Here is a 144,179-nt window from a genome sequence, read left to right as displayed (position 1 = left end):
GCAACTAACTCCTCTGTCCAAGTAAGGGAGCCAGCATACCCATGGCTTGGGGATAGGGCTCCTGAGTGACAGAGCAGGCCTCTCGGATAATGTGAGAGGACAAAAGTCCATCACAGCTCATGAAAGTGTACGATGATCAGCTGGCCTTCAGTATCTTCACTTCTTTTCAGGTTGGTGCTGATCACTCATATGGCTTTGCAGTTAGTCAATGCACTGTGGAACAAGTAGCAGGAGAAACACTGGGCTTATTAACTAGCTTCTGCAGGAGCTCGGCAGTTATTGTTTCCAGCTGGAAGCATCTGCATGGTTTCCAAGCATTTTTCCTCTTAAAATACCAGAATTGATATAAAGGGCTTACTTTGTCTGGCAGGCTTTGCTTTCTCAAATCTAGCTATTTCCCCTCTGCAGGCCTTCCCTGTCTCTCCATCACACACACCTTTTTGCAGCACTACCATAAAGCTTAACCCTCAAACTACATCTGTGATATTTGTCTGCCATTCATGGCATCAAGCAGATGCTACAACAGGCAGATGCTACAATAAGTTAAATGGGTTGTATGAACAAGTATGAGCCATAGTCCAAAAAAAAGCAAGTGGCTCAGGAGTGCAGAGTATAAATAAACACACTGACAAAGTCAAGTAAATAAGAGGAAAAGAAAACCCACGCAGCTTTCTCTTGCAGATGTTTTATGAGGGACCTTGCCTGTAGCTGGAAACAATTTCCTTCTATCTGCTAATCCCCCTTGCTTTCTCATGTAGACATTATATTCAGGTTTTCTGGATATAGCCAGACATTTTCACCATGTGTCACATGACAGCAGTGGGATTTTACTTTTGAAGTTTGGCTGCAAGTGTTTGTTAGTTAAATGCTGCATATCCAGAAAGACACCCAAGTAATCAAGGAGGAGCTGGGCCCAGCACAGCACCAATTATTCCTTTAGATACAAACGCAGAGATGCAATTCACCTCATTTCAGACATCTTAGAGCTGGCATCTTAGACTATTGATCAAGATTTCACAGGTATGCTAACAGCAAAAGGAGGCTCAGGTAGAACACTGGCTGCTTTGGGAAGAGGGTAGCCAATAGATCCAGGGAAGTGATTATTCCGCTCTGTGTGACACTCGTGAGGACACATCTGGAATACTGTGTCTGGCTGAGACTGACCAATAAACTCTTACAATGGAAGAAGGCTCAGAGGAGATGGGCAGGGGTGAGGTGTCCATAAAACTCAGGAATAATGTAGAGCGTGACTAATTAACCACAGCTGTTTCACAGAAAGGTGACATTATCTCAACACAAAGGGGACCAGAGGGTGACCTTCGTTTTAGATAAGCAGCTGTATCTGCTGAATGGATCAACTGGTGTAAATACTTCTTTCTCAGTTGATCAGAAGAATGTGAATGTCTCCCTGAGTTAGCCAGACCAGCACAGAGGAAGTGTATACGTCGCTCAGCCCAACATAGAGCATAAAACCTGAACAACTAACGAAGGAATTTCAAAGAGAGCAATGGGCTGGCTTCAACCCACGTATTCCTTCCTGGCGACTCGGGACGGACGTCATGACGGTGAGCATATTATAGAGACCAGTAATGGGAATCACACTGGCATTGTGATTGAATTGTATATTGCAATTGCTATATTTTGCTAAGTGTATACACTGGTATTGTGATTTCAGTATATTGCTGTATCACTTTGCTAAATCAAAAATCCCATGTAGCATCAAATACCTTCAAAGCAGACTTTTATATTAAACATTACACTCTCCATGCGTGGAATATCTAAAAGAACCTGGTCAGAGAGTACTGGACTCTGACACTAATACTCTGACACTGGTTTGAGGTTCCCCAGTACAAGAGAGATTTTGACACTGGAGTGAGTCCAGTGGTGGGCCTCTAAGATGGTTAGGGGTCTAGGACATGTGACACGTGAGGAGATCCTGGAAGAGCTTGTTCAGCCTGGAGAAGGCTAGTGGGATCTAACTGCCCTCTTTTGTCTATTGCATAGGAGGCAATAGAGAAGAGGAGCCAAACTCTTCTTGGAAGCGCACAGCGGAAGGACAAGAGGTAGTGGCTACAAGCTGCAGCAAGGGAAGTTCCAATCTGAAAAAAGGAAAAATGTTTTTGTCATGACAGTGGTGAAGTATGGGAACAGGGGCTCCAAGGGGCTGTGCAATCTCCATCCTTGGAGATTTTCAGAACTCACCTGAAACCCTGAACAAGCTGTCCTGACATAAAAGTTGGCCCTGCTCTTAGCAGCAGGTGGGAACACAGACATCCAGAGGTCACTTGCAACCTAAATTGTGTAGTGATTTTATAATAAAACATCACAGCTGAGTCAGGGCTCCAGCATACTGGGCACTGCTCTACAAAGATGAAAGTATATTATACAAGGCAGACTCCAGCTGAAAGAAAACATGTGCTGTTTCTATCATTTTGAAGAATAAGGAATGCAAAGTCAAGTGATTTCTCTACACTCATTCCTGACAACAACAGATCAAGAATTAAGGGTTTCAGTTTCCCAAATTTCACTCCAACAACTTCATCATCATCTTCATCCAGATCCTTTAACTTTCCCTCCTACTTTCCGTACAACTTTGAGTTCATGAAACCCAACTTTGCATATGCTTTTAGTAAGTGCACAGTATTATTTTTTAAAAAGAGAAATGGATGAGAAACATGTGCAAAGTAAAAGAATAATGTAGACTATACATTCAAGAGCCTACATCTGACATAAATGTCACATTGTGAGGAATCACCTGGAGGCATACATGGGTTTGTATTTGTGCATAGAATTAAGATAAAGTTGAGTGAACATCTGGATATGGACTCAAGATGACCCAAAAATACTGACAACCATGACTGTGATATGCAAATGTACTCAAATATACTTATAAGATGTAGGTTTGCTCCTTCCTAACAGAGAAGAAGCATAAGCCAGGAGGATGACAAATCTCTACAGGATAAGCAGCTGAGCTATTCTAGGCAGATGTCTATCAGTTTTGCCCAATCCCAATAGCTGCTCTTTAGAGATGTTAAATATCACCAGCCAGCCATAAGCGTGGTACAACGGGATTGCTGAGAAAGATAGTTTGCGGTATGACAGGTCTTAATCATCAGAAAGCCTAATTTCTGGTTTCTAGTCAAAAGCTCCTGATTTTGTACCTGCACCTGGCTACACTTGGAGGAATGGGCCAGGTGGCCCACATCTGTCTAGTCTCATGCCTCAGTACCAGTGCAGTTTTGTAGGAACACTGATAAGACGGACCTAGCTTTCTTACTTACTGATTGACCTTTTCCCTGTTTTTTTTGGGGGGGGTGGGGGCAGGGGGGGAGTCCTTTCTTGAAATATGGACAAGAACTTACAGTGGCTCTGATGCAATCCTTCCCACAGCATGAGTAACATCTTTTTTTTATATACTCAAGTATCGACTTGGGAGACTTGAGAGAATAAGATTCAGAAAAGTATAGTATATAGTAGCAGGAAATATTCTTGCTACCACAGCAAAACTATATACAACCATTGAGGAAATAAAGACAATGCATTGATTCTTATCCCAGTTACTAAGCACGTAACAGCTTTCATCTTCCTTGCTTATATTATGTTGTCTGGAAGTTGCATTACTTCTCCTGTGACTGTCCAGTATAGTTCTTGGTAAGACGAATATTTTAACAGCACCAAGAACACATTGGTCCTTCAAAGGGTACTTCAACATATGCTGTTAGAGCTACTTAGACATTTTTAGGCAATAAACGGTACATTTTCTCTGAGAACTAAAGATTACCATTTCCCCTGCTCATTCAACAAACTTGAAGGTCTTAGACCCAAGCAACATTGGCCCCCAAAGTTACATGGCTTGACAAAGCTTTTTTTTCCAAAGGAAGAAATTTTGTCACAGCAAAAACAATTAATGAAAAGAAACAAAACATGAGCCAGCTCTGACAGCCGTGGTCTAAAGATTCCTTCTAAAGTGTTCTACAAATGTGCACAACTTCCAGGAAAGGCTGTAAGGATTTTTCATATCATTTATTTCTATTATGGTAGTGTTGGTGGTCCCAGTGAGATGGGGCCCTGTTAGGCTGGCTGCTGTAACATTGCTCGAGGAACAATTCGGCCGAACAGCTTGCAAAGTAAGTAGGAAAGAGTCAAGCGGAGAGAGAAAGGGACAGTTATTCCCGTTTTACACTAGAAGAGGTTTTACATAGAAGACTTGAGGGGCAAAACAATTAAATGGCTTCCACAGAGGGTCACCAAAAAATCTAACTTCAAGCTGAGAACAGAGTCCAAGTGTGTTTAGTCCCTCTCCAAAGCATAGCTGCAGGCTATCTGTCCTCAAAACAAACCACACATGATAAAGCTTTTTGGAGTATTTTTGCTCAAGTCAGACAGAAAACTCCCTCTTTTGCCCCCTCTCAACAGCATGAAGCCTTCATAATAAGATGGGAAGGTGTCCAAAAACAGTACTTCAGCCACAACATATAGACTGCTGACCATCACAGTCGCAGCAACATTATCACACCAGCCCTACTGACATGCCAGCGGCAGCCTCATCTAAAAGCCTACTGCAGAAACGAATAGCCAGCCACCCACTGACTGCCGGTGTAAGTAGTTCAGAAGGACCGGAATAGGAAAGGAAGGGTAAATAACTCACTCGATACTAATCCTGTCCATAAATGGGAACTGCAGTGGAATCAGTACCAGTAATTTTTTCTCCTCTTTACAGTCATTGGAAACAGGGCAGCTTGAAATTTGATCTTCCAAATTTGATCATAAATTGGCCACCAATTCATCCTTGCAGAAATTACTGATCGTCTTTTCCTTTCTTTTAAAACAACCTGGGATGTATCACGTTTTGCAGCTGCAAAATTTTACTGAAATTTGAGCTATAATAACCTATTTCCACAGAATCATACTAAAATTCTGATTCTTTTCTCTCTGGTAAGAATGCTTTAAGCAACTAAATTTAAGTCCTCCACAAAAGAACATCCAATTTGTCCCTTGATATAAATCCAGTCATTTCATTTTCTACATCTACTCAAAAGCGATGTATGAGCCCTACTGTGGAATGAAGGTCCACACTGCATTAAGATAAGTGTACTTGATCAAACATCAACATCTCACTTGACCAGATCCCAACATAAAGATAATTAAAGTGTCCTTTCGTTTTAAACCACTATCACAAGTAGTTCATATTTATTGTATCCTCTAGCTACTCACATTAGATCACGACACAAAATATGCAAGAAACATGTATTTTACAAACAGAAGTGTCACACTTGGGGATGGAACAATTTACTGCTGGCAGTTAAAGAGAGTCACTTCTCTCCCTGATGTCATTAAGTCTCCTATACTAAGGTTCCCTTAACTGAATGTTAGCTGAAGATGTGCTTTGCTTTCCAACAGTCACTTCCTTGGTAACAGACAGGCATGCTCCGGGCTTTTATTCTGAAAACCTTGGTTTTTTTAGGAATTATACCCTAGTTTTGAGCTGGAAACCCCTTCCTTAAAAAGGTACTGTACATTATGAATAACCCATTAAACTCAATGGAGTTAAACCAGTGGCCAGGTGAAGAGAAAAGGGAAGAACAGAAACCATCACTGTAATTTGTATAGTAGAACTATTATGAGCCTGCCCTCTCCTAGTGTAGGCACTGCACATGGTAGAAAGTGGTCCCCCCAGATCTTATGTTTCAAGTGGGGGGAGATGACAAATGCTCCCAGCTCTGCCAGGAGCCAATGCTTCTGGTTGCAAGGTTGGGTTAACACACTGCTCCTCTGCACATGTCCATAGACTGGGATGCAAAAGGGGGTTTCTACAGGGAGATCAGCCGTGAAAAGCGATGCCCAACCCCAGCTCGCCCATGAGGACTACTACAGCTTCCAAAACACTTCTCCCAGGATGCTGTGGGAGATAACCGCCTATGTCAGAAATCACCCACGGTCTCCGAGGGCCCAGCTTGGTCTTGGTAGCATGTTCAGTGTGTCACGGCCTGCCTAAGCATACCCTTCTGCTAGGCACAACCCAAACAGAGCAGGCCATGAGGAGAGATATGCACCGGACACAACAGCCCTGCAGGTGCCATGCCTGCCCCGCACCACGTGTGGGATAACTGCAGCATGAAGGCTTTTTACTTTGAAAATAAGGCTCTTAAAGCTCAGCGAGGTGATCCATTCTTCTCCCCTGTTCCCCAACACATTGACCTATTTGCACTCCACTAAGGGCAAAAAGAAATAAATTTGCTCACCGTGCAGTCACTTGGGCTGATTAGTCCTATTTCCAAGGGCTCCCATGGCCTGCACAGCCTTACAGAGACTCCACATGGCACAGACTGATGGTCTCAGGGGAGATGGAGGTTTGCAGGCACATGTCACCCAAAGGACAAAAACATCTGTAGCTTGGCTGAGAGAAGAGCAGTGTGGAAGGGGCCAGACAATCCCTGTGCCAGGTCAGGATGGCAAACGGGGAAGAGAGAAGTGCACCAGGCTGTACTTTGGTAGCCAGTAGTCCTTGCAGCTCCTGAACATGGCTGGGGAGCATCTTTCTGCATCTTGCCCAAGCTTCAGTGAAAGTGACAGTGCAGTATCCATCCTGCTCTGCTCCAGGAAGCTGGAAGTGAGTAGAAACATCATTTAAGAGATTTTTCTTTTTGCATCTGCCATTTCCTGCTTCCACTGGCAGGGAAGCATAGCCCACACTATGACTTTCTCATACCAACCTGAAAACAGTTCCTCTAGCTAAACCTGATCTTCTTACAATTTCTAGTTCACTGGGCCATATCACAGTTTGAGAGAGTGATAGTAACTGCAGGTCTCAAGGAGAAAGACTTTGTATCTAAGCTATTGCATCTGAGGCTGTTTTACTCTTGCTTTTATCTATTCTTTCCAACATGCTTGCTTTCACCTCCTCCAACTCCCATTGCGATCAACATGCTCAACTGTCAGCTCCATGGGACAGGCAGCTCTGTGTCTGGGCGGTTTTCACACCAAGTAACAACACATCAAGAATGAGAATACAGCTCCTGAGGCAGCAGCCGTTTTTTGTGTCAGGCCCTCCTGGAGCTTCCCAACATGGCAGAGACTGGAAATTCTCCCCTGTCCCAGTCTCAATTACTACAAAAAAAGTGGCAGGGAGCAGAAGGCCAATGCTTATAACTGAGTCAGATGAGAAGAAAAATTAGGTGCTCCCATCTGAGTGATTTATCTCTGACCACTAGTGTAATCCTTTCCAAATTCAATTACACCTAATTAAAAGTAATTCTCTTTTATGAGCTGATCACTTACAGTTCCAAGTTACAGTTAAATCCTGCTGGAAAAATGGCCAAGATAAGGGAGGCCTTAAGGAAAGACTGACAACTCAAGGTTTGCTATTGAGGAAACACTAGGGTTACATCAAAATACCTGTTCATTTTGAGTGAAACAGACTGGATGACAGTCCTAAGTATCCTAATCTCTCTCTTTTTGTTTTACCTCTTCCTCCTGATTGTCCTCCAATTGCTTGGGAGACACAATGCTCGAGAAACTGCTGCACCGCTTCACACAGCCCTTCACTTGAAATTGCACTATCTCATTTGCAAAGAAGTGGTGTTCTGGCTCCTCTCTACTCATTTTTTGGTCTAGCACCAGCATGCATATAAATGTATTATTATTAGCACATAGTTAGTCAGAGGTCAAGTTCTAGTGACCAGCTCCAGCATTTGGTCTGGATAAAAATGCTTTATGCGAACAGTCAGCAGTCTTCCTCTGACATGTTAAGCATGTAAAGCTGCCTGTTAGAATAATAATAAAAAGAGAGGTAGTAACTTGGAGCCATAGGCTCAGTTCTGGAAAGAGTCTTAAACGCCAAGCATCTCTCTTATTTGTACAGCATCTGGTAGGATTAGTTCTCATCCAGTTGCCACGAATTGGATGTTAGTGCTCTTCCGTCACTCACTTGCAAAGCAGCTACAAGTCACAAAGCACTTCCCTCCTCTCCCCATGGCAGTAAGTGGTCAACTCCAGGGACTCTCTACTAGAAATTCCTTTATCGTGTTATCTGGATGATAAACCAATTGCTTACACAGCTTTTACTGACAACATCAAGTAGGGGATTTGCAGTGGCAGGACAAAGTTGCTGTTTACTTTCTAACTGCCAAGGTCAACATAAGCCAGAACACCAATCACAGGAAATATATCACACAAGGGAAGGGCATGGTATGGGAGAGAAAACAATTTTCTGGAGTTTTCACCTTCAACCCAAGCAAGACTTGCCAGTGACTGACCTTATTACAATAGTTGAAAATGGATGCTTCATTACACAAGCTTCAGAACAGGGGCCAGTGTTAACGTTCAGAGTGAATCGCACCCTCTACGTTCAATAGGGCAGAAGAAAACACAACAAATGTATGATTTGCCTATGTGGATCCATTGCTCTCGGATATATCACTTCTTGTAGAGTCCAGAATACGATACTTTGAAGAAAGGCAGAATTAGACCTTCCAGCCAAGAAAGTAATGCTTTATGGGAGAAGAAATTTTATCTGGCTCTTACAGAGAACAGCTAAGCCAAGTTGCATATGATACAATTATCCACATTTTGATTACCTTTTGTGTCTTAATTACAATTACAGTATGCTTGGCATACTGTCATTCAACAACTTACAATCACAGTCTATGATTACATTATTTCATTCATTAAGTTTTAAAAGCAGCTAAAGAAAGCTTGCAACACAGATGCTGATTTCTGTCCAGCTACAGTCCTCTAAGTGTACAGAGCTGACAGTTGGGGCAGACCTCTTTGCTCATTTTAAATGAATTGCTCCTCAATTAGGCCGCACTGCCTCTTTCTGGCACATTTCTAGGGAAGCTGAGAAACTGCAAGTATTAGACTAACTGGGTAGATACCAGTCCGAATTTTTTCGGCTTTGGGGAATGGGAAGAGACAGAAAGTTACTGCACGATCTCAACATGCTGTCTCTTCAGAACAAACTTCATTCCAAAGGAGAAAAGAAAGTACTTTGCAAGTAGAGGGTCATAGGAAGCCACATTCACTGTAGTTTTTACATCTCATGTTCAGCTGATCCCACTTCAAGCAAGGCTCAGCTCTCACCACAGCTCTTCCACTGTCCGGGCATTTGTAACAAACCTCACTAGCACTGGCTGTCTGGTAGCCAGTAATGCAGCTGATCTCTTGAACCAGTGAAGAGGATAGCAATTGATTTGAGCTAAATCTCTCTGACACTGATTTGCACAAATCTTGTAGGAAAACTAAGCATATCTAAACCGTCTTCCTCACATCATGTTCAAAATCACGTAATCCTATTAAGGAGGATTAACAGACAGGAAAGGAAAAAAAATATCAGAAATGACTTTCCCCATGTCATTTACAAAATAGTGTTGTCGAAATCACCACTTAAATCACTAAAAGAAGCATGTTCCTCCCCAAACACCTGACTCTGGCAGGTATGTTCAAATGAGCTTTTCCCCTAGAAGAGTGTTCATTTATCCATCCACTGCTCTCCCTTCATCTACCCAGCCAGTCATTCCATCATAGAAGACTATCAGATTGGTTAAGCATGATTTCCCCTTGGTGAATCCATGCTGACTACTCCTGATCACCTTCTTTTCCTCCACATGCTTAGAGATGACATCCAGGATGAGCTGTTCCATCACCTTTCAAGGGATGGAGGTGAGGCTGACTGGCCTGCAGTTTCCTGGGTCCTCCTTCTTGCCCTTTTTGAAGACTGGAGTGACACTGGCTTTCTTCCAGTCCTCAGGCACCTCTTCTGTTCTTCATGTCCTTTCAAAGATGATGGAGAGTGGCCTAGCAATAACATCCACCAGCTCCCTCAGCACTTGTGGGTGCATCCCATTGGGGCCCATGGATTTGTGGGTATCAAGTTTGCCTAAATGATCTCTAACCCGATCCTCCTCGACCAAGGGAAAGTCTTCCTTTCTCCAGACTTTCTCTCTTGTCCCCAGGGTCTGGGATTCCTGAGGACTGGCCTTAGCAGTAAAGACTGAAGCAAAGAAGGCATTCAGTAACTCTGCCTCCTCTGTATCCCTCGTCACCAGGCACCCACCCCATTCAGCAGCAGGCCTACATTTTCCCTTGTCTTCCTTTTGCTACTAATGTATTTGAAGAAACCCTTCTTGTTGTCCTTGACATCCCTTGCCAGATTTAATTCCAAATGGGCCTTAGCCTTCCTTGTTGCATCCCTACATACTCTCACAATGTTTCTATATTCCTCCCAAGTGGCCTGTCCCCTTTTCCATATTCTCTATACTTCCTTCTTCTGTTTGAGTTTTGCCAGGAGCTCCTTGCTCATCCATGCAGGTCTCCTGCCCCCTTTGCTTGACTTCTTACTCATAAAGATGCACCGATCTTGAGCTTGGGGGAAGTGATGCTTGAATATTAACCAGCTCTCTTGGACCCGCCTTCCTTCTCAGGCCCTAACCCATGGGATTCCTCCAAGTAGGTCCCTGAGGAGGCCAAAGTTTGCTCTCCTGAAGTCCAGGGTTGCGATCCTACTTATTGCCCTGCTTCCTCCTTGCAGGATCCTGAACTCCACCCTCTCATGGTCACTGCAGCCAAGGCTGCCCCCAGCCTTCACATCTCCAACCAGTCCTTGCTTGCTTGTTAGTACAAGGTCCAGCAGCACACCTCTCCTCATTGGCTCCTCCACCACCTGCGCCAAAAAGTGATCATCAATGCTCCGCAGGAACCTCCTGGACTGTTTGTGCCTAGCTGTGTTGTCTTTCCAGCTGATATCAGGGTGGTTGAAGTCCCTTATGAGAACCAGGGCCTGTGAGATCGTGAAGCTTCTTCCATGAGGCTACTTCCAATCTTTTCCTCTTTTTGCATCATTCAGTCAGGTAAAAGAAGGGAAGTCCAGAATGAAGTCTGCCATTTACACTGAGGCAATACAGTAAGGGACAGAGGAGACTGGAAGGTCACAAGGCTGCACTGGCCCATGGCTATGACACAGCTATCAAGTATATAGCTGATGCAACTGCCCAAGGGCCACAAGAATCCAAGCTAACTTATCTGTGAGTAATTCAGAAGGCAAGAAACCAACCAAACAATTCACAACAAGCCAGTATTTGTCGACAAACATCTTTTAAAAGATGTGGGAAACCCAGAACAATGGTCAACAAACAGACTGTCACCTCCAGATAGTTTACCCAGCTCCAGTAATGCTGGAGAAGGATATCTGCTGCCATGAATCTGTACAGCTCTTCTCCCCACTCCACCTAGTTCTTTTTCTTGTGGTCTTTGCACCAGATGGCCACTGTCATTAGTTTATATTTGATTAATTTCCATTGCTAAATTGGAGTAATATTTCAGGGGACCAGTAGGCACTTATCAGCAACCCAGCTGTTACATGAAACAGCACTCTCTCAGACTATGCTAATGTGGAAGAAATTTGAGCACGGACTTACATAAATGTTGTGTTGTGGTAATCATGACTACACCCATGTGCATGGGGTAATGTGAAAGATCCATCCTCATTAAAAAGTCTCTTCTGAGGGATAGAGTTTTAAAACAAGCTCAGTGACGTGCTTCTGATGTTGCCATGTAGATTTACAATAATTCTTGATGAGACTATCTAATTTTGGATGGAGGGGTCATTTAGTTTTATATTGCACTTCGGTAATAGCTGTTTCCTCCACTCCCTGTCCATCTTTAAACATCATGGAGCACTTCCCCTTTTTGTCCCAGGAGACGTTTTCACAGGAGAAAAGCCTCTGCAAAAACAAACCACAGAACTATTCCATTCTTTGTTCTAAATTGTGTTCAGTGACAGCATAAAGTCACTTTCCAATCAAACATATGGCCTACCATCATTGCTGTACTGATTGGGCTGTAAACTCCAACAGTTTAGACTCGGACTGATTTTTGAGATGCTTTGTCAGAATAGAGATCACCTTGTAAATAGGGAAATTCAACAAATGTTGCTTATTGAGTAGTTAAAAATAAAAAAATTTTCTGCAGTAATGGGTCTGTTCACAGGCTAAAAGTTTCTGTGGTTGTTTATGGACTTATGATAATGGTAGTTCATGCTAAGAGTTTCCATGGAGACACAAATCAGCTTTAATTAAAAAATGATATGAAAAATCACTTGCTGAGATACGAGTTCATTAATAAAATAATGATAAATTACATGGTGTATTTAACTTGAGAGAAAATGCTTTAACACACTTAACTATTTATTTTCATGAGGTATGTTTACACTTATAGCATTTTAAGTGCAACTCTGTTAAAATTATTTAAGGAAACAGAAGCCTCAGCTTATGATTTAGTATCACCATTCAGACAATAGGTGGTGATATAAAGGACTTAATGTAGCACTGAAGAAGCACATCTAAAATAAAGTACCGTATTTTAAAGCGCTACCATTTTAGCAACAGCACAGAATTTAAATAAAGCAACGGCCTTCCATTTAAATAAAGTGCACCTTAAGAAGTCTGAATACACCAAAAGGTGGCTTTTCGTTTTCTCCTGTTGCCTCTGTCTTGCTCAACGTAAGTACACCAGGAGCAACCCCTAGCTGTCAGAGCAGCTCCTGCAGACTGGCTGCGCTCACTGCAGGAGCATTTGGCACCAATACGTGGCACTACTGGGGCTGTTAAGACAAATCTCCTTGCAGTGAACTACTTTTCACCATTCAGAATGGCCATGGCAACAGTCTATGCAGCAGTCCACCCGATCTTTTTAAGATGTAACAGGGAGGAGACATGTTACGTAGTTGAAAACACAGAGCTTTCTGGGGTAGCACTGGGGGGCAGGAAGAGCCACATCTTGCTCAGTCTTGTCACTGCTGTCCACAGAAATCCTGGAATGAACCAAACCCATGTTTCACTCCAGAAGGAACTAATTGGTTCACCCCTATAAAGGGCCTGGGAATTAACCAACACAGGCAACTGCAGACTCAGGAAAGAAGTAGGGAGCCAAGTTAGTTGACAGCGTAGATATGTCCTAGATTAGTACAGAAGTGTCTGAAGCAATTTGTGTTTTCAAAATAAATAAATGAGTCCAAGGGGGACTGAGTAGCCAGCTGTCACTGGAAGGATCCTTATTTTCTAAAAGATGCAGAATATCTACTTTCTTCAAGTCAGTTCCCCAGGAGAGCTGGGCATCTAGGAGCTGTCATTTTGTCATCCATGTTTTTCATATTAAATACAATTTTTTGCAGATCATTCTGTTCTGAAAGCCATACCCCAAAATATTCATGAGAAAGTATGCAGTCAAATTAATGTGGGCAAATAAACCTTCAGATGTTTGGGAGGCTTGTTTCTGTGTTTGATTTCCATTGCCATAGCAATTTGCAGTGGGAAGGTTAGTACTGCAAAAAACTGGTTCAGTAAGGGCACTGCAACAGGAAGCAGCATTAAAAAAGCAGCAACGCTAGTATCTTGATTTCTGGATATACCAGCACTCCACATCAGAACAAGACCAGCTAGAAATATGAGTTAGTAAATCTGAATGGTTAAATCAAAGCTGTTAATTTCTGCTCCTCTTTTTGCCTTTCCCCACAAAGACAGAGCTCTGTGTTCCTCTGTTCTCATCTTCCTGAGCCAAGCATTGAACAGAGCTAAGGTTCTCTTGTTTCCATAGTCTTTTTTAAAGCGTAAAAGCTGTTAAACCTACTATTTGGTAGAGACACCCCCAAAAGAAGACCTGGATTAGAAAAAAACAAGAAAAAAAAAACCCAACCACCATGCGGTTCTCTTTTATTGGAGGCTGTCATTTTGAATTCACTAGTAACATAGAAAGAAAAAATATGGTTATTAATAGATACAGCAACCTTTGTACTTCTGAGAGTCTTGTCACTGAGAGTTGTACTAATCACTCTTTCAACATAAAGACAGCCTCTTCTTTGAGTACCACAGGAAACTGGTTGTTCTGCATCAACCGCACATTCTTCCTTCAACCAATCTTCAAAAGAATATAGCCTGTTTAACTATGCAGTCTGACCAAAGTTTACTAAGTAAAGAAAATCGAAAGTGGGTTCCAAGAAATAATTTCATTGAATTTTATTCCTCCTAAGGTGGACACTAAGCACCACATGCTTAGCTGGGATGTGAATCTGGCCATTAAGTCCAAGACAGTTTTATACACTCCCACATTTGTAAATGAAGAGACGGGCACCTCCAGAACATGACCATATTTTACACACTTCTCTGAAATGGATGGGACAAATCACTCCCAAGATGCCCCCTTCCTTATCTCCTGGCAAGGCAACCTGGCTTAGCCACCTGGAAGTCTGCAACCTAGTCCAAAATCAGATGAGCCCCATCACAAGAAGAAACACACCTAGCTCCTTATGTTATTTGACGTACTGTGGGGTCCTCAGTCCATCGGATTCACTTTGCAGAGAGACTGCAGCTCTCGCAGAGTTGCTGCATGATCTTGCCTTCAAGGCAGAAGCTCCTGGGTGTACAAGCTCTGTCTTATTGAAGGCCAGGGGGTATTTGGTACAGATTTAATGGGTGCATAGGAGTCCATCTCCCAGCATCTCCACTCTACAAACAACTGTGACGCATGAAAAAGTGCCTATGAAGTTGTGTAAATACAATAATATTACAACAGCACTGACCCAAAGCTAAAACTGCCTGGGTTTCAGAATCCACTGATGTGTCGAAAGCAGTACTGAAAGTATGCCACAGCACACAGCACTGAAAGGCAGTGATCAGAAAGCACTTCTGCTAGGAAGCATATCCCTTTTTCTTGTTTTGATATGTGAAGGCCTTCCTTTAGGTTAGTTCAAGACGGTGAGAAATTTAGCTAGACACTATTCCTGCTTAGCATCAATGAAAGCGGGTGAAATTCCACATGTAGGGAAACTTCTAACTCATGCATCAGGTTTCCTGTGAAAGGATGCATACGCCAAAAAACTGCTGCTTCATTTACAACTGCCGTTACAATATTGTAAGGTTAGGAAGACAGTCAGGAAAACACTGAGCAGAGAATGTGACAATGGCAAGAGACAAACTTCCCCAAATCCTGTAATTTTATTACTATTTTATTATGGGCTCTTCTTCCAGAGCAGCTCAGCACTTTAGAAGTCTAGAAATGCTGCCAGTCAACATAAGAGAGGGGAGAATGTCTTGTACCAGCTACAGATCAAATTCATCCCAGCAGAGTTGTTTTGAATGACTGAAGGTTAAAAAAAAGAAAAAAGAAAAAAAAAGAAAAAAGAAAAAAAAGAAAAAAAAGAAAAAAGAAAAAAGAAAAAAAGAAAAAAAAAGAAAGGAAAAGAGAGAGAGAAAAAAAAGAATGAGATTTAAACTGAACTCAGCTTGCTAACTGGCATGAACGATTCATCAAAGCCTTTAAACCATTTTTCTGGACCCTCTCATGTATCTCCCCCTAGTCGCTCTTCTCTTCCCTCCTTTCCCACTGTAAGTGCGAAGGGGTTTTATGCTTCATGCATCTCCAGCTCCTCCGTGCTGCTTCCCAGGAGTTGGCTTGGCCAGATCGTAAACTGACGCTTCCTCAGTGACCGGCTGGACTTCAGATGGTGTATTCCCCAGCTGTTACCCACATGCATTCAGCAAGACCTTCCTTTTCAAGGCATGATTTAGATCAAGTAATTTTTGTTTTCAGTGGCGCTGCATCATAAAATTAGGCAATTACTCTTGTAAATCTGTCAGGGCTCTAAGTAATTATCTGATTTAGAACATTTAAAATAAAAGGCAGGAAAATTCCACTTTCTCTTCTGTGGCGTTTAGACGCATTAGCCCAAGCGATATAGACATCCAGATAAAATCTGTTGTATTAGGTAAAGTCTGACTGTAGTTGGGTCAACATTCAAAAATATCCATGAACATATGGATCTTAAAAAGAGCTTTACTTTGGCTACATTCATCTTCCTTTTGTGTTCCAAGTGCACCAAGTAAGAAAGTTTACTGACAGGGATGTTTGATAAAAGAGGGAATTTTAAGCCATTACTGCAGAAACTTTACAGAAAAAATTGTCATCCTTCTTGGTGTTTTCAATGGAAGAATGATTCAGTGTTACAGTAACGCAGTCAGAATACTACTGAAGCATGAAAAGTCCATACAGAGACTGAAATCTTTCACAAACATTGGAGATGGAAACAATTCCCGTTAAAAGAATACAACTAAAAAAATGATCCACTAAATGCATTGAAGTCCATCAAGTTGCAGGCAGCGATAAGGAAGAAGTAGGGAAGAGAAATGCAATAAGCTATTGATGTTGGAATTGCCTGGCAGCTACAACATGCTGAGCAAGATTAAAACCCCACAATTGTTAGCCCTGAAAGTCCTGGTTATGAGGAGCACTGAGTATTTCCCAAAGCTTTTATGGCTACAGTATTAGTGATAAGATAGTCCTCAACTGAGAATTACAGATGTACAAGGAGAGACTGAATGTACTGTGTTTGTTCAGCCTGAAGAAAAGAAAGCTAAGGGTGAGGAAAGAATCAAATTACTGCCTTGAACCATCTGATGGAAGGGTATATGGAATATGTAGCCAGACTTTTCTCCAGGGCACACATTGAAAGGACAAGAGGCAAAGGACACAAGTTGCAGCCTGGGCAATTTCAAGAGGGCATGAAAGAAAAGCTTTTTCTAATGTGAGACTTGTGCAGCACAGGGGCAGGTGCCCAGAGTGGAATCTCCATCCTTGGGGATTTTTAACACTTACCTGGGCAAGACCTCAAGCAACCCGGTCTGACTTTCTGACTTTGAAGTGAATCCTGCTTTGAGCCAAGGTTGGATCAGAGATCCCTTCCAACCTGAATTATTCTACAGTTCTAGCAAGATGAGCCAAGTAGATGCATGGGTGACTCGGGCAAGATCAGTTCACTCCACCAAGCCGAGAGGACATGAATAGTGCCTCTTTAGTGCTGGGACCACAGAACCACCCTTTGGTAGCAAGTAGGTATAGATGAGGCAAAGTTACTGTTGAAATGGAATTGATTAAAAACCTGGGAAGAAAAAGGGTAGAGTAGTTCTATAGTGATGTTTTAGGCTAGAAATCAGGAAGAATGACTGAAAAAAGCTTTAAAACAAATCATGCATAACTTCCCCCCCACAGACACACACATTCTCCTCCCCATTCTCCCCTATGGTGTTACCTCATTCAGTTTGGACACCACTTAGGTTCAAATTGTGCTCCAAATACAGCATCTGACAACACCAAGAGGTGTCTTCAACAGCGAGGTCTGCTGTTGCAGGCCTCCTCTCTCAATCTACCACGGCAGCACCGCTTCTCGCTCTATACTAGCATCCACACATTTTTCACAAAGCAGATGCACTGTTTCCCAGTCAGTCTTACTTGAGAGAGTTCCTGTACCTCCCTCCATCTGCTCCCCAGGCAACAAACTGTGCAACCTTGTAATGATGATCTTGGCTTTATGCCTCCACAAAAAAAAACCAAAAAAACAAATTAAAAACCCCTCCTCCACTTTAGCTGGTTTCTTTCTAACTTCTATAATTAGCTTCTCCAAAAACACATGAACATAAGACTGTGTATTTTTAATAACGTTTGAGTGATTATCTTAAAGAGAGTACAGGAACGTTTCAAAGCCATGAATATTTCAGAGCTACCTTATGGATGTTCATAACTTATAACAAGCTTCAAATATAGAAGACATGACTTTAGTAAGAATGGAAACTGAATGATAAATGCATGCTAGGGCTGCCAGAAAGGCAGGATACAATTTCCATTGGAATTTTACCTTTCCCTTCCCTCAGTCAAAATTTTAATATTTCTCCAAAACAGTAAAGTCCAATACCTTTGTAGGGTTGGACCAACCTCAAGGACTTCATTCAAATTAGATGAACATGTGAAGGAGGAACAGCCCTCAGGCACAAAACATTTTAAATCCAAATTTCAAATACCTCAGAATTTTGAAAGAGATTCTAGGTTCAGGGACCGTCTATTACAAGAATGAGAAACAGAACGGACATCAGAACCAACAGAAAAGTTTGATGTTATAAAAGGTAAATGCTCTTAACATCTGCAAACTTTAATTGTAGGTTAACTGTAAATCACAGACCATCTGAAAGGAGAAAGTTTTGGCCTTATTTTTTCTAAAGAATCTCAACTCCCACATTCTCCTGAATTTCACTGAGCCTAATTTCAACTGAACGCTCTTGTTTTAATCAATTATTTAATCCCTATGCCACTTTACCAAACCCATGCCACTCCTAGGAAGGTTTTTGCTAAACAACCCTGTAACACAAACAAAACCTCCCCACAGGTCTGGATGAATGCTGGGGGAAGCCAAAGCTTTAACAATTAGACATTATTGTCAAACCACATACCGGTAATGAGAACAGTTGCTAAACAAAGGATCAGCATTGTTTGCGGAAACTGAAAGCCCAGAAAGACAGAGCAATCAAAAGAACTGACATTCAAAGACAGGTTAGCAACAACTGTAACCTTTATAGCCTCTCACCCATGCTGGAGTAAAGAGATAATTGCTCATGCATAAACATAAGAAGGGCTTAGGTGTTAATAAATAAAGGATTACACTTTGAGAACATCCACAAACAACAGGACAAAATGAAAAGCCTGTAAGAAGCTCTAAGTAAGCAAGTACTCCGTATCTTGCTCTGACCTGTTACAGTAACAGCCCTGTTCTGCGAAGCCTCTACCACCAGGCCTTCTCTCTCATTCTGATTTAAAAAATGGGGTAAGTCTTCGGTAAAATCCAAACTAAACATCTCTTCTTAAGGCTCACTTGTGCGGTACCATCTGCATGACCCAGCCTGATGCGTGTGAAATGCAGATGAGCTCTAACTTACTTCTTCCTCTAATTTCCATTCTTTATTTCCTCCCTAATTTCACCACTGTCAGAACTATTGCTATACAAGAAAGAATCCAACCAGATCTGAGAAGGCCAGACCTCTCTGCTTCAAATTTTCTTGCACCTTCTTCTGAAATAACCAGCACAGCCTCCTACCAGAACACAGCATAAATCGAGTCTGAAAACACAGCAATTCTGTTCTGTCGGTACGTCACAGGATGGAATTACCTCCACAATTTGGACTCCAAACCCTGCCATAGGGTCTGCATCTGTTGATCCTAGTCTGAGGCAAACGTATTTAACAAGAACTTTTGGGAGCTTGCCATAGTCCAGGGTTGAGTGTGCAAATACACAGCACAGTTGCCCTGTGTTTGATGGTGATAATGCTGAGGACTGAAGAAATGGTTAGAATTACAGTCACAAAAACTATAAGATTGTCCTTAACATTTGCACATATGCATGAATGTAGGTGAATGCCTGCAAATCTCTGTCCAGTTTCAGTCTTATTCTTTACTCGAAACATTAACCATTTTCAATTTGTGTGTGGTTTTGCAGACCCCAATGAACTTAAGTTTGACACAGTGCAGGTACAAAACCCAAACAAGTGTGTAAGCTGCTTGACTGGAACTAATTAGAATTACACTGTAACAAATGCAACTATGCCTGAATTCCTGCAGGAGCTCGAGACGGCCAGATCCTTTTACATTTGCTCTCAGCAAATACCCTAGCATTCCTTTTTTAGCAGAAATACTCATAAGAAATTAGTTTCAAGATCTCATGGGTGCATATTTGGGACTCCAAAGACTATAACTGCACACACACAAGTATGTTATTCATGCCAGAACTGCTCATCCAATCAAGGAACGGAAATACTACCACTGTTTGTGGTTCATTTACCCAAATGCTCCTGAATACCAAAACGGAAATTTAGAATAGTTGGGACCACTATGACAGTGAAAACATTCAAAAAATGCATAATAAAAATTCTAGTATTACACTAAAAACCCTGTGCTGCTCTCAGAGGAAAAAAAAGAATAGCTTATGTCAAAAGACTTCCAAAACACCTAGGACTGTCAATTGCAGGGGAAAAAAAAATAAAAAGAAACAAAGAAAAAAGCTTTTGGGTAAGGAGAAGTAGATGAGGATCTGTAAAAACAGTGATGAAAGTCAGAATTTTATTAATTCATTATTGAGAATATTATTTAAGTCTTTTATTAAACTACACTTCAACTTCACTTAGCTAAAAAAAAAAATCTTGCAATATGCAGTAAAAGGCATTATTTCATTTAAAGTTTCTTTTTCATTTATGGTTAGCAGAACATGAGGACGGCCAGCTTTCAGAACAAGGTTCTGGAAGAAAGGAAATCGTGAATCATGAGCACACTCTAGTGTTCTAAAGTAATAATGCAGGGAGGCACTAAAAAAATCCTTCCTATTAGGAAATACCTAGGATTTTCCTAACTAACGTTACGTTTTTACATTGAAGCAACAATTTCCTTGCTGCAGTTTGGATTTCTTGTGTTAGTATTTAAGAAATATTTACTCACTTGGATGCCTCATTTTCTAATGAACTGAACATAATCAAGTACTTCTTACAGATGAGTTTTAAAGCTCATTCACCAATTAAGGTCAAAGCAATGAACGACTGCTTCTTTTTATAGAGTATAAGCATTGCAGAATTTATCATGGAGAGTCCATAGCAACTTGCTACAGTTCAGATCTCTCTCGCCAGCTTCATAAGATGCGAGACAGCAGGAAGGAGAGGAAAAGAAAGCAATAGCTAAAAATCTGAAGCATTTCATGTGGGATTTATAAGAAATTCATTCCCAATTCATTCATGACCTGGTTTTCTAGAAACTGCTCCATTTACATACATACAGCCTGGATGCAGCTACATACTAACTCCACATTTTTTCCACCTCTTCCTACCTGATTTCCTCTTCTTCCTGTTTTATTTAATATTTCCTATTTTATTTAATTCCAAATAAAATAACATATTTGAAATGTTAGATTTCATGTTAGTAATGATGGTGCACTACAGGGGAAAAAGACAGGCTTTTTTTGGCAAAGCAATACACATCACCCGCAACTTGGCAAGCGACCCTCTTCTGTCTGCCTGCAACCAGAAGGGTGGCAAATATCATGAGGAGTGAGATGGCATCTGTGTCACTTCAACAGGAGCGTGCAGTGGGCTGCAAATTCAGGGAGAACGGGAAAGGAAGGAGACATCTCACCTTTGAAAACTATGACAGGAGATGCTTCTCAAGGACAGATGGGAAACCTTCTGCAGCTTGCCCTGTGCTGAGGAAGAAACAGTAAGTGTGTTGCCCATGGCAGCTGAACTTCTGAATAGGTAGAAGCTAGGTGCACATTTCAGGGGAAGAAAAGAGTTTTGCACCATGCAGTGTATTGTTCTCCAATGACTGCCTGCACAGAAACCACTGAAATTGCCCTGAGATGGAACTGTACTCTGAAGATACGCAGCTATTTATATTATTTGTTTTCCCTGAAAGGGACAACGGGATGACAAAAGGAAGTAACTGGTTGACGTTGGATCTGCCAGCATAACTGTGTATAAAAGCAGCAGAGTAACAAAGATTAAAGACAGCAAATACTACACAGCAGAATAGCAAAGATTTGTCAGTGCTTGTGTCAGATGGTGGTAAGCAGTTCACACCTGAAGCCAAAACCCACAGCAAACACACAGGAGAAGGAAAAGCCAGAGATGGACTAAGGAATATGCAGGTGAAATTTAAGGAAGGACAGCACTTCTCATTTATTCTTCATAGATTTAAGGGTTTCTGAAAGGCTGCTAAGGCAGGGCTTTTTAGTTGTCCCTCTTTCTCATCACCTCTTCCTCAAAAACCCTTCCTGAAGCAAAAAAAAAAAAAAAAAAAAAAAGAAAAAAAAAAGTCAAGGCAACAATTTATTTTCTTGATAATGCTATGTGCAGTAAAATGAAACATCTGTATTCTTTCAATTCATTGCATTAAGCACATGCTGTATCTGAGGAAAAACTATTAGAAGAGGGAAAAATACAAAAAAGGAAGTTCTGAAAAGTGACATTACAGTCAGAGCATGTATTTTGTTTCTGTAATTGTATTCTGAGATTACTGCATTTTGTTTCTTTCTTAGGCCGTGTGCCAAAGCATACCGCTGTTTAGTACCAGTCTTGAGTTAATTATTTTTCTGACAATAGTTCCAATGATCATTTAAATGACAAAACATGCTTTTGCTTTTCCACGTGCTCACATTGCTATTACTGGAGATAATTCAGAAGGAGAAAAGAACTTCCTCTCTGAAGCTTTCTGATGCAGAACATCATAGAAAAAAATGACACATACCACTTGTTAGGTTTTTGACAAAAAGCTCATCGCCACAAGCACAGAGGAGCACAGGGGCACAGTGGAGGGCAGGACACAAATTACCTGCTCAGAGGAACAGACACCCTGTCTGGCTGCTCTGGGGCTGTCCCAGAGCAGCATCAGCCCCATGGTCCAGGTGTGAGACCCAGCAAGGTGAGCCAACGGGGGTGGCTCGCCGGAGCACCTTTCGGACTGAGGGATCACTGCCTGGGCGAATGGGACACTGTGGGATGCAGGGAAAGAGCATTTGAGGATTGTGTAAGACTTATTTTGGGATGTTTATGGGAGGAGCCAAAGGCAGAAAAAGGGAGATATCGGGGTGATCTGGAGAGGTTGTTCCTCCCATGTTTGTTACATGGGAAACCAGAGGGATCAAGGGATAATCTCAGAAAGCCAAGCAGCTGCAGACCCCAGGTGTCATGGGGAATTTTAACCCCTCTGCAATTTGCTGGCAGGGCAACGTGACAGGCCACCAGTGATCAAGGTGATTTCTAGAGTACAATAAGGAAAATATTTTAATGCAAGTCATTAGGCTCCTAAGTGCACAAATAGACCTTATTTGCCCTGACCAGCTTCACCTGAGGCCTCCACCAGCACTCTGCCTAGGGACCCAGAAGCTCCATTTAAGCTCAAGCCTGGGCCTTCAGCCCTTGCCTGAGCTATGTCATAGGCAGATCTGTGCCTAGACCTGACCCAACCTGTTGGCTGCACTTCCCGTCTCAGCCTCAGACCTGACTCATCCCCTCATATTTGTCTAGCCACCACTGGACTGTCAATGTAAGCTGTTACTGTCACCAAGCCTATTACCCCACCTCCCCTGTGTGGGACCCTGTATGTTTTTGTAAAAAAAGAGGTGGGGTCTACACAGATGACAAGGGTCTGAATGACATCATGATCAGGAACTGGCACCCCCTGCCTCTCATCCCAGAGCTCTGTGAACACCTGCAGTAGGCTCACTGGTTCATAAAGCTGAACTTGTGAGGGATCCACAGGTTGGTAGGAGTCTGCAAATCTGGCAGGGAGATGAGTGGAAAACTGTTTTTTACATCAGATGTGGCCTCTACAAGTATTTTTTAATGCTGTTCTACCCTTGCAAAGCTCCAGTGACCTTGCAACATTTTGTAAATGATGTTCTGAGGGACCTGCACAATAGTTACGTAGCAGCGTAGCTAGATGACATCTTGATGATCTCCACCACTCGAGAGACGCACACAGACCATAGCCAGGAGGTCCTGCGTCACTTACAGCACCATCAACTCTATGCCAAACTTTAGAAGTGCTCCTTCCACCAGCAGAGGGTGTGGCTCCTGGGGTACCTGAGGGGCCCCAATGCCTTGTCTATGGCCCAAGAAGGCTGATGCCATCACAGGTTCAAAGCCTCCTTCTAGCATGCACAGTGCAAAGGTTCTTGGCCAACTTCTGCCAGCAATTCATAAATGGATTTCCTGGTATTATGGCCCCTATAGCAGCAACCACTCAGAAGCAGGCTCACTTTCAGTGGACACCCAGAGCACAAGTAACTTTTGAAAAACGGAAACGGTCATCCCCCAACTAGAATTATACTACCAATAGGACCAGACAAGATGAATCCACAAATTCTGAAGGAGCTAGCCAATATCACTGTGAGGCCACTGCCTATCATCTCTGACAAGTTGTACCATGTTGGCAAGTTTCCAATGACTGCAAAAAGGCAAGTTCTACCATCTTCATCCACCTTCAAAAAAAGGCAGAAAGGTGATTCTTGGGAGTTACAAGATTGTCATCCTCACTGCGGTTCCTCATCATCTCTGTGGGAACTAAGTCCTCATGGGTGAAGGACAAGAGTTTACTGGGAAGAGCCAACTCACAGTTACTAACAGCAACTTATGCCTAATCCACGTAATTGCCTTCTATGGTAAAGTAACTAATTCAGCGGATGATGTTTACCTTGACTTTAACAAAACTTTGTAACCTTCCACTTGCCTACTAAAGGCTGCTGTTAGGGTGTTTTAACCCTTGCATCCAAAGTGCTCCTATCCTCAGGTCCTTATACCAGTGAATTCAGAAATTGCTATACAATGTTGTTACAGATGTTAGGTCAGGTTGCTGGCAGGAAACGATTGCCACTTACTGGTATCCTTTTATCCCCCTTCCTTTTCTACCCCTCACTTTGTAGCTTTCAGTTCCATAAGGAGGGGTTAAAAAAAAAAAACTTAGTAAATACTGCTAGCAATTAATAGTCAATTAAATAACCAATAAGCATTACCCAACACATGCACAAAGCTTAACAGCCAATTAGCGCATGCAGCGTCTACACCAGATCAAAGCACGCTCCAGTCGGCACTGTTAACATAACGAGAGAAAGCCACTTTTCTCTATCAGTAGCTCTTCAGGCAACTGTAAAGTTATGTGAAAAAAACATTTAAAGCAACACCTGCTGCATGCAGAGGACACCTAGAAGAGGACACAGGTCTGGGGAAACCTCCATTGCTTCTCTTCCCAGATGGATACTGGGGAGAGTTTTCCCTTGTTTAATTTTTTCTCCAAAAGCTCAATTTTTAAAGTTAGATTTGATGTATGCCATTAGCTACGGACCCCGTAAATACATCTTCCTGTCTCAGGCTTTTGTGCACCTAACTTGAAGACTTAACGATATGTCCAAGGATAGCATGGGCCAGCATCAAGCTTGCTGCGTTAGCAAAGGCAAAGCCAGCACATTGAAGGAAACAATTATCCTCTTCCACTCAGCACTTGTGAGGCCTCATCTGGAGAGCTGTGTCCAGTTAGGAAGCACAATTACATGAGAGATGTCAGGAAAGTAGACCGAGTCCAGCACAGTACAACTAAGATGATTAACGGGTTGGAGCATATGGCATACAAGAAGAAGATGAGGGACCTGAGTTTGTTCAGCCTAGAAAGCAGAAAGATCAGACTGCCATTTTTCACCACCTAATACGTGGTTATAGACAAGAGGACCCACATTCTTTGACAGAGCAGGACAGAAGGCAACAGTCTTAAGCTGCAGCAAGGGAAACCTCCATCAAGAGTAAAAAATTCTACACCATGAAAGTGGCTAAGCACTGGAGCAGGAGCCCAGAGAGCTTTGGGAAATCTCCATCCTTGGAGATTTTCAAGACTAAACTGGACATGCCCTGAACTATCTGATCTGATTTTGCAGCTAGCTCTGCTCTGCATAGGCATTGGCATTTCATTCCAAGTTTAATTTTCTACAATCTCACTACAACACAGTGGGGATGCAACTCATCCAGCACAAACAGCAACAGCACAGTTGGCTACCATTAGCTAACTTCACCTGGTGATGGATCCTGAAGAGAAGGAACTCCTCAACTGAGGGAGTGGGGTCTGAGACATCCACTATCCTCAGCCTCCAGCAAAGACCCATTTCCCATGAAGGGGCGAGGTAGAACACTTTGTTCTGAATCAGTCCTGGTGTTGGCTGTCCAGCCAGGGAAAGGAAGTGAGTTTAGGACGGAGTGTGGGTACTCACCTGCTAGGTCTGGAGACTTAGTCCTTTGTTCAGCACACTTGGTGCCCTCTCTGGACTGGAGTGATTTGAAGTCAGAATGACACTTTGGTCACAGTGGCCCATTAATTCCTGCCCAAAAAAACAGGTAATAGCAATTCTGCTTTCAGCACTGCATGAACTGCTAAAAGAAAGGAGATGCCTGCTCCTTTTGGCCACAAAGAAAAGCCCTGTTCAGGAGGTCTGAGTTTTGGGGTGGTGGTAGACAGACTCAGCAAGGGACAAATGGTCATTACCAAAGTCTTTCTGTGCAGGGAAATGCAACAGTTCCTATGAAAGGTAGAGAGAGTACAGTGAAGCTTTCTAAGTGGCAGGAAAGATGCACTTACTGAGAATGCAGCAGCACCCTAGATGAATATACCCACATGTGGATCAGATGAATTACTACCTTTACATGTGTTGTTCACATAGCCAAGAAAAATGGGCAATACTTTAATGTAATGCACTTTATAAAGGGAGCTCACAAACGCATTGCAAGAGCTCCAAGCTCTCAGGATCCTAAACAAACCATCTAAATTGTCACAGTATCAAGCCAATGGAGCATGTTTCCATGGTAGTATGGGCTTATGGGTACTTCTATGCCCACACAATTGCTCCAGCAAACAAAGAATGCATATCAAAAAAGGAAAAAAAACATTTGGCTGAAATACAGTAATCTAAAATAAACTGCGGTGAAGCGCGGTCAGCTGATGTGAAGTGCATCCATCCATGGCCCCTGCACTCTCTCTCTCTCTCTCTCTCCTCCTGCTTTATAAATTGTAGGAAAACAATGATGTTCTGTATGAGTCTCATCAGACATCAGGACAGTTATCCAGTAAGATGTGATGAAATAAAAAGAGGAGAAAACAAGAAAAATAGGCTATCAAGCTACCAGGTGAGAGCTGTACAGAGAATGAACAACAAAGCCTAGTGTTATCAGAAGCGGCATGAATACTACAAGTACCACCCTGCTGTTAAGTTGTATTGCTTGCATATTTCCAACATGCTAATGAAGAGCATTTGTTTTCAGTTATTTTCCAGACATTAAGGTAAGATTACTGTATCTGACTCCTGCTGCTTAACACCTTGCATTAGCAAATAGTCCCAGCGAGCTCAACTAAATTAGTTCTTAACTATTTAAAATGCAATATTCATAGGAGCATGACAAACTGGTATTAGGAAGCAAATAGCTGCATTGTACCCAGAGGGTACATATGCAATTACACACACAGATAGTTGACAGTGAATTATGCTTCAAGATATCCAGCAGTCTGTCAACAATAGGGCTGACGAAGTACAAGACATCCATCACATTCCTACACAAAACATTACATGATATTAAAAATTACATAGCTGCCTAGTCTCAAGGGCTTTAGATGCAATTATAAAACTCAGTGGTAGAAGAGTACATATTGTTTGCTTTAATTAGTATGTTTCTATGAAATATAATTCTTACCTATGTTTCATACCTTTTCTACAACAGAAAGCTGAGGTTCCTGTTAAACTAATACTCCTTTCAGAGAGGCAAGACAAAAAAAATGGATAAAGTTCCAGACTGAAACAACCCCATACCTCACTCTTTAGCAGTTATAGAAAGATTTACATTATTGTATTTCAAACTGCATCTGGCATCTCTGTGGATATTGGCTCTTTTCATGTTTCTAACACTGAAATATGCAAAACTGCACAGACCTCTAGGGAAACAGCCAAGGCTACCACGGAATATAGAAACAAAGGTTTTTTGTAGCCCTATACTTTGTGTTCCTAAGTCCACCTGGAACTTACGAGCAGTCCAGAACGCTGGAAAAGAGCATAGTATTACTTCTCTTTTTTTACAAAATGAAAAAGCTTTTCCATCCCACATCAGAAAGTTTTTAAGATGTTAGCCCAACAGCTTTCGAGTAATCCAAACAATTTGCAACAAGACAGTTGTTAAAACAGATCTTGTGATTTAATATACTTCTTTAAACAATTCATATACTATAAACAGAGTCTATCTGTGGATGAGGCAGATTCTCCTGGTTTCAGGCAATGAAATAACAAAAAGCTACCTTGATAGCAAAGTGTCCCTAGGCTGGTATTTCAGGATGTTTTTTCTGAAGAGTGTAATCTTCACGCATCATTTTTGATAGTGTAATTTTTGCAGCACTGACTTATAGCAGTTGCCCTGAGCAGAAAAAAAACAGTGCAACAGCTTTTAAGCATCAGAATTTAATCTCTCATCCTTGTAAAGGATTTTCCAAGGAATTTCCAAAATTTCTTACTCTTATTGTTTTACTCTTTCAGTTATTTTTATCTAACACTTAAATGCAGATAGCTTTGCTAAACACAAGCATCATCTTAGATCACACGTCCTCTTTAAGTGACAGATATTCACTTGTCTACAAGGAGATGATGGAGCAGGCTCCTGTCAGACCTCTTACTTGACACCTATATACACATACATATATATATATATATGCAGTGGCCAGGTGAGCAAACAGGGACTAACCAGTTAACATAGCAGGCAGGCCAGAGGCATCGCCCAGAAATGCAGGACATGCCACATAAATGGCAAAGGCCTTGACCTGAACGGAGCTCCTGAGGAAGGATGGGGTTGCTCTCAGGTTGCCTGGATCACCAGGTCCCCTTTCCTGAGGTCACAGTTGGCACTGTGTTGTGTGCTCTGGTCAAACCCCTGAACCTAGAGACCTAAAACGTAAAGGGCAGGGGGGAACTGAAATGCTTGACATCTAACAACCACCCCAATATTAACAGATATTCCAAAGACACAGTGAAAAGCAGGATAATCATGGGGATACAGCTTGTATACACAGAGCCACATGTATAGGTGGCAGAGTTCCACTCTTTTTGAAGGATTATGTAAACCTACAGTGTAACAGCATGAGATGTTATAGCAAAAGAGAAGCATGGCAGAATTCTTGATCCCCACCTCGACAATGACACTGATCAGGAAATGCCGAGTACAGAAACTGCAAATTTTGGACTGGTAGTAATAATACACATAGACAAGATGAGTGATTCATCAGGATGAGATGCAGAGACAAAACTCCTAGAAAATTCTGTACTAGAACTCACGTGAAAGATGCTATTTTGGATTTAGTCTCAAGTGGTGCTCAGGAACCAGTTCAAGTGGCATCACTGGGAGAGCTCTTCCTTAGTAGTGATCACAACACAATTATTAGGCTGCTAGAGAAAAGAGCGGGTGATTGAAGAAAAGAGCTAGATAAAAATTGTGAAGGGAACAATGTAAAAATAAGGCTATTAAAAATATATATATATTGAAAAGAACAGCCCAAGAAGCCTGCAGAAAACCTAATGGCTACATGGAATAATGAATTTGAAGCCCAAGTAAAACATGTACCAAAAGGAAAAACGGGAAAAAAGAACAACCCAATTAATTCCTGCTTGGTTCAATAGGGACTTAAGGAGGCTGTCAGAAAGAAAAGGTCAGAATTTAAAGAAATGGAAAGCTTGCCCACATGCAGAGAATGGAAAAGCCACACTACATGACAGGCCAAATGTAAACAAGAAATTAAGAGGGTAGAAATTAATTTGAGCAGCCCTTTAAAATGGATGCTCAAGTTCACAGTAAAAAGTCCTCTGAAAACACTGAAAGCAGCAAACTAGCTACGGAATTAACAAGGTTGCTTGATGAAGGAGGTGTAAAGAGGCACTCAGAAACAAGGCCACAGCAAAACCACGCCGTGAATTCTTTGCACTGGTCTCTGCTAATGAAGTCCTTGGGAATATTCCCACACACACAACATTCTTTATAATGGTTCAATTTCAATACACAAGAAATATCAGATCAAATAAATAAATTAGTAAGACACCAGGACTGAGTAGCATTCTTTCAAATGTGAAACTGCAGAACTGCTGGCAAAGATGTGCTATCCACCTTTACAAGCAGCTGCTGTGCCAGAGGCCTGCAGTGCTGCTAACATAGCTCCCATCTACAAGAAGGGCTCCGGAAGGTATGTGTGAATTATGGGCTTGCGAGCAAGTTCTTTGGCAAGGTGACAGCCCATAATCAAGAATAAAATTACTGAACATGTGCACAAATATGGTCTGTTTGGAAAGAATTAGCATTGCTTTTGTAAAGGGAAATCCAGCCTCACTAGGCTGATGGACTTACGTGAGGGTATCGATCAGCATCTGAATAAAGCGAATCCAGTGGAAGTGATGAATTTGTATTTTGAAATAACTATGTTGCTTCAAGGTTGGAAAAAAGGTCCTGTTCTGGGGCTGAATATTTCCTGTTTTTTAACCAGCAAAGACAGCTTAATAGTCATTTTTCAAAACAGGGAGGAATTAAAGTAGGGTTGCTTGGGGATCAATGCTGGAAATAGTGTTATTCAACATCTTCACTTGTGACTTGGAGAAGAGAGTACACTGAGCCATCTCCAAGTTTGCAGATGACACTTAGCTTTTATAGGCAGAGAAATGGCAAATCAGTGACAAGGAACTCCAAGAATCTCACAACACAGAAACCAAAAAATGGCAGATGAATTTTGATATAGATAAACATGAAGTAATGCATCAAGGAAGATAGTCTGAGCTTGAAAGTGGCTGTTAAAGCTCAGGAAATATCTTGATGTCATCACTAGTAGTCCTCTCTTCAGTGGCAGGGTCAGGAATAGGAACAGGGCTGGAGTCCTAGCATGGGGCACACTTTGGGCAGGGCACTCATGGCCAGCAACATAAAACAGCCCAAACCATATGTTTGGTAGGGATAAGTGAGATTTAGATCCAGACTTAGACTTTTACAATAACCCTCTGAGAACACAAAATGGACATCAGATGATCAACACCAACTGCACTGCTGCACAGATCTGCTTCCACTACTAAGCTACTTCAGAATACCAACAAACTTTATCCAAGGCGCTTTATTTCGGTGCGAGTATGTATCTAGTGTCTTTCACTTTGAGCACACTTCAGAAGCAACAACCCTTCCAGTTTCCTTGTGCAATACCATTTCCTACTATGTATTTTAATTCTTTTCCAACTTATTGGCTGTAATTTCCTATATTCTTGTTAAAGGCAACTCTAAAATAGTATACAAATGCAAAATACACTACACTTTTAAATAGAATGTACAATTACAGCACCGAAATGATTTTTAATAAATATCTGCAATAATGAGCCATGCTCAAGCTAAATGCATCATTTTGCTCAAAATCCAAATTCTATAAATTGAACTGGGTGTCATAGTCTTGAACAGCTTAAGTACTGCTTTAAAAGAATCTGTCAATTATTTAATAGAAATCCTTTCTTAGCACAATGCTGATGATCTATGTCTCACACCCAAGGTTAATTTAATGCTTAAAATGTAGCATTTCAAGTACTGCTGCATGAAATAATTTAGCTTGGAAAAAACGTGGAGAAAAAGGAAAAGCAATTATTCATGTGAATAACAAAATGAATCATAAAGAAGAGAAAATTATATCTACAGAACGTAGACATGCAAAAATCAATCCATTATACTAGGCAACACAAAGAAAGGAGATTTAAATTGCAGGGTAAAATTATAGTTACATACAATACTTTTTTTTTTTTTTTTAAGCCAAAAGAAAACCGGTTCACCACAAAATCTGGTCAAGTCTGCTACTACCCCACCCAGAAAACCTATGTGAGCCTGCCCAAGTACACCTGAACTGTCAGCACACCCCTCTTCTAAAGGCTTTGAACGATGGAGAACGCACACAAAAACCTGGTAGTCCCACACAGGTTTACATGCCCACACCAGGGCCATTTAGACATAGCCTGGCAAAATCAAGAAGGATAAGATCCAGGGACAGAGTGATTATCCTCAGCAGGAAGAGGTCCAGACACTTCACTTTTGCCATGACAGTGAACCTGGATTGAGACAGAAAAAGGAAAAAAAAATCAAGATGTTCCATGAAGGCTCAAAGGCCAGTTTCATCCTGTTCCTAAGGACATTTCAGTGGTTCAGAATCAAAACCAGTCCTCCAGTGCAAGCTGGTACAGCTGCCCCTAATATTATGGCCAGGGCTCCAGTTCAGAGCCCCTACCTTGGGGTCAGCCACCTCTATGATGAGAACCCCAAAGCCAGATGACAAGACAGAGAACTGCCTTCTGGGCCAGAGAGGTTTGCTGCTTCCCAGGGGCTTGGATCTAGGATGCTAAGGAGGGACTGCCAAGGTACAACCAGCTCTTGGACATTTTTTCATTCATATGGGCAATGATGATACTGCCAAGGTGTACCCTGAGTGTGTCAGGAGTGACTACACCCCCATGAGAGTGAGGGTGGCAGGCATGGGGACCCAGGCGGTGCTTGGTGCTTCTCCTCCATTTTGGTGGTGAAGGGGAAAGATTTGGAGGGGAAGCAGAAAGATCCTGTGGGTCAACATATGGTTGCACAGCTGTTGTCATAGACAGAGCTTTGACTTCTATGACCACAGGACCCTCTTTGAGGATCGAGGACTTCTGCAGAGAGATAAGATTCATCTGAAAAAGTCACGCAGGGTGGGCTGGCTTACCTGGTGAGAAGAGGTTTCATCTATATTGGGGCTGGGAGATTAAAACCCACAGTTAAGTGAGGAACCAGTACACAAGAGTAGAAAGAAAAGGGTGCAGGGTGAAAGGAACAAGAGAGATCACAGGAATGACAAAACCAGACAAAAGGAGGCCCACCTCCAGTGTACACACAGAAATGCACACAGCATGGGAAATGAACAGGAGGAACTAGAGCTCCATGTGTAGCAACAGAAGTGACGTATCTTTGGAGTAACAGACTTGGTGGGACAATTCTCATAACTAGAGCTCTGTAATGGACAGACACAAACTCTCCAGGAAAGACGGTTAAGGAAGATGTATCTGGCATGGGATTGCCCTCTATGGGAAGAAGCAGCTCAGATGTATGGGACATGTATAGGATGGACAGCTGGCTGGTTGAGATCTTGTGGGTCACGATCAGAGAAGAGGCCAGTAAGCATAACATCATCATTGGATTACATTACAGATCACCCAAACAGGGTAAGAAAGTGAACAAAGGCCTCTTTAAACATCTGAAGGATGTCTCTGAATCACAGACTAGTTTTTGTGGGGGACTCAACACGGGGACAGCTGACCCCAAGCTCTGAATTGGCATCCTGGTCATAAGTATGGGCAGCCGTACCAGCTTGTGCTGAAGGACGTTCTTAAAGACTTGCCAGTTTCCCTGAGCTCCTTTACTCTTCAGAGCTGCCTACCCCTGGGATCCCACCCACTAAACTCCTGAATAAGGTGAAGTTTGCTATCCTTAAAGCCAGGGTCCCTATTCTGCTGCTTGCCTTTCTCATTACCCCTCAGATCCTGAACTGTACTATTTCAAGGTCAGTACTGCCAAGGCTGTCACTGATTGTCACATCCACAACCATACCTTCCTTGTTAGTGAAAACCACATCCAGTTGCACATGTGTCCTGGTTGGCCTACTGGTACCTGTATCAAGAATTTATCCTTGATATCTCCAGAAATCTGGATTCACAGAATCACAGATTGGTTGCCTCCTGCCCCACTGGCCTTCCAGCAGATGTCACAGAGACTACACTGAACCTGAAAAAATGCTTTTGGCAACAAAGAGCTCAGCCAGATTTCTTGTTCAGCACCACAAATACCAATCAAGTCCTTTCCTGTACAAATCAGTCACTCTTCAAAACCCTTATAAGCGCTTATTTTTAAAAATGCAGTATTAGCTTCATTATCACAAAATCTTGTTTTGTTCGCAAAAAGCAAGGTGGAAAATTTTATGTATTTCACATTTAGAACATTCTTTATGCATTCCACTTTCTCCTTTAACATGTAATGAAATTCTCTGCATTTTTCACAACAGACAGGAACATTAACTAGATGCATAAAGGTCATTGTAAAATAGCATACAAAACATTATGCTTAAGTGCAATTATGTTCTCTACAGTATACAGTGAGGAGCAACAAGGGCAGTCAACAAACTGCAATGCAAGTAATGAACACACGTAACTTGTTTCAATTTCTTTGCATTCATACTAGATTATTTTATTTCAAATTCTCTATCAAGACAAAAAAACAACTAACATCAACACCTAACTGCAAGTGTCTTCTGAAAGCCAGATTTATCTTACTCATTTGCATTACTCAATCTGGAAAATAATGGTATTTGCAGACACCACAGTGTTCAAAGAACATTTCAAGGACCCTTTCCAGACCTCACATTTGCTGGATTGTTGGGACCGTCACTCACATTGATAACATCTTTCTTTGACCCCTAATTAGAAGAAAGTTGCTAACCCACATAAATTCAGCAGCTGCTAGTGCTGACTTGGCCAAATTAGGCATACGCCCCACATCACTCAAGCTGCCATGTGAACAGTCAGTGAGCTCAAAGCGTCTGCAGTGATTGTCACTGACTGGAATCCCGAAAACTGGGATGGTGATATCTGGGAGTTTGAGGAATACTTAAAAACAGAAGTCTATCAATCTGCTCCAGCTATTGTAACTAACAGAACTAGGCAGACAAGAGTGTCGTTCCCCATAATGTGACCACTCAGTAGTCCTTTACTCAGAGTGAGATTACGAATATGTGGGAAACTTGCAGCTAATGGCCTCAAGAAACCCCATGCAGTGGCTGTGGAGGTGCAAGGAAACAAGCAGGTAGGATGCAGCTGATGGCTTCAGATGTAAAGAGTTGTGTGCACAGGGGCAAGGTCAGAGCTCAGTCAAACCACCAGAAGCTGCTGCCCCAATTTCCAGGCTACACAGCATTCTGCTGGCCAAACTGGCTTTGCTGTACTAGCAGGGCTCTGCCGCTAGTCTGGCAGCAGATTGGGATAATCAAATTTATTGGACTAGCTGGGTGAGGCTGCCGGGCAGTCCTATGCTTCCATAGCATCACACCTTAGCAGATAGTGGCACTCAATGCAACAAAAAGCCCTGTGAAAAGCTTGGGAAAAAGCAGCCTCAAGGTTTGGGAAACTCACCTCCAATAAGCTGTGTGGTTAGTTAACACAGACCCTGGAGCCCATCAGAGCAGTCCTGTGGAAAACCATACACCCTGAACTCCATTAGGTGACAAGCTACCGGCCAGCCCTGTGGGTGCTTGCACTGGGAGGGGAGAGGGCATCTCTCACCCTGCAGCAGTTGAAATCCCTAAGGAGGGAGGCCCTACCAACTCTGCGCTTTGGTGAAAGGCCCATGCTGCAATTAATGGACACTGTTCACCACCCACTTTGATTCAGGACACAGCCCTAGAGCTGTTAGGCTCATCAACCTAAGCTGCATCCCATAGCGGTGTTGCTCTTTGCCTACATACTTTTTTCTATAATCATTTGTTAAGTTATGGCAAATAATTCAAATTTATGATGATAATCTCTACAATCTACTCTTAAGTATGTCATTCACAGGGTGAGGGATAGAGTTTTTAATGTTTTAGGCTGTAAGTAGCAGCAGAACACAACAGTGACCTGTGGAAGAGATGTCACAAACCAACAGGTGCCAGCCAAAAACATCTCCAGCCTGCCCTAACACAAGTGTGACAACAGCAGAAAAACCTATTGTGTGCCAAAACTTAATTGAATCAGAGAAATGTGCAGCACCTCAGCTCAAATATATTCAAGAAAACATCTGGAACTGTTTGTGGGACTCTCAGAGAAAGAGGACACACCATGCTGGGGCAGGTGCATTCCCAAGAGCTCCAGCCTGTGGACAACACCATGCTAAAGCAGGGACCACCATGCGCAGAGCAGCAGAAAACAGTATGCTTACCACCTCAGTCTCTCACATTGCCCCTCTCTGTCAGATGAGTTCTGATGGACTCAATATACCCTCTGGTGAAAATAAGGGAAGATGAGACTGTGGTTCACTGTTTTTTTTTTCTTTTTCCCCCAATGTCCAAATCAGTCAGAGGCTTCTGTTGGTTAACAATAAACAGAACTATTCTAATTAATGCTGTTAAGTAATTCTGCTAATACAATATGGCATTGGGGAACAAGATTTCCCACTGCTTGGAATATCTGGCTGCAAAAAGTGCATTACTCAGATACATCTAGGCAAGGCAAGCTAGTACAGATTTATGGGGCAGTGGAACATAGTACAAGCAGCATAGACAACTGTAGAAGGGTAGTTTTCAAGGTGTGACATCATGAGATGATTATCCCTGAAACTCCAGTGCCAGTAAATGGCTCCAGGAACCAACAGTTCCAGCTATAAAGAGGGGGGTTACTAGCAGAAAAATTCTGTATAGTAGCAATTCCCCTCCATAGGACTTCACATCGAATTTTGTTACATTCATTTTCCACAGAAACAGCACATCCCCTTTCCCACTGTCTAATGCAACCCTACTCTGCTGAGGGACCTCAGGAGTTCTTTCCTCAGGCTGCAATGAGGTGGAGTATGTCACTGGCAGCTAATCGCGAGGTACAACTATGCCAGGAGATCTGCCACGTACCACTGGATTGATTTTGTCCCAAGAACTATCCAGTTCCTGCAAGAGCTATATTCACTGCATGCAATAACCACCTGCAATGGATGCAGTAAGAACAAGACATTTCATACGGTTTTATCAGAGATAAAGGTAAAACTCATAAAACTAATACTATAACCAGGTTACTAAAGAAGCCCTGATTCAAGAAAGAAGCCCTGACTTTTCTTTAACATGACTTAATATTAATCCTTTACCAGCTTTGAAATACAGTTTTCCAATTCCTACTTTCTGATTGCACCCATCTGAGATTGCTTTGTGTCCTAGTGAGATCTTGGGTCATACTGCATGCAAGTACCCACTGCTAGGAGTACCAGAAGAGCTACTTCATGGAAAACAATCCCCACACCTTTCATAACTGAATTACTTTTGAACCACCCCACTTAATCTGCAGGTTATAATCAACCTCGGCTATTATTTTTACAGCTAAGTGTTAAATTAACCCTTGAGAACACCAGCACTACCATGGAAAGACACAGCAAGCAACTAGACAGTACAGAAGGTACAGAAGTCACCCTTACTGCTGCATTTATGGGAGCTTTCCTCAGTATTGCAATACTGATCCACGGACACAAGAGGGCATACGCGGCATTTACATTCCAGCTTGGGAGAATGAACTTTTGAGGGCTGCTACCTCTCAGGACATATGAAAAACTGACTACACTACAGGTCAACAGTGCTCTACTTTTATGCACATGCCTAAGAGCATTCATGTTTTCTAAGATAAATGGAATGTAAAAGACAGACATTTCATCACTCAGAAGTAAAAGCTCTTAAGACTTGTGCTTTGTCATTGTATTTTATTACAACAGCTTTGTATTTCACTATCTGCTACTAGAAAAGCAGCAAGAAAGGCACAGGCACGGAGCATTTTTTTTCAGGAACCCCATTTAAACCCTTCTCCCACAGGCTGCTTCTATATCCTTATATTTACTGCAGCAGTAAACCTCCACCTCCACTAACTGCTGCCACTGCTCCTGGGAATACAGGTAGTCCTTCTTCTCTCCTTTCCTCTCCCTTTTGCAAGTTCTTGATTACTGCTCATTTGCTTTTGAAATAGCTACTTTCTACCAGCAAACTCTTCCCAATGAGTTTACACATTTGGAGGAAGTTCTACTGTCACCACTCTAACAATGTTTGCTCTACCAATACCTATTTAAAATGTGCCTTCTAAATATACTTCCAAGTACTATACAATTCATTTCTGTCTTGCAGCTTTCCAAAAAACACGACTGATAAAGTCTGTGCAGCAAAATGCTCCTGCATTTAAATTCCTGCATCAAAAACTCTGCTGGGTTTGCACAGCCCCTTCTACCTCCTTACTCTAATCTGCGTAAGGCTTTGCGTTAGCACATTTCAGTTTTTGGGCCATTTCTCTCTCCCATGTGCAATTTCACTTTCCTCCCCACAAGTTTTCCATAAACAAGGGTTTTTCTAGTGAATGCAAACTGCTTCAACCAGGAAGAGGAAACAAAAACCTCTTTACACAGAGACTACCCAGTGTTGCAGAGAGCAATCTTTGAAGGTCTGCTTTAATCCTGGGGTCTCACTCAAGAACCTTACCAGTGCCCTCCAGTCAGGACCAAGACCTTGCTCCTGGCATGTTGCAGCTTCTGCTTTTGTAAGATACAAAAATATGTGTCCCCACTCCAAAACCTTAAATATAGCTGAATCCATAGGCCCACAAAGCTGATCACTTTTTTTTCTCCACTCCTAAATGCTTACACAACCTTGATCAATAAGGAGGAAAGGGAACACACTTTATTTAACACGGAGATCCAAAATGCTCCTCCCAATCAAGACTTTTCCTCTCTGCAGACCTATTGCTTATACTCAGCTGAGATACCTGTGACCAAAACCTAAATTTTTCTCCCCTGCAAACCAAACAAAATCTCCACAGGCCTCCTGCAGCTTCCCACTACACAAAGAACAGTGTGAATTCCACCCAGCAGGCCTTGTAAATCTCATATGATTGCACTAGTCTCCTATCACTCCATGTTTGTTCTTTTCTTTCTTGGCAAGAAACTTGGGAGTTTTTTCTGTTCCACAAACTAGTTCCACATGGATTCAGTCTGTGAGCAGTAATTCTGCCATTTTTTGCAAAGCACATGTTAATTCCAAGTAGTTGAAAGACACAGTGCAACATCTTTAAACAGCTGTAGGCACTTCACAGCTAGAATTGTGCTGCCTGTCAAACATCAGCGGTCAGCCACACTGGGCAACAGATATAATTCATGTAGCTCACAAGTTATGCGTAAGCCACAGTGCCAACTATTTTCTCATCTACTTCAGTTTCTTCAACAATGGAGCTACTGAAGTCATTTTACACCAAATTTATGCATTGAGCATTATACAGTAGAGGGCATTAGGATCTTGGAAAAAAGGAACGGTAGTGTACATGTCATGAAACTCTCAGCCTCAATGCTTTACTCGCTGCAGACAAGCTAAGCCACGGCCTGCTGTACAGAGATGCTGAAGAAAAACTGTAGTATCTTTCCCTGATGCAGAATACAAGAAATTATGACCAGTGTTTTTTCATTCTGTGAAGCTCAAACAAGTTTCATCAGATTAAGGGCTCATAATATCTGGGCTTGTAGCATCCCAAACACAGCCAGCACTTGCTTTATGGTCTTCCTCCTTCCATTAGCTACAGAAGCAGGATTTAAGCCAAATTTGCAGCAAAGTTGGGTAACCACATACTGGGCTGCACTAGTAAAAGCACAACCAGCAGGTCAAGAGGAGTATTTATTCCCTCTCTGAAGCACTCAAGAGGTCACATTTGGAAAACTATGTTTTATTTTGCTTCCCTCATCAGCCCAGGACAAGAGAGCTCAATAAAGTGCAGCAAGTCCAACAAAGCATCAGAAAGACAATCAAGGGGGCTTGAGAGAAAGTATGAGGGAAGAGTCAGAAGCTGTAGCACAGGCAATTTTAACAAGGTAAGGAAAACAGCTTTCCCAAATAAGATTGTCCAAGTATTAAGAGGTTGCCCAGACTGAATTCTCCACCCTTGGAGAAGACCCGGTGCAACCATATCTAACTCTGCTCTAAGCAGCATGTTGGACTAGATGAACTCCAGAGGTCCTTTCCAGTCTAAATTAGGCCCAAAAGTATGACCCTCCAAAGTCCTTCCCCTTAGTATGTTGCACCACCGGCTAATATAGGTGCAACTTGAAAGGACAGATTCAACTGATGAATGCTCCCACCTTAGAAGTTACCAGCATGAGAGATTAAGCTTTCACTTAACAGCTAGGGTTTTTTTGCCCTTTTTTTTTTTTTTTTTTTTTTTTGCTTTTGGAAATGTGTAATTTTATTAGAAGAAACATACAAGGTTAAAATAAGTGGTAGCACAGAAGGCTGCAAATACATATGCTTCTTTTGATGACTTAAAAAAAATCAGAAAATGATCACCTGTCAGATTTGAGCATTCCATTCTCACATTTCATTATTTAACAGAGTTTTTACATTTTAAAAGCATTTACTGAGATGCTTATTGCAGTGTTATAACAAGAGCTCTTTTAGTTTTAAGTCTACCATTTGCTTCCCTCCCAGGAGGAGGAGTTCTCCCTGCTTCCGATGACATGGTCTCCACAGCAACATATCCCTGACACTGCACTGAACACAGCCCCGCTCATGCAGTCCTGCCCTCCACTGCTTCAGGAATGCAGTGGTTAAAAGCTGCACTGAAGAGCTGCAATGTCGGCAGATTTGAATGATTTGTTAGATGAAGTAAAGAATACGCCCACTAAACACACTTTGGGCTAAAAATGGATAACTCCTTTGTGGAAGAAGTGGCCGCATCACTGGTGAGAGAATTTCTCAGTAGAAAGGTAATTTGTCTCGATTTTCTCCAGCTAGTACAAATGAGAAGGACACATGAAAAATGTTAGACGTTAAAGATTAAGGAATGTGGGGTGGGATGGGGAGGGATGGACTTCTTCCAGCATTAGAGCAGCTAGTCCTGAACTGTAATAAGCCTTTTGAGTAAGCATCTGTACTACATTTCCCACAATGCCTTTTTATTTCTGAATATGGAAGCCACCTTCCTCTTTCTCTGAGGAAACCTGATTCTTACCCAGATGTGCCTACAATACCCAATATTAACTCAAGAAATGCAGGTTTCACAGTTTTGCTTTTAATTATCAATCTTGCTATTGCCCTTGGGATTACAAGATACACAGAAGACTTCCCAGACCAACTGATAACATAAAAAGACAAAAGGCAACACTGCTAGAAAAAATGGTAACGTGTCTTTTTCTGGTTTTCAGTTATAGCTTAGCAGACAGCAGATTTATGTGGGGGGATGGAAACAGGGAGAACAGGAAAAAAGAGGCCACTGTACTTTTCACAAACTTAATGCCATAAAGGAAATCCTTTGTACCGTATGTAAGCATAGGGAGAGTGCGATGGAGCAGAGGAGAAATACACCTTCACATTTCCAGGTAAAATTATCTACCTCCCTATATTTTACTTCCAATCCTGAGAAAATATTGCTGTTGTTCAGCCTAATCCCCTAATGTTGGCAGTGTTTGCTTATATCAGAAATTAAATGATCACAATGCTATTAAGTGCAACACAAACCCCACTTTTGTTGTCTGTTTTGCATCCAGTCTCCACACACACATTCTCGGTGTTTGCGAACAATGTTTAAACATTTGCTCATTAAATTTCAGATGCAGAACTCATTATTTGCCACTTACTGTCACATAGATATGACAGTACGAGGCTCAAGTCTGTCAATTCAACTGATCACAAAGATTTTTTCAAATGAAAGACATTTCCATTTCAAAGTTGGATATGCTTAAACATAAAATTCAATAAAAGCATAAAAGGAACAGGAATGCTGTACTGGCAAAACAGACCACAGAGCTTACAACAGTAACTTACACATATATTGCAGCATCTATTTCATATTACATACTACGGTGTCAAAATAAGGGACATGGAAATCCTTTGTGCTTCTGCACATATGTTTCCCCCTCTGTCTCAATCCTTCTTTAATACATACCCAAGTCAACTGTGAGAACCATTCTTTACTTGCCATGACTTGTCCTCGCATCCCTAGCTCTGAGCCAGGCAAACCACCTGCTGGGGAAAAAAAACCCAATCAATTCTTGTAGCAGTAACACTTTGTAGAAAGCACCAAAACACTCCCTCTCAAAATGGTGTTCTGACATTGCACTGCTTAAATAAGTTTGGGATTTGACCCTGACATTTCATGGGAAATCAGGCTCTACCCTTAGCAAGGCACCATATCCACACTTGTCTCTGAACTTGTCTCTGAAGCTCCCATGCATGACTATATTCTATATAGCTGAGGAAGTCTGAAGTGTGGTGGACCACAGCTGGAATAGGCTTGATGATGCAAAATTTTCATTTCAGTTTTTTAAAACTCATGCAAGGGATGGAGGCTTTTTCCTTCTTCCAGATAACAGCAACAACTTTAGGAGGATTCATTCTTAACACAGTTTCAATTAATATGATCTTTATACTGCCCTACAAACCACAACTGGGTACTGAGTCACACAAAGACCCCAAACCAGTTGGTTGATTTAACGGAAATCAGACTGATTTCTGACCAGAGACTGACTGGACTAGCCTCAACTAAGGATAAAGTTTTTGAAATTTTTTCCATACTGGCCAAGTTTAGATCTGATGTTTAGACTTTGCAACTACAGAAGCCAAAACTGCATTTAGGAAAAACTGTATTATCTTGATGGAAAAAAACAAATTCATTATTTCTGGAATTATGTGAACCACAAGCCCAGGTACCAGAACGGGGCTTCATACAGACCATTCAGTCTTACAAAGCTGTTACGCAGATGAAGTAAGCTGCAAGGTGGTTTGTTTTTTCATGTTTGATTATTCCTACCTCGCAGATAACATCAACACCGTAAGATACAGGTACTTCAACATGTGTGCTATAGCAATCCAAGACTGTATGATTATAGTACATGTTTTTTCAGTTGGCTTGTTGTTATTAACTACTGCCATTTTAGTACATCCAGAAGTTTCATATTAGGTCCAGCAAAGTCAAGAATAAAAGCTCTGGTAACTAGCTGTACTCTCTTAAGTACCCTAAATCTGACACTTCTCCTTCTCAGGGTTTGAAGAAAACTATCGCTACCATGGACCGAGAATTTCCACGTTCGGCACTTAGCATCAATAACAGGAATGAACTTCGAAATGTCCTACATCTACACTCCTTATACAAACAGAACAAGGTAAGGAAATAGATCTTCCTCCCAAGAATGTGGTGATCATATTCTGCGAAACTAGGCCAGACAGATCAAGGCTGAAGTACTCATCCAAACTGCAGAGTACTCAAGCCCATATACACTATTGCATTGCTGTGGACATATCGACAGATCTCTGGAGTACTGGAGAGCGTAACATTGATCCAGGATTACACTACAGTTCACGGGACTAACCTGAGAACCTGGCAGTCCATGAACCCTTGTTACAAACTGCAACCTCAAATGAACAAGAAGCAGTTATTCATTTTAACACCTACTCCATTGTTATGGCTAGATTATTCAATTTCACAAGTATCTCTGCATGCTTGTTTTTATTTGTGACTTTATATAAGACCTGCAAGATAGGATTACACTTTTACTATGTACTCACTCTTTAAGATAACACAGACCACAGTGCCTGATGTCAGGGACATCAGTGGATAATTTCCATTTGGTCCCTAAAACCAGTCTTGGCCACTCATGACTTCAGGAATCATGACTCTTTTGGCAAGCAGCATCTTAATGATAAAGCTACCCATTCCTAGATCATTAAAAAATAATAAAAAACACCCTTCCGCTCTATTTACATTACTGCAGCAGACACTGTAACTTTTTTTTTTAGCTTAATTCCTAGAACCTCATCTTCACAGGACCTATTTTCTCATGTACTACTGCAAAATAGTAAAGCAGTGTGTGGGGGGGGGGAGGCTGTTGCCTTAAAATTTGGAGTTAACTCACGCACAGGAGTAGAGTTCTAAAATTGATGCTTCTCAGAGTTCTGATAATATGAAATAGAAATACTCTAGTCAGGTACTAAGAAGAATATAGACAGTTCATTCTACATCCTTCTAAAATTGACCAAGTAACACTAGCAAAGGTGCATTCTGGCATAGTTACCACACTATGTTTAGCTAAAAGAACGTCCAAAAGTGCTTGTTTTATCTGTACCGTGCCTACTTGGCTGGCTTAGGAATTCAAATCTGTGAGCTTAGGAAGTTCCCTGACATGTTCTAGTTTCTTGTACTATTTATACAGTCACATCCAGCATAACCTGCAAGCAACTGAACCCAGAAAGTGTTAAACATTTTCAGCCACTGTACAGTGTAAGAGGAAATATCCTATCTCAGACTACAGCAAGACTGATGAAAGAGTTTTAATAGTCACCAAGAGTTTTATTTTTCTTCTTGAATAGGCAAAGGAGAATCCACTGAAAACACTTCTTGAAATTATTACTAATTACTTCCTTGAGCACGTCCGGACTTCTAGAACCATAACATCAAGTTCTGCTTTGACAAATCCTCAAAGTAAGAGCTCATCAGTTCAGCTACCCAACTACTCAGATGAAGAACACATGCATCAGAGCACCATTATGTCCGATGTGAGCAAAACTGAAGACTACAGGTACATCCTTTTCTTTCTCTTTTCCCCATCTAGTCACAACTTTTTTCTAACTGAAACAGAATTAAAAGATTTATCATTTATACCTTCAGCTACACTACTTTTTACCAGTTATCCTAATAACACAAAGCTTAAACTGCCGTACTATTAAAACCTCTTATGCAAGCCACACCTTCAAAAATACTCTTGTATGCACCTTACTAATTATTGAGACTTGATCTCAATTACATGATTTGGTCACTGAAGCATACACAAATCTGAGCTTTTATACTCGACTGAAAAAAATTCAAATGGAAGCATATTCTACTGGAAGACTAACTACCTGCACTCACACAACTGCTATACTCATGCATTGCACATTTAAAGGCAAGGCAGACTATCTTAAATTCAGTATTGCTACAAGAAGCATAGATTAGTTCCATCCTGAAACTTATCTGAAAAAAATGTGTAGCCAAGTCTTTCCATTGTGTTTATTAGTGTCTCATGGTGGAATAACAGTCCTACCTGTGCTTGAATAGAAAGTTTTTTAAATGGCCATTTGTAAGGCACTATCAGCACAAAAGAAGCAGTCAGCTTCCCAGCCTTGACTCTCATGGACTTTATCTAATTTTAATCCTCACCCTAAACACAGTGTACTCAAATTAGCTACTTCTGAGCATTAAAGCTTGCAAAAACCCAGCAAGTCTTTCCTCGTAGGGAAAAAAAGCCAAGGCTTTGGAAGCTGAAGTAACCATTTGAGAAGTAATTCTTAAAGAGAAGGGAGTACAGAAGAAGAACAAGCTCTTTCTCTTTTTTGGATACAGGAGTTTCCAGCATGTTCCCAGTGCTTTTCTCTCTCCCCGTGTCTGATGCTCTCGCACCTCACGCTGCCTCACAGCTCAGGCCTTCCTCATTTTCCTCCCCTGCCCTGCAAGACACAGCAGCTGCCCCACTCCCCCTGCAGTGCCTGCAGCCCCCCAGACTTTTTTCACTTGGGAAATGGGCTTTCACAAACCGAGGAAGCCCCTAATACCTTGCTCTGACACCTAAAAGCGGCACCGAGCAGAGCGGACACAGCACCTCATACGCACCAACACCCCCCCACAAAATGGCGCCTCCCCCACCCCACCCCCACCTACAGCCCGGCAGGCGCATGCGTATTGGCAGAATAGGCGCGAAAAGGAGGGGGGCGGCAAAGAGAGTGCTCGGTTGTTGGCCCAGAGAGGCCCTCACTGCTCAGGAAGTGGCACCGTAAGGAGCCGCTCTGCCTTATACTTAGGGATACTCTATGATTTTTAATCCTCCGCGGAGGGGGCAGACATGCGCAGTGTGTTGATTGGCGCCGCTCCTCGCAGCCGGCGGCCGCTGAGGGGTAAGATCCGATTTGGGTCTTTTTCCTTTTAAAGGTTTCCTTTTAAAGGCCACGTGGCTTTTACACCGATTTTCACGGCTTCTCAAGCACCGTGCTCACCAGTTGGGTGGCCGCGGGGTTGGCGAGGCCAAAGACGAGTGGAGGTGCAAGGGCCAAGTGGGTGTAAAATAGGCTGATTGTGGCAAGATGGAGAGTTCAGGGTTTCACACTCTGTCCTGGCGTAAACCAGGGCCGCTCTGTTATTTATAACAGTGCTTCTTAATTTTATACCACCTGAGAATCTAATCCTTCAAACACAAATTTATCAAGAAAATTCCTTCTAATCTGCCACTGGCTGTACATACTAAGAACCTGCTTGCCATATATGCGCTCCCTTGCATAAAGTCAGAGCTTTGGTTTCTCTTTCTGGGTACGTATAGGCATATTCTGAGCAAGGCAGGTGAGAAAGTCTGAATCAGAGCCCCAGATTCATCAAGGATAGAGGAAGACGGTGGTAAGCACATCCTGGACAGTTGGCTTCATTTATTCCTTGGATCAGGTCTTGTGGTGGCCATGCAGTTTGACAGCACTTCTGGCCCTCGGTGTGGTAAGAGGAAGAAGCCACAAGGCTGCTGTAATGAGGAATGTCCTAGACAGATTTCTGGGCTAGCTGTCCGCTTCCTTTTATTGCCCACGAAATAGATCAGTGAGAGAAACACCATAGCAGAAGCGCGGGTCGGTGATCCTCCTCACTGTTTCAGCCCTCTCTGGGCAAGGGGAAATTAGGCATCACTGTGTCAAGCAACCAGTGCCTGAAATTAGTTTTTATTTCAACTACCAGGATAATTTTTAACAGTGCTTGTAGGAGTCCAGACTGTACATGCCAATAATTACACAGATTCAGTTTGCCAATTCCTTACTAAAGACTAACTAAAGTTGTACTTACTTCCATCTCTCTCCTTTTAGCTGACCACTTCATGTTTTTTGAAAGCCTCCAACTTAAAACAGCCCCTATGTTGACAGACGTCGCCCTTTGGCAACAAGGAGTTATGTGGTCCTAGGCCAGGAATAACAGTCCTCAGATTTTCTAATGCTCTCGGAGATTGCTCATTTTCTCTTCGGTTTACACCTGAGGCCTATACCTGAGGCCTGTCTTCACAGCACAGGTCATGAGCCTTTGAAAAAAATTTAACTGGTTAAATAAAAGGGATATTTTTGTGATATGAGACACTTCAACTCACAGAATTGTTTTACTATGGAATAGGATCAAGAAAACTGTCCTGCAATAAAAAACAAAGATTAAAAGACAGTTTTCTTGATGCTATGATTTTTGGGTTTCCGAAAATATGAATTATGTTTGTAAGATGACAGGAAATAGGTCTCAATGAAGTGGGAGTAAGTCAATGTAAGAACTTCCATTTATTAGTGATCTATTGTTATACAGCCATTGAAAGAGATCCTGATGGAGAAAATTGAATTCTGAATGGTTTCTAACAGCATGTATTAACAAGGCACAAATGATTTTTTTTAGTAAGAACATGATTTGTAAAAGGTTATTTTTGAGAAAGAAATCCATATAGTGTTATGCAGAAAGGATCAGAGATCCAGATAAATCATGCTTGCATTTCAGAAAAGGTTGTTTATAGAATTATGTATGCGTACAAAAGTAGATGCAAAGAGTGACTTATATAAATATTGAAAAGGTCAAATGACAGCAATGTAGCAACCTATTATCATGGAAAAGACCAAATATAAAATGAACCTTTCTGTTTGATCTAAAATAGATGTTCCACATTTGAACAAAGCATGAAAGAGGTCAGTAGAGTCAGTCTGAGTTATATGTAACAGAGGATGTTAGCAAAAATGTTAAAATGGTTTTCAAATTGCCAATCATGGAGATGAAGAATGAATGGAATTGTTCTTGATGGCAGCTTAGAAACTATCTGATATGCTATATATGGTTTGTTTTTTCTGTTATGATATTGTATGTATCAAAAAAGTAAGCATAAGATTAAAGTATTACACATGCTATAACTGATTGTGAGACATAGTGATGAAACTGAAATAGTGTCCTGAAGACCTGTATATAGATTGAAAAGTGATCATGTTTGAGAGCCATCGATAGATAACAAGAGACTTGACACCAGTGCTTTAAGTAGACAAGCAGCTATTTTTCTTGGTTTCATTGTATATCATTTTGCTATTTAAAGTTTTGCGTCTTTTTCTCACTTGTAGATACGATGTTGAGGATCCTCTGGATAAAATCCTTCCATCCAGAAAACATCAGCACAAAAGTGAAAGATGCCACACAGGGACAATACACAACACCCACTCACTCTCTGATGGGGATAAAAAATTAAAAGATAGTCGGGAAGATTTAAAAGCAATGAGTTCTGAGGAGCTGAAAGCCACGGTGAAGGAAAAGCAAAGGTCCAGGTCTGGTCTCATTGTCAGAGGAATGATGGCTGGACCAATAGCAAGCTCACCAGAGGTGATTTACAACCCTTGCAAAGTATCAGGCTTGACCATGGATTTTTATATATAAACTTCTGCAATAAATCATTTGCACATACTATTAAAATGACTTCTGCATGTTAACCCATTAAATCTGCAGTCTGTAAATACGTGGTAAGTTAGGGCAGTGATTCTGGTTACTTTAGAAATTATAACTCTTTCAGAAACAACCATTAGGAACAACACACGAACTACCCTCAGCAAATCTGTGATCTTTAGCTAAAGAATGTCTTTATAAATCTGTTTTCCATTTTCACTATATTGTATCTCTTGACAGCTAGGATTTTCCATTTTCCTCAGGAAATTGCTTTTTTACTTTAGCAATATCTACAGCTCCGAAAGTTTTCCTAGATAGGAGTACCGGATTTCCTTAGACTTCTCTGAAACCCCACATTTAATCAGTAGGAGTTTGTGGTTCAAAAATTACTCTCAGTTAAGAAATGTTTTCATTTTTTACGATTCTCCGTCAATAAGTGTTTAAGAAACAATTTTAAAATTTGTTCCTCTTTTTTTCCTTCGTGCTGCTTAAACAGAAACTTTCTCTGTGTAAAATTACATTTATAAAAATGAGAAAGTGAGGCACCTTAAGCATGTAATTTGGATAATTCTGAAGACAATATGGAAGTTAAGTGGATTAATTGGATTTTTCTAAGTATCTTTTATTTGGAAATAAAGACCAGATATCTGTAATGGAGAGTTTTTGTAGTAAAAATGTCTTGTAGGTCTTGATTTCCTCTGAGTTGGGTACAGCCCCAAATTCAAAAATTTTTGAGGTATTTTGTTGATGCTCTTGGATGAAAGAAAGAAGTTCATAAAGGCATAGAACAATTTAAAGTATTTTTAGTACTGCTCAAATTTTAAGTGAAAGTGTATTTCTGTTCTTACTTATTATCCAAAAGTTTTACATAACTTACTATCTACCTGATTCCTAGTAATGAGGAAGTTGTTTAGTGCAGAAGTTAGTGATAGAGCTTTCCATTGCTTTTTGTGTTTATTTGAAGATGCTTGAAATTTAATCTATGGTTTTAATGGTACTTATTTCTAGGATTTGCAAAAAAGGAGGCTTTCAAAACGATCCATTAGCATAAGCAGCACAGGACAATTCAAGGGTGAAGAACATGAAAAAAATGACCTCAGTGTCCCAAGTACTGATTTCCAAGAAGGTAAAGGATCTTCAACACAATCCACAAGTTTCTTCTCTTCACACGGTGATAGTGACTTGAAAGGAAATACAGAATTTTTCTCAAAGACTTTGTCAAGCTCCCACACGAGTTCAGCCTCTGAAAAACTAAAAAACTTCCCCAAAGATACAGATGACGCTTTTGGCAAACTGCTGTCTGAAAGAGAGAGGACTAAGGCGGAAGAAAGAAAATCTATTCCAGGCTTTGATACAGACAGCAATGAAAAAAGCCTTAAAGTGATTGCTCCTCACAGACATTCAGGGACTGGAAGAGAGAAGAGAGAAAGATCCCTCAAGAAAAATGAGAGTCGGTTATCAGGCCACAGGTAAGAATATTTGTAAGAATGTTATACTAAAAGGTCCAGAAAGTCTGACGGAGGATGAAGAGTGACTGAGGTTTGCTTTCTGATTTCCCTGAGGGAAAGTAGCTGGAAGAGGTGAAGAAACGGAAAGGCAGAGAAGTTTTAGTATTTATTTTATTAACTTTTAGCATCCTAAACCACCCAGGACTCCCCTTTTAGTCAGTGGAGAGACCCTAGAGATGTTAGTTTCTCTTTACTGCCTATAAAGAGATCTGAGGATAATTAGTTCAGACTTAAACAGCTAAATGAAGGAATATCAGCCAATTGCATGGGTATGTCCACATGGTTCAGTGCAGTACTGTGTCGAGATATCCCAACCATACCCAAAGAAGCTGGTTTAGCTGCCAGCGCAATGCTGTACCACACAGAGACTGCACTGAGTCCTTGAAGCAGGATAGCCCATGTCATTGCAGCATTTAGACTAGGCCCAAATAGTATCCCCACACACTGTGATGCTGTTGCCACACTTCAGTGTCTCATAGTATTTTACTCAAAGTCAACTCCATGGTTTTTTTTGTAGCGCTACATTGCTTCATATTGATGTAAGACATTTAGAAAACCTCCTTCTATGAGCTCCAGATATGTATTATTGACCTTTTTGCATCTTTTGCTCTTGGTTGTTTTGATCATTTCTTTGTGGAGGCTTATCTGTCCAGATTTTAAGAGTGGGAAGTGTGGGATTTTGTTTGTTTGAGGGAAGCTAAAGCAACAGGGCCCAGACTGCAGCATCTCAAAGCCGTCCTCGTAGTGAGGCTGTGACTTGGGTTAGATTTTGAAATGCTTCAGGCTGAGTCATCCATCAGGGTTTAACCAGTCTGAAATTCTGAACTGCTGGAGACGCTGTGGGTTTGAGCCGTGCAGGGAGACTTTGTGCCCTGTCAATGCGTATCAGTGATTATCATGATAAAAACAACTACATCATATCTAGTGCTTTTCTCAAACAACTTTAAGCAGGGAGTGACTTTCATTCTGCTCATACTATAGATGGGAAAAGTGAAGCAGGTAGAGGGAAACTTTCATGCCAGAAGTCACACATCAGGTCAATAATAAAGTCAGACATAGGGCTCAGGCACCCTGAGTGTTGGTCCTGTGTGAGAAGTGAGTATATGTTATAATTGGTAGAAATGGTTTGGAGTCTTGTCATCTGCTGCTGCATAAACTAAGACACTTGGCAATGACCTCTGTTGGGGGCCATAAAGTAGCATTTCTGTTGTACTAAATTTAACAGCTATGTTGATGGGGGGGGGGGTTAAGTGCTGAAAGGGCAAACAATTTTTTTTTCCTTATTTTTGTTTTCCTGTTCAATTTGTTATAATAATGGGACACAGTGTGATGAGGGCCTGTTGGGATCATGAGTAAAAATGATACACTGAGTCCCTTCACATTTATGGTAGATGCTGCAGGAGTTAGCAAATGAGGAATCTATTGGGCCAGCTTCTTATCAGGAACCAACACAACAACTAAAAACAGCCACTGGCCTAATGCAGTTGTTTACCTGTGTTAGCAAACGTTGCCTGCGAGAGAATACTACAGTCTTAGGTCTCAAAATCCACAAGAGGTCAGATCTCCCTTACATAGTGTTCTGGGGAGCTGAGATACCACGGACAGTAGCCGAACCCAAGCAACACAGTCCGACTGTTGCTGGACTGAAACTGGTGCTTGCAGATCCACCTTCGATGTTTCTGCTTTCAGAAGGATTTATTAGGTCGTGCATGATTCAGTATGGATGCACAGAGCCAGCTTGGAAGCCACTCTGGATGTAGGAACACCCGGGTCTGACAGATCTGGGGCAGGGCTATCACATTGCCTCATTTTTGCCAGTTTCAGGATTGTTTATTATTTCAGGCTCAGCATTAATTCAGGTAGAGAATACAGCTTTGGTGGGCTTTTGACAGCTCCCCAGCAAAACTGAGAAGAATGAGCATATTCTTGGTGTTAATCAATGGATATACAATAATTTATTTATGACTGTTTTCACAGTGGTAAAGGCATAGTGGGTATGGTGGGCTGGGTAAAATTCTTTACCCAGACTGTCTTTGACGAAGAAATTACTTGTACTAACTTCGGTCCTTTTAGCTGGACCTGCTGACACTACTCTCATGTAGTACTTGTGGAGACAGAAGAAAAGGAGAAGATATTCTGAAAGGGGATTGACCACAGTGCACAATTTTGTGCAACGTACTGTAGTAGTGTACTTCACTGCTAAAGTGCCTTGAAATAGTTTGATTCCTCCAGTGGATTGGGCTGTTTTCAGCAAGAACAGGAGAGGGAGCTATTTCCTAAGCAGAGTGCATTTAATCTATCACCTAAGCAGAGCTGGGACATTCCTGCCAGATGATTCGAGTTAAAGCCAATAAAGCATTTGAGTTCATGCTGAGCTCTGAGCTTCTGAAAACACCCACTGAAATCGGCAGGACTGCCAGTATACCTGAAGTTAAGTGGAAATAACAGAAAGTGGAAGTGAGGCCATTACAACATAAGGGCTGACTCTTGCAAAACTTTGGGCAGATCCTTCAGTATTTAAGAGCTTTTCAGCACTTAAATCAGAGGGCTTCACCATTTCGAGGCATCCAACTTTACAGTGTAGCAGTGGGTATTTATCTGGATCCTCTTCCATTCTCGTTACTGCTACCTGGCTTCACTGATAAAGGTGCTAATCTGTTTAGATGAGTAGCCAAAACTCTCTCTAGGATTAACCACAGCTAGTTCATTCACAGGCATCTGCACTTCTGTTTTTGTTTCCTATAGCAAAATAAAGACAAACACATTTTATTTTTCTTTCCATTTGCTTTACTTCTTCCTTCTCTTTTACCATATGCAAAAAGCTTTGTTACTCACAGGCTGCAGGCTTCCATTGTCTACATATGAGACAAAAAATAAAATACAGCAAAACTGCTGCCGTGCTTCAAAAGACAAACTGAATAAATGCCTAAAAACTGAATGGGCAGAAATACCTAGGTATAAAAGTACACTGGTGAAGTGCAGATCCCACTGTATTTTGACTTGCACATTTCGATAAAACAAATGATGAACATAGCCATGTACTTCTTATTCCATAAACCATCCATAATTCTTAGCTACAGCATGAAGTGGGGGGGGGGGGGAAGAGGGATAGATATGTGCAGAGATCAGCCCTGCGACTGCTGATATTCTGATGTTACCGCATCGACGTGAAATTAGACCTCTTAAGTTCAATAGTTCACACACAAGTTTATCCTAAATAAGAACTGGTGGTTCTATCTTGTTTTAATAAATAACATTTTGCTTTCTTGACAACGAGAAGGCATTTGGATTTCTATGATGACCCAAATTAAATGCTTCCCTACAGAGAGGGAAGTTATTTAACTCAGAAGTTAACATTAAACTTTCCAAAATGGCAGAGCAACACATCTAGCACAGATGCATTAAAAAAAAGCAAATTCATTCCTTGTTTTTTCTTAGAAAAGTGGAATGAATTTAGTGAAATCAATTAGAGACTAATAATACTGGTGTAGTTTTTGTTTTTTATTGAATGGCATCTGTTTTCAAATAAAGATATCTTTAATGATGTTTTAAAAAGCCAATGTTTAATAAATATTAAAAGCCAACTGCAGTTATTACCTAATTACGCATAACTGTGATAAAATACTTTTTATAGGAAACCACTTGCTATTTTACTCAGTATACTCCAGGCTTAGAAAAGAGCAGTATATAGGTGGCAGCAAATCTTTGTGTATCCTCAGCTGTAAACAAACAGCAGCTAATTTAATTTCTTAATTCATCCTGTTTTGTATATTGTACTGTATGTGTTGTGGTGTTCGCTGTGCTGGTCTCTGGAAGCCGTAGGCACAGAAAGTTGTTATGAGAATGGTATTTTAATATGAGCCTTAAACTTATTTTCCTCGGCACTCAGATGTCTGAGCACTGAGATGTCTATTCCAAAGCTTTAGTATTTAGTAACTTAGATGTAACACTTCAGAGGCCAAGATATACTTCTTATTTTCTGCCTAAACTACAAAAATATATAAAGTAAGTCAGGAGCAAGAAAGGATTATTTTAATGGAGAAATCATGGAGCTGAAGTAATTAACAGTGAATTAATTTATGATAGTTTTCCATGTGGCTTTATTTTATTATGCAAGGCTGGATTGTTTGCTAGTAAGTTTTCTTGTATAAACTAAAGTAATGTATATAACATTCCTATTATTTGACTGTTGAACCTTTCATTGTAAGGAAATGAAAAACGTTTCTCTGACGCTCGCTCGCTCTCTCTCCACACTCCCCCCCATAATCCAGTGTTTGTATATTGATATCAAACTACAAACACACATGTTTATAGAAGTATGTTAATGATTCTTCCATGCTCCTTCATAACAAATTTATTTATTTTAACAAATGAAATTTGTTAAGATAATTATCAGTGCCACTCAGTGCAGAATTAGAAACCCCATCTATCCTTTCAGTCATTTTGGTGCTCTTGTTTATAGTTTATTCTCAAAACAGTATTTCTCATTGTTCTCCGTTTGAGTCCCTGTTCCTCTCAGTAGTGTCGGTAGTGTATGAGGCACAAGTAAAATGTGGTTTGCTCTTCACTTTTTTCTATATTTTGGTTCTGAGGTTTTCACAGGAATCAAAGATGGTTTTGAAAAATATACAACACAAGTGAATGATACGAGATTCCAAGTAAAGAGTTGCCATATCCATAGTTATGATTCTGTCTCTCAAAACACTGCAAGTTCCACAGGCTGTTGGGAGAGGTGATGTCGAATGAGCATATTCAGATCAAAAGTAATAAACTATTGAAGAGCTTCCTGAGCATTATAACCTGGGAGAACCTCGAATGGAAATGAGGAAGGATTCTCTGCTACCAGAAATGTCTTTTCCTTAATGCTGAATCCCTTACAGCAAGGAGGTATTTGTCACTGAGCATACAGAATAAAGAGCGAGGGCCTATAGTGGAATGGAATTCATGACCTTTGGGACCTGTAAAAAAATAAATAGCTGTTGAAGTTGATGGCTGACCTTGGATTGAAATCATTCTATTGCTTTTTGAGAAAGCACATGATGAGTAATGAGTTATTTGGGAAGGTTGAATGGTGTTAGAAGGTCAAAACTTCCCCCTTTTTGCAGCTTGAGCAAACAGACTTGGGGAAAAGAGAAGCAAAAGCACTTCATAATAGTTGAGAAATAGTTGTCTCAACTGGAGACATACTACAGTTATTGCTCATGCAGCCTCCAAAGTTGAAGTGCCCTCTTAATTTTCAGTGCCCCCTTATTCTACCAATGTAAGATTGGGTGATGATGTGGAAATCCTGCAGTTCTCAGCCGAATAGTTTCTGAATGAGTAGGTCTGAGCTGGCAAGCTGCATTCTGGCTGGGTGGTTCTGCAGTGTGCCACCTCTCCTCATACTGAGTTACAGGGGCAGACTTTACCTGTAGACAGCAGCTTCTTTTCTGCTAGTTAAGAAGAGCCACAGCATATCAACAAGTCTGAGCTTTCAGTTTTCATGTATAAAGCTGAAAAAACCTCCCAAATCCCAAGAAAAGCAATATAGAAACTAGAATCACAGTAATGAAAGAATAAAAAAAGTGTAAAACTGGAATCAAAGAACCAGGTGAACAAGAGGAATTAAAAGGCCTCAAATTAAGAGTATCTTGCAATTTCATAGAAATTAAAAGGGAATGACTATCAGGAAGGCTAAAAGAAATGGGAATATTTTTGCATAAGAACAAAAATTTCCTCCTGGCATTAGCAAGCAAAAGGATATGGCAGTAGATCCCATTATCCAAAGTCAGAGATCAGTAATACAATTTAGATGTAAGGAAGTTAATTGATTCTCTGCTCATCCCTTCGTTGGGAACAATTGCCCTGCTTATCCTGTTCTTCTAAACGCTCCTGTCATACCCTCCTTTGCATTGCCATCAGTCTTGGCTACAAATTGAATGTGAGCTAGTGATTTCCTTTCAGAAGTCTGCCAATGCAGATGGATATTTCAGACAGTAGGGGCTGTTTTATGAGTGTGTGGCTTGGCCTCAAATGCCTTTTCCAACCAAAACCCAAGTATCTCTGATGCACTTCTTCTCCACCACCAGGAGAACAAGTACCAATGCGTCCAGAGACAGAATTTCTTTCCCTGCAATACAGTCTCTCAGCTAAGTTTGCCCTCGCTGGGCACTCCTTAGTTGTTCCGAAAATATCACTTAATTTGGTCATAAACCATTTTCTAGCAGAGCTTTGCATTCTAACACAAATCAGGCAGTGTTAGTAAATTGCCATAGATACAAAGTTCCTTAGTGGAACATTACTCATATTTCATAGAACCGTAGAAATTACAGATGGAAAAGGCCTTTTAAGGTCATTCATTTCTATGGCAGATTATTCATCACTATATACGTGTATAGATATACATGTATGTATTTGCTGTAAAACTTTTTCCACGACTTGGTCTAGTCCAGCCTTAAATGACTCAAGTGACACCTCTCCCATGGGAATATATTCCGGTGTCTAATCGTCCTTAGTTTTAGGATCTTTTACCTTATAGTCACACCATATTTACTTTGTTCTGCCCTGTTATCCATAGCTACAGTTGTTTTAATGACTGATTTTTCCTTGCTACATATTCACTTCTGTTAAAGTGTTTCCAGATATTTTTCACATTACTTTAGACACTTTTTTTGTCTAAAGCTAGTATTGTGTGCTTATATTTTTATTTTTTGTGCTCTAGAATTCTACTGTTGTTTTTCTGTTAGGATTTTACTGATTTGTTTTGTATTTCTTCCACGTATTTAAGGACTGCTATAACTTTATAGCAGTGTCACCCACTGCTCATGACATGATTCTCAGCATTATAAAATCACTTTAATACATTTGTCACTGCAGCATATCAGAGGATTATGCCCTCTTACTTTGTTTCAGGCACATTGTTCGCAAAATCTGTCTTCAGTGTTTTAATGTGTTTTTCTCCAAAATGCCCTTTATAGGCTAGTATAATTATGAAAACAGTCTAATCTTCAGTAAGGCAATAGTTCTCATTTCTTGGTGGAGAGAGGTACCTCCCTTCTGCTTAGCTGTCCTTCATTTCTAAATAGGACAGACAAAAAGGAGTGAATCACTTTGCCTTCTGAAACACCTCTTGCTTTCTTTATCTTGAATGGAGACCACTATAGGTGAATTCATTGTATCATGTTACTGAAAATTCTTTCCCAGAGACAGTAATAATCCTGGCTTTTCCCTTTCATATATTACAACTGAAAAATCCTAAAAAGTCACTTTTATGGGAAATAAAAAATACTAATCTTCAAAGAAATCCTATAGAAAATCAACATGATGATTGTTTTTTAAAAATATATGCAGTTTCTTAATATTCTTTTTGATATCTGAAACTTTCAAAATATTTTGAAAGTGTTATGGTCCTTTAAATGATCAACATTCATGCTTTAAATTATTAACAGGATAAACCGTCTTGTCTGAGTCAATTGCACAAGCTTAATTGCTTAAAGCTGTCTATACCCTTCTCAAGCATTTTTCTCCTGCATCCTTCCTGCCCACAAACTGTACTGATTTGCATTAAAACATAGGTTGAGAATGCTAGCCGTGAATTTCTGAGTGAGTCCAGAGTAGGATTTGATGTTTCCGCCTTCAACACAAGCAGCACAGCAGGACACAAGCAATCCAGGAGGTTTTTGAGCACACTGATTATAACTTCCTGGTACAAGTGATCAAGGAACTGGTGAGGGGGCACTCTGCTGGACCTGATCCTTACAAACAAGGAAGAATTGGTTGGGGATGTGAAGTTCGAGGACATATCTTGGCTGCAGCATGAGATGTTGGAGTTCAGAATCCTGAGAGGGGGGAACAGGGCAAAAAGCAGGGTCGCAACCCTGGACTTGAGGAGAGCAGACTTTGGTCTGTTCAGGGACCTGCCTGGAAGAATCCCGAGGGATACAGCCCCAGGGGTCTGGTCTGTCAGCTTCTCCTCCCAAATCCGTATCATCTTTAAACTTGCTGAGGGTGCACTCTCTTCCATCATCCAAGTCATTAATGAAAATGTAAAACAGTGCTGGCCCCAGTATAAACCCCTGGGTTATTCCAATATTTACTGTCCTCCAGCTAGACTTTGTGGCAAGGGCTTTCAACACCGTCTTCCTCAAAGACAAGCTGATGAAATAATGGCTAGATAAGTGGACAGTGAGGCAATGAGCACAGGCTGAAATACAGTAAATTTCATTTAAACATAAGAAAACACTTTTTTACTGTGAAGGTGAAAACACTGGGACAGGTTGCCCAGAGAGGTTGTGGTTTCTCCATCCTTGAGATACTCAAAACCCACCTGGACACAGTTCTGAACAACCTGCTCTAGTTGACCGTGCTCTGAGCAGAAGGATTGGACAAGGCGATCTCCAGAGGTCTCTTCCAACCTCAGCTACTATGTGATTCTGAACATATGGCAGAAATAAGAAAGTAGCTGCCTTCTTTTTAATATATTATCATAGAAACAGGAAAATACAATGCCTAATAAAGGTGAATTTGCATGTAAGATTTCTAAAACTTATTAATCAATATTGCAATTTTAATTGTATCGTTTAAATTAAACTGAATTTGCTACTCAAAGAAAAAGTAGTTCTAGAAAAGTTATTTAATATAAAGTATTTCTCCAACAGTTATGATTGGCTCCAATCTTTTCTACTAGGCATTTTGGTGTAAAAGTAGCTTTTTTAGGCAGAATGAATATTTTTAATATGAACTGTTTGTCCACTTCACTCTCATATACAAAACTAATGTGTCAGATGAGACTTTTGCCTGAAATGACATCTGGCATGTAGCTAAGTTATAAAGTTTTGGTCCGTTAGATATTGAGCAATTCCGAAAAATACTCATCACCTTGATAGTGTACTGTATGAAATGAGGGCTGGGTGCAGATGGCCATGATATACAAAGCTTGTTTAAAATTAGTCAGAAAACACCAAACGATTTTGGCATCTATATAGTATATGCCAGCATGCTCTGTGACATGCAGTGGGTATGAGCAATGTCTGAGGAATGCATTAAATTTCTCCCATTATAGGAGGAAGAGGATGTATTTGGCAATGGTGACATTTCTAGGAAATAAGAGTTTAGTCAGAGTGCAACATTTCAGATAACAGAACAGAAAAGCATGCCGAATTGGGGCTGCCTGATAGTAAATTACCTTTACATGCTTCCTTCCATCTTCGTCTATTTGTCATCTGTACACGGCACCTTGCATTGTCCTTAAGCCACGTGAAGAAGCCCATGGCGTCATCCCAAGCTTTCGTCAATGCTTCGGTGTGGCTTTGTAGACAGGAAGCGCAGTAAGAATAGTGCGGTTGGCACCTTCCCTGGGAGACTAACCACCACCCCCCGGAGCGTGCTCAACTGCCATCTTGGGAATACGTCTTTATTGGACTCTTGCAATAGGCAATTAGAAGAACCGCTGTCAAACAAGATGGAGTCACCTTCAGGGAATATGGATTTAATTAGCCCATATCAAAAAAAAGAGAAAGTTCAGCTGCCAAATCGCTCAGCAATGAAAACCTTCAAGTATTTGGAGTTGCATAACACCTTTCATAACATAGTGCTTGGACCGGAAAAAGAACCTAAAATAAAAGTAATAAACTATTGTGACTCTTGTTTTGTGCCAATGGATTTATGGCATCAGAGCCTTCGACATGACATCTGTGTGTACTGCCATTTGCCCTTTTAGTATTTTTCCAGCACTCCATAGGAAGAAGCACTGTGCAATTACTGGAAATGGCAAATGGCTTCTGTATCGTTTTTTTTTTATTTTTGGAAAGGCCAGAAAACTGGAAAGGTCCAGCCCATTGCCTAAAATGCATTCAGACAATTGAGAATTTGCCTTGTTCATACAAACATTCAAGTTCAGCTGAGATTTAAAGCAGGCATGGTCAGTATACATCCTCTTTTGTCGTTAGAGCTTCACACCATTTCCTTTCAGAGTGTCTTTGTAGGAATATCTGGGGGAACACAGTAGGAAGCAGCACAAGAAAGAGTAGATGTTTGGATGTAACACAAGGACTGTGTCATCCCCTATGCGTTACTCGCTAAGATTACGTTAACAGGACGTAAAAGCTCCCTCTGCAATATCTGTGCTCACCAGTGGGCGGTTATGTTTGCCTTTTTTTATAACAAAATGAGATAAGAGAACTACTCTGCTGTTCAACATAAGCTCTTGTCATGTTCCCATCTAATGTTTGACACTGGCTTTCAGGAATATAATTTATTTTGCTAAAAACTGTCAGGTTAGATTGTTTTGGACTGTTAAAGTCCTGAGACTTCTGACAGGAAATGTAAGGCCAGGAACTTTTCACATCCTTAAAAATAAATGCTCTTAAAGTTGAAGGCCAAAACCGGTCAGAGTGGGTACTGTATAAGACAAGCAAACAGAGGGTCCTGCTTGTCTCTACTGACATGAATTAACTCAGTGTTGAAGGCTAGGAACTCATTTTAATGATTTATATAGAATATCTTAGCTGGTGTCTTGGAAGCATCTTTATTTAATGGAATTTTAGCTACCTGTCTTATTTTACTGATAGGTGGTTATTTTGCTGGTAAATGTTTGAATTGCTGCATTTAATGGTCAGTTCACATGAGTAGTATTGTGTCCCTGGAAAATTCCAGCGTGGGTTGTTCCACTAAGAAGTATTTGATAGGGAGCAGCATAGAACTGAACTACACATTTATTATAGTAAGTCTGCTTTTATAGCAAGAGATACATATGCATTTATGATGGAGCATTCTCTTCAGGTGAACCCAACTCATCACATGCAGTTCAAAACTTCTTACAGCTTGACCCATCATTATTGTCTAGTATTTTTTTCATACACAAGCTTTCCCAGGAAGATGTAGTTTTAATTTCAATTGTCACAACAGTCCTTAAAATTCACCAGGACAAAAGCAGATTCATATACAGTCCATTAGAAATGACCCTTTCAATGACAATTTTTCATTTACCTGTTTTTACCTCTATCAGTGAACCATCTGTGTATGAATTATTTTTCTTCATGTTGCTACTGTACCATTAGAATCAGATGCAGTGCTTAACTACAGAGGCAGTTTAGAGAAATCAAGAATATCAGCTTCATTACCTTTGTCAACCAAACTTGCAGACATGGCAGAGTTTATATTAAATCTTCTTAACAAAGTCTTTTTCCATAGAAGTAGATTGCCTGGTATTGATTATGATCCTTCCTTTCATATCTTTACAATTGCTTTTATTGCTTTATTATAATTTGCCCCAAAGGAGTGGCAAGCTACATTGCCTATAATGGTGTTGTTTGCCCTTTTGCAAATACTAACGCAATCCTTTCTTCTTTTTTTTGCCTATTTTCCAGATTTTGCTCATTATATCAAGAATGTCATATATTTCTTTTTGTATTTGCAGTAACATTATGAGACCACAGGATTGCTTTGCGATTTCTAGGCATCCTTCTGACATAAATTATTACACAGAAAAGATACACATCCAGAAGAAAAGCTGTTTTAGTCAGGCAGTGAAAAAAAGCTTTTCCAACACTGTCATTTCAAAGTCACTGATGACCAATGTTTATTTATAAGTCCCTTTGTTTATTTGACCTCTTATTTAGGGGAGTATAAGTAGGAAATAGTGGAATGTACGTGCATTATTGTGTGGAGAGAAGAGCTTTCCCTGTAAGTTCAGTTATTCTGTGTAAATTGTGTTTTTTGCTATGCATGAAGATCAGATATGAATGTTCAAATATTTAGAGAAAACACTGTATAGTATGTTTATAATGAAGCATATTTTCTTCCTGTCCAGTCTTTCTGCCATGACAGATGACTTCCCCCTTCCAAAGTGTTCTAACTATATGGTTTTACAATAAATTTTCCTGGAACAGTAACCATCTGCTGAAATGGCAATCGTAATAAAAGTCCTGACAGTGTTTTGAGAAACCCTAAGGAGGGAAATTGTGAATAACCTTCCCCTGCAAAAATACCCTGCTTAACTAGAAAACACCCTACATCAATCTCTAGTGTCAGTGTTTTCCTCAGCTTGATGGGAATTTCCCTGTGGCTTGAGAACTCAAAACACTTTGCATCCCAGGTTTGGTTCTTCCAGGAATGGGTGTAGAACCAGTCTTCCAGACTTCCCAGAAAGCCATAGTGTTACAAAACGTAGTGCCAGGTGAGCTAGATGTGAAGGGTACCAAAGTCGGCTTTATTTTCATCTTTAATTGTTTTCACATGAAAGACTACTGGGGAGAAGTGTTTGGGCAAGGAATGAATCAGGAGTGCTAATTTAATGTAGGGAGTGATCCATAAGCCTAAAGATAGGCATGTGGTGTCATTTGAGACTAAGGTATCTAAGACATCTAATAAAACTATCGGATGTGAAACAGTATCTATGGGACACCCAAGCCCTTCTGGAACAGTTTTAGGGACCTGAATTATTCTCCAGGTGTCTGTTTCTTTTGTTTTGAAAAGCACTTGGATTTAAGTGCTATAAGACCTATTATCAGGTCAGGACAGCGAGCCTCTTTGTTACTGAAAGCTAAGTAGGATTTGTGAATTTGTAAGCAGTGATCCTGGTCACCAGCTTACCATGCAGCACTTCCCTGTACCCATGCTTCAAACCGTACCTTCAGGCAGCATTTCATCTGGCTGTCTATTCAGCCAGCACCTCATGCTCAACACCTCTGCTTCACACAGCTCTCCTTCCCATACCCATGCCAAGCAGCTGCTTCGTATGATACTCTCCTCAGACCTGGCATTCCCATATCAGTCTGAATCCCTTTTGCCATGCCTCCTTCCTCCTAACTCCCCATACCTCCACCTCAGCAAAAGAAGGCAAGATCACACATGACAGGAAGGATCAACAAACCTTGGTGGAGCAAAGATGAAGGCTGGAGGCAAGGGCAGGCTAGGCTGTTGGACAGGGGTAGGCAATAGGCTTCTTGTGGGTACAGACAATACCCGAAGAAATACGGGCAGTACATCTTGTTAATGGCCCTAAAAGCCTTGGAAGTTCCTCACTCTTGCCCAAGATGGAAGAAAGGTATTGTGGTTAAGAGCGATGACTGAAACTCAGAAATCATCATTTGCTTCCTGTCTTTGTCTCAGACCAATTAGGTTGGTTTTAGCTCAGCGTATAACTCCCAAATGTAGGTATACACATGTAGGTATATGCATGTAAGCCTAATGTCTAAGTTCCCAGAAGTAAACACCTACACTTAGTTGGCTGAAGGGCTTTCTAGGCTCTTGACTAAACCCTACTACTGCTGACTAGGTCTCCATCAATTATCATGGGAGCTTTGACACCCAACTCTTATGTAAGCAACTGAATTTGGGGGTCTTAATCTGCAGACTGAATCCCAAATGCTGTATGATGCTGAGCAAGTCACTCAGAGCTATATGCCAACTACCTAACAGGTATGACATGACATCTCTTTATTAACTGCCAGAGGTGCCAGAGTTTAAGATTGGAGAAAGGTATATGAGTTGCTTATGGCTCTTTTGAACTTGAAGATAATTATTGCAACATCTAGGCTGAGTTCCTTCAGAAGGTGATTTGAAAATAGCCTCTTCATGAAGGGCTTCCGTGTATGAGGTGGGGAACCTAGGCCTTTTGGTCTCACTGTGTGGCTCTGTTCAGTGTTGGCGAGGAGCTCAGACAGTACGTTAATGGAGGCCATAAAAATGAAGGAGAGAGATGAGGGGCATGTGAATGCAAGGAGGTGTAACAGAAGCAAGAACTCTAAAAGGTAGATCCTGTCTTTGTGATTGCTGGCGCCAGCATTTAGCACTTCTCTGCAACACACATGTCCATATTTGCTAAATTCACAGTTGAATCTTGGACTTTCTATGTAGTGAAAAATAAATGAGAATGAGTAGCTTTTCTCGTGATGCACACGCTTCCTTGAAGATAAGTGTTATACTAGGAACCCTGCTCCTTTATCACCCAGTATTTGGCTTTAGATCTCTTCTAAGAGGTCCCCTATTGTTGCCATAAAGCATAATTTTATTTTCTGTTTGCGAGGGGGTTTGGGGTGGGGGGAAGGGCTGGAGGAGAGGGGTAATTCAGGATCTGAAATAACGTGAAGTATGTGATGCATCCTCTTGGAGGGTGGCTTTGTGGTATGAAACTAAGAGGACACACTACCTAAGAGGACCTTGGAGGGAGCCAGACCTGATGCAGTCTGGTCTGTACTGCTTAATGAGAGTGGTAGGATGCTATTCTGTGAACCATGCTTCAGCATTGCTTGGAAAAATACTTGTTGACATGGGTCAGATCTGTGCCAGGTAACATGGTTACAAAAACCCCCAAGGATTACTGCAAGTCAGTGCTAGATACTGTGCCTTCCCCGGCCCCTGGTTAGTTTAGCTGTGGCCTGTGGTGTTGTGCTCTAAGTGTTAAGAGTTTTGTTTTTGTAATACTGGATCCAAATGGGTTGACCTGGGAGGAAACACATTATTCTCTAGGAAACAAGAGACAATAGTGTGCAATCTCAGACAAAACAAAAATGTAGATTATGGTTGTGTCTAACTGTAGTTCAGTGACATCAGCACTTGGCTGAAGTACAGTTTATGGGCAAATTTAGTGTCACTGAAAGCAGGAGAGGTGAAAATACTAGCAAGTAATGAGCAAAAAAGAAATCTCAGCTGAAATCTAGTATTAGCAAAAAGCAGGGGGAGGTCTGATTATATTTTAAAATATGCCACAGTCAACTATATTAAAATATATATCATAATAAAAGGCATTGTTATGTTATGTTCAGCAAGAATTCAGTGCTTATTATGCCACTGTACAAATTTGTTCTCAGTCCTCTTATTTCGACTAATCTGCTGAGCATCTTATGTATATTTACTTTGAGTCCCTAGTAACATGGACGATTCTTTCCCATTCTGTCATATCTGAATTGTGGCCATTTGTATTTCGTTGCATAAGTTCTCTAACTTTTTAATAGAGAAAACCAGAAGTGTTTTTTTTCTTTATAGTATCAAAGACTGTCAGTGAGAAAGGTGCCAAAATGCTTTTGAACTGGAAAAGTTTGAGTATGATATGTGTGAGTTCTGTTTTTATTCATCTTTCACACACTGAAAAAGGAAATTAAGTTAATGGAAAGTATGTGATATGACAGCACTTGTTGCTAAAATAATATCACACATACAAAGAATGTTGCTGAGGAAATTATTCTGTACTATTTTTGAAGGGACAATCAGTGCAGTATCTTTTCCCAAGCAATAGCCAATAATGCAGTATTGCTCTTTTGAAAAAAGAACATTTTTTTACAGCAGTCATTTGAAACTTTTCCTTGGTTCTGAATTCATTTTGGTACAAATTCAACAGGAAGAGCAAAACCATATTAGAAAAAGTCTAACTTTATATTTAGGTTTTGGCTTCACAGCCAAGTTTAAATATTTCGTCCTTTTTAGTAGTTGTTTGTATTTGTAACTAGAATTTGTAACTTGCCATTTCATTATTATAAAATTAAATCACACACGCAGAAACAACAGCTACCTATTAGTTGATACAAAAATTACCCTGGTACAGGAAGCCAGTCTGACACCTATTCCCGCTTATATTGCTTGGATGTTTATAAAGTAGTTCAATGACTGCCTTGAACCTCATCCTGGTCCCCATAAAGGATCATCCTGGTCCCACAAGGGATATAAATTTCATTTTATGTATGTCCCAATCCTTTGAACTCAGAGGCAGTCATATGTACATGAATATGTTCACTTGAAATTCAGGACAGTATAGAATCTGTCAGTGTGTATGAGCTGGCAGGATCTGACCTATCCTGAAATCACACAAATGAAATAAAACTGGTGTTGAAATAGGACTGAAATCCCAAATCAGTTGCAATGTGTTGCTCTGTGCTGGTTGCTTTTCCTGATGAACTGTGAAGTTCAGCTTTATTCCACTGAAATAAATTTCACTCCAACACCATTTATTTCTGAATACAAAATCTCAGTGAGATTGCTCCTTTGTATAGAACATTTTAAAAACTAAAGGTAAAAGTCATTGCATATGTTTTATCTATCTATCTGTCCCTCTCACTATGTCTCTCTCTTTCATATATATAGTATATAATATAATATATAATATGTATATATCTTTGTGTGGGTATACCTCATAGTTATTTTTGTTTATTCAAACAACTTTTCTCATTAAAAGTCATTTGGTCATTCATTCTTATTTAATTTTAATGTAGGAAGACTCTAGCATCCGCCTGCAATAAAGAAGAGCCGATGAAAGATGTATTAGAACTAGGTAAGTTATATCAAGCTTCAGTTTTGCTTTTGTTCTTCATAGTAGCTGCAAATATGTATGAGTCACTTCTTTTGTAACTCTTAGTTGATTCGGAATAGTTGCATTAGCTGTTAACTTCTTGAGTAACACTGTGGAAAGAAATTACTAAGAAGTAATCAAACAGAGGGTGGCTCATCTTTCTTTTCTGTCTAAAACTATGTTTTCTCTTTTATAAAGACTGAGGATAAGAAAGTGTTAATTATCAGTTTGATAACCCCCTGGCACTGAGGCTGCTTGGGGGATGCAGAGGCAAAATTTCTTCATCCAGCACATTATATGGAATTTGTTTTCTTTCAGTTGATGTTGAGGATGAAGCAACAGCTGCAGAAGTTAGTAAGATCCCAGACCTTTCAACATTGTATACATTTCAAGTGGCATCGAAGGCAATTGATATTTCACTTGCAAAAGTAAGACTAACAGTGACGGTAAACAGAAAAAATGTATGAAAATGTTATTTCTACTAAGTTAGCCAAAGCTGCAATGAATTGTTCTCTTTGTGTGGGGGTGTATTTGTGTGTGATTTAACATGTGCTGTATTCGTTCCTGGGTATATTCCTTATATGGTACTCAGATGAAAAAGTGGTGTAGAGGTGCCTGACCAAAATTCTGAGAAATGCCAGAAAAGCATGCCGGAATGCATCAGCCCACTTGAAGCACAGATAATAGCTGTAACTAATGAAGTTTTGTATTATTTTATTATTGCCTCTAGTCAGTTTTGCATCTTTGTCTTTTTTGAGGTTTTTAACGTTGGTTTCAAAATCAGAATTGGTTGAAGTTGACAAGGAGGAAGGGGGAACCTATTATTAGCTCTTCCCATAAGACCTGCCATTGTAACTGTTGTCAATTCATATGTCTTCACCTTCATGTCAGGCAACAAGCAGAAATAACAACATTTATCTTCACAGTATTGTAAGCTTTAATATCACAAAACCTTTTTTTTTTAGTTACAAGATCCTTGAATTCCCAATACTAAATATTCCTAATATTTTGTAGGATATGCTTAGGACAAAAACGGCACAGAGAGATGACTGCTTATTTTCCTCACTCCGCTCAGGGAGTTCAGTGTTTGCTGAAATTAGTGGAAATATTTTCACACTGTGATTTCTATTCAGGCCGAATTGGGCTGTCAGTGTATTGTGATGCTGTGGATCTCTCTGAGTAAGAAGAATACTTGTACTTGTTCATTAATACTGCTGGGTTACTGCTGCTCATAAAAAACACATCTAGAGAGATGAAAAGCCACATTGCACCTTCACCTTTCTTTCTAACTGAATCACGTGTGCTTGTTTAACTGTCTTCTGACAGTGGTTCAGAAAAATATTTTATTTCCCCATCACTGTTTCTCTCTTCCTTATCTTCCTTATTTTGAGCAGAGATGGAAGTAATTATATACCGTATAGAACCATTAAATACATTTAGTATTTTCCTTCCCATTCAGAGAGAGGGGAAAAAAGGCAAATAAAGATCATGAGGATATCTTCCAATCTCATTTCTAGACCAAAGAAATCTGAGTAACTATCCAAATAGTGATGGGTCTGTTCTTACTCAGTTTTACAAAAATATAAATGAAATTCCTTCAGTTTAGCTATTCTTGAGTAGCAATGACATGCATATATTCAGGATCAACATCTCAATTCAGCATGTGCTGACATGTGATCAGACAAATAGCAAAACAGACTGCATTTTCTATGTACTGTGCCCATCAGGATCTTTTTCTCACTAATGTAACCGTTAGTAGGTGTTGCTCTTCTGGCTGTTAAATTTAAGGCAGTATTCTGTAAGCTTTTCAGGGGAAACCCTGCCCCAGACAATCTGCATAAACAGTTTTCTAATGCCGAGCAACACATAGCAATATGAGCTGAAGAAATATTGTAGGAAAAGGAAAATATTACTCCTTTTCATCTGAGTGCTGCTATTTACAGTATATATAAAACAGAAATTAAAAGGGTGGTCATAGCGAGTTGGTCATTACCCTGCCACAATCCTCCTTTCTTTTCTACAAACTACTACAAGAAAATATACCTGTCTTTTGGATATGTTTTTAAAATGAGAACTTCTTTCTTTCTTTTTTGTTTAGGAGATAAAAAATCTTTTATTTGGCTCTAGTCTTTGTTGCTTCAGCGAAGAATGGAAAATACAGAGTTTTACATTTAATAACATACCTCAGTTGAAATACGGCATCGTGCAAAAAAAGGTACTGTAAATTACTTCCTTAACAAAAAAAAAAAGTGATCATTGCTTTTTACACTGAGTTTACAGAAGCTGTGTATTTCAGCAGTGAAAAAAAGTCTTTAAAAGAGTCTTCTCTTTCTTTAGTATCACTGGTTACCTTGCCAAGTCTTATTAAAAGACTTGAGATGGATGGAATATTTCTGAGGGAAGCTTAAACCAGCTACAAAGAGTGTGCATATACGGTATGTGTGGGGTGATTCGTGGGGAGGAAGACAAGCCACTTAAGCTGAAAGGGCATACATAAGCCAGGTAAAGTCAGAGTGGAGATTAAGAGAAAAAGGAATAGTGGGGGCAAAGTTTAAGAGGGAGCTTGAACAGTCTCAAAATGGGGGCACTTAACAAGAATTGCCTGCAGTAGTAGGGAGATGCTCAAGGAGATTCTTGCCAGTCCTGTGCATTGGGGAATCATGTGATGAGGCTTGCTCTTAAGATAAAAGGGAAGAAATGCCCCAGCAGTATCACTGGGACTGCTATACAGGTGAGACCACCTCTTTGCAGCCTCATCTCCTTAATTCTGTGCTGCAGCCACAAAATTCCAGATCCCCTCTAAAACAAGGTTTCACAGTTTCCAGGCCAGCACAACCACATTTCTAAAATCCCAAACAGTTTCATCTGGCAATGAGAGCTGGTAAAACCCCCATGCAATGACTCGGGTCAGCCTGGACAGCATGTAAGCAGTTTTGGGTTGAAAGCAACACATAAGCAACTTTGGGTGCCAATGAAAATCTCTATGGTCTTGGGCGTTCAGTGTGAGATTCACTCATCGGATGTCTACCTTTCCCCCCTGCACCTGAATCTTACAGAGTGACACTGCAGTGTTTCAGACTCTGTCCTGCCCTTCTGCTCGATATGCCAGATGCAGCTGGTCAGCCTCGTTTCTCAGCAGGCTGAGTCTGAAGAATAGACTGAGACAGTTCCCTGTGCCCATAGTCTGTGCGCAGGGAACGGGATGTGTCCTCCACAGGCAAACATGTCCCATGGAAAAATGAATCCTCTCAGCTGCAGTGTAACACTTTTGCTGCTCCATACCTTGTGACATGCTGCTGTGACACCCATCTCTTGTGTTAAGAGGAGTATCTGAGGACTGTATTAAAGAGGAGACTGGAGAAAGGGTAGATTCCTCATTATGAAATATTCATCAAGCTCCTGAACAGACACAGAAAATCTGTATCTGGCCTGAGAGAAATACACCATGATATGATATACAGAAGTGAGGGGAAGAGGAGCTTTGGGGCAAGGTCAGGGACTAGTAAATGTGTCATTAAATTTTTAATTTAGTGTGTTTAGTTAAATGTTTCATTAGGCTGATGGTCTTAGAAGAAAGCTGAGAGTATGGTTATATTTAGATAGAACCTAGAGAAAAAATATTAAATGGTAATTTAAACTCCTGAAAGGAGCATGGCATTGATGGGATTGTTCACTAGTCTACAGTAAATGTTGCTTTGGTGCTTCCAGACCCCTCAGCAGGGATAAGATACCTGTTCAGTTCTAGAGACTCACTGGCCATTGGATTCCCTATGGTAGATTCCACAAAAGAAGTGATAAACCAGAGTGTTCTGGTTAGATGTGTTTATTTCATATAGTTAATATATTGTTCCTCACTTCCTAACTTCATTTCAGCTGTTCTTCCCTCTCTGCATTAAGTTTTTGTGGTCCTGTAAGAAGCTATTTACAATAGTTCCAATTTTTTTCTGACTGGAGAACTTTACCAGGTGGACTGAAAGAAGTCTTGCTGTTTTCCTTAATATATTTCAGAAGATGCAGTCATTTGTTATTTAAGTGATTATAGAGAAGTAATATGTGTGTAATACAAATGAGAAAATAGAAAGTATCAATATGTAAGCTGTTTTTTGATTACAAGACCTTTGTTTTCTAGGTTGCATACTATGCATACTCCATTCCATTCCATCCCATTGAGCTTGGTGCTATACTTAGAACAACCTGAGAGTTAAACTGATCACTCGATGAGAATAACAATGCTGGCTGCACTTTTCATCCCCTTCTAAGGTTTTGAAAGGAGTTTGACAAATGCTAAACTGATTCATCGTGCACCCTGGTTATGATCTTCACAGGAAATCGAGGGTGTGACTGTAGCATACGACAGCAGTGCGATCCTGGATTAATCTCATATTATGGATAGTAGCAGTAGCACAGACTTTGGCATGGCTAGGATCAGAGCACAAATTCTCCAGGAAACTGCATGGTGGTCCATACTTTTTTTATCTTCATTATTTTTCTTACCTTATCTTCATAGACAAAGCAAGCGCTGGTACATCAGCATGTATGGGACATTCGTTTGGTGTGGAGCCGTGTTTAAATAACAGACTTCTTCATGTTAAGGATGAACCCATGTCTGAGAATGGTAGCTGTGTGCTGACAGACACACAGGACAGCATCTGTGGGAAACACTACATTCGGTGTGCTGACTCCTCAGTTATGTTGCAGTGATACCCAGTGCTACCAGTGTGATAAGTGTGAATGCTGTCGTGATATCTATGCGATTAGTCTTGTATCCTTCCGACCCTGGTATATCCATGTGAAGGTGTTCCAGAAAAATGATGGCTTTTCTCTGTCTCCTCAGCAAACTGCTGGAGTGAAAGATATGATATGAAGGGTCTGGGTGAATGACAAGGGAAAGAGAATTGCACTGGATGAGGTTTCTTAGACAAGGAGAGGACATGCCATTTCCTTCTTGAGTCAGCCTGTGCATGTCTCAGCCATGGAGTTTACCCATAGGAACAGGTTTTGGTCATGCAGTGGAATCACATGGGCTGGATAGCAGGGAATAAGCAAGGAGAAGAAAACAGATCGCTAGCCTACCCACAGCCTTTCCAAATGGCCACTAATCTGTTGTTCACAAGGTTTAATGTTAATATGGTATGTGTTGGTATTTTGATGTTTCAGCATTAGTAAATTGAAAGCTTCAATCTTCCTCCATTTTCTTTCTCTGTCCCAGTGAGATAGGTCCTTGGTGCGGAGGGCTATATGTAAACACAAATCTGTGTTTAGTGATGTAATTGGGAATTTGAAGGGAGGCATAGTGCTCAGAGGAAATGAATGGACAAGGCTTAATTTCACCCTCTGGAAAACAGTTAGATTTGATTTTTCTCTAGAATTCAACAGGGATCAGGAGATCTTTCATTTCTTTGTTTGTATGATAACAGAACAGATAAACCCCCCCCCTCTTTTGACATTATAGATGCCATTATGGTGTGTTCTAGGCATTTTCAGGAAGAATAGATGGGAAAATACAATACCCGTTAGTAACACTGATTTTCAGTGACTTGAAAAAGCAGAGAGCACTGCAAAGTCATGGATGGAAAAAGAGAGATGAAAGAATGGCTTACGCTTGAATGGAAACACATGGATTGCAAAAAAGTTCTCACCAGCATCAAACAGTGGAAGTTGTTTTTTTCATGGAGTCTCCTATTATTCCCCTCAGGGTGGCCCATGTGGAGTACTGGCAGCAGTTCAAGCTTGTGTCCTACAGCAGCTTATCTTTGGAGACAGTAACAGGAATAAAGACACTCGGTAAGTCAGCAGTTGACATCAGGAATATTTTCCATACTGAAGGGAAGAAAAAATTATCTTCTGCCGCCAGCAAGGAACCTTTTTGAGTCTGAAGCAATTGAACCTTTCATTTTTTCTGAGGGAGAAAGAAAGTAGTGTATGATTTATTTATATTTGCTTCCCTTTTAACTGTAGAAATTTAAAGGTTGGCTTTTCATTTGTATAATTACTCACTTGTGATTAACCAAGAACCTCTAAAAATCAAACAGCTTGATTTATGGCCAATAAAATTTATTTAACCTTGCGATCCCAAGGAGAAATAGTTTCAAAGAAAATGTAGTCAAGGTTTGAAAGACCATGAAATTCCTGCAGTTTTTGACACTAAGAGAGAATCTCAGTGAGGGTGTTAAAATTATGGCTATATATTTTTTTCTTGCTGGTATTTTTGCTTTCACAGCAAAACTCCGTAAAAGAATTTAAATCCTCTGTATGTGTTTTCTATGTACTTTATAGAAATGTTGTTAAATATTGATAACATCAAAGAAAATTGCTTGGACTGCTATTTGGATAATATTAATGCACTCATCACTTTGCTAAAGGAACAGAGCTTATTCAACGAAACGCTGGAAAACAATGTGTAAAAGGACTTACTTTATTACTAGGCCTGCTATCTTCGCCTTTTGTTTTTAAAAATAAATCAAGCCCATTACAAAAAAAACATCTCCCAGAGCTCTCCTACATTTTATAGAGGCAGTTTGTTCAATGAGGACAACAATATTTTACTGGCATTTTTGTTTACACTGCCACCTCCCCTGTTCTGTGTGGGTAATACACTGGCCTCGCTGTAGTCAGAGGGAAAGCTTTCAGGCTGAGATTTCACTCAGACTTCATAAAGCAACCTTACAAGGTAAAAGGGCCTTCTTGTATAAACAAAATTTAACCTTAAGTGTCCACTTTCTGGCTTGAAACTATTTGTGATAGTGGCAAGGTTTCTGTTGGGTTTTCCTCAACTTTAGCTGACTGGCATCTAAAGCAAATCAATCACTTGGGCTGTGCTTATAAACAGTGGAAAGAAAAAGGCACCTGCAGAGCACCGTTGTCTGTCTTCAGCACCCATCAAAATACAGGATGAGAGGTAACAATTAATCAAAGGATTACCAGGCCCTAGTGAGTCTATACAAGTGGCCAGGTCCAGGTGTACTAGAGGGTAAGCAGTCCTGAAGTGAGATGCCATGTAAACCAATAGAGACATTGTAAACCATGCTTACAATCTAAGTAAAATACTGAGTTTTACTATTACTACTGTTGTTCCTTATTAATGGCACTGATTGCTTGTGGACCTCAAGATAAGGGTTCAGTTGAAGTAGTTGCTATGAATTCATCAACTGAGAATTTTCTGTTCCTTGAAGCAATTTAAACATAAATAGTCTGGACTGGTAAAGAGATGGGTTCAGTGGTATAATACATGTTTAGAGTGTAATATCTTGTTAATTCCACAATGTTGCATAGTTTAGTTCTTTCTTCTTCCATTCAGTTCTTTCAGAAATGTAAATTATTATTGTAATTCAGACTATAATGACAGTAGATTTTTCAAGGCAGAGTCTGGCTCTTGTCCACAAAAAAGAGCTCAGAAACCTCTACAGAGGAAAAAAAACACATTTAGATTTTATTACCAAGAATCTCTGCAGAAATTACCAAAGAATTATTTCTGATTGTGAGAACCAGGAATTTATTTCAGCTTGGAGGACAGGCTTTGATTATCTCTTCCTTGGTCCCCTTGAGTCTCAGGTCCTCCTTGATAAAAATGCTAGCCTTTTGCTCTTTCCACATGATGCAGTGATGGTAAATGTAAAATTATGAGGCACCCAAATAAGTGGGTTAATTGAGGCCAGATTGTTTAAGCTATAAATGTTCCAAATTAAACTAGCTACAGCCTATGCTGTTTACTTGGCAATATTTACCTCTCCTTTTTTTAACTCCCGTTATCCACGTTTTTTTTAAGGATTTTACTTTTACATATTTTGTATATGAAAAGGGCTGCTGAGGTATGCAGAAAGTCTCCAAGGAATTTCAGATTAACAGGTCTTTATGCACAGAAGTACTAAAAGCCTTCAGGCTCCTGAAAATGAATAGCAAGATGGCCTGGTTTATTCGTGGGATAAACATACTTTTCTTATGATGTATCTGCCATGAGCAGAAACTCTTACTCAGGCAGAAAGAAAGAGGAGTCTCCGTGCTTGAAATGAGCACTTTCTACTTTCTAGTCTACATGAATTTTCAAAGTACCAGCCACTTCTTATTAAGCATTTAACTTCAGACTTCTTCAAGCTTCAAGAAATAATTAGTATGTCTCCTTACTCTGCTACCGCTCTCACACACATAAATTAGTTCCCGTGCTTTACACGAATTCCTGAGCGTCTGTATTAAAACACAGCTAAGATAAGAGACCATTGTGATTATATTCTTTCTAATTGAAACGCTCACCTATTAGTTCCCATATCTCACATCCTTCAGAGGGAAACACTCTCTAATTGAACATTATATTCAAGACAGACATTAAACTTGAAAGGCTGCTTATTTTTTTTGATGTTTGATGTTTCTTGTTTAGTCTTTTGAATTATTACATCTTTTACTCAAATGCTGGAAACAGGTTTTGGCTTCATCTCCCATCCTGGTAGCATTCTAGGACTGATAATATCTGAATTTCAAAGAGTGCCATTCTTGAAGCCACTAGAGAAAGATTCCAGTCCTGCATTCCCAGGGGGAAGGGTCTGTTCTCCAATTCTTCAGGCAATGCACGAAGACTCATGAATGCTTGGTTTTATTCCCAGATCTGCCTGTTCTCCCCCATTTGGCTTTTGACCTTGTAGTCCTTTATTTCTCCATTAACTTTTTAGAAGTTAGAATAACATGAGGTATTAGGAGACTTCCCAAAATACAATTTGTATGAAATATGTTGACACCGTTGCTTAAGTGTTTGTGATCAATGGACTACTGTAAGCCTTCAGTACACCATTGTATATGTGCCAAACCAAGGATTTAAGTGAAAATGTTTCAGAAACAATTGGGTTTCACAGACCAATACTGGGTCAGTTACCACCATGTTTTAGCTCAGCACTTTAGGACATACCATATTTAAAAAAGTGTTTATTGCAGATGGTATTTTAGACAAACTTTGTTAACAGAGTAAGAACATTATGGTATAGATTTTAAGATGACGACAGTTAAGAAATTAAAGCGTAGGAAAGAAATTAAATATAAAGGCCTTTATAAACTAAAAATCATATATAAATATATAAATATATAAAGCAATCCTATTACAGAATATTAAAGCAATTTTATTACAGATTTAAGGATCTGTTTGCTTATTCTGTCCGTTATTTGCCAATACAATACTGTTCCCTACAGTACATTTACTTATATTTTTTTCCAACTAGTCATAAATATATGTTCTGAAAGACCATCTACTATTTCTTTTAGAAGACTAATTTCCCATATAGGATTATACATCTATATGTGATCAATTCCTACTGTTGACCATGCCTCATTTGGTTCTCTCTTGACTTAGCTGATCGTTCTTGTTATAATCATTTTTTTTATGCTAAATAATGCTTCTGCTTCATGCCTTGCACTGTTGCCATGATTCCACTTTTTCCAGTCAGGTTCTTAATTCACCCAGTTCTATATATAATTTTGTTTCAATCTTTCTTTGTAAATCAGGCACCATCTTTAGCATTAATCTTCTAGAAGCATTGATTGTGTATGTAATCTCTTAGATTCACCTATATTACAGTGGTATTTATGCAGAATGTATAGATGTAAGCTAGCAAGCTTTCATGTGCCTAGCTTAAGTACTCATAGCAGTCTAGCCATCACTGTGAGTCACATACGCCCATCAGGATCCCCCAAATGCAACCACACTGCTATTAACACCTGGGCTGGCTGAGGCAGATTCGCTCATATTGCAGTTTTGCCTCTGCCAGCAGTAGAGGCCTGTCCACTGTGCCCCACAATCTAAAGAGGAAGTTTCTCTAGAAACAGCTTTATTCACTGGATGTAATTACCTTCAAAAAGATTCAAGGTACCTGCTTAGATGCCTAAAATGAGATTTCAGGTGGCTCACACCAGGGAAGGGATCCAAAAAGCCCATATTCCATTGGCTACTTCTCCCTGTTTAGAGATTTTTAGGCTACAGGGCCAGTGCTGAACACAGCCACATCCTCCTATTGCCCACTCAGTCCAATGCTGAGAACTCTTCACACTGCTTCCACAGTGAATACTCCAATGGTGTCTCTGATTCAAATGCTTAAGGCTCAGAAAAAATCTGGAGTTCAAATATACCTTTATATCTAGTGTATGTTGTTAGTAACCATAGTGGTTCCTTGTTCAACTTACAGGTTTTTTTGAATTGGCCTTCAGAACTGCCTGAATCTCTTTCTTGGCTATAGAAGAAATTGAGATACCTAATGACAGTTTTCTAAAGCAACTTTCTGGAGCCTCGTTTTTGGACATTACAACACCTAAATTGTCTCCAAGAAAGCAGTTTTGTTCTTATAGCTACAAACCTGCTATGAATCTATGTATACTGAAATAGGGGCAGTTTGTTCTCTAGTGGTTAAGCTTCCCAGTACACATTTTGGTATTTGTCTGTTTCTTGCATTTTCCGAACTACAGCAGTCTTCAGCCTTCAGAAGTTCACAGGACCAAGTGCCTCACCATGGCTATTGCAGACATATTGTGGCGTGCAGGAGGCAATGAAAAAGCAATTGTGGCACTGTAAGTAAGAGAAGAACTTCTGGTTATTGTACAATGCTCCCATGATTGTGTCTGTTATATATGTACATAGCTCACAAAATGAATGGTTCTTAAGGTGTATTTATGCAGTCTGAAATGGTTTAGGAAGAAGTATTGCAAAATGCCATTTCTCCTCTCCTAGGACAGAACAGTCAAACCCTAAAATTGCTGTGAAAAATCCTGTGGCTTTATTGAGGCTAGAATGCCTCCAAAATGTCTGCCAAGAGATATTGATTTGGAAGTGGCATTTACCCTAGCAGTTCTGTATTGCAGGATATTCTGTTATGGCTGTGATTCATTTCATTTTGCTGTAGCTGCCTACTAGTTTCTTAGTTTATGCTAAGATTGCAGCTAGGTTGCCTGTATACAAAATATCTGACTTTTAGACACCTAAGTTTTGCTGTACTTAATCCAACACTATATTTTTAAGCGAGTTAGGTTTTGTGAGAAGAGGTCATTTCTTTTATTAGATCAGCTAAGATAGCTGAAAAATAACAGAGAAACTTCTGGGCATAGGTCCTTCAAACCTGAAATAAAAGCAGCAAATTCCAAGACATTTCAATTGATATTTTGAATGTTTTCCATCTATGAAATGTTTCTTCTGCAATGATATTGTGCATCTGTTCCTCTGCTTCTGTTTTAATTTCATTGCTCTAATACTCTTTTCCAATAAAAAGTGGCATTAACATCTTAAACCTATATTTATCCTCTTTCTGTATATAGAAACTTATAATTCATATTAAATAGACTGAGAATTAGAGCATAGATAAAGTAGATATTTCATTGTTTTTTTTTTTTAATTTGTAACATGAACTTTTTATGTGGATTTTTTTTTTAATTAAGTTAAAAATAATGAACCAAATCCTTGGTCCATCATCCAGTTCATATAGCATGTTGATTTCTCTTTAATGTGCTTTTGGTCCTTTTAACATGAACTTTGGTTTTGTTTGAATATCCTTTTTAGGCCATCAGGAAAACAGCAGTTCACTCCCATAGGAAAATACAAAGCAGATGGAATCTTAGAAACTGTAAGGTTCTCTGTAACTCAAAGTGATATTTTCCATATATCTTTTTTGTAACTTTTCTTATTTTAGTACAATGAATCTGATTTCCATATATCCCATGTTACTGTCATAGTGTTTTAAAACCACTGATGTCAAATTATTTAGTTGTGATCCAAAAACCAGTAGGAAATAAAATCCTGTAGTCTTGCTGGCTCTGAACTGTTCCAGTATCTGCGGACAGTTGGACTCTCTGAAGTCCTCCTTATTTGCTTTAACTTTTAAGCTTATAAGTAGTGCCCACTTCTGTTGATATGTCGTAAAAATGGATCCTTTCAAGTTCCTCAGGACAGCCATGAGCATCGTTTTCTTCTTGTGTTTTATACAGTATTCTTTGCCTTTTTTTTCACAGTAACTGCAAATGGCAAAATACTTTCCAGTTATGCCTTTATTTCCATCTGAAACTTTCCGATGACTTTGTAAACATTTATGCCATAAGACAGGCTTTAGTGGTTTAAGGAAATATTACTGGCCTCCTAAATGCAGGAATGGGTGTGTCAAGACAGTGCTTTTCAGAACCAGACAGTTTTGGAACAACTGCAAGCAAAAAGGTCTATAAATGTGGTGAAGGCGGCACAAAACTTTGTCTATCATATGCTCTTCCAAGAGGCAAGATACGTTATTTTATTAATATGCTAACATAATTCTGAGCTGCTTGCCATTTCAGAGTTTAATTAACACCGTAATGCTGCCTCTAGGTACTGCTTATCAAAGGTCATATGGGCATAGCCGCAGTGAAAATAAAGGGAAATCCATGATGTAAAGGAAACTCCTGATAGAGCCAGGATTATAGTCCCGATTACGTGGCCTTTCCCTGTGCCATATCTGTAAGACCATCATTCCTTTCAAAATCAAAAGATGGTAAAATAGACTAAGAGTGTTGAAGTAAGGGCCTGGTCCTGTGAACTTTTCTGAACTTTATGTTAAATAGGTTTATTCTTGGGAGCATTCTCGTGAGTGTGATGAGAAGTGCTCTGATACCTACCTGCTGTAGACAGCTCACCACAGGGGGCACAAACTCCTGAGCTACTTGCCCCTTCTCTGTCTTCTAAAGCTGCACTGTTCCTATATTTGTTCTAATAATTGCTTTTCATCACATAAACAATGCTTAAAATTGAATCAAGGTGGCCATACAATAAACTTAGGAAAGGCAAGAAGCAGCATTTAAAAATTCAGAATGTATGAAGTGCTAAGAAAGAATATTTTACCAAGTAACAGGAGCCAAAAAAAGATAGATTTCACTAGTTTTTTATACCATTTCATGTTAGTTGAAGATCTTACCAGTCAGATACAAAATTGTGGCTACTTTAATTCAGCTTTCATATTATAAAAACAAATTGTTATCATTTCAGTTGCATTTTTTCTTACACTTCTTCCCAGCTAATACTACATAGTGCCACAAGGTATGAAGATCTGATTGCATTTCTTCAGAGGAATATTCATCAGGTACTGTGTATACTGTATATAGGGAAGATATTAAATTTGTTATTGTTTAATTGCCAGTCTTTCTGTATTTATCAGTCTCGTATGATGTCTTCTGAACATTGTTTCAGACACTGTATGGTCATGCCTTGCATTTTAAAACAGAGGGCAACAAATTCACTTTTAGCATAAATGAGAATGATTCTGCTTTCAGTTGGATTTGCCTTTCTTTAGGATTGGGCTAAAAAATGTACACAGCAAGCAAAGTAAATGCTATCTTTTTTTTTTCAGTTTGAAATTGGTCCTTGTGGTTGCATCCTTCTGACTGTGTCTGTCATCTTATCAAGATCTATCAATCTGTGAGTGTCTTTGTATCCCTTTTTAATAAACTGCAAAGTGACTAAGCTGTGAGAAGGTGAAAAGACAGCCATGATGTACTGAACTCTGTGGTCTTTTAAATCAGTCTTGATGCTTACTCTGATAAATATAGGGAAGTTAGTACTTAGATTTGTTCAATCTTGGCTTTTTTTTTTTTTTTTTAATGAGTTCGAGACTGGCTATAAATGTATAATTAGTCAAGGGTGACCAATATGGAGGGAGTTACGAATGTAGGAACATAAACATAAAATAGGAACAAAGTGGATCAGCCAGATCATCTGTTCTTGTCTCCTCCTATTCGAGGAGTGATGTTGTAGTCACCAAAGCTTATCACCTGCCATTTTAAAAAATGGTAAATTTTTTGCCACTGCTCTTGAAAAACTGTTTAGGAACCTCATTTCTTGATGGGTAGAAAACTTCTTAATTCTAGCCTGAATTTAATCACTACTAAATTCAAGTTTCTTTTGTTGTTGTGCCAGTATCTTCCCAACTTACTTGTCCACTTCCCGGTGTTAACAACGTAAGAATGGCCACGCTGGGATAGACCAAAGGTCCACCTACCCAATGGCTCGTAGTAGTTGCATACAGAAAGAGTATTAGAAACCATCTAAGTATAGACGGATCTCTGCCTATGAAACTTCTGTCAATAAGCTTATTGCCTTCCTGAACTGAAGGGGAGCAAGTGGACTATGTATTCACTCCCTGATGTATTTTGAGAGCAAACCTACTCAGTCTTCATGAGAACTATAAAAGTCAGACTGCCTCAGTTTCCTCTTATGAGAGACTTGCTGATCCCCTGGTGATTTTCTTTGCATCTCTGAATTTGAATGAAGCTTTACTGAAGACAGTCCCAGAATGATTTGCCATCTTTCAGATGTTTTTCTCCCCAGGGTGTCATACAATGGTTAATACTTTTCCATCTTTTTCTGAGTATCTTTTTTTGCCACATACATTGCAGAATTGTTTGACTCATTGCTATCCTGCAATCTACAAAGATGCACCACTCTTGCCTCTCTTCTGCAATATCAAACTAGTATGTTCTTGGCTACTGCAAAACCATTTGTTAATCACAGAATCACAGAAGGGTTGAGGTTGGAAGGGACCTCTGGAGATCATCCAGTCCAACCCCCCTGCTCAAGCAGGGTCACCTAGAGCATGTTTCCAAGAATTTTGTCCAGACGGCTTTTGAATATCTCCACGAAAGGAGACTCTACAACCTCTCTGGGCAACCTGTTCCAGTGCTCAGTCACCTTCCCAATAAGGAATTTTTTTCTCATGTTCAGATGGAACTTCCTGTGCTTCAGTTGTGCCCCTTGCCTCTTGTCCTATTGCTGGTCACTGCTGAGAGTCTAGCTCCATCCTCTCTACACACTCCCTTCAGTGTGTAGAGATTAATGTGTATACTTATACACATTAATAAGATCTCCCCTCAGTCTTCTCTTGTCCAGGCTTAACAGGCGCAGCTGTCTCAGCCTTTCCTCATAAGGGAGATGCTCCAGTCCCTTGATCATCTTAGTAGCCCTCCGCTGGAGCCTCTCCAGTAGCTCCATATCTCTCTTGTACTGGGGAGCCCAGCACTGGACACAGCACTCCAGATGTGGCCTCACCAGGGCTGAGTAGAGGGGGAGGATCACCTCCCTCGACCTGCTGGCAATGCTCTGCCTAATGCAGCCCAGGATGCTATTGGCCTTCTTGGTCACAAAGGCACATTGCTGGCTCATGGTCAGCCTGCAGTCCACCAGGAAATCATTCAAGCATAAACAAGATTTGATATTCCTTTATACCTCCTACATACTGGCTTGAGTGAATTCTATAAAGAAAATACTGGACATAGAATGAATCTATCCGGAGTGCAGAACGTGTTGTTTTTTACTGAGGTTGTCACTTCTAGTGTTTATCCATAACACAATCAAAAATAACCTAACTTCATAGATATTTAATTTTTTCCTCTTCATCATATCACTACACAACATTTTTGGTCTTAGTTCTCCAGCAAAGATTTTCTGATCTCCTGTAGAAGAATTTCTGATCTCCTAAACAGCTTTGCTTTGTTTTCATTTTGAACAGTGATGGTAGCATTATGCATATAATTCTCTCTCTCTCTCTCTTTCTCTCTGCAGATGTATGTGTATGCACACGCACACACAGACACATGTATATATAACTATTTTATGCTGTTAAAATGGCAATAATCATTCTATTCTATCTGATATAAATAACTCCATCTAAACATTAGACATCACGTCTAACATAGTTGTCTATGCTCCCTGTATTGTCAGCTGAAAGCAAGACCCATCTAGAGAGCTGCTTATGTCATGTACCTTAGATACCTGTTTTAGGGTGTGATGAATAATTTGCCAGGGGGGACCCTTTCTCTGCATCAATGACAATGATAAAGAAAGGCTAGCATAACTTGGATTAGGCACCTAATTTTTAGATGATTATACGTAAAGCTTGGTAAATCTTGTCTGAGTTTAATAACTGGTGTAATAGTTGTGCTGGACTGTAATTTAAACGTGTAGTCATTAAAGTAATCTCTTTTAAAAGCGAGTTGAGGCTTGCCCAAACAAATTTGCAGTTAATTGTGGTCTTATACATCTTGAATGTATTTCTGTGCTACTCTGCATCTCAGAGCTGGTCAGAATATAAAAACTTTCTTCATGTTGTCAATTCCAATTTTGTAGAGAATTATAGAGTTATCTCAAGTAAAAAGAACTGTCGAGGTGTTCCTCGACAAGTGTATTTCCAACTTGCAGTAACAACTGTCATGAAGAGAGCAGCTGCACTTAAAAGCAGCATGAGTTTGATTTGAGTAGGTGAAATGGTGCTTTTCTTTCTTCCACTCTATTGTCTTGAAAACAAATAGCAACTTAGAACCAAATTTGAAGTATACATTCAGTTGCTCACCCGCTGAGCTTCCTAAAAGCATTTACAAATATTTTTTTTCTTTTGTTTTTGTGCGTTCCTTTCTTTGTGTTATAGTAACACTGCAGGCCACTTGCTTAACTCCCTTTTTGCACTCTGACAGTAATTAAATGATAATTTTAAAGCATTTGTCATCATTCTCATTTTTCTGACCTACTTAGGGCGTGGAGGTCCGGAGTAGTAAAGGTATTTGAGTGAGAAACAATATACTTGGCATTTAGCAGAGTTATCAAAAGCAGCAATATTCCTAATTGCAGTTGATTGCATTGCTTTACTAGCCATTAAATGGTAAGCACTCTTTAGTAATATGAGCAAGGAGGTTATTTTTTTCATCACCTTTCAATTCTTAACAGATGGTTTATGACAGAGCCAATTTAGCATTTGTGATTGTATTCAGGCGGAGCTGTCTCAGAGTGAGCATGAAAATTCCTTACGATGCCCATTTACATTTTTCAGTATCTGAATGTTTTTACAGGTCTGGTCCACAATGGAGAACTGTTTATAAAATGTAGCTGTCTTTAGAGAAAGATTCATGACTTTCTCACAGAACTTCATTTTAAAGTCGCATTACTCTTCTAGCTTAGTACTGTATAGTACATTGCATTAGTAGCAGATCTTTTTTCAAATAAGAAATAGGAATTTTCCTCTGTCACTAGAAGCAGTGGAATATGTCTTCAGACCTTTGCATAACTATTTTTTAAAAGTGCAAACTAAATTTTGTTTATGTCATTTTAAATAATAGGTGAATGCCTATGTCATAATACTTCTCTTAGGATATTGCAAATAAACTCATGGCTCATATCATCAAGAAATATGTACCATTTAGTGGCTGTTGCATTGCAGGCATTGCAAGTAAGTATTTACATAACTGACATAGTTCTGGATGAATATTTGAAGAGTAATGGAGTTGTTTTAAGCAATGGAATTTTCATTCAGCCATAGACCTCACTGGGAATGTTCCTGCCCAAGTTTTTTGAAAGAAAATCAGTTTCTAAAAAATTGAAAATTTCAAGGAAGTTTCAATTTTCCTGATTTTGTGTGCATACTCTATTGAAAAAGCTAGGAAAAATATTTAATTTTAGTTGAGAAGTTAACATATTTTGGTTCTCAAATCTTATTCAGATACTTCAGTCTAAGTCTGCGCTAACTGTCTGGGGTTCCTTGGTCAATCTGTCTCCCATACTTTATTAACATCTCTTGTAAGAAAATTGAACTAGAACTATCACAAAACAGAACATTGTGCAAGATACAAAAGTATGTCCAACCAAACCAGAACAAAGCATTTATGTTTGGTTTGACAAAGAGAAGACTGGTGTTTTGATTTATGAATATTGAAATGTTTCTTTTAATCAGGAATATTTTTCCCCAATATTTTCTGTTCATGAATGATTCCAGTATTTAACTTAAGCTTTCATTTCAGGACAAAATTAGAAGAAAATAGTAACACATTATCTTATATGGTGGGGAAGGATTAATTACTGGTTAAAAGGTAGAACACTGAATGTGGACTAAATGGTCAGGTTTAGTAATTGAGGGATATGTACCACTGTTCTGGGACCTGTACAGTTCACCCCATCCAGAAATGATCTAGAAGGAGTGAAGGATAATGAGACCACAAGGCTTGCAGGTGGTACAGATTTACTTAGGATAGTCAGGTCTGTAGGCAAATGCTCCCCAAGTCTTTATGGATGGAAGACAACATGCAGTTGTGACCATGTCACATAGCTCAGGAGTGACAGCTGCAGTAGTTGGTACTGCTCAGAGGGATCCAGAGTTTTTAGCACCTTCTTAAATCCATAATTAACTTCTAGCAGTTCAGAAAGATCTCACAGTGCTGACAATGGAATAATCTCATCTGTATTTAGCCATCTAGAAGTTATATCCAGTCCCATTCCCCCCAGCTCCATCTGTAGTTGGTGAAAAGAGATAAGCTTCTTTAGGAAAGTCATTCCATCAAAAAAAAAAAAAAAAAGTCAGGAAAGGTGTGATGACTTGCTATGAGGGTGTGCCTATCTTTTTCCTTTAACTTTGGAGGGAGAGAGAATGACTTGCTTAGTGCAGACACCTAGCTCTTAGATGGCTACCATCTTGTGTGTAATGATTCCTTTTCCTCAACTTTAATTACTTACTATGCAAATATTCGCATCTGGGCTCTCTCTATGCTCAACAAAGGGAAAAAGATCATGATTCGTTTGACTTATTTTGAATGTTTGATGTTAGCTTAGAATGAGATAAATCATTTCCTGAAATGCTTAGTTATCTCCACAGTATATAAATAAAATCTAAATAACCTACTCAGATATAGGTTGTGCATTGTAGACATCATGTAGTCAGATGAATTGTCTTAAAGTGATTGGTCTATAAAAAGGGAGATGAAATTCAGCATTAATAATGTAAAGTGTTATACATGCTGGAAAAAAACAGTCCCAACTATGCTTACCTAGTTATGGCCTTTAAATCAACTATTATCAGAAAAGGAAGAAATTCTGGAACCATTACTGGTAAGTCTCAGTTCAGTTTTCAAAAACAGTCAAAACAGAAATAATGTGTTAGGAATAACAGATTTAAGAAATGAGAATAGAAGAAAAATGTGGTAAAGTCTTTGTATAAGTATGTGATTTTTCATGTCTTTTTCTTGCATGTAGCCTTGTCTTCCCAGATCAGTAAAGATACTCTAGAACTAGAAAACACTGGAAGGAAAAAACAAAGATTGTCCATAGTATGGAATAGTTTCCATTTGAGGACAGATTAAATCTTTCCTCTTCAGCACTGAAGAGGGACAGCTTGGATGTGATAAAATTCATATATGCATGGCAGAGTTCAATAAGAAATGATTATTCACTGTCTCTCAGAGTTTAAAAACCTAGGAACAGTCACAGAAATTATCAAGCTTCAATTTTAAAACAAAATGCAGTACTTTTTCTTCCACAGCATAAGGAACTTTCAGTACTGGAAGCTGTGGTGGCCAAAAGTATGAGGAGGTTCAGATAGGTGTAGACAAAAGACCGAAAGATCCATCATCCATCAGTAGCCTTAAACCCACCAGTCTAGGTGCAGCCTCCATGTGCCCCATGCTTGTGTTGTGCCTTGATATGTGTTACTAGCATCTGCTGCTGACTGGATGCTGGAGTAGGCTGACTTTTGGTCTGACTCCATAATTTTTACGTTGTTACTGATTTTTCTTGCAAACGGAAATTCCAAATATCAGCTACGTCTGTCACGCAGTTACTCTAAATCAGTAAAACCGTAGGCCTGCACAGCCAGGAAATGCAGAGTTTTGCACTGCTTTGTAGATTTTGCTAATGAGTTTATCATAATCCATGTGCAGATGATCATCACTGGTAGAACCGATAACAAATCGCCAAAGAGGAATGAGAATTCCTGAGGAAGTTGCTCAGAACGTGTTGTTGCTTCTGGTACAGGAAGGAGTGCTAGTCACTAACAATTGTAACTTCTTTTTTTTTTACAACCAGTGAAGAATTAAAAATTAGTGGCATTATTACACTAGCTCAGGGGACTAATCTTCCCGAATGTGCAAAATGCATACTCAAAGCTTCATGTGGTTAAGAGCCACAAGATATTTTCCATATATCAGGGAGAGACAGAGCTAATAGGCAGGCTGCAAGCTCCCACGTGGACTTCACTTCATTGCATATGAGAATGGAGCACTGTGTAACCCCACTGTCTTGCTGAAGTTACGAAGTATACTAGAATCACAGTGCAAGCTTTCTCTGCTGGATGCTGTCTCATCATCTCTGACACTTGGCACCTTCCCCACTGTGCTTACCCATGCAAAACTGTTGCTCTTTTGGGATGTGGCTGTTCCTGATCCATTCAGTGAAAAGGATTTACATTTCTGCCTCTAACCAACCAGGCACACTGTCAGTATTCATTGCCATATTTTTCTGAATATTTGCAGTAACTTTATTCAATAAAACCATCGTTACTAGAACCCATTAGAACATACTGAGAACATACTAAGAACATACTGAATGAGCAATTGCCTTAACTCAGATTCCTTTGTAGAAGAAGCATGTATTGCTATTTTCAAGCTATCCGCAGAAGCTAAATAGAACCTCATCTGAAACACAGGCTCGTTGTGTTACTCACAAATGTGCTGACCATTACAGTCAAAACACCAATCCCTTTGGTCAGCTTGTGCAGGGATACTTCATCACTTATTGACAGCAGATCACAAATGTAATTCTTCAGTCAGCATTGGACATTTGGTATCTTTACACTTTTTTCTCTGAAGTGTTTCTGTGAGAGTGAAGAAAACAGTGGCTTTATCTGGGGGGGCCGGGGGTGGGGTGGAATAAAGAGCAACTTAAGGGTTCAAGAGGAGGCTGTTAAAGTTGGCCACTTATAAACCTAGGAAAATAAGTCAACCCCTGTCTCCTTATTGTGATCTCACAACTCTTTATAACTATGCTGCTATAGTTCTTTCTCTTCCAGAGATGTGTGCAGCCCCATTTCAAAATGATTTGTGCTCTTTTCCATTTCTAAGCTTAGCAGTTATTTTTTTCAAAAGCCAGCGCCTTTTTATTAAATGGAATAATTTACAGTTTATTTCCTTCTCAGTCTAGGCCTTTTCACACTGAATATGTTAGTTCTTAGTTTCCATATGTAGTTCTCTGAAATCTTCTACCAATTAATAAAATTCATACTAGGGGGAATCATGTGATTAAAGCTATGTTCCCTTGCACACTTACTCTGGATTCCTGTGGTACCATTTTTCTAAACCAGGGAAATTAAATTTCCTTCATCTTTCGTGCTATTGTTTCCCTTGGAAAAAACACAAACAACAGATCATTTTGATAGCCGTCCAATATACCTATTTCATCTCTAAAAATACCCTTCCCATAATAAATGAAACAGAATTGCACTTGGCATGTTTTACGGGAGAAAAATTTTGGCTTGTTTAAACTTTGTGTGAGAGGAAGGGTTGATGAGACAAGTTAAAGGATCAGTGGATACAATTCCCCTTTTCTGTTCATGGCTCTGCCATGAATTTGCTGTGCGGAGCATCTAGCTTCAGCATTTGGAGAACTACTATATCTACCATGAATAAATAACTTGCTTATCTGAGGAACCTAATTTTTCAGTCTTCCAAGGATCTTTGAAGAATTATGCAGTATGTTGTTATCATTATTATGTCCTATACTATGCTCAATATATCCATTTGTCAACTTTGTTTTGCTTCTGCAACTATATGTCTGGTTGCAAGTCAAATTCCAAGAATGTTCCTGCTTTGGTCCATTGGCAGACCATTTTTATCAATTTTTTAAACCTATAACAATTCTGTCCTCATTCTTCCTGCCTTTGCAGGATAATATTTCACTGTGAAATGTACTCTTATATAGGTGTGTTATGTTACAGTAGTACCTAGGGGCTATAATAAAGATCAGGACCTCTCTTTACCATACCAACGGAAAGAGTGAGTCACAGTGCAACATGCCATCTACTACTGCCTAGTAGCTCCACCCAAATATGCACTTACCCTGTAGGGCAAACAAATGTGTTCATCCTTGTTTCACAAAGGAGAAAGTTATCTAATATTTGCTGCAGGGTAAGAGCATGTATATGCGGTGTTACTACAGGTCACACTCTACTTAGCCTCATGATGACTTTTTTTGTGCGCCCATATCCACACAATTCCTGCTCTGCAGAGTTTGCATAGAACAGAAAGTGTATGTGACAAATGGGAAGCTAAAGCCCGTGGGAACTGATTCATCAAAGAGCTTCCAGACATGCTTAATTCATTAGACATGTGATATAAGTGTGCATGTGAGCACATTGCTTTATTGCGGCCAGAAGGATGTACCTCACATCAGACAGGAATCTGGAAACTGACTGTTGACCTTCGACTTCTGTAGCCATGACGTTACCTGCCTTTCAAACATTATTTGCTGGTCCATTTTCGTGTGGATTACTTCATATTGCTGGAAGGACAGGATAAACACTCTCTCTTAAATATTTATACACTTCATTGTGATAAATAATCTTAAATGAACATACTAACACTCAAAAATTTTTTGTTTGGTTAACACTTACTGAAAACCAAGCTGTAGGAGGACTGTCTTTATGCAAAGAGATGACTTTTTATTGAGAGATGTATAATAGGAATAATCATCACAGTATTCATATGTATTAATCATTTTGTCTGTATCCTTGATCAGCTAAATCGTTTACTGTAAAATAACCCTGATTCTGATCTATTCCTTCACTCTTTCAATCAAGTAGAACATGCAGAAAGAAAGCAATGCTGTGTCAATGTGTGAACTGTAGGTAGAATAGTGGGTTCTCCACCTTCAACCCATTTTCTTTAACTGACACCATTTTGTGACCCTGAGCCAATCTTTAAACTGAAGTTCCCCAGAAATGTACCTACTCTTCTTTTACAATCTCATGCTGTTTGGCTGATGAAAAAAATGCTTTTTGAGAAAATTTGGCTCATCCAATGACTGAAGCAATTACAAGTTCACATAGAAGATCCAGTCACACAGGGCACACTCAGTTCTTGATGTCAATATATTTTTATTCTGGATAAGCTGGCTTTTCATAAGTAATTTCCCCCTGCTTGAGAACAACTACAAGACACACAGCAAGGAGAAAATTATGTGTGTGAGCAATTTTCACTCAGTGTTTACAGTATTGTAATATAAATGCATGTCATAGTTTATGTTACCACTCAGTCTTTTGGTGTTTGGAAAAGATAGGGAAGCAGCTATTTTTAAGGGAAAACACCTGTTGATTACCTTACAGTTTAAAAAACACCCAAGCAGCCTAGACCTAATTGAAAAATCCACATTTGACAGTTTCAGACCTCCCCAACATCCATTTTGTGATTTTACAATGTGGGAGACGCATGAGATTAGATTTACCAAGAGCAGTGAAAGGACAGTAAACAGGGGAGTTTGTGTGGGATCCAGTCCTTTCTAGGGAAGAAATGAGCCCTTGTTTGTTTGGGTAAGTGAACTTCTATGCCTGCAGCTCAATAGGTTACATGCAGTTCATAATTTTCAGGACCTTTCATGTCTTTGGTGCTCTGGTGTGTGAATGAGGTAGAGGTCCTTCTGGCTGAATGTTCATTGGACAGATACTGCTTTTGTTAATGTACAACCTTAATGCAGCACAGACTGTAGTTTCAAAAGCCCTTGCTTTGTATATTCAAAAGGCAACAAACAAGGCAGTTTGTTTGAAAGAGGTTAAACTTTTTCCTTCAAAGAAAGACAAGAAAAAAAAGACTGATAATAAATGAGACAACCTTAGCAATGTTCTTAGGAGGACGTGAGAACTGAGTCTGCAGCTATGGCGTTTGTATTCTTTAAAAAGTGGATATACAGTGGAATATATTGATGCAGGAAATGTCACCTTAGACCAGTTGAGACAGAGGGGATCCAAGGACTCAAGAATAAAGCTGTAGATGGGGGTAGTAAAATGGAGTTCCGAAGATAAGATGAAGGAAAGAAGAGAAAGGTCTGAGAAGACCCAAGTATGTAGGCATCTGTCAAATAAGGTCTGAAGATAAGAGGAGGAAGCTGTATAGCCTGCTACATAAGGCATGTGACTCAGGGGGAAACATGACCACAATGGCAAGGAGGAGGAAGAGCTGAATTAGATCTGAAGAAGTTTGCTGCACTAAACAACAGAGAACAAAAATTAGTGGTAAGAAACCGGAAAAGATGAAACCAATTTCAGCAAGAAGGGGGAGAACCAAGAAAATAGAGAGGATCTGGGTTATTGTATGCAGGCATACTCTACATCTGGCTAGGTATGAGATGGATAGAGTGGGAAAAAACAGAATACAAAAAATTAATGGGAGAAGAGCTGAGATTCACACAAGTAGCAGAAACACACACGTGACTGTTGACTCCTTGTTAAGAAAATTCACAGAACAGAAAAGTGCACTGCATGCTAGGAGGAAGGATATTTGGTTTATATATGCAACACGAAGATTCCTCACAGGAAGAGTGGAACAAAATCCAGATTGTTCCCCATAATACCTCCAGTTCCTCCTGGAACAGATCAGAGTAAGTCCATGAAATTGCATAACATGCCTAAAGAGAAGGAAGCTTAGCTCATTCTCTGGAGAATTTTCTGATCACTGAAGAAAGAGTGTAAAGGAATGAAATAAGTAAGATGATCAACAAATATCTCTAGCACTGGTGGTCTGAAGTGTCTTGGGGGTGTCTCATGATGGGGAAAAGATGGACCTTTTTCTTCCTTTTTTTTTTTTTAAACACATAGACTCCAGTAGAATATTTGGGATTTCAAGTTAGGACGGTGAAAAACAAAGAATTCAGACTAAGAAAATGAAGAAGTTTCAGAAAACCTCACATAAATGTACAGCACAGTTAAAATTTGTGGTAAAATAAGTTTAGATAAACATGGACAAAATAAATGTTAAGGAAATAGCAGAAGGTTAGAGTGTGGATATTGAAAGGAAAGAAGGTGCTGCTATTGATCAGAATGGTAATCTTTCACTGTCTTTATCTGATATTTGCATCTGTAATTGAAATTTGAGAGGATGATAAAGATATTGAATGAGCTGTACTTAATTCACCAGGGAAATCAGGTGGAGTCAGAGAAATATAAAGAAGATATTTCAGATATGTGTATACTTAGGTAGGGAAGCTGAGCAACAAAGTGGAGGAACCAAAACTGTTGGATCAGAAATAGATATAGCAGAAACAGACTAGGTACCAGGTGTTGTAATAGGCACCAAAAGGAAAACTTTAATGAGATAGCATTGTATGTCAGTTATGTAAAGAAATTGAGCATGAGATTGTAAAGTAATACAAAAAGATAGCATGGACAAAAGGGCATCAGTTCGGTTCACAATAATTCTGAGAAAATAATAGAGAATTTTTACTGGTGATTCTAAGATCAGGTTTGGGCATCTGTAATATTTTTAAAGTGAGAAGTACTGCAGGAATTGTGAGACTCGGGGAGACTTTACCTTTCCAAATATTCTTTGAAGAAAAAATGCTGTTAACAATCTGATAGTCAATGGATATAGTCATCAAACAAGTGATAATTCTAGTTTCATTTTAATTTGGTAAAAGTGAAGGCTTCACCGAAGAACTAAATGTAGAAAATAACCTAGATTAGAGTCATCAGTAACTGATTTAGTGTAGATCAAGTGCAGTGTTCAACAAAAGTATATCAGTAGTTAAAGATCATTCTCAATATATCTACTAGAGTATTTATGTAAAAGGGAGTGATGAATGATGCAGAATATCCGGCACATAATACAGAATATTCAGTGCTGTCAGTCCCTGTTTTTTTTGCAGCCGGTGGAAAGACATAGTTAAGCACACACTACAAGCACACTCCATACACAGTGTGGATGTAGCCCTCTCCATTGACTTTGTGAGGTTGGTTAGTTAGCATTACTCACAGTTTCTTTAAACTTAGTGGGCATTTAAATCCATTACACTCAAGTAGGCAGCCTGAATATAACTCAATTTTTGTTGTACACCTTGAAAGATTAAGAAACTAGTGGGAGACATCAACTGGATTGAAGAGCTCAAGGATTCAAACGTAAGAAAAGCCTGAAATTTCTGTATTTTATGTTTTTAGTGACTGGAAAAATCTGCTGAACGAAGTTTTATCCTGACCAGCTGGAATAACTGTTTCCCAAAGTTTATTCCATTCTGCATCCTGGTGCTAGAAAATTCAGAAATAATGTGAGTCAGACAAGGTCAAATCCAGACCTTGTCAATGAGATTAAACAATAAGCAATTATCATATCAATAAGAAAAGATCAGGAAAAGAAGGAGTGAAGTTCCTGTGTAGAGAGGATATGGCTGTTATTGGGGATAATATAAGGGATGCCCCAAATCTAAATGAATATTCTGCCTTAAGTGTCAATAAGGAGAATGACCTGGTGAAAAGTCGGAATGGCTGATTGGAATCCATGCATAGGAACAGAATTAATTTCATGGGGAATGGAAGTGAATCTGCAAAAGTAGTGGCCACAGCGCACAAAGAGAAAAAGAAGGCAGCAATCTTTTTGCCTAAAACTTATTCTTAAAGTTATGTAAGATTTTCTAAGCTGTCTCTTGTTTTGTCAGACTTTATGAATGGGCTGGATTCCTAAAAACTTACTTGTTTTTGGTTTTGGTTTTTTTTTTCAAAATGTGTCACTTGGCTTCTTAAAACGTAGAGTAACCCTGCATCTCCAGGGTTACAGTAGAGATATGACAAACAATATTTATTTAGCAAACGTTATTTATATTTAAGAAAGATGGAAAAGCAAGCCAGATAAATTAGTCCTGTTAGTCTTAACTAGGTAGTTTAAAAAGCTGTAGGGAGAATTCTGGGAAGAGAGTAACTAGTATCTACAGGGGAAAATGGAAAATGTTAGGGACTGCAGCATGCTTTTACTGAAGATAGGTTATATGAGACTGAACTGATATTCTACTTTGATAAAGGGAGGACATGACTATTCTCTAAATATGGAAAGGTGGCAGGGTAAATAAATAAGAGTGATGAAGAATAGTTATTTAATTCAAAGAACAATTTTAGGACAAGAATAAAAGTGTTTATCAATAAACTTATATCTGTGACACAGTAAGCGTAGTCAAAGTTTAGACTAGATTTCAGCTTCCTAAACCACCTCTTCAAAAAAGTGTGAAAAGCCAAGAAAGTAGTTAAGGAATGTTGTGATTTTCTGTGAAAGAAAGTAACTAGGATGGCCAGATTTTACCTGCCAGATACAGAGAACAGCATCTTCCTTTCTTGCTGCTGTCTCCACAACTCTGCTTTATCCCAGTGGCTATTGCTGTAGTCCACTCCAGACCTAAAATACATGAAAAGTACTGTTCTGATGAGTATCTGAGATATATGCATTTAATTGCTCCTCAGTTCCATAAGACTATCCATATAGGATCAGAACAAAGGTCCATCTAGACTAGTATCCTTTCTTTGCCAGTGGAAAGCAGTGGCTGCTGAAGGAAAACGCCTAAGAAATGAGGTGAATATAAAGCAATTATTCTGTTGGTATATTCTCCATGTTTCCGATAGTCGGTAATTCATAGACTTCCTAAGCTGGCAGTTGTATCCGGACCATTAAGTTTATTAGCCCTTGATGAACCAATCTTCCATGAATTTGTCTAAATCCTTTTTGAACCCTTTTATTCTTTTGGCCTCCACAACATCCGGTGGCAATGAGTTCCACAGTTTAGTTATGCACTTTATGAAAGAGTTTCTTCTTTTGTTTGCTTAAACTGGTTGCCCGATAATTTTACCAGGTGTTGCCTAGTTCGTGCCATGAAAGTAGTAAGTAAATGTTCTTCATTCATCTCCTTACCATTGACAAATTTTTTAACTTCTGTTGTATTCCATCGATTGTCTCCTTTCATAGCTGAATGGTTCTAGTTTATCTAGTCACTTCTCATAAGAAAACTGCTCCATTTCTTGAAAGTGGTTTCTTGTGGCGCTCCAAACTTTTTCTGATTCTGCTGCATCTTCACACAGCCCAAGTTACAATTAGATGAGCTAGTCTATTCTGTCTGCGAAGTCATCTTTTGCATGTTTCTGAGGTAGTATTTTCACCTTTAAAAAAACTACTGCCAAGAAAAATGAAAGGAGGGAAAATGTAAGCTGGAGAAACGAAATGCTCAAATTCTGTTAATGTTGAGTTAAAACAGCAAACTGACTACTTGAAATCAAGTGTTAATGCATTGCTTTTAGTTGTCTTGTAAGGGCAGTCTCTCATCAAAGTTGGCTACAGACTGTCGTCATTACTATAACAACCTTTTCCTCAGTTTGTAGACTAAAAGGATACACTCAGCCTGACTGCAATGCTGGCATCTTTGTGAATGTGATTTATCTGTCCCAGTCTTGGTATATAACATTTAGATGGCCATGTCCCAGTCATAGTAGGCTCTTTTTACAATCATCAGGCAGTGATAAGACATTTCCAAGTAGAGTTTTTTCCCCTGCTCTGCAAATTATCCAAGCTAGGTCACATAAATGACCTTCAGGAGGTACCAGTTTCTGTCCATGTACTAAAATGTAAAGAAGCCCAGAGTGATTAGCTGAAGCTTATGTGTCCATCTCTAGATATACATATATATATATATATATAAAATGCTTAAGAGATTGACTTGCTTTGCCATATTCCCAATCTCATTGTTTCCCTCTGCTTCAGGAAATCTAAGCATTTCAGGAAATCAAAGCATTTCAGAAACAAACATTTTTGATTTTAGGGACATATAGTGTATTTCTTAAAAAGACACCCAAAGATGTGAAAGAATAAGCTTGATTCTGTTGCATAGTAGAGCAATAGGAAAAACACTTGCATTTTTATTCCAAGTTTCAACCAGCATCCTTTTATTCAGTGTCCTGTGCAGCTCTGTTTGCTAAACTTAAGGACAACAAGAATAAGCAGATCCTGGTTTAATATCTTTAAAGAATTAGTCTCAGAAGAACATACTACATTCAAAGAAAAGATAATTTCTATTGACAAATGGAATAATTGACCCATCCTTGAATTTGCCAAGACTTGAATTACTTTTTACATCAGCTCTATCCCTCTGAAATATAACTACTTTCTATAGTGTGTTAGCATCCTGTATTAGCAGAGCTCATGAATTAAGTGTGCATGATCACCTGACTACATGTACCTTTTAAGAACTTTGTTAAATTAGCAGGTATGTGAAAAAAAGTGGTAAATTAAGACTGAAGCCACTTCCTTCCTTTTACTGGTTTGCATCACAAACAGTAATAGTTTTTTTTTTTTTTTTTAATAAAAGCAGAGGGGTCCTTCCCTTCTTTTTTAAACATTCATTTAAAACCTTTGCAGTGTGCCAGTTTAAAAAAAAAAAAAAAAAGTGGAACATTTACACAATAAGCCAGTCACCCATCCTGTCATTTTCCACATCCCCATTGTAATTATTGAAATCCTTACCCTTGAAGAGGAGTTTTTCTCCCTCCCAACCCAAATTCTATTTTGGGAGTAGACTTGTAATTGTGTGTTTGTTAATATAGCTGTCTGTTGCCATGAACAAAATGAGGTCACCAATTTACTATTACAGCTTTGCCACAGAGTTAAGGACAGTAAAAGAGCTAGTGCTTAAACACTCCGTTCTTTGCTTTATATTGTTTTATTTTTTGTTCTTAAATTGTTGTCAGTCCAAAGGATGTCAATGGAAAAATAATTAACATTAGCTGGTTCACATTTTGATAGGTTGGAGTTCTTCGTAATGTTTAGTGCGTCTGTGGCTTTTGTATTTAATATGCGATGCACTGATGTTCTTATTAAAGACTTGGCAAGGGCTTCCCTGGAAATAGATTGAGAATTAATATGTATAAAACATTTCAAAAATGTGTTATTTATCTAATTCATTGTTATTTAAAAGAAAAAAGCTCATCTGTTTACTGATTATGTATACTGTAGCATCCAGTGCTTGAAGTATTTATAGTTTGAACTTGTATTTATGCATTTTTAAAATTTGAGTCCATACACCGGAATTATACTTTCATTACAGTTTCAGCTAACGATGGTATTTTTCTCCATCTGTCTAAAATACTTAGGTGATTTGTTTGCAATGTGTATATTGCAGAATGGATGAATGAATTGAAAACATGAGGCAGATTCTTGATTGATAAGAATTATCGTGGCTGACGAAGTCAAGCAAGCTATGTTAATATGGCTGTGAAAATTCAGAGCAGTCAGAGATTCGACTCAGAGCATGTACACATCTTTAGTACTTTACTTCCTCAATAAATGCCTTACTTCACTTCTTGATAATCTGAAACTTGTATCTCCAACAAGGCTGAAGATTAACACAGAATCAACTGGAGTATGGAGAAAATCAGATTTATCATATTCTTTTTTGAAGGGCTATTTCAGACATTCCTGCCCTAAACCCAGCAAGCAGCACAGAAAACATCTAAAAATACATACCTTTCACTACATATGGTTTTTATGGTTTTGGTTGATTTCTGTCATGAAGAGATTTCTCCAATTGCTGTGAGGTAGATATATGCTCTGAAGATACCTTACACATTTTTGGCTTTGCCACATACTAACACACATTAGTTTTATGCAATAATAAAGTGAGAAAAACCCATTTAGTTGTAAGCTCAATGAAACAAAGTTGCCTGTAGATCTCCCAGGAAAAATGTTCCCTCACCCTTATATGAAAAAAAAAGACCTAAATTGAAATATGATAGTGGGAAAAAAAACTTAAAATAAGAACAACACAAAATTACTGAACTATGTGGAGAATGTTGCCATGTTATTTAGCTTATGTGGGCATATAAAAATATGTCCACATTTTTATCATGACCCCAGAAAAGCTGAGCTAGGTAATTTCAGCACTGTTAAAACTGGGATTCAGCAATTCAAGGGTCCCGGGGCAAAGCCTGAAACTTAAAGGCAATAAACTTTTCAGCTGTTTTCTATCTCTTGTCCCAGCAGGCTTCTGCTACTCCATAGAGAGTTCAAAGCACTCTTCTCTCCAATCATAATGCAGACATAATCTGTATTACTTTACACACAATACAAATAAAAAATAATGTTCATGATGCTTCAGCTGGGAGATCTTATGGAACAATCTGAAATTTAGCAGATCTCATCATAGCTATTTTGATAATGTACCAATTTAGGAAGTGATATTTCAACACATGGTTAATTTTCAGTATTTGTCCAGGAGATTTTCAAAATCGGTGTCTTGCTCTCTAATCAAACAGTTCGGTTTGCAGATTTGCAATATGACCAGGTGAGGCAAACACTACCATTTTGAGTGAGCAGTCAAAATACTTCTCTCTCATGCTTCAGTTTCAGATTTCTGTACAACCATGACACAGGAAAATACTGATAATACTGCACCAGGAAGAAATATTTGCCATTGACACTCTTCCCCTTGGTGGTGCCTTTTTGTTGACCTAAAGCACCACGCAGAATAATGAGTTGTGAATTAAGAAAAAGGGATTTGTACAGAATCAAACCTCTGATTCATTGCCTGATGATGAATAGGAATTTTAAGGTCTTGTGACTTAAAATTAATATATTTTACTGTTTTAAAAAATGATACTAAAATTACAAACAGAAGATTGCATGCAGGGACAAAACAGTTTTAGTAGTAATGATTTATTCATTACATATATTTTGACATTTGATTTTGTCTGATTTGACACCAGAATGAACAAATGCTTCAGATTTGCTTGTAATCAATGAGTCTCTTCATAGCCCAGCAGAAAACAAAACACATTGTTATAGTCTTCTGATGTTTTTACAATGCATGAGGTGTACTTGTACTTTTATTATAATAAAAATAAATACACCTGCATTGGAGATGGTAAGTCTTTGGCAGTACAAATAATAATCTTAGTGATTTATAATCTTGTAGCTATATGCCTGATGTTTGTTTCCTCATCAGCAGAGATGATTTGAAAGGCAGATGTGCGTCTTCTTGAAACTCTGAGATACACCTCTAAACTCCCATATTGTTTTTACCTACAGATGAAATTAGAACTTCCTCCTATTGTCTTTCTCGTGTGTCCCATCGTCCCTAACTGACGCATATTGTATAGTCTACTCATTTCAAACACGGCTATGGAGTTTTCAAGATGAAAATGTTTCTAAAACTAAGAAATGGCTGAATTCCAAAGATTATTATCAGCCCATCCATTCCTTGCAGTGTTGCATGAGAGAATTTTCCGTACCGTGCACACACACTTTCCATGGTCTTTTCTTTGATTTCACACTAGCAAGAGGTATTACTATAGCACTTTACTATCACTGAAGCTAGCTTGTAAATTATCCATAGCATTAAAACAATGTGCATTGGTGTGGGATGACCTTGAGCACTGTGATTCCAATTTGAAGGATTCTGAGAATCATTAGGGCTGGATATCTTGTAAGTTATATAGTGCGTTCTGATTTTGGCATTCGAAATATATTTGTAACATTTAGGATGATGACAGGAAATGCGGGAATGTCCCAGCTTTTTACTTAAGAAATCGATTTTTAACTGAGCATGTGTAGCTGTGCTGAGGTGAAATTTCACAATAGTTTTACTCTAGCTGCATCAGTTCAGCTGTTACATTGTCACAGACAAAGTCTTTTTTTTGAAAAAAATAATTCTGCTAAGTCAGGAAACGAGTAATTGGGTGCACAGAAGAATTTACATAACAAAAGAGAATGAGAACACTTCATATTTTTTATTTAAAAACATCACAGATGGGGTGTGTGTAGAATAACTTAGGTCTCAGTTGCTGATCAGTCAGTCATTCTCTTGTCTTCTCTTGCAACAGCATCAAAATGAGGATCTAGCCAAAGTAATTGGCATCAACATATTTTATATTGAAGAAGGGAAATAACATTTTATGAACCATAGAATTAATCTGTAGAGTTTATCGTCATAGCTGTCCTAGAGTATAGAACATTGGCTGTTCTCAAAACCAGATTAGAAGTTTATTTATGAATAGAATAATGTCTGCCGTTACATTATATCCGCAGGACAAAATTGATCTCAATTATAGCCTTTATGTTTTAGGACATCAGCCAATCACTAATTCAATAATTCCAGAAGTTGTGGGAGAGGGAACTTGATTTGAGGAGATGTTTCTCCATAATTATCAGTAATGATATTTCATGACTTTTCCCTTTGATCTCATAAAATAGAAGAAAGGACCACACAGTAGTATTATAAATGTGTGCACCTATAGTCGTTTTTTGTTGATGTTGTTCTTCCCATGGACAATATAATGCATACATTATATCATGTTCAGTTAGTGGATATAACCCAAGAGTTAATGATAGGAATGGACTGGCTTGGTAAATAAGGGGAGAGCAATGAATGTTGTTTACTTTGACTTTCGTAAGGCTTTTGACACTGTCTCCTGTAACAACCTCATAGACAAGCTGATGAAGTGCGGGCTAGATAAGTGGTCAGTAGGTGGATTGAAAACTGGCTGAACTGCCAGGCTCAGAGGGTTTGTGATCAGTGGCACAGTGTCTGCCTGGAGACCACTCACTATGTTGTCCTCCAGGGACCAATAGTGGGGCCAGTACTGTTTATCTTCATTAATGACCTGCACCAGAAGACGGCAAGCACCCTCAGCAAGTTTGCAGATGGCACAAAAGTGGGAGGAGTGTCTGATACAGGAGAGGGTTGTGCTGCTGTTCAGAGGGGCCTTGACAGGCTGGAGAAATGGGCAGAGAGGAACCTCATGGAGCTCAACGAAGGGAATCGCCAGGTCCTGCACCTGGGAAGGAATAATGCCGGGTGGCAGCACAGGCTGGGGGCTGAGCAGGTGGAGAGCAGCTTTTCAGAGAAGGACCTGGGGGTCTTGATGGACAACAAGCCCTGGTGAGGCCACGTTTGGAGTGCTGTGTCCAGTACCGGGCTCCCCAGTACAAGAAAGATGTGGATTTACTGGAGCGAGTGCAGCAAAGGAACCACAGAGATGATTAAGGGCCTGGAGCATCTATGACACAAGGAGAAGCTGAGAGAGCTGGGACTGTTCAGTCTGGAGGAGAGAAGGCTCAGGGGGGATGTTATGCATATGTGTAAATACCTGATGGCAGAGGGTAAAGCAAACGAAGTCAGACTCTTCTCAGTGGTGCCAGGATGAAAAGCAATGGTCACAAACTGGAACACAGAAAATTCTGTTTGAGCACAAGAAAACACTTTTTTATTGTGAGGGTGGTTAAACACTGGAACAGGTTGCTCGGAGAGGCTGTGGCTTCTCTGTTCTGGAGGTGTTGAAAACCCTTCTGGACCTGGGAAACCCGTTGTGGCTGACCCTGCTTGAGCAGGGAGTTTGGACCAGACAATCTCTGAGGTCCCTTCCAACACCAACTATTCTGATTCTGTGAATAGAAATGCATGTATTTTTGAGAAAGTCTTACGTAATTCTGTAATTGAATCAGTTTAGTAGTTCCAACTTCAGAAGTTCTAACTCTTGGTCCCGATGGCTTCTCTTTTCCTCTATAGCTATTTTCTTTGGTCTAGTTCTAACTTCTGCTTGCCACAGGTTTAGCACCTTTTCATTGATATTAAGAAAATCTTTTTTGTCCTGCAAAAATTCAGCTTGAAAGAATTCCATAATGTAGAGCTATCTAATGCTGATTCATAGTGGAGAAACCAGCTTTTTCCAAGAAAGCCTTTTTTTTTTTTTTAATATTAAGTCTAGTGAAAAGAAGCGATTACGATTAAATATTCTCTGCTCATTTTCAGGGTGCGCAATGATTTCGATGTGCTTACAAACCGACTGATTGGCAGCCATGGGTATTGTACTCAGGTACGTAAGGGTGGATCCTTGAAGTTGCCATAGGCCTATGCATGCAGAGCTATGAACGGCTCTTTGGGAGGAGATGACATTTCTTCTCTAAGGGTCCTCATGTTTTTTCTTTTTTCCAATACTGTCCAGCGTCTTCACCTGTTATTTTTTTCGCCATGTATTTTGACAGATTGTTGTCTTTGCTTTCAGAGCCTCTGCTTTCTGGCCTGTTTTTCTGGTGTGTGTGTGTTTATACCTGTGTGTGTGAATGTGCACTCTCTTTTGAACTTTTTTGAATTTAGCTGATTTTAGGGCTGAGGTAGGGATGACATAGAAAACTGGATTTCCTCCCTCCCATCCCAGAATGGCGACAGAATGTGTGTCTGACATCCTTCTGTATAAATGATTGCTGCTCAGCTAGCTGAGCTGATGCCGATTCTTCAAACTGGAGACATGGAGTATAGGAGTATGCAAAAGAAGTGGTTCTTGAAAATAAACGGTCTGAATTGCTGTCTGACACTTAGACCCACAATTTTCTGCGGGCTAAATTCCAGCTCATGTTCTGTACCAAGCGTCTCCCATTGATTGGCCCTTGGTTTGCAGAGGCATCCAGTCAGTTGGAAAGACTATGTCTTGGACACATAGGTGGAATGTAGATCGCAGAATTCTGTGACATGGATTCCCTGAAAGCTGGGATATGGGCAGAAACTGTGTGGTCTGAATATGGTCTACAGTCATTAAGTATGTAGTATTGCCATTTTGGCTGCAAAAAGGAAGCTTCATTTTCTTCTCTTAAACTGTTGCTACATGAATTTTGTACTGCAGTTACACAGTGATTCCCCAGAAAGGTGGTGGAACATCACTGGCAGATGTAGAAATCTTGTAAGTATCGGTAAGAATCTATAAACTTCGGGGGTTCCTTTAGGAGAAAATTTGGGCTATAAGTGGGTGCCATTATTTTTATAATCGTACATCAAGTCCAAGCTGGCAGTATCAATATTATTCATGTCTTAGGGCATAGTAGCTTGTTTTATTTTTTCCTGGAGACTTTCTTGTTTTTTCCGCTCATGTTTCTTGACATATGTTATTTATTAATGGTTAGAGGCTTCTTTTCTGTAGCACAGTCTGCTGCTAGATTTTGGTTTTTGCTGTTACGTCATAGCTTGCCCTGGAGTGTCCTTGTGTTGCCTCTGCTAAGTGAAATGTCTGGTGTCTCTTTCTGTTCCTTGGATTTCATGTGCACCCACATGTTCACACACACACATGCACACGTGCACACACACCCTCACCTTTTAGCTTCCTACACACCCCTAATTGTAGTTCAGATGGACAGAAAAGAATCAACAATCTGGAAAAGCAAGCGTGAGTATATAAGTGATACAGACCTGACCTGAAGCCATGCGGGTGAATTTCTTACTGAGTGAAACTAAGTTCATCCAGGAATAATTGTGTTCAAAACACAAAAATACATCACTATGCACATACAGAAATGATAGAACCATACTGTAAAATGTGTTGGATGAGTAACACGGAGTGAGACCAAAACCTTTTGGAGTCACAGGTTTTTCATGTGTCATCATACAGTTTAATAACCTTAATTAAAAACACAGAGGAGGCAAGAGGGCTTAGTGGTCCAGCTTTCAACTAGCTGTAGTGATTTCACAAGACACCACTGGTCTGTGAAAACAGTTTGGAAGCCATTTGTATTTTCCCCAGTGCAAATTAACATACTGGGATGATGATTTCCCATTATACGTATCAATGGTTTTCAAAAACTGGGCCCTTCCTGATCCTGACTTCTCAATCTAGAGAAGGGGGAAAGATGCCACAGGAAACAGAGAGGAAGGATGCTGGAAGGAGAGCGGACCACAAGACTTTGCATATTTCATTACAATCTAAAGCAAAAAATATCTTGCCTTCCCAATGGCCCCATATCACTCTTTTGGTTAGATATTTTGTAGTAACCTATTACAACATGTATGCACACACAAGCACACAAATTGCTTAGACTTTTAATAGATACTACTTATGCTCCATCTTTCACTGTACAGAAAAAGGGACACTAAAATGTTTTACTTTGAAAAAAAAATCACTAATCTGAGAAAGCTTGAAAGTTGGATGTGAGAACAAATTTATTATCAGCAGCTTGCCTTTTTAAAGCTGACTTGAAAATACAGCTGATATATCTTCATTTTAATTTGGGAGTAGCCTGAACTTTTAAAAAGATGTTAAAACTAATCCTATTTATCTGGTCAAGCTTAAACCCCCTGTATAAATTAAGGGTATGGTACATTCTTAAACTTATCTATCCTGAATAAAGGCTATACTGATGTCTGGTGCAGGCAAGATGTATAACTGATTTTATTCTTTTAATATATCACAAACAGGAATTGGTGAACTTGCTTCTGACTGGCAAAGCTGTATCCAATGTTTTTAACAATGTGATAGAGCTGGACTCTGGAAACGGCAATATCACGATTTTGAAAGGCATCACAAGTCGCAGTGATATTGGTTTGCTGTCTCTATTCGAGCACTATGATGTTTGCCAGGTATGCTTTCAATTCCTCTGGTTTTAATTAAAAATGAAAAAATTAACAAGTTTAAAATTGGTTTGAAATGAATATGTCAACTGAGACATTATGAGCTTGATTGGGTTGCCCATTCAGGAGTCTAGTGCTGTCTTAGATGCCCTCAGGCGTCCTGCCTGACCTCTGAACTGATGCTCCAGAAGTGTGTGGTCTCACTTCTGGTTGCAGGTTCTGTCTGACATCTTGCAGCCCTCTGGAAATGGCTTGGGTAGTCTGCAGCATCTCAGATATTATATGCCCCTTCTAAAGGGGGAGTCATCTCACAAAGACATTTATATTTAAGTGGCTACTGGGTAGGTCTATGTATGTGAACTAGGATCTGGTCATTGCAGTCTGGGGAGTCAAAAGTTGTTCACCTGACTAAATGTAGGCATGTGCTCTAGGTTGAGCTGAACAAATTCCCCTGATCTGTATTCACTAGATCTGCACAGATTATAGTGCAATTGAGACACCCAGCTCACATGTTGACACTTATATTTTAGTCATGTAAATATAAGTGACTGAATCTGGAGCTGAAGCCTACGCTAAATATTCAGTAATGGGTAGCCAGTTTGATTGAATCCTGTAGCCCATGCTGTAATGGTGGAAGTAGTCATATTGTATTAGCAATAATGATAATAACAGATAGTTAAAATAGCTGACATTATAGTGGGAAAGTTCCCTTTAGCACATTTTTGAAATTAATATTTTAATTATATTATGATGAAAATGAAAAGATAGATTAGAAGTTTCAAAGTAGTGACAGCCATTAAATTACCTCTGGAAAAACTTTCCTAAGGATTTCACTGATTCTTCATCAACAGACTTTATCATCAGGATGGGCATCTTCCTTAAAGATATGTTCTATCTTAATCAGACAATCTTGTGTTTGATGTAGGAATACTATTTGAAATTCTCTTGCCTGTGCTAGATGCTATATTAGATAATTGTAGTGGTCCCATTTGGATTTACAATCACTGTCTCTATAAAAATTAGAAAGAGATTGGAAAAGAATTTGCGTGTAGTGATCTAATATAAATGTATGTCTGAAAACAAACATTGATATTAACTATGTCCCATATGGCTGAATTCAGTTACATTTTCCTACTACTGACAAATTCCAATTTTCATTTTTAATTAATGTAATGCTTTACATTATTCACAGGATTATAATAAGCGTTAAGTTTAGTTAAGAGAGCATATCAGTATATCGAAATCAGATAAATACAGAACAAACTGTACTAAAAATAAATTCGCTTCTGCATATAGTTCAGGATCCTTATCCTTTCCTATAAAGAAGGTAACATTTCAAACTTCAAAAAAAGATTATGTACCACTATAGTATTTTATTCCATTCTCCAGTAAGGAAGATGACTTCTGAATAGCAAAATGGTCAGTGAGGTCAGTGCAGGTAAGAGCTATTTCTTTGTCATCTTACCCCCAAAAATAAAGTCAAAGTTACCCAGGGAATCAGACACCACCTTCCACGTATTTTGCAAGTTATATGATGGGGGGGTTCCATTTCTTCTACTACTATACTGTCACTTGGGAGTTGGAATCAAGAGCAGTGATGTATTTTCCAAGCCAGTGACTCTTAATCAGTTACAGAAGCCTCAGTAGATACAGTTTCTTTTTTTTTTTTCTAGTTTACGTTACTTATGCATCTGATGCCAATTGTCTTACTTTTTATTAAGAACATTTGTGAGTACTTTACGTTTCAGTTCTTATGTCTTAGAGCATACTGCAGTGCATGCCTAAGGACCAGAACAAAGATCAGATTCCAGTGGACTTTTGTCCCAAGACTGGGGCCTCACTGCTGTGGCTTTTGCAAGAAGGGCTAGATTCTACTGTCTGTTACAAAGAAATTAGTTTAGAGTAATTTAGAAAAAATAAATGAGACTGTTAGTTTGTGGTGGTGAAACTGAGAGTAGAATTTGGCTGTAAGTCTTTCAAACTGATTGTTTTCTTCCTCTCAGCGTTTCGGTAAGTAGATTCAGCATCCAATTATGTTGTGGCTATGAGGATAGTAACTGAAACCAGGAATGGAAAAGAACTGTCATTTTTTTTTCCAGGACTTAGAAGATCTCGAGCATGATATATAGTGAATCATAGACATTAGAGATGGAAAACTCCCTTTAGGTCATATCCAGCCAATCTCTCAGGGGATAATACAGGATATTTTATGTCCTGTTGTACAGTAGTGGTTTGCCAAGACTCTCTTTAAAAAGTCTGTATCCATGAAGTTCCTGTCTTTCTTCTCAGATGGCCATTTATTAGTTGATTGTAGTGCACATAACTATAAACTTATAATTTTTCTGTTTATGGTAATCCCATGTGTCTCTACTTTAAAGCATAAGGAAATGCAAGTAAGAGATTTGCAGGTACCTGCAATACTGAATGTGGAAATTTTAATGATATCGACTACACAGCTCCTGCTGTGGCTGTATTTTCTAATATTAAACCTGACTGTTCATTTACTTAGTTTCCTCTGATTATCATTCTCACTTCTAATCCAGCATGCCCCCTAAAGAATTCATCCCCATCCGCTAGACATTTGCAAGCTGATGTCACAGTTCCTCCCTTTTTCATCAGTACATCCTGTCCAAACCTTATTTTTATTGCTCTACTCCAAACTTCTCCCAACTTACCAGTGTACTTCAGAAGAAATATGCAAGATTCCAGGGCAGATGCAGCAAATCCTCCCAGGAAAAGTTTTGTGTATCATTTTATCTCCCTTGTGTATAACATCAAGTATTTGTATATAATCGGCAATTTCATTTGACATGTGTGCAAAGTTGAAAATACCATGAGGGCATGAGCATTGAATTAATCGTTCTGTCAGATTTCATCAACAGTAGCAAATAAAATCAAAGCGGTGAACCCCTTTTCCTCCAATGACTGCTGGAAGAATCCCTCTGATGCCGATCCGGTAACCTTTTTCAGTGGATCATGCCGAATGTGTTATCTTTGCTGATTGGAAAAATGTGTGCCTCCTGTAATTTGTCTGGAATTGCTAATGTCAAATCATCACTCTTAGTCCTAACATATCACTATACCCAATATATTCTTTTGTAATGTAATTACTTGTAAATTGTTTCACAATGACAGATGGATTCATTCAATCTAATTCACATGTGAACACTTAGTTCTACAGTAAGATTCCATATTTTAATTCAAAAAAGCTAAAGGTCCATTTCCTTTTTTTTTTTTCTGTAGGCAAGTCATAGGTCTTTGGATTTCTTTTGTTTATGCGAAGCCTATATGCAGGTTATATTAATTCCACCTAATCTTATACATTTAACTAAGAGGTCTCAATTAGGATTTTAGCTGTCCTGGGTTTTCTTTAAAGCTGTGAAAGAGAGAGAAATATTTCCAAAAGCTGCTCAGCCCATATACATAAAATCGATGCAGGTTTGGCCCTGTTTGCTGGGCTGCAGCATATAACAGTTTAGTAGTTCTCTCAGAGAAGCTGAGTGGTTTCTGCAGCAGGGACAAGGTCTCAGAGAAAGGGGTGAGGCAGAGAAGTGGGCAGGACTAATCACATCAGTCCTAAGTGAGAGAGTCCTGCTTTTGAGTCAGAGTCTTTGGTCTAAATGCCATGTTTAAATTTACGGGTCATGTTAAAAGTAGAAACAGATGTTTCTGATATTTTTGCCAGATCATGTGAAGGAGTAAAACAACAACAGCAGTAAGGGAGAAGAATCTTCTGCATTCTCATCTGCAGAATTCAAAGATATTAATATTATTATTAATAATAATTCATAATAATAGTGATAGCATCTAGCATTTATGTGTCACTTCCTATGAGTAGACCAGTACTTTGCAGAAGAGGCCAGTATCATCACCATTTTACAGTGGGGGTTATAGATGAAAAAAGGCAAAGTGCTGCCCCCAAGGACATCCAATAAGCTAGTGGATGAACTTGGATGAGCACAGGTCTTCTGAATCTCACAATGTCTCTTTGATTCTACAGTCATTACAATAGTGGTTGATGAATTTGGCTATCTTTCTGAAATGCTTTTTGAAAACATTTTAGGTATGTCCTGTTGTTCACAAAATAATGGAAGCATTCAAGGTAACTTATCTCCTTTGAACCTGGACTCTGAGTCTTCTTGGTCTCTACTGATTCTCTCCTGCTTTTAGGCAGTCCTGTTCTAGTAGTTAAGCCACCTGTGAGCTGAGCTTTCAAACTCACCCTACTCTGATTCTTGGTTGTGGCTAAGTCTCTGCCTCAGCTGTCAGCATTTCAGAAGGGATTGATGCTTTTTAGTTCTTGCATTTCTTAAAATGAAGAAAACCCTGGAACTAAGAAGTGACATGTCCATTTTTCCTATTTCTTTTCAAAAAAAGAGGGAAGCATAAATGAACAGAATTTATTCATTAAAATTCCACAGATGGGAAATATTATCTTTGGTCCCTTTGATGAAACCAGGACACTTTGTGCTATAAAAAGACCTGCTTGTATTCTTAAATTCACCACACATTCTCTGTCTTCTGGCACCTCACCTGTTTATTTGCCCTGTAGAACATTCTTCCTATAACCTTTTGCACTAGGAAATTTGTCTGCTTCACAGGCACCTTTTCCAGTCAAATGGATGGGATTCAAGCCAGGTCATTGGTAGGGTAGGGGGAATGTGAGAAAGAGGTATTTACCATCTTGTTTAAAAAGCCTACAACAAAAATATGTATGTGCAAAATGGATAATGCTGATCAGTTTTACTTTCTACATATTTTTCAGTAATGATTATGTGGTAGAGATTGTGCCTTACAGATGCGTTCTTCAAGTGACCCTGCTATTTATGTAAGATGTTTGTGGGTGCTACTGTGGGCAAAAAACATGTGATACATACAATTTTGATTGAAACAAGGCTGACAAGGCATTGATCATTCTAAAAGCCTGTTCTGCATTCCTTGTTTATACATCTGCCTTTCAAGCTATTGAAAGTCCTATTGTCCTCCCACTCATCCATGGACAGTTTTTTTTCTCAGAGGGCCAGTCACTGTTGCTGGGATTGGCATTGATTTGTTGTCAACATTCTTCCAAACAAAATAGAATTACAGCATTTTTGTTTAAGACAATAACAGTAACAAACTCCACATGTTTTGAAGAGTTTGCATGCTTTGCAAACAGACATAACAGAAAATGATAGGTCAAATATTGTCTAGATATCCCTTAACATTTTAAATACTAGCATATGGGTCTGGATTTTTTCCATCTAACTTCAGGCCCCTTGTAGGCTGAGAGTGTTTTAGGTAAGAGTCTAGTCAACTCCCTTTATAGTTGATGAACAGGGGTGTCCACATTTCTGATGATACCCATCTCTTCCTTGTTTGATTTTACAGACAGTCAATGCCTAGGGGCTAGCCTAAGTTAGAGGGTCTACAAATAGATGCTGAAAGTCGTGTAGCCTGAATATTGGCCTATCTTTGTCATTGCAATGAAGCAACATCTTGAAATGAATTACAAACTCCTCCAGATGGATTAAAGGGATGGCAAAGTCCTGATGTGTGAATGAGAGCTGAAACTCCCACAACATTGCGTCACTTGAGACATAGCAGAGAAATAGCAGAATGGGGCAAGGATACAGAAAAGATCTGGCAGCTACCTGGCACCCTAAGGTCTTTTCGCCTTGCCACAACTGCTATGTTGGATTGAGGAATAGGGGAAGCCACCGTGCCACTGGGGGCCTATGTGTTCCCAGTGTTATGGGAGGTGATCAGGAACCTGTAACAATGGGAAAGCTAATTCCTCTTCAGTTATGCCTGGGAATACTCTGCCAGTGATGGGAGAGAAAGCAGGCAAGGTGTCCTGCCATGGATCCAGAGCTATGAATTTAAGTTCTGTTTTGGATTCTTGCTGAAGGCTGCCTCTAAATAGTGCAGCTACAAATGGGTATTTAGTTATTTGGGTTGAGGCCAGTGATGGCTTGCCTTGGTTGGCATATAGGCTACTAAAACCTGTCTGATTTAGTGCACTATCAACACATAACAGATACATTAGAGCCATTTTCATTAACTTTTGATAAGTATAGTATGATTTGTGTAAGGCAAGTATGAAAAGTATTTAGGAATAATTTTGTACTGAGACAGCATAAGAGGACCTTAGTCAAAAGCCAGGGCTTTCCAGGAGTCTTTTATGTGATTTAGTAGTCCTGGGACTGAACAAAAATCTTTCCATTCTTCTCCATTAATTTTACCTTTTATATGTTTTCCAATTCATCATTAAAATGATTTCCTTTTCTACAATAAAGAGGATTCAAAGCGCCATATAAATTATCTAGAGCTCCCTTGTAGCATTCATATTTGCTGCTTTAATTCATAAATATCTGGCTAAAAACTCTCAATTTTTTGCCCAACCTTTAAATTATACATACTCTGAATGTCAGAAATTATGAGAATTGATTTATTTTTCTTAATGTGATTGACATCTAATACATATTAATGGCAACAACTCCTTTTACCCTTACAGTGTCCTTTTACTATATGGAAATAGAACAGCCAGTAGTGTGACTGACACTGTTTTATTAGTGCTGGTGGAACAGGTGTCCTGAGTCTGTGGTCTTGATAGCCCAAGGATTATTCAAAGGGTATCTGCTTTTACACTATTGATACTTCAGATGTAATGCTTTTGGAACATTTTTTAGTAATTATTCATACCAGTAAATGTCACTACAGTTGGCAGAAAAAAAAGTTGACAGAACAAGCAATGTGCTTTGGCCTGTACATGCTAAAGCTCTGTGTAACTATCCTTTTGTCTATCAGTTCTATTGGATTCAGTGCAACTAGGAATTTCTTAGTTCAACAGGACCCGGACTTCTGTGGAATGACACGGACCTCAGTACAGTACTGTGTGATTACCTTGGACAAAAAGCACCTATAACAGTTGTATTCAGGCAAACAAATATAAAGCAAAAAATGACTGAAGTTTGCACTATAAAACAATGTAATTTTAATTAAAAAAAATCAACAAGCAAAGGAGTAAAATTATGTTAAATGATAACAGAACTCCTGGAGAAAAATGCCACCACATTAGCCATAACTAGTGATCCCCCTTGGTTTTGATATGATCTCTTCTTCCTTGAATCATGGCCACTGCAAAGGAATGATGATGTAATGTTTGTTTCTGTTCAAGGTAGATGGTTTAATGTAGTCCAAGAAACACAGAATCTAGGTTACGTTTCTTGTTTGTTTCTTTTGGTATACAAATGACAAAACATAGCCATGTTCAATGAGCAGATAAAATCTGAATGATGAAATACCAAACACTCATGCTGGCAGATATATTGGAATAATTCTCCAGGAATAAATATTTGTCTGTAGAGTTAATTTTACCATTGTATAAATATGCATTAAAGTCAGACGAGGAAAAAGACCACCCTTAGCGTTGAAAATGAACCCCTTGCAGGTGCTTGCTTTTGAAAGGTTGACATTTTCCGAAGATGAGAATTGTCTCTGTGAAATTTATGAGCATTCTTAAGGGATTTGTAAGGGAGAAGATTATGGTTAGTGAAGTATCCATAGGAACTGGAAAAATGCAGCGTGAAAAGACACTTAATTCCCTACCCTCTTTTTGCCTGAAACAGATTAATGAGCGTGTGCGAAAATAAATATTTGAATATTGATGCATTATTACTCTTTAATAGTTTTTAATGCATTATGATACTATAATCAGCATAAAATGGGTTCTTTTTGTGTTCTGCAAAGTATAAAGCTGTTCAGCCCTTAACAAAAATAATGATATTTAATAAAATAGATTCAAGTCACATATACCTGATTTAATATGCTTAGATGTTTCTGTGTGATTTCAGTACATTAGGACAAATCTCTTGGGTGTGAGACATCAGAAGTTGTAAAGCCCTTCTTGTGGGTGACTGAAGCTAAGGAACTGTGGTTAGCAGTGTCTCCTCTTGCAGAATGTTTGAGGGCTGCGTGTCATGGTCTTTTTGCTGCTGATTACATCAATCATCAGTAGTGGCAAAAACAATGGGCTTTTTAGGAGCCTCGGTCCAAGCCTAGCACTTCTTCCATCAAAATTACTAGGTGCTATTGACTTTGAGTGTTGTCCTGTCTATAGAGCAATTGGATCCTCGTTTCCAGTCTTGCAGTGCATATTGTACTCCTGGCTGGTTTTGTACCTTATTATATTAGAAATATGTCCTTCATTATCAGTTCTCACTGGTACAGGCTAAAGCAATGCTGTAAAAACCTGAGAAATATCAAATCTAATTATTTTAGCTACTTAACTGAAGTAAGGCAGAACTTGTATAACAGGGAACGGATAAGCAGATGTCTGTAGTCTGTCAAAGGACCAAAGAAATTCTGCAAAAGGCACTGGCTATATTGTACAGAGAAGAATAGGGAGGCAGGGAAATGTTTAAATATAGTATAAACCGAATGTGTGATGCTGTAAGTGATTGGACTTGTGTGCTTATTCTGCATGATAGCTGCTTGTGAGCAGGTGATAAGCCGTAAGAGAATGTATATGAAAGGATGGATTTGTTGGATTCGGGCTGCTGAATAGGTAGATGTCACTGTGGACTGTTTAATGCGGTCTTACAGTTCTACCTCACGCACTATCCTAAATTAAAAAACTTGTCTGAAGAATTCAGTGTTGAACTGAATTGTGTGAGTAGTTAAAGTTGAGGAGGTATTCGAAACACACTCTGGAAGAGTCAGCTAGTTAAAGGGTGGACAACTGCAATAATGGTTTGGGATTCCTGAAGGATAAGTCTGTAATAAAAGGCTAACCAAGGACAGAGTATGGACCTGATTGTCCTAACTTCTGACAGTTAGCATGGTTCTGTATTGTGCCAGCTGAGATGTTCCAGAAAAAGCCTGGACATGATTTGGGTAATGCTATGTGCCAGGGATATTCCTTAAAGAAAGTATGGACAGAACAACCTGTTTGGTGGGAGAAGAAATTTTAGCCACATGGACATAAACCATTCTGTGCCACTTGACCTTAAAGCTGGAGAAAAAATCCTGGACCACCTGTTTAATCTACTAGTATAGGAATAGTCTGAGAGAGTATCTGGAGAGCCAGAAGTCCCTGGAAGGTGATCATAGTCAGCTGGACAGAGTGACCCGTGGTCTGTGGGAGAAGCAAGCCATCCAACATCCAGAACACAGTTTGATGTCAAAGGCAGCAGCTGATCCTCAGGTAGTATAGCTGATGTAATTGAAATGCATCATGGAGATGAAGATTTGACTTGCAATGTCTTTATACTCCCCTTATTGTCTTAAAGTTTGTGCCCCTGCCTCCTTCTGCAAGCATTGTAATTGAAAACTATACATATTTGAAAAATATTCCTACAGACCTTGCTCATCTGAACAGCTTGTCCTGACTTCAGTGAGACTGTTCATGGGAGTGAGAATTGGAGTGAGTGTGTGCTCTGAAACAGTTCCCTATCCGTCTCTATAATCTTGTTTTGTCAAATGTTGTTTGATGAAGCTTGGGAGTTATTTTAGCACACATTTATGGAAAAAAACATTTTTAAAAGATGACTGACTGTTCCCTTTTGGATTTTATTTATATGAAAACTAAAATATAGATGTTTGTGAAACTGAATCTTTTTATCCATTTCCCTCTAATTTGCCATCTTTTGTTATATCTGTGTACTTCCTTTCTTGATGACTTCTTTTTTAGAGTATTCTTGTAAGCTTTCACAAATTTTTCTCTGTGTTTTTAAGCCAAGAATTTATGTAAAAGCAAAACTGTTGTATAAAAGGCTGTTTTAAATAGACATTAGCAAAGTAATGAGTCAGGGAACAGTTACCTAATTAGCTAGAGACTTGTTATCTAACATGAGAAGAAATCCTCCTTTGGGAAGATAATTGATTTTTTACTCATAAAGCACTTCAGGTATAAATACTGGATCTGAATAATAATAGTAATAAAAGGTAATCCTTATTGCTGGGGATGCTGTTTAGACTTTTAGAGTACAACAGCATATGTGTTGGCTTCTGCCTTTTACCTGTATATTGAATCACATTTGCACCTCTGTGCCCAAGATGAAGAATTAAGGACAGTACTATATATGCTGTATCTATGATATAACTCTAGAAAACCTGTAAAAGAATTTACCTGTTAAAAGCCTTTTTGGACATGCTCAGAAGAATAAAATAACTGCCAGATCATATCAGCAATCCACTCAAAATTGGATCCTGTCCCTCATAGCCAATTAGAAAAGTCCCAAAACGCTGCAAAATTGACAATTACAATGAAATTATCTGGTCATGAGGGCCCCACTAGCACCCATTTCATATCCTGAAGCATGATTTAAGTCATATAGAGGTAAAGGGAAAGGTAGCAGTAGGCAGACATGATTTTTGTAGATTATCTCACTTTCCATATTACTAAGCAAACTTCTTTGGAAATTTACTGAGCCTCTGAACCAGCAGAGGTTCTTTGATCCACGTATCTGTATTACAGACCCAGAAATTGCACTGAACATAAGGAAAAAACTTTTTTACTGTGAGAGTGAGTGAGCACTGGAACAGGTTGCACAGAGAAGTGGTAGAGTCTCCATCCTTGGAGATATTCAAAAACTGTCTGGATGAGGTCCTGGGCGATGTACTCTAGGTGACCCTGCTTGAGCAGGTGGATTGGACTATATGATCTCTAAAGGTCACTTCCAACCTCAACCGTGCTGTGATTCAGTGCAATTGATCTTGCATTTCATACATTTGTACAATTGGCTGCCATTCCTTGTTTTGCAGATTAAATAGCATACCAGCAGTGCAACAACTGCTGTGCAAAGAATACATAAAGCTGGGGATAAATCAAAGGCTTTTCACAGTAGTTATCTGTTTAACACTAGACAAGATTAAGTACACAATAGAAGACAGAACAGTGGATCTTGGAAGATCATTTGGTTCTTAAAGGATTTCTGATGTTGAAATTTATACTGCATCCAGCACAGCAGTGATTCCACCCACTCTAAGAATACAAAGAACAGCCATAGTCAGAATAATTCCACTGAAAGCAAAAAGCTATATTTTTGTTTTTAATTTCGCTGAACAATTTATGGAAGATATGAAAACCAGCAGTTCATTAGGGGAAAACAATTCTATTTTGAACTTAGAAGGTTCTTTCAATGACAGCAATATAGCTTATAATAAATATCTTTTGTAGATAAATATTAAAGTCCCAGCTGGAAGAAATAAGGTTTCCCTGCTACATTAAACAATCTAATAGATATTCTTTTCTGTATTATTTAAAACTGAAGGGCTAAAATCATTAACTGGTGCTGCTGATCTAAAGCAGAAGTATGTGACAGGAGGATGGTATCTACCTCAGAACACATTAGTGTAGGGGGAGGAAAATAGTTGTAAGATACTTACTCAGTGGATGCAGGAAACTGCCATGAATCATTTTATATCAGCATACGTGAAATTTCAAAGCCATATATACACAATCCCAGGTATTCAAACATATATATTTCTGCTTTACACAGTGCGTTCATTTGTGAGGAAAAAGTGACAAAACCTCCTTTTAGGAGATTTATTGTATATGGCATCCCATGAAGCATTTCAACTCAGAATTCCTGGGCAGTTCCTAGCTTCACTTTGAATTCCATGAAAAATCAATAGACAAGAGCTGAAACAAGCATATAACTAGCTTCAATTTTTTTGCTGAGCTTGAACTTTAAAGACTATGGGGTAAAGCAGCAGAAAAAACCTGATTCCACTATTGCTTTCTTCTAGTAGATGAGAATATTGTACATATCTGGAATATGAAAATGCTTTACATATCTGTAAAAAGGTGCTAAAATGAAACGCCTGCTTATAACTTAAGGGCAGATACTTGCTTCAAATGTTCCGTGGTTTTCCAGAATTATATTTGTCTGCTTTATCAGTGCTATAGAATGAGCCTTCTTTAGTGTTTGTTTGCCACAATAAATAACTGAAAAATACACTTACTGTTTTCCACAATTAATTATCTCTTTTCTTGTGTCTTTTTTGTTTTTTTTCCCTAAAGTTTTTAATGTTCTTATCTTTCTTTCAGGTTGGTTGTTACTTGAAGACCCCTAAATACCCAATTTGGTTGGTATGCAGTGAAAGCCACTTCAGTGTGCTTTTTTGTTTGGAAAAGAATTTATTGGATGACTGGAAAACAGAACAGAGATTTGATCTATATTATTACGATGGCTTGGCCAACCAAGAAGAAGAGATACGGTTAACAGTTGGTATGTACAATGCATTACTTGTGCATTTCATCTCTGGTGGTGTCAACAGCACCATATCAGAAAGAAGAATGTGATAATACAAAATTGAACAAGTTTATGACATCTCAGGTGTTAAAAGATTGTTAGTGTGCCTGTTTCCTAATCTGTGTAACTAGTTTCAATGATTAATTAGAAATAAAATATCACATGGAAATTTTGAGAATAAGGTCTTAAAAGTGTTAAAAGTGAACATGAACTACTTTACAGAGACTGCTAAATCTTTCAGTGACACTGATTTCCAAGGAAATCTTACTCATTCTTGCAGGGCTATAAGCCATATTTAACTACTCCCATTCTTCCACATCTCTCTAAATTCTTACATCTTCCCAGATCTTTTCTACAGGCAGAAAGGATAAGACTTCTATTTCTCATTCCTACATCCATGTAGTGAGGTGAGCAGAGAGAGTGAGGAAGCAAGGAAACCTTGCCTCCAAAGCCAGCTGATACAGAAAATGGTACTAATCTAACAAAGACTAGTCCTTTCCCTGCCTGTGGGCATACCTAGAAACACCAGAGTGCACAAGATCTTCTGACTTACTAAACTCATTCTTTCAGGAAACCATGTCAAATTGTGGAGCGCCTCTTACAGTAGTTAGGTGTTTTTCCAACTGGAAAACAGTTGGATAATCACAATTCTGATGCTTAGAAAGATCCTCCTCATTTGCACGTTAAGTTATTCTTGGCCCTTTAATTCCTATTTGCTAACAGTGTCTTCCTTAACTTTTGTTCTCTTTCCTTCAATATATTTATACAACCTAAACAAATTTCTTCTCAGTTTTAAGGAGCCACTGTATTATATTCTGCTCTTTAAAAATAAGCTGTCAGTATGTTTTGTTTGCACCTACATTCTGTTTCGTAGACAGAATTAGTTATAAGGGGTGTTGTACATTCTGATTAAGACCATGTGCCAAAACTGTTAGTATAATGGGAGTGCTGGAGGCCTTTAGCATCTCTCAAGATATGGTAGTGAATGCAAGTCTTTCTCCTTGTTATTTGTCCTCTTACTTTAATTTGAATCCATGTCATTCTATTGTAGTAATCACATTATTTATCTCAACAAATTAGTCAACCTCCACAGGACTATATTTGCCAACTGTTTGCCACATGGTCTCTTTCAGATACAAGAAAATTTATTATAACAGATTGTACAAAAACTTACGATACTGGAGGCAGCATATTGTAAATGTTAACATATTATAATCAAATCAATCATAATTACCCCCCAAAGTTACCTTTTTTCATAGGCTCATAGTTTTTTGAAACATGCCTTTTAGGGTGAACTTTTTCCGTGATTTATTTGTGAGTTATATATTGTCAATGTGAGAAGAATAATCTCTTTGCTGGTTTTGTGCTTTGGAGGTAACTGCAGTCTCACTATTTTCTAAAGACTCAAGAGAATCCCTAATTATTCATTGTGACTGTAAATAAAGAGGGAGATTTTCTTGCGGTAAGGGAATTCTTTGTAAGTGACACACACAATACGATTAAGCATAGGACTAGAGACATTGAGACACATCTGTTGTTTTCTGTCATGTAACAAACATACGGTCCTGAACAGGGTTCCTCATCTGTATTGTCCTCATTAATAAATCAGGAACATTTCCAAAATCCAGACTTACCAAGCTGTCTGAGAGCCCAGGATAAAAAGGTGGTCAGAGCTTGTATATATTATTTCTTTACTATTGAACCTGTCGTTGAATAGTAAGGCATTTATTTCTCCTCAAGAATTAAACTTGCATTGAGATTTTTGTTGTTTAGCCTCTTCCAGGGATGTGTCCTAGTAAATCTTCTGTTATCTGTGAAATTCTGCAAAAGGTTGTAAAATCCAAATAGTTTCATCATTCCAGGGAAAAGTTTTCCTAGTTCTGGCTGCATAATAATCCTTTGTTAGGTCTGGAGAAAAAATGAAATTCTTTTACCTCTTAAAGGTTACATTGATGATATATCTAAACCCTGTGGCACAGTACCAGGTGGATATACTACAATGCTAAGTATTACTGGTATTTCCATAATGGAAATACCAACAAGCTATGATGATTAGGCAGCATTATACGGAGATGCTAGGTGAGATGCTGGGTACAGCACAGATACATCTCCGCTGGTGCTGATTAGCCTGGTTATTTGCTTTTGACTAGCATATGCAAGAAGGGGAATTCCTTAAAATTGAGATTTCATTAGGAAGGCTACAATCAAGGTCACTTTGCAGGAAATCTCAAAGAAATTACACTGGGCAAGAAAGGAGGAAAAGCCAGAAAGTAAGAGCAAAATAATATTTGAGGGGGAATAACATTTCCTCTTCTGCATGGAATCAGCATCAAAACTGTCCAGGATTGAGAATTTGGCCTGATGCTAATATTCATGATCATTTGCCAAAATGAAAAGAAATACGAAGTCCCTTTCTGAAAGTAGGCAACATCTGCTAATGAATTCTACGTGCTATTCCAAACAGAAAAACGTTCTTCAGTCCTCTTTTTCATTTCGGTAGAAATTTTTGATAGTTCGAGAAGGAAAAGAAGACAGTGTATCTAAATTAATCACCCTCTGCATTTTGCGTATTTGCTTTTGTCAGCTGTTTAGAGACTTGGTGGAGATTCTGGGATTTTTTTATAGGTCATACAGAGCACTTATATATAAGAGCGTGTTGTGCTGCTTGGAGAAATACTGCTCCTCTTTTCTAATATATACAGTTAGTGCCTACCTATGTATCTTGATCTCATTGACACATCCCTTGAACTTGGTATCCTTTCAAAAGTGTTTTCAAAAAGTGGTTGTATAATTGCTAAGAAAAAATACAACAAGATTTCTCAGAAGATTCTTCCAGAGCCATATGCACCATCTTCAGCCGCTTTGCCAGTCCCACTGAAAGTAGTGTAACCAGTGAAATTGCAGATTTTCAGATATTGGAGACCGCTACTAGGCAAGCTGGTATGTTGGTTATAACAGTTTCTTTTGAAGTAGCTTTGTCCCACACTTAAGATTGTTCCAATGTGCAGAAGATTTCTGAAAAAGAAAACATCACTTCTTAAGGTTTCAGTTTAAATTAAAATGTAAGTGAAGAAGCTGCATAGTATCTTACTCAGATTCTTCTTGCTGTTGGTGACTCCAAGATGGAACAACGTAGCATCAATACTCCTTGCTTCAAATGAGTTATGTGAAACACTTTTAAATCAGTTTGTCAATTAGTTAACTCAGGTAAACATTCCTTGCCTGCCTCCTTAAGATATAACTTTTAGTGATACTTTTTCATATTCCTTACTATGAAATACCTCCATTCAAAGTCTCCTACTTGGAAGAACTCAAGTCTGAAATTCACTAAGTTCAGCAAGTTGGCAATGACTGTGAAAGGCAGCCATGCCAAATGCCTGTTCTACTACCAGTGCTATGGTCAGGACAGTGTCTGTTCCTTCTTACTCTGAGAAGATCTGGAATGTCAGCATCAGGAATTCTCAGACAAGTCCAAATACTACCGGAGACCTCTAAAAGCTGTTATAAACTCTTCAATATTAGGATGGAATAGGCATACCTCTAAGTTCCTGAGGTTCTGGAAGAAAACTTCCGTTCCTTATGTACTTCTAAATTGTATCCATTTTTCATTACTCCAGCCCCTAAAATCATTCAGAGTTTTCTGCATGTGTATTTATACTGACAGGATCAGCGGGCAAGGGAGAGTCAGGTCATCTCTGTGAGATGAGGAAGCCAGATATATCTGAGGCTGGCATAAATAGTGTCTGGTTGCACTGCTAGTTTTTACCTTTCTGACTTGCAGAATACTGTGGCAGGCTGATCAGCAATTTAGTGAAGAACCATCAATGTTCCCTCTGAACCACAGGGCATGACAACACCTTTCCCCTGAGCTGAATTGTTTTTTATATGGTACAATAACAAATGCCACAAACTCACACATGTTTAGATACGGCAAATGCCTTTTCACTTATACCAATGATATTTAGCATATGAAGGAAACAGAGGTAAGGTACCTGCTGCATCGTTATAATCATAGACCAGACACATGGTACAATGCGGTCAGCTGCAACTGTGAATATAGAAACAGTCACCTCGATCCTGTCTAGATCAGTCTCACTGAATCAGGTCCATATCCCACGCACTGGTTCGACATCCTTTGTAGCTCACAACCTTCCCACTAGCTGGATGATGGATAGAAAAAATACAAGAAAACAAAAAAGCCTGGTCTGCTGCAGTCTAAAATGTTTTACTCCAAAACAGGAAACAGCTGAGCAGCCTGACATCCAAGCTAGTCTCAGGATGTTTTCTCCCTGGGAAGCTCAGCAACTACTTTCACTGTTGACAGATCCAATTTCTGAAACACTGACCTCTCTGTTTTCCCCGGAACAATGCAATTGCCCTTCCGTCCCAAAGAAATGCTCAGAGCCTGCGCTAGCTCTTTTACGTCCAAAACAACACTATCTTCTCTGGTCTGCGCACAGCTCTCCCAAAAGTCAAGGGACTATCTTCCTTTCCAGGGGAAGGGATCTTACCCTAGTTTGGACTGGTGTTGGGGTTTCCTATTCAAGCCTAGCACTACAGTTGTCCTTAGCATGTAAATAAGAAAACTGCATTTTTAGTAATTATCACATCAGCTGCAAAATAAACGCCTCATAAAAGTCCGCCAGCACATTCTTTCACCTTTTGGTCCATGTTTTCCTTGAGATCATGTTTATAGTAGTAAAATAATCTGGGTCAGGACATGGGTTGGAACACCGTCCCATGGTCATCCTTAGTGTTAGTCAGCACATTTCTGTGAAACTTTTAGGCCCAAACCAATTAACTCTCCCCAAAAACTCCTGGGCACAATCTGGGGGTCATTCCCCATATAAAGTTTGCATTCAGTCACCTTCTTTGAAGCTTTGGAGTGCCTTCACATGAGCAGATTGTAGACCGTGAGCTAAGAGGATACAAGAGCTGACTAAAGTAGTGAGTGCCATGACCTGCCCACTGCCCACTCAAGTTGCTGGCTAAGGTCAGCTATAAAGTCCATGCTATTTACAATGAGCTGTGCATGTAGTATCTACTCAGAGCATCCTTGGCCCTGTCTGTGCCCACTCTGTTCAGATGGTGTGGATGAGAGTGTGGGCTGATACTCGAGTGCCAAGAGTGATTACCTTGCAGAGCATTTCAATCTGAAGTGGGAATATGCTTACTGTGGGCTAGGTGCTTTGCCATGTGAGCGGTAGTGGCTCTTGGTCTACTCTGTCACTTCCATGGTTGGGGTTCCTACAAGCCACTGCAGTACAGAGATGAGTACAAGTATACCCCAGACACTAATCATATCTGATATGTCTCTGCAGATGCAACTCAGATGTGCACTGAAGCTAAAGACAACGATCTTACTCCTCCACTTGAGCACTGTATTAGGACAAAGTAAGTGAGAACTAAAATTTTTAAAACAAATTTTTTTAGTTATTGATAAACATAATGTATATAAGGCTGGACTGTGGTAAAAAGTAAATATTGCAACAGGTAATCTTGTAACAATAGTGGTTAATAATTAGAATAAGTATCAGTGGGCCAGACTGTGATAATATGTATTACACATTTTGTTTTATTGTTGTAATTAACAACAAACTCGCAAAGGCATTCAATTCACTTTTAGGGGCACCTTCATTACATCACCAAAGCTGACTTAGCTGGTCAGTTTGTGAACTCAGCTCAGTTTCAACAGGTCAGAGTTTGGATACCCAATAGTGATTGGTTCCTGTTGTATGAGTATAATGAGAAAAGGAGAAAAATTCTTCCATCATCATCAGTCTTTTCTAAAAGCTAGAATTGCACTGAGGGCTATGGGTACCATTCTCAGTGCATGAAGCCCTGTGCTCAAAAGCTTCAGTTTGCTCAAACTGCCCATGTGTCCATGAGCAGCAAAAAGCTTCTTAAGATCACAAAACACAGTATTATTAATGTTTTATTAGGCCGTTGTTGATAGTTCTTAGGTCATATTCGCTCCTTAAATACAGGGCCATGATGGCCGTGATGTTAAGATTTTCATGACCATTTTGAGGTTGATATGATATTAAATGATGGACTTCTAAGAAATTTAACCAAATCATGCTGAAGTTAATGGGGACATTTTTCAGTTACTCTAGTGAGACATGAAGGAAGCATAATGGGGAAATTTTTCTGGATTAAAAAATCAGCTTTATATCAACTCCAGCAGCAGGACTTTGAAAGCTGCTGTCTGTGTATCTTTGGAGCAAGAAGTAAAAGCCTCATTGTCAAAGCCTGTAACATTTGTTAAATCAGCAAGCCAAGCAGCTTCAGATTTCTCTTGTCATTTCCCTCATCTTCCTGCCACATTTTTTCCTGTTATAAAAAAATAAAAATCAAAAGACAACAAATGAGGGCATTAGCTGCCAAACACTGTGTTCCTGCAGGGCTGCCATTATACAGTTACAGAAAAGTAGAAGAGGCATCCTGTAACATGACAGCAGTGATATTAGTCCGGGCTCCCTGCACATATATATTGTATTGGTTCCTCCATTCCAGTGAAACATAAGCATGACTGTTTACAGATTAAGATAGATAATATATAGTCTCAGAAACCCCACACAATGAGGTGAATAATGCATGCAACTTAAGGTCGGTGTTAGAATGGCTTCCATTCCTGGCATTGCATCAAAGCTATGCGCAGTTTTCGTAGTGGTGGTGTTTGTTTATTTTAAATTCTCTGCTTTAATCTTTTGGAGAAGTAAATTACCAGCAAGTTCCAGTGTCAATTTATTTTGTTTGTACCATTCTCAGGATTATCTGATTTACCCTGATCAGTCTGGCTTCTTGTCTGAGTCTCTTCTGTATTCTCCATTTTCTTTGAGTACGTTTATTTGATCGTGGCCTTGCTGTTAGAGGTTTTTAATACTACATTTTTCCTTCTTTCCAACTATGAGACAGTATATACAGAAAAGTAAAAAGAAACCAAACTAACTAACCTGTTAACAAATTGGGAGGTACAATTACAAAAGTAATGTTTTATATCATACAACCATGGAAAATACCCCTAATTTTATTAAAACAAACAAACAAGCAAACAAAAAGCAGCCATTACTCCTTTTGACAAGCATTCATAATGAAATTCCTTACTAATCCTTTCTCACCAACAAATGCAGGATAATTTCTCAGGGACTGTGCAGAATTTCACAGCCTGAACAATCAGAACTGAGAAGTTTAACTGTAGGTGCCCAATTTTGATCAGGAGGTTTCCTTTTTTTTCACATTACTGGGTTCTGTTTTAATCCATGAAAAGCCTTACCCATTGTTTACCCTAATACCTGAACACCATCCCGTAGTGCATTGAGTTACATGCCTAACATCTGTCTGGTGTTTGTTTCATCCTCTTCCAAAGGGAGAACTGCATATGTAATAGAACATTTCTATATTTAGGCATTTTTCATTATTATTATTATTAGAGGAGAAGAGTTGTTTTGCTTCTGCAGGGAGGTGAGGCTCATGCTTTTAGTCCCTATACTGCAAAATATCAAATGAGAAATTTGAGTTTAAAGAAGCTAACACTTCAGGGGGCTCAAGCAACTAGTCACCAGCAGGTATTGCTTGAACCTGCAGGCTCCCAACCAAAGAGTCAGTGCAAGCACATGTCTTTTTACTATGGCTTTCAGCTCTAGACATCTGTGGAAGTAGTCAGCTTCTGACCAAAAGATGTCTGGAATGTGGTTCCCTGGGTTGTTTGGGAGATGCCGTGCAGACTTCTTCCATTCTCCCCCGACGAATAGTCTTATATCACAGTCACAATCCTTAGCCACTGTCTCCACTGGAGGAAATAACATCTGTTAGCCCTGCCTGAGGGGAATAAAACTTTGATCTGACTGTATAATCTGAATTCAGCAATGTATTTTATTAACCCTCTAACGTCAGCTTTCTTCTCTGGTAGCAGGGCTGTGTGATACACAGTACATGTGTTTTCCTTTGAAGTGAGACAAGTGGAGAGTTGGTGGATTAGAGGAGAGGAGAGCATGGGCACTTAAACCTGAATTATTGGTATGCTCTGTAACAATATCAAATGATTACTATGAGAAATACTCTCTGAATGCTATTCTAGATTGAGCATTCTTCAGGGCCTGAACCTAAGTTCCTCTTAGGTTCAACAGAAGTATTCCCATTAACTTCCATGAGCTTTGGATGTGGTTATAGTTGAACCAGATGAGGCAAATGTTGTTTTTTTATAGCTAATCTGATAAATTATAATTGAATTAGCAGCAAGAATCTCGGTTCCATTTGAATTGCACTGTGGTATGACAGCATGGCAAAATGATCAGAATGCATTGTCCAGACCATTTTGTTTCTGTCCTTACAGAAAATACTTGTTCAGCATTTGTGCGTGAGGTCCCTGACTATTTGACACCTTCTTCGTGCAGATTTGTTAAGTGAAAAAAGTTCTGAAGCCCTCTCTGTACGGGCAAACAGCCAAAGGCTGCTTTTCGTTATATAAACAGCTCAATAAAAATAGTTGGAAAATAAATACAGAGGATCAGGCTTTTTATGAAAGTTACCTTGAGTCCTGCTTCAGAATATGTTTCTCTGCTTAAGCTCCTTATTCCAAACCTGTTTTAGAAAAGGCTAGTTCCTCGCTGCATAGTGATCAGCAATATCTTAAGTCATACCAGCAAAAACAGTGTCAGCAGCAGTGATGCCGTGTTATTATTTTCACAGAGGACAGTGTGTCCACAGAGCAGATTTGATTCTGTGTCATTTAGCCTTTGCTGATCCAGGATCCCTCTCAAAGCTTTAATGATCCCAGTGAGATAGAAGATGGCGCCTTGGGAAGATTGTACACAACGATAAAGGATGGTTTGATAGCAACACCAGAAAAATCCAATGGGGATTGAATGTGGAGATTGTACTTCCCACTTGCATTTGGTGGTTCTGTGGACAAAGTGATATTCTGAACCTCTGGCAGAGGTAACTTTCAGCACTGGAAAATACCAGACTAGGCAGACCATGCCCTGCTAGGGTATGTCCTGTTTTTAGCTCCAGAAGTGAGGTATCAACGTTGTGTATTCCTACTAAGCCCAGAGATAAGGACAGTCTTTCTGCATTTCTTTCATGTGGTCAACAAAATCAAAAATGGAAAGAATATTCTACAGAAGAAGTAAGGAAAAATTTCACAACAGCCCAAATTTTCCATATCAGTTTACTTGCGGTTTTGCTGTCACCAGTTGTAGACTGAAAAAGATCCCTCAGGTGGTTACTTCCCTTAAGACCTTGAGTTGAATACTGTGTGGATTCAGCTTTTGGTTTTGTTTTTCACTTAATCAGCCTGCTCAACAAAAGGACTGAGCTGTCATACCCCTGCTGACACATCCTTTCCTTGGTGACAGAAAGAATGTAGTTTGCACTCTGGCAACTCACTGTTGTCCCCACCCCCTCACAAATGTCTTACTACTGTGCTCCTGAGCTCTGAGACAGATTTTCAAAACAGATCTAAATCGTCAACACTGGGAATGCTGTCAAGTTTAATTCTGAGAAGATCTGGAACGAGAACTTGCAAATACAAGAAATGCCGTGGATCAGAGTGCCATTCATATAATGAATGACTCTGACTATACAGCGAATTGACTGACTTCAACCTGGCAGAGGTTGGAGTAGAGAGACTCATCATGGTTTCACTGGGTCTTGGATCAGCTTGTCATCTTCTACCGTGCCTTGAAGGCACATAGACACATTTGGTGGCAAATGCAGGCTAGATACTTTCTTTGCCCTCACAGTGTTGGTCACATTCCTGGAGCAGGCAGCTGAGCAGTAGCAGCCAATAGAGAGCCAAGAATAAAAAAAAAATGAAGGTTTTTATGCACGAGCGTGGACTTATTTGGAAATACTGTCCTCAATATACATCTTCAGTGTTATTCTGAAGATAGGATGATGGCAGAGAAAAAGCAAAACAATACCATAGAGAAAGCAAAACCATGTCTTTGAAGTGTGCCATTGAATATTTGAAAGGAACCAAAGACAGGAACAAGGAGCGCTGCTAAATGAAGTCATCTGGTCTCAGGGTCTCAGAGCCACACAGCTCCTAATCAGAGGCCGGTCTGTATGAGAATGTGCAGATTGCCTAATAACAGCTAAGAGACTGAGCATCCTGGTTATATAGGGTTAATTCTCATAGCCATCTTGGGGATTCCCTACAGTCTCTGTAAAGCCAAGGTACCTGTTCTGAATCAGCTGCTGCTGGGGACTCTCCATTGCCTAGAAAAGACTAGAATAAGTGTAAGGAGACTGACCTCCCAGTTTGGGCACTAAAAATACTGGGTGCAAGGACCTCATCTCCCTTCCTTTCCCTTGGAAAAGATGTAAGTAGTTACCCCAAGTGAGGCCATCCAAAACTCTAAAGTAGTTTGTTTGAGGGAGGTTGGGTTTCCATTCCAATGACATGATTAACTGACGGATGTAAAATGATTGCTTTGATTTCTAGGTGGCACGGAGCTGTTATCGACTGGAATGGCACAGAACCGATCTTGTGACTGACCTGACCTGCACTTTATTTGTAAAGAAAAAAAGGAAATGACTGAATTAGCACATTCCTATTCCCACCAATACAGGAAATAGGACAAGAGTTATCCAGTTTACGATGAGGAAGAATGACATGGTTGTGTACAGGCTGGGAGAGTTTCACCTCATGCTTCAGATATTTTGCTTATAATATAAACAGCATTTACATAAACTCTGGTCACTGCCTTTATCATACAGTTTCTGAGAGCAAATTGAGCTTCCACTGCCAAATCAAGCTTTCAGATGAAGCAGTAAAATGTCAGCGTCCCCTTGAGGTCTGTTTCTCGATCCACTCTGTATCCTGCAGTTGCTTCCAAAAATCTAATGAAAGGAGCTGCACCCAGATTTCTGTCACTTTCCTTGCCCTCTCAGTCCTGCCTAGTTCTTCACCTAGAAAACTCCAGGATAAATACAAGATGTCATTCAAGAAATATATATTCACTTCTTTCCCTGATATTAGCAAGTCTCATTTTGCACTGAAAGTATTGGTAGCCATATAGACTTTTCAGCTATAGCCTGACCTACACAGAGTTCTTGCGGTCTCATAAAAATTGCAGTAAGGCTTGTGGTTTTGTGTTATCAGAGTAGTAGTAAAACTGAGTTCCTTATACTGGATGCAATTGTGCAGTGTGTTACGGTACCTCAGACTGATGTAGCTTATTTTCCCTTCTGGATGAGAGAAAGCTATACCAGTGTCTTTAATTTTATATCAGTGTAACACTAGGATTTATGTATACCATACTGCTGGGTGAGATCTGTGGTGGTTTGCTTCTCCACAATTACAAGAAAACACAAAATCTTTAGGTTTGACATTTAAAGGGTGCATATCTGTGATAGGTAGCATTCTTCATGATTAAATAAAGTGCATGTATGAAAACAGTGTAATGTAAAGATGTATCTGGAGATACCAAAACAACATATTGTATTCTGAAATAAATTCTTGAAGTGACATATTGCAGCAACACTTTACCAAAATGGGAACGGCTTATTCAACTGAAGATTGGAAAAAATACTTTGAAAAAAATGATTTCCTAGTGGAAAGGTTGCAAATAAATGGTGTGCCTATAATTTATTCCTCTATCTTGAGAGTGAATATCTCATGAAAGTTTAATAAAGGACTTCTGCTTTTTGATTTTTATCATCCATTCCTAATTCTGCTACAGGTATATTACATGGCCTTTGGTAAACCCCTTTATCTCTGTGAATTTAAGGGCATGTTTGTATCATGGGCTCAAGACTGCCTTTTTAGATCAGATTCACTCATCTCATAAACTGCAGACACCACAATTCCCCACTAAAAGATTGCATCAGGGTTCAGGGTAGTTCAAGGCAATTGATGTTCAGAGTTCCTGCGAGTGGGAGATCACAAACACTGCAAGATCCCAGATGCAAAGCTCTCTCTTATGCGTCCTGAAAAATCACAGCTAAGGGTGGCTGAGCATGGTGTCAGTCAATCCACCAGCTTGTGGTAAACCTTTCCTCCTCTTAAATTTTCCATGACCTGTAGCCCACGCATTGTTTCGTGTTGCAAACAGAGTCTGATTTTCCCACCTGCTTCACAGGGCAGCTATAAGAAAAAATCAGAATATGCCGAATGTATTTGTCCCCGGACAGAAAATAGTATAGCGGTACAAATACGATTGAAAACTTTTGGGATCCTGTGTAACACAAAAATTCCTTCCTGGGTTTTCTAATCTAGTAAGCCCACACCAATTACTTTAAAGCACTGCTTTAAAGCATGCCAATTTGGAGATAAACTTCCACTCCCTGATGGAAGAGCAGCAAAGATAAGCATTTCTGTGGGGAAGCAGGGAGCTGCCTTGTGACAGGCCTGAGTTTCATCTGAGTAAAATGTGAATGTCTACAGTGCAGATGTGTTCAGATGAGCTGTTTCTGTGGCCTTCCTTTATAGCTGGCAAGGAGAAACAGGCCACGTTAGGGTATGAATCATCAAACCTTGTTTCGACATTTACTTTAGGGTGAGAAGAGTTGTGCACCAGATTGTAGGGTTGTATGCTGAGCAGATCTCTACTAAGTATAAAGGGAGCCCAAGGTGATTGCCTCAGATGAATTTCATTCATGAAGACATGAGGGTTTTTCAAGGTACAGGAAAGAGGTGAAAATTAGTGAATAGGGCTAGGAAATAGATTGTATTTTATGGCTAGCCTTGGAGGACAAATACAGATGAGGGTAGGCCCCGAACTCTGAGCCTTTTTCTGAAATAGGCTGCAAAGAGTTTGAGGCTCCTTCATCACAGGTTATGGGGAGTATTTTGCTGAAACTTCTGTCTCTATTATCACAGAATTCCAGAGAGCCAGATCTTTCTTACCCATTATCTGTAATTATGTCCATATATATTTGTTCTGAAAAGTCTACTGCTTATCTGTCGTCTGTTTAAGCTGAACACCTTCCAGGTTCTGCTCTGGCTTCACTGACAAAGGCCAAAATAAATGCACATAGACCACGTGAAGAAACCACTTCATGTGCAGAGTGATTCTCGTGACCAAGCTCGAGCATGGAGAAACTCAGCATTACTAAGCCCTTTCCAGTATTTTCCTTCTCCAGGGCTCAATAGTAGTGTCCTTATTAGGCAAGTGAGAAGGCTCTTGAGATTTACTAGGGAATCCTTCCATAAAGAGGAAGTGGGCAAATGAAACACTCATTTAGATCTAGTTCTTCTGAAAAAAAAAAAAAAAAAAAATCAGAGCATTCCCTCTGTCACTATCTGCATCAAGCTAAATATTTCTATATTTTTTTTTATGTAAAACACGTGGTGTTTTACATTTTATTCCATGTTTACATTTTATTTCCATGCTTTATTTCATGTAAAAAGTGGTTATTTACCTTTACAGACCTTTTTTGAATCAAACAATCAGAAGGCCCCCGTATATTATATGGCAACATAAGAACCTTTACAGGGATCTGTGCAGAATCATATCCTGTTCCAGCAGCTTGCATCTAGTTTTTTTAATTATGTTTTCCTTTTCATTGTTTCCCATTTTCTTTTTCACAACCTGACGAACGTGACTTCCTGAAGTTAACAAAAGCAGCAACTGTTTGGTAATTGTGCATTAAAAGACAGTGGGTAACATTTGGTACTTGGGCTCTATATATGGCTTGATTTCATTCTCTTTCCTTCTGTGGTATAATAAATCTACCCTCTGCTGAAAATTGACCCCTTAGCTGACAACAAACATGGCATATTGTATATGCAGATGAATAGTTAAGCAAACATGCTATTATGATAAGGTGTCGTATATGTCACCTTTGTGGGAAATGTATATTTAACTTTGTCTTGTACAGAACGTCCTGTATAAATAAAACATTCAAAGCAATGGTAATAGTAACATCCCAGATTCCTCCTCATTTTTTTTTAATAATTCATTTGCTAGTGGAAATTAATCAGAGATATTGGACTATAAATGTTTCATGGGCCTCGTCGGTTCAGTGGAATAATAATGAAATGTTAAGCCTCCTACTTCTGAGAGCGGAACCGTAGCGTAGTGCTGGAGGTGGCTGATAAGCTGTAGAAAGCCCACGCTGAGCTCGCTGGTGTTACACTTCGGCAGCTAGAGGTGGTCATGCCAACTGGTCTGAAGCTAGCTTCAAACTGAGGTACTATGTATGTGAGGTACTATGTGAGATACTGTGTCCATGTAGACATGCCCACCATGTTATGTTTGAAACCCACCCAGGTTGGTAGTGAATGAAAACTGCAAAGATCTCATTACACTTGGTAGTAGTGTGAGATGAGTTGCCTCATCCTGATCAAAATGAGGGGAGAGGTAGTCATGTTGCAGTGCTTTATTTGGTAGTCGGTGCAGGGCGGGTATGTACACACACTAAGTAGGTTTCTTATCCCTCTATAGGTCTACTCTACAGTAGAAAGTGTTTTAACATTATTCTAGCAGCACCCACTTGTGATAATTCATCACTGTGAATAAAGTTCAGACTTCATTTGATGACCATGCTATTAAAATATAAAAAACTGGGTTGCCCTCTTTCTTCTGCTTATTAGCCCAAGTGCAGCTACTCCGTTGTTTTGCAATGTTAGTATTTGCTAGTATTTGTTTTTCTGCATATCTGCCCATACCAGAATGGTCAAATGTAGGACAGGTTGAGAAATGTTGGCAGAATATTATGAGTGAATCTCTGGTGTCCATATATGTTTTATTCACAAAGAGTGCAAAAATGACAGTTTGAGTCTCTGTTGTTTTCGATTCATTTTTCTCCATCATTTTATTTTGGTTTTGTCATTAATATCCTTCATGCTCTTTGGAAATGCATCCTACTGGCATGGTTTAGCTATGTCTCAAGGGTAGAGCTCTTTACAATGAACAGGCTTTAAATATTAGAACTAAAATAATGGGAAGTCTTCTAATTAAAAAAAATAAACTTTCAAAGCAAGATTTAAGGGATATCATGGGTTAATATGAATGGACAGGAAACGGTCACTTTAGAAATCAGAGGAAAGCTGAAGAGTTTGGAAAAAATAACACAGCTTTAAGCCAAGTTTTTCAGGAGCAATGACTGGTTTAGGGGCTCCAAAGGTTCAATTGCTGAACCTGATATGCTTGTAGTAGGCCAGATTTTCTGGTGGTGGCTGGGACCTCCAGTAGGTGGGCCTCAAATCACGAGCCGTTTCTGAAAAACTTCGTGCCAGTTTCTGAAAAAGTGTCTGAAAGAGGCACTTCAGAGTGCCTACGTGATTGGGGATATGGCTAGGGAAACTTATTACGACACAAGCTGTAGATTTACATAATGTGTCAGCTACCTGCATAGATTTTCCTAACCCAGGGTAAGTTTACTAAAGAGGAAACTGCCTTGAATTACCTCCCTTTTACCAGACCCGGTACACGAGGAGTTACTGTGGATCAGGCGATAAATAGTAAATCTGCACTAAAGCTTGTCTTGCAGTAATTTGTTTCTGCAATGCATACTTGTAGAGACCTAAATTGCATTATTTTGCATTATTTTGGTTTTCTGTTGATCAGTAAGATCTAGTAGGAAACACAAAAGTTTAGCCGTGGAAAGAAAATGATTGCTCTTACATGTTTCATGACCCAGTGCCCAGCCTGCTATATAACCTGAGGAAAACTCATCCCATTAAGAACCGTTTGTATATATTAGCACTCTTCTTCTATTTGTTTTCATTGGCTGAAAGCTAATAAATCCAACATTACCTCTGAAATAAGGAAGCGGTTTCTCCTTAGCAGCTTTGTTTGTAAAGCTAGAAAAGGAAAAAGCACATTTTCAATCACATATTTTATTTGTCATTTCAACCAGGGTGGGATGAGATTGTTGTTACAGTGGAAAGCAACCTGTTTTTGTGATGTCCCACATTAACAGTAGTTGTTGACTGTATCAAAATGGAAACAAGCATTGAATTAAGTGAGAAAAACCCCTCTCAGGTATGTATTATTGTTTTTCTTAGATAAACATTCATTGGCAGTGCAAGATTAGAAGTTTCATTTGCTTTTTCATTTACTTGAAGGAGTTGCATTAGACCACAACAGTTGACACATGATGCAGGTTGTGCATACATTCAGAATTCTTTCCCGTGCAGAAGAACAGACAATGCTGAGACCTTTGCTGTGCCCTCAAACTAAAGCAGTGTTTCCTTGAGCTCTGGCTCTTGGCATCACAGTGAATTTTGGTGTGTGGTTTCCCTGGCAGTGTACACAGCATGTGCTATTCAGCACCCGTTATGTAGATCTGCACAGGTTAAGATGTTTCACAGCAACTCATGGATCTGGATGCTTCAATTTTCAAGGCCTATTTGGGAAACTTTAGCTTATTTATGATGGTGGTGTTCCAAGCTAGCCACAGGTTGATATGAGGCCATCCAGTGCAGAGACTAGATCCAGACACTCAGAGACAGTAAATATGGAAGCAGCACTGTGACATTAATATTGCTCTGAAGCTGAGTTAATAAGCCCTCGTTCTCTAATCAAGGCTAATTGGCTCAGGTGCAACAAAGCTAATGGGTTCAGATGCAAAACTGATTTAATTTTCACAGCTGGCTCATGCATTGCTTGCTGGGAGATGTTTGTAACATGTTCTGCTTGCCTGACATACCCATGCCAGGAAAGGGATTGGAAAGTGGTGAACATCCACAATCTGGAAAATAAAGGAGCTTTGTATGTCTGAAACTGGGCATCCCAAACTGGAAACTTCCAATGAGGTCAGGTATTTTTGGCAATCTGGCCTGCAAGAGTCACAGTAGTGATTCTGCTCGGGCAGCTTCTGGCTGTAGGAGGTTTAGTCTAATCTGTGAATCTCAGGTAGGATCCATCTAATCTAGTCAGAGGTGTCTACAGGATAGGTTTTTCCATGTGAACTAGTGATCCAGGACTTCCTTTACAGCCACTGGTGAGAAATAGGCACTGTATGGGTATGAGTCATCCGACCTGTTTTAGGTGTGTGCTGTAGGATGAAATGAATTGCACTTTTCACTTTCCTGCCTGCTACTGACTGGATCTTCACTGATTATGTTGGTTATAGGGAGGCTAGAATAAATGAACCCCACTGTATGGGAATGACAAAGTCAGAAAAGAAGAGTGTGTTTATGACGCATGATATGGGGGGTTACAGACTCTTCTTGGCTGCTGCACCATTCTTACCTCTGTCTTCCACTTCCCAGCTTTTAGTTATGAGCTAGAGAGACAGCTCTTTGGGAAAGAAACCACAGGATTTAGCAGCAGGAACTTGCCAGCATTTGGAGAAGGAGCTGCTGATAAAATTAGATTGCTCAAACGGGAACGCAGGAGGCATATCAAAGTTGAGACCTGGAAGGTGTCCGAGGCATGAGATTTTGTAAGCAGAGATTTCTTGTATAACAGTTCTGGGACTGTGTCACAATCCTAAATCCTGATAAAACACCCAAGATACCAGTACCTTATGTGAGTGTTCTGCTTATTTTCTTATCACTCTCTTATCGTTTGGCAAGGACTTCCAAATTAATCTGAAAAAGTATTCTGGGCATTTGTAAAAATACTCTATGCACTGGAATTCAGCAAATATTTATTCATTGACAAAACACTAGCAAAAAATGTGTGACCAAAAAAAAAAAAAAAAAGAAAAGAAAAGCTTAGCTCCTCTGTGTACAGTATGCAAAGAATATAAGGTTAAAAGCTACATTCTGCAAACATACCTTTTACTGAGATGTACTTGGTTTACTAAGTGTTGTGGATATGAGCCAAGGCCTCCAGACCTTGAATTCTGTTTCATTACTGCAGGGAACATGGAAAAATATAGCTTCTGGCTAAGGGAAGGGAGTGGTTCATGATCTTTACAAGGGCAACAAGAAAGGCTTCTATAAGCACATCAGCAGCAAAAGGAAGGCTAGGAAAACCATGGGCCTGCTCCTAAGTGGGGCAGAGGCCTTGGGGACAAAAGACACCAAAAACACAGAGGTACCGGATGCTTTCTTCACGTCAGTCTTTACTGCTAAGACTGGTCTTCAGGGATCCCAGGCCCTTGAGGGGAAATCTGGAGCAATGAAGACCAACCCTCGAGAAGGGTCAGGTAGGGAACACTTTAGCAAACTAGACATGCACAAGTCCATGGATGCTGGCTTTCATAAGGCTTTAGACACTGTCTTCCATAACAACCTCATAGACAACCTGATCAAGTGCGGGCTAGATAAGTGGCCGGTGAAGTGGACTGAAAACTGGCTGAACTGCCAGGCTTAGAGGGATTGTAATCAGTGGCACAGTGTCTGCCTGGAGACCAGTCACTGTGTTGTCCTCCAGGGGCCAATAGTGGGGCCAATACTGTTTATCTTCATTAATGACCTGCACCAGAGGATGGAAAGCACCCTCAACAGGAGGAGGGTCTGATACACCAGAGTCGTGCTGTTATCCAGAGGGGCCTTGACAGGCTGGAGAAATGGGCAGAGAGGAACCTCATGGAGCTCCACACAGGGAACTGCCAGGTCCTGCACCCAGGGAGGAATAACGCCATGCAGCAGCACAGGCTGGGGGCTGAGCAGGTGGAGAGCAGCTTTTCAGAGAAGGACTTGGGGGTCCCGGTGGACTAAAAGTTGACCATGAGCCAGCAATGTGTCTTTGTGGCAAGAAGGTCAACGGTATCCTGGGCTATATTAGGAAAAGCATTGCCAGCAGCTGATTCTTCCCCTCTACTCAGCCCTGGTGAGGTCACATTTGGAGTGCTGTGTCCAGTACTGGGCTCCCCAGTACAAGAAAGACATGGATTTACTGGAGTGAGTGCGGCAAAGGAACCACAGAGATGATTAAGGGCCTGGAGCATCTATCACACGAGGAGAAGCTGAGAGAGCTGGGACTGTTCAGCCTGGAGGAGAGAAGGCTCAGGGGGGATGTTATCCATGTGTGTAAATACCTGATGGCAGAGGGTAAAGAAAACGGAGCCAGACTCGTCTCGTGGTGCCCAGTGCCAGGACGAAAGGCAATGTTCACAAACTGGAACACAGGAAATTCTGTTTGGGCATAAGAAAACACTTTGTTACGGTGAGGGTGGTTGAACACTGGAACGGGTTGCTCAGAAAGTCTTGGCTTCTCTGTTCTTGGAGGTGTTGAAAACCCTCCTGGACCAGGTCCTGGGCAACCTGTTGTGGCTGACCCTGCTTGAGCAGGGAGTTTGGACCAGACGATCTCTGAGGTCCCTTCCAACACCAACTATTCTGTGATTCTGTGCTGATGTCTGCCACAACCCCCCTACGAGTGTCCCGGATTCTGCACAGTTATTCCCAAAGGGAAGATAAAAACCCAACTGGAGAGCACAGAGTTACTGAGTAGCCAGTCATTCAGCTATGCATATGATGTGATTCACATTAGTAAAATTTTGGCAGAGAAGAAATCATAAACATCAAAGAAAAGCCATCACAGGTGGGGGTGGAAGGTACAATAGTAAATCATTTTTATAAACCCAAGGAAAAAGAAAATAACCACCTTAAATACTGAACAAGGAAGAGACTACAAATCATTTTACTCTAGAGGTGCAGAACATCATGAATCACTGATTTGATGTTACTCGGATTTTTCTTCTTTGTGATGCATGGTTTTACGCCTATGCTTCCCTTACTTTATTGACCATTACATTCAGGAGAAAAATGCATGAAGAGCCAAAATCACACCAAGTACAAACCAGCTAAATACAGTTCTCACTGTGCTCAGTATTTTTATTTATCTCACATGTAAGATAATGGCCTTGTGTGCTGTTACACTTTGGCTTAGAAAAAAGTTCATGATTTGTATCTTTGTGTCTCATTGCTATGCTACATCTCTCTATTTATGTTTTTAACCAGCTGTATTACTTTGCTGATATGATTTTAAATCTGCTGTCATATATTGTTTGTGTTTGGTTAATAGAAGTAAAAGGGCAAAATATAACAATAGCAAACTGGAAATGGTAAATGTCAGTTCTAGATAACGTGACAAATGCTCTGTAATAGCGTTTCATGGCGTGTGAAGACAGCCGGTCTTTTACGAGCACTCCAGTATAAAACAGCTTTATTATGACTGACATCCTTCTCCCTGAGTCAGTGCTAAACTCCTATCACACACAGTATCCTTCCTAAATCACTTCTGTAAGAAACAATCCACTTTTATTAAAATTATAATTCCAGTTTGCAAATGGGGCAAGTAAAATGCACACGTTAGAGCCTGCTGTGCATTTATTGGTATTATTGCTCAGGAGTTTCCATTGCCAGTAGCAGGTGAACATGGCTGGTGAAAATCCAAGAATTAGGCTGCTTTTTTTACAATATGAAATGCAGCTATGGATACCTAAGTGTTTAGACATATAAGAGAGAATATAGGTGTGTAATGACTGGTGTCATACACTTTGAGAAAGCTATCGGTGGGGAAGCAGCAGAGGGCACAGAAAAGGAATTAGAACGCTAAAACCATGTTCTTAATTCTGGGTGTGATTTATTAGATTTTGTAGGACAGTTCTAAGGCATCCACTTATTTTTAACAAAACAGTGACTTAAAAATACAGAGAAGATTCCTGAGGAATGAGAGACTAAACAGCCATCAGACCATGTTAGGAGCTGTTGTATTTTCTTCCATTGAAGGTGCCCAGATTTAAATTCTTCTAACAACTAGTGCTCTCAAAATACCCATTGGCACTGTACTTCGTCCTTTGACTTTCCTCAACCATTAAGAGTAATGAAAGGCACACCACAAATTTCAGTACCAATACAGTAATTATTTTTACTTTGCCCTTGCTGGTTTTGTCCGCTTTACATTCCCCGTCTAGTGTATAACAGTGAATCGGGAAGCCTGTTTTTTTTTTTTTTTTTTTTTTTTTTTTTGTGGACTCTGGCAGCAAAATGGCAGTAGAGTTTGAGAAGAGAAGGGTGATTTATGAGGGTTTTGGGAGGCAGGGAACAGATGACTTTTGCTTAAGGGAAAAATAATGTCCCTTGCTTAAAAAAAATTATGAAGTCCAGCCCAGCCCATACAAAAGCAATGCCATGTGGAGAGTGTATGTTATTTGCAATCGTTCTGAAAACAGTTTCCTACAGAACAACCATTGCAAGTCATTGTAAATCTCTTGGGAACAGCAGTCAAAAACATCAGCGGTTAATTACTAGAACTTCCTAAATCAACCTTCTTTGGCATGACATGAAGTGAATGAAAGCAATAAAAGCAAGGAAGTGCATTGTGCTTTGTCCTGTCCAACTCCTGTTCGGACAGGCGTAGGTCATAAGCACAAATGTAACCAGCCACGAATTGTTTTTTATTTTAATTCATGGCCTTGAGTTAAATTAAATGAGCATGCTGGAAAGGCCAAGGTGAAATGTAGGGCCAGGTCTTTGGACTGCATACGTCCTCTGACCTCAACTGAGATAAACCATTTACACACCTTTAGAGTATAGTCCATGCCCTAGCAAAGCATCAAAGCGTTTAGATTATCTAGCTAAGAATCTAATTACACCCAGACAGCTTGGTCTCCAGAAATTCATGGCAATGCAAAAAGTACATCTTACAACAGCCAGTAAAATGAAGGGGGAATTTGAACAACCTATTGTTGTTAGGGGTTGCAAAGTATTAGCTCTGGGGCATGTATGAGCTCTTGCTAAATTTTATGACACAAAACTGGGAGGTGGAGCTTTTTCTTTGCCTTTCTCTCTGACTGCAGTCATTTCTTGAAGCAGAACGATCGCATGGATTACTTGGCTTCTGGAATGAGTCTGGAGGAAGGAGATTATTGACGATATTTGTAAACAGATCTGATAAAGAAAAGAAAAGCTTGCTTCATATAGACCCTGATACAAAATCAATTTCTTCTTTACCATGAAACCAGTCTGCAAAACCTAAAACATCTGCTTGATAAAGCAGAATTGTTACTGTTTTTCACTTACCGCTTCATTCTTGCCCTTGTATCTCACACTGGGGCGGAGAAGACGTTTCATCAGCGGTGTTGGTGGGTTTTCCAGGGAAAGGAGCTGTGAACTGACACGTGAATGAGGGACAGTCATAGGCTCATCACACGTCTCTGGCGCGGAGAGGAGTGAATGAGGTGGGAACCCAGAGGAAAGACTAGTGTCTTTATTGGAGGGAAGGAGCCAAAGGGAAAGGCACACAATAACAAATGAGACTGAAGTTGTATGCCAGGAAGAGTTTTATAGGATCTCAAGACCTTCATAGAGGTGGGCGAGGGGAAGCTGGTGATTGATATAGGCTGCTGAAAGGAAGGGAACACAATGAGGTGCTGGCCGGGCAGAGCTCCTCAGGCCCTGGGAGTTAATGCAGCTTGGGCACTGGGAAGCAGAAGGGAACGATAGTAGACGTAGTGCCCTGAATTCAGACTGAGACCTGAATGGCATAATTTTATTATTAGTTATTGTCCTCTTGAGGTGGGAATTGTCTCACCTAACTTCATACTTCTAAAAGCCATGTCTGAAATAGTCACCATACACAACTTTTACTATCAGATGAACAGATACATCCTTCCTACCTACCTTTGACAGCTACTTTAGCTGTCATGGCTCCTCTTCCGGAGGTTCTTGATCTCTCCACTGACCATGAAAGGGGCTGAATGTGACTGCTTCAGACACAGGTGTCTAGCATCTAGAAAACAGCAGGTAAATCTCAGCCCTGATATCAGCCCCTCCAGGCACCTGATTCAGCTGTCCCCTCCTTCGTAGGTCATGTTCATTCTCTGCATGCTGGGACCTCTCATGGTCCATAGCCACTGTCCCTGGACCGCTACAGACAGGACCTTGTGCTTTCAGAGGATGCTTCATAGGTCTCTCCGCCTGAAACTGCAACAGCTCAGACTTTTTAAAGCTTTCTTCCCCCCTTGTGTACATGGATTATAGTGAGTAGTATCTCAGTGCAGACCACAGACTGGTGCACAAAGAAGCCCAACAACAAAACCAGGGATTGTTTTCTGGGCTTTTTCTCTGTGCTCTTTCAGAACTTGCAAAGGGTTTAACTGCTTGTTCCAGCATCAGGATCAGCATCAGTTACGCAAAAGAAGCCCTTTCTGATCTCAGGCCTCAACAAGCTGCTTTCCAGCTGAGATTTTTGAGCACTTTCAGTGCAGTGTGTAGGAAACGGCCTCTGGTGACATTGTTCTTTCCGTGATGGAGCCAGAATGTGCCACAGTGATTGCTAGCAGTAATAAATACACTAAGCCATGCTGCGGTTGCTCTTTTTGTAAATGAGGAGCAAGAACTGGGAATGCTCCTACCAGTCTCCAGAACAAAATTATGAAACTGCTTCTTTATGCAATAATAACAGCATGTGGTTTCCCTGCTTAAGACTGTGCATGTCTTTGTGAATGTATCTTTGTGGTAAACACCACCGCAATTTGTTACTAACTTGTAAATATTCAATGAAAAGGCCCAATTTGTTGAACAGAGGGAAGAAAGCAAGAGAAAAGGAACCTGAATTTACAGACTCCTGATATAAAGGCATAAGTAGGTAACAGCAAAAATGAATCATTTTGCTCATTGAGCCCTCCATACCCTACAAGTTCAGGCAGGACAAACTCTTTTCATGATCCCTGAACAAAGCAAGTTACCAAGCAGAACAGCTCTGAGCAAACTCCATTCATTCAGAGTGCAGGAACATCTGCTAATAGAGAGAAAAACAATGTATCACGCAAATTTTTAGAGAGTTCCATGCTACTAATTCAGGACCCCATTTAAAATAATCAGATAAACAAATTGTGATGTCCTAATTGTGCTCACTCTGAAATTCACAGTAAATATGTAGCACAAGCAAAGTCAAGTCCATTGCTGAATATTTTGGAAAATACTGCTAGAAATGAATAAGCAAAAATTGAAAGTTCATAACCAAAACCTCCTAGTTGCACTTCAGTAGTTTGAAAATAACAGAAAAAATATAATAACAACAGCAATACACATGAATGCTGTGAAGTAAAGGGAAATTCAGAAAGGAAAGAATGTGACTAAAAATCAAGGGCATATAGAGTACCACCACCCAATTGTTGTGTCTGTTTATTTCTCTTCTGATATCTTTAAGGATACTTGGGAACCCCTCTGTTGAATATTTTTGCTTTCCGTTTCTCTTAACAACATAACATTTGAGAATAAAGTTGACATATTCCTATTACAGCAATAAACATCTGATTGCAAAATGAAAAAAAAAATCCCTTGTGAGTTTGAGTAGATGTTTCAAAATCAGAAATTGTACATTTCTATGAGAATTAATCAGAGAACTATTGACTTTCCTTTAAATACTTCTCAGTCAGGATCATGATGTCTTAAATACCTCCTGTCAATATTGGCATAAAACTTGTAAAGTAACTCATAGAAGAGCCTTATAGGCCTACACATTTCTTTCATCTCACTTCTGGGACGTTTGTGCCCCTACCATATGCTTCTTCGAGAGGAAGTGGTTGAGACAAGGAACAAAGGAAACTATCTCCATTTAAAAGTTCTATAGTCTATTAAGGACATGTTTTAAAGGTGAACTTCCATCCCTATTGAAATCAATATGACTTTACGATTAATTTCAAAAGAAATAGGATTTCACTCAAAAAACCCCCCCAGCTTTGAGGTATCTGTAATCAAATAAAGCTCCATCACTGAGATGTTGGTTCTTAATTTGGTAGCTGTCAATGCATAGAAGAAATAAAATACTGCGTAGGCCAACTGAAGTCAAAGATCTCAGTATGGTCAGTTAGCCCATTGGGCTAATCTAGTTAAGCTGCATTGATTTTGGAGCCATGGTGCACTATCAATGCTAAGACCAGGAACATCTGCTTCCCCGCATAAGTGATATATGGCCACTTTCAGATGGAATAAGTGGGTAAGCCTTTTGGTACAAATCCAGACTGTAGTCTCAGTTCACAGTCAGGGATCCAAAGGCAGTCATCAACCACCCTCCCCTCAAACCTCTATCTGAAATTATTAAGAAAAGGCCATGAAGAAGACTGGACAATGTGGCCCAAGTCCATGAATGACCAGAGGACATTCTTCAACAGCTAAGTGTGAAATTAAGTGTAATTAATTCAGGTTTTGAAGATCAAAATACATCTAAAGGAGGCTGACATATTTGAATGGGCCTACAAGAAGTTATCTTCTAATCTTTAGGAATATCTTTGATTTTTTTTTTCCTGTGGTGATTGCTCCAAACAACTTAAAGGTGAGGTTTCTATCATGCAGTCATACTTACTGGAGTAGATCTCTTTGGTAACACAGAAATGCTATTTATTACTACTGCTCTCATACCCAACCACTTAGGGAGAGATTCATCTTGCTGATTAAGACCCCCACATGATAGTTGGGTTGCCTGATCTTAGGCATCTAGCTCTATTTGAGATGGCACAGGTGTGCCCTCACCCCCTTGGATCAGCTGACAGAGGACGGGTGAGATATACCTGGGCATAGCAAATAGCAGAAGACTCCCAAGTTCAGGGAATGGAATCATGCCAAAGACATCAGCCTACAAGGTGTATATCCCACCTACAATCAATGAAGATTTGGTCAAAAGCGTCAGTGGAGCCCAGAGGTGTGATTTGGCTCATTAAATAGAGGTTGTCTGCATTTTAGATACTGAAGTTAAGGCAAATAAATCTCCTCAATAAATATAAAAGCCATGTATCAAAAAACATTGCAGAAATACTGATTCCCAGCCAAAATGTAATTTTGATTTAAGAGAAAAATCTGTTTTGTTGCCATGAAAAATCTGCATCCATTTAACTAAAGAATAAGCTACGTCAAGATATTCTTTGTATCAGTTAATTAGAGTGAAAAATTTTGCAACAGGGAATAAATTATTACATCCCTGTTGTTTTTACGGAGGAGGAAAAATTGTTCTGGGAAATGCAGAGTCATCAACCAGGTGCCTTTTGTGAGAATGATCAGTCAGGACCTATGGCCTGAGTACCAATAAAAGACTATTTACCAAGTGTTCATTAAGAAAAAAAAAAAAGAAAAGAAAACCTGGAACCAAAACAACCAAATCACTTATTCAACAGCAAAATGGAATGTGAAAAAAGCCACGCTGCTACCAAGGCAAACGTGCTGAAAAATTAGTACAGGCCAGAGCAAATGGGACCTGTCCCTGCCCAAGAAGGCACGAGAGAATCATTACTGCGTAAATGCTCACTTAAAATTCCCTGGGAAGCAATTTATAGAGTGCACTGCTCGCTCTCCTTCTCCCCTTTTAGGGAAACTATGTGGAGTGGATAATCCTGGAGCCTTTTCATGCCAAGGAGAAGAAAGAAGTATTAGTTTGTATCTGCTGTGTTTAATCAACCTCTCTCTTGGCTTGTTCTGCACGAATCCTGTGCAGGGAAGAATTGAGGAGAGAGCAGAAATCTGTCACACACACAGTCCACTTCAGTCCTCGAATCCTCAGACGCTCCCTCTCCCCTGAGAATTTTAAAGGCACTTCTGGAAAATTAGCGACAGCTCTTAATGGTTTTCAGAATTTTAAAGCTGTCAAGACAAGGAAGGCTGTAGGAGCTGTTGTTATCATGACAGGACTCCACTGCTTTCTGCCTTCTTGTTTGGAAACAGTGGATAAGATTTATTTCACTTGCATTTAAAAATCTGACTGAGATACCAAAGTTAGGGTCTAGTTGCCCTACATTTCTGATAATATCCCGAGAAGAGGCTATCTTTCCAGAAAATTATTTGACTTACACGGTCTCCTCTAATGATTAGATCACATAACCGGCAAGAGTTCACTACTGCTGGCAGGCAACAGAGAAAAAGTAATCAGCCTCCATGCTCTGAATCTCAATATCCCAGTTTTTGGTCCACCCACAACCCAGGTATCACCGACAGCGTTCACTTATTTCTGCCACCTACAATGAAGCCCAGGGTAGAGCAAGCCCAGAAGATGTCTTGTTATTATTCCTTCTCCACATCTTTCTGCTGATATTATGTAATAACCAATATTTGGAAACCACATTTTAAACTGTACATCATAGTAATTAGCACCAATCATTCTTCTTCATTCCTGGCTGCACAGCACTTTGGAAACGACATAAAAATATTTCTCGCCTTTCTCTTCTTCTGTATCTTTGGTAAATTCTCCTTTGTTTTTAAGTTACACATCAGAACAAAACATGGACAAGACGCTAAGGTGCACATACTACCAGGGAACAGTTTAATCTTATTAAAGTTATCTGCATCTTTAACACTCACGTGAGCATGCTGGATTTTTCTTTTCATTTTTTCTTTCTGAAAATCCTGGCGCTACACCAAGGTGATGGAATTCAGAGTTAAAACCCCTAAGGCTTCTGTCAGCAAGCTGAAGATACAGTTTTCTTTGGGAATATTATAATTCCGACAAAGCTGAGTTAGATTTAACCTGATACTGTCTGACTAAGTTTACAATCGAAAACGAATAAAGATGGAGTAACATTCATCTTTTTATGTAGGCGTCCAAGGGTTTTTACATCAGCTGCTGAAACCTAAGAGGAGATTTTAGATTACTTTTTGTTTGCTGAACTACTTCTGCCATAGCTGCTGAAGCCTTTAGCTCTTCTACCTTATATGTTCTTTTTTACGTGGAGAGAGGGCAGATACTGTTGCTAATGTTGATTTTGGTGTGACAGAAGAAGGTCTTACAGGGCGGCTGAAGCTAAACAGAGCTCTTAGTGCAAGGAACATCTGTGCTTAACAGGTAGGTCTCGTTAGGAACGTGGAGGATCAGCTCAGATAATTGTCCAGAAGGTCTTATGCGTGTTTGACACTTAACGTTCTGGAAATCAGCCTGGAACTTGCACAATTTAAGAACAAAACAAAACAAAACTTTCTGGAATTCACTTCCAAGGCAAAGGACGTATTCTATGAATTCAAAATAGAACAAAGCTTGCTTAATTGCGTCGACCGGGTCTGAAATGCCACGAGTCCTACGCCTTCCGCGGAATTCTGGCAGATTGGCTTTCTGTCCCAGCCAAATCTCAGTTATACCCAGGAAAGAAAACATGTGAAAGGACATTATTTCAAAGAGCTCACCAATTTTTCAATCTTCAGAAAAGATACGTGTGAAAGTATGTATGAAACCCACCTAAGTGGGGTTTCACTTGTTCAAAAGCAGTTTATTATCAAAAAGATGGAGAAGAAACAAAGATAAATTTTTGTCTTGAACCAAATCTATACCTTTTGAATAAGCCTTTGGTAAAGTTTCAATTCTAGGCTAAAGTGCGTCAAATCTTAAGCTCTGAAATATTTGGATTCCAGAAATAGGAAGAGAATGGAAATGGGAAATATGTTGACAAAGAAAACATACTGCACCGAGAAGTTGAGGAGGTTTTTTTTGTTGTGATTTCAATCAGAGGAGTTTATTAGATTTGCTGCTAAAAAGATCATGTTACCAGTGGATAATCGCAAGATTTTGCTTATGAATGACCCTATTAAGAACTTTGAAAATTTCATCTGGTTTGGAGAAGTGTTGTTTTGTGCAGCTTAGAAATCATAATTAAAGAAAACAAAACAGCAAAAGCAGAACAGATGGTAAATCAGAGACGTAGCCCAACAAAGTTCTAGCGAACAGTCCTGTAGGCAAGTCTTCAGCCAGGCTGCCTCTCACAATACTTTCCCAGCTGATCAGCAACTATGTGCTTTTCTGCCAAGGCACATGAAACACTTGTTATAAATAAATGCCTTTATCTACTGGCAAAGCTATTGCGAATGTAGGTGGGGTTACTGCAGTTTGTCCCACAGGCCGGATGGGTCCAAGCCCCCGTGAGGGGTGAGGGTGAGGTTGTGTGGATATCTCTTTATATTCCTTGCTGGGTCATCCATTTTGAAAACTATCACCTTGACCTCTCCTGTCATTACGTCTTTTTGGAAGTTACCTCTAACTACGCCTCTCCTGTAACTTAATCATCTACTTTTCTAGTTATACTCCCCATAGTACATAACAGCAATTTATCAAAACACGTTTCTAATTAATATGTTCTGGACCTGTTCCCTCATCAGAGGAAAAAGTCCAACTGATTTAACTGGGAGGAGGATCAAGCTTTTCTGGGTTTGTTTCAGTTAAGAATGTACCAAGATCTTGTGAACCATAATCAAAGTGATTTGTCTCTGACAGTCTCTTTCTCTTGAGCCTTTAAGAGGTTGTTCAGTTCATTAAAAATACCTTGACAAATGTTGTTCTTGGAGGCTGTGAAAGGAACAAATATGATTAGCTGCAGATGCACAATTAAAAAAAAAATAAAAATTGGAATCTAGCTTTGGAAATCTTTGTTGCCTTGTGGCACCAGCAGTTCCTTCTCACTGCACTCTGGATGGATTATCTGAGGGATGTTGCTGTCACAGCTGCACATTTCAAAAATGCCAAGGTGCAAGGTGCACTATAGCCAAGCCAAACAGCACACGCTTTTACTGCTCTGTCAAGAGAGTCATATCCACTAATGACATTTTCCCTCCATCTTATACTGATTTTCTAAAGCTGGAAAACCAGCAGAGAATGGCTGGGAGTGTGCAGAAGTGTCTACTGGT

The 144,179-nt window shown here is 39.6% G+C and overlaps 1 protein-coding gene across 5 annotated transcripts; it reads left to right on the top strand.

The window, feature by feature from the left end:
* Positions 1-39,638: 39,638 nt before the first annotated feature.
* MINDY4 (MINDY lysine 48 deubiquitinase 4) lies at positions 39,639-126,386 on the top strand. Of its 5 annotated transcripts, none has more exons than XM_026096433.2 (18): positions 39,639-39,908; positions 42,183-42,302; positions 43,507-43,715; positions 47,278-47,533; positions 48,602-49,062; positions 65,286-65,344; positions 65,681-65,790; positions 67,461-67,577; positions 71,058-71,146; positions 75,800-75,901; positions 76,884-76,947; positions 78,361-78,426; positions 78,694-78,761; positions 99,906-99,969; positions 102,336-102,497; positions 114,523-114,703; positions 120,049-120,121; positions 125,178-126,386. In XM_026096433.2, exons 1-18 carry the CDS (start codon positions 39,846-39,848, stop codon positions 125,224-125,226), a joined length of 2,313 nt encoding a protein of 770 aa, XP_025952218.2. In that variant the 5' UTR covers positions 39,639-39,845; the 3' UTR covers positions 125,227-126,386. The 5 variants fall into 5 exon arrangements, with proteins under 5 accessions (XP_025952218.2, XP_025952234.2, XP_025952245.2 ...); XM_026096442.2 differs by lacking the exon at positions 39,639-39,908 and adding an exon at positions 40,143-40,320; XM_026096449.2 differs by lacking the exon at positions 78,361-78,426.
* The last annotated feature ends 17,793 nt before the right edge of the window (positions 126,387-144,179 follow it).

Source organism: Dromaius novaehollandiae, chromosome 2 (genome assembly GCF_036370855.1).
Source record: "Dromaius novaehollandiae isolate bDroNov1 chromosome 2, bDroNov1.hap1, whole genome shotgun sequence".
Classification (NCBI taxonomy): Eukaryota; Metazoa; Chordata; class Aves; order Casuariiformes; family Dromaiidae; genus Dromaius; species Dromaius novaehollandiae.
This window is presented reverse-complemented; position numbering and strand designations above follow the sequence as displayed.

Bases quoted from the DNA above. Each gene is read 5' to 3' on its own strand.
- MINDY4 (XM_026096433.2), top strand. From the start codon at position 39,846: ATGGATAACTCCTTTGTGGAAGAAGTGGCCGCATCACTGGTGAGAGAA. The intron at 49,063-65,285 runs GTAAGAATATTT...ATTTTAATGTAG, and splicing joins AGTCGGTTATCAGGCCACAG to GAAGACTCTAGCATCCGCCT. The intron at 65,345-65,680 runs GTAAGTTATATC...GTTTTCTTTCAG, and splicing joins GAAAGATGTATTAGAACTAG to TTGATGTTGAGGATGAAGCA.